Source organism: Papio anubis, chromosome 3 (genome assembly GCF_008728515.1).
Source record: "Papio anubis isolate 15944 chromosome 3, Panubis1.0, whole genome shotgun sequence".
NCBI lineage: Eukaryota > Metazoa > Chordata > Mammalia > Primates > Cercopithecidae > Papio > Papio anubis.
Genome location: NC_044978.1, coordinates 146897650 through 147036401, shown reverse-complemented (window position 1 = coordinate 147036401; position 138752 = coordinate 146897650). Strand labels below are relative to the sequence as shown.

Here is a 138752-nt window from a genome sequence, read left to right as displayed (position 1 = left end):
GCCAGTTATTTGTGTACCTGCCTCTCTTAAGACCTCTCTCATTCATCTATGCCCTCTGTTTCTTAGCATCGCACAGTATCTGCCTTATAGTAGGTGCACAGATACCTAATTTGAAATATTATTTTTTGAGATGGAGTTTTGCTCTTGTCCAGACTGGAGTACAGCAGCATGATCTTGGCTCACTGCAGCCTCCACCTCCCGGGTTCAAGCAATGCTCCTGCCTCAGCCTCCCAAGTAGCTGGGATTACAGGCACATGCCACCACGCCTGGTTAATTTTTGTATTTTTAATAGAGATGGAATTTCTCCATGTAGGCCAGGATGGTCTTGAACTCCTGACCTCAGGTGATCCACCCGTCTCGGCCTCCCAAAGTGCTGGGATTACAGGCATGAGCCACCGTGCCCGGCCCTAATTTGAAATATTCTAAGTAGAGTTACTTAAAGGTGAGTACAAATGAACTTACTTTACACATTATACTTAGACCTTACCTTTGCCAGCTCAGTTGTCTTACTGAACCCTCCTCCATGTCCCCTATCCCAAACCTCCTGTAGAACCTCAGACCCTTTCTAATAGCTAGGAGTCCCCAGGAGGGTGGAGGCCACGTGCTCACTTCCTTTTCAGCTGCTCTTCAAGCAATTTTGCTTTAGCAACCTTCTGATTACTTACTTATTCATTTATTTTTTGAGATGGAGTCTTGCTCTGCTGCCCAGGCTGGAGTGCAGTGGCGTGATCTCGGCTCACTGCAACCTCCGCATACCCGGTTCAAGCCATTCTCCCGCCTCAGCCTCCTGAGTATCTGGGATTACAGGCACCTGCCACCAGGCCCGGCTAATTTTTGTATTTTTAGTAGAGATAGGGGTTTACCCTGTTGGCCAGGCTGGTCTCAAACTCCTTACCTCAGGTGATCCGCCCATCTTGGCCTCCCAAACTGCTGGGATTACAGGCGTGAGCCACCACGCCTGGCCAATTTTTGTATTTTTTAAATAGAGACAGGGTTTCACCATGTTGGCCAGGCTGGTCTCAAACTCCTGACATCAACTGATCCTCCAACCTTGGCCTCCCAAACTGCTGGGATTACAGATGTGACCACTGCACCCGGAGCAAACTTCTGATTCTTTCCTTGAGATGCTACTTCATTATTCTGTCTAAAGCCACTGGTGCTTGTTCTTCTCTTTTCTTCTACTTCGTCTTCTTTTTTTTTTTTTTTTTTTTTTTCTGAGACGGAGTCTCACTCTGTTGCCCAGGCTGGAGTGTAAAGGTGCGATCTTGGCTCACTGCAGCCTCCGCCTCCTGGGTTAAAGTGATTCGCCCTCCTTAGCCTCCTGAGTAACTGGGATTACAGGCACCCGCCACCATGCCCAGCTAATTTTTGTTTTTGCTTTTGTTTCAAGACTGAGTTTCACTCTTGCCGCCCAGGCTGGAGTGCAATGGCGCGATCTCTGCTCACTGCAACCTCTGTCTCCCGAGTTCAAGTGATTCTCCTGCCTCAGCCTTCCAAGTAGCTGGGATTACAGATGCCCACCACCATGCCCAGCTAATTTTTGTATTTTTAGTAGAGATGGGGGTTTTACCATGTAGGCCAGGCTGGTCTTGACTCCTGACCTCAGGTGATCCACTTGTCTCAGCCTCCCAAAAGTGCTAGGACTACAGGCATGAGCCACTGTGCCTGGCCACTCTTCTTAATAATGTTAATACAATACCTCTAAAATTAGGGTATTTTCAGCTTCAAGTAAGAAATGTCCTATTCAAACGTGTCATTAAGAAGGACATTTATATCACCAAACAGGAAGTGGGCTTCAAGGTTCATTGATTCGGGGACTGAACAAAATAATTGAGGATCTAGGTTTTCTCCTTCTATTGTCTCTGCCATCTTTGGTGTTGGCTTCACCCCGGTCTGGTAGGATGGTGGCTGTGGCTGTCACAACCAAACACCTGTTATCCAGGCACCATATCCAGCCATGACATCCAGAAGGAGGAGAGAGGGCAACTTTCCTTGTAGCTGTTTAAGGAATGTGTCCCAGGAGCCTTACTAACGAACCACCCCTCAATTCTCAGTCGCCAGCATTGGTCACAAGGTTGTTTCTGAAGCAATCATTGGCAAGAAAAATCATCAGCAAAGGAAATATGTTAAACAAAAGTAAGATGGACCGTCCTTGGATCTGAAGGTGAGGTAAGCAGGTGGGGATGAACATCTGAACACTGGGGCTCTGTTAGGAATGAAGAAGGGAGAATGGATCCTTCTCGATGGGCAACCAACAAAGTCCCCCTAACATTTGTGGAGTGTTTACTGTGTACCACACCCTGTGCCGAGTGCTTTACACTCTTATCTAACGTAATCCTCACAAATGGCCTTCTGAAGCGTACTGTATTATCCTTGATTTATATATGAAGAAATTGACTTAAGAAAGTTGACATTCTGGGCCAAGGCCCCATTTCTACGAAGTGGTAAAAGCAAGATTCAAACTTGATCAAAAACTGGAAGCTACCATTGTCATAATAATTCAGACAGGAATCATTAGTAGATGCTAAAACCAGTGGATGAAAGTTTAAAGGAGTAACAATATTTTTGTTTGTTTTGTTTTGTTTTGTTTTTGAGATAGAGTCTAGGTCCATCGCCCAGGTTGGAGTGCAGTAGCACAATCTCGGCTCACTGCAGCCTCAGCTCCCCCAGGTTCAAGCAATTCTCCTGCCTCAGCCTCCTGAGTAGCTGAGATTACAGGCGCCAGCCACCACGCCTGGCAGTTTTTGTATTTTTAGTAGAGATGGGGTTTCACCATGTTGGCCAAGCTGGTCTTGAACTCCTGACCTCAGGTGATCCACCCACCTCAGCATCCCAAAGTGCTGGGATTACAGGCATGAGCCACTGCGCCTGGCCTGTTTCGTTTTTTAGACACAGTTTCACTCTGTCACCCAGGCTGGAGTACAGTGGTGAGATCTTGGCTCACTGCAACCTCCACCTCAAACGATCCTCCCATCTCAGCCTCCCAAATAGTTGGGACCACAGGCATGTGCCACCACGTCTGGCTAATTTTTGTATTTTTAGTAGAGATGGGGTTGTGCCAGATTGCTTAAGCAATCTGCCTGCCTTGGCTTCCCTAAGTGCTGGGATTACAGGTGTTAGCCACTGCACCTGCCCTATTTCCTTATTTTTTAAGGAAATAAAACTCCAGTAGCCAACCTCCCAGATGGCTCCCAGTGATTATCACCTCCTGGTATCCATGTCTCTTCAGACAGTGAATAGAGCTATCTGGTTAAAAAATAGGATCTTGTAGAAATGATGGGGTATGATTTCTGAGGCTAGATAATAAAAGACATTGGAGGTTTTGTCTTGTCCTCTATTGGTTTGTTCACTCTTGGAGATGCCAGCTTGCTGTGCTGTGTCATGAGGATCTCAAGCAGTGCTATGAGGAGATCCAGTTGGCAAAGAACTGAGGCCTCCTGTCAACAGCCAGCACTAACTTGCCAGTCATAGGAGCAAGCCATCTTGGAAGACAATCTTCCAGCCCCAGTCAAGCCTTTGGATGATTAAAGCCCTGGTTGACATTTTGATTACAACCAGACTTTGACCCAGAACCATTTGGCTAAACTGTTACTGAATTCCTGACCCACAGAAACTGAGATACCCCTGAAGTATTTAGGAGAAAAGGGCATCATGTCTCCAACTTACTCTTTTTTTTTTTTTTTTAAAGACAGAGTCTTGCTCTGTCACCCAGGCTGGAGTGCAGTGGCATGATCTCAGCTCACTGCAACCTCTGCCTCCCAGGTTTGAATGATTCTCCTGCCTCAGTTTCCCAAGTAGCTGGGACTATAGGTGTGCACCACCATGCCCGGCTAATTTTTTGTATTTTTAGTAGAGATGAGGTTTCACCATGTTGTCCAGGCTGGTCTCAAACTCCTGACCTTAGCCTCCCAAAGTGCTGGGATTACAGGCATGAGCCACCGCACCAGGCCTTGCAACTTAATCTCAAATTGTTCAGGAAAAAAAATTATATAAATATAAATTTTATGTGTGATGTATATAAGAAGGATAAAACAAAGCAAATATAACATTAATATTTACAGAATGTGAAGGGTATACAGAATTTTTTGTACTATTCTTTCAACTTTTCTGTAAATCTAAAATTATGTCAGAATTTAGGGTTTTCTTTTTTTTTTTTTTTGAGACGGAGTCTCGCTGTGTCTCCCAGGCTGGAGTGCAGTGGCGTGATCTCGGCTCACTGCAAGCTCCGCCTCCCGGGTTCACACCATTCTCCCGCCTCAGCCTCCCAAGTAGCTGAGACTACAGGCGCCCGCCACCACGCCCGGCTAGTTTTTTGTATTTTTAGTAGAGACGGGGTTTCACCATGTTAGCCAGGATAGTCTCGATCTCCTGACCTCATGATCCACCCGCCTCGGCCTCCCAAAGTGCTGGGATTACAGGCTTGAGCCACCGCGCCCGGCCTGTTTTCTTTTTTTAAAAACCAGCAATCTTTGATCTAGATCTGCCCTTCAAAGATATTTTGGTCTGTATAGTATAAAAATTTGTTTTTAGCCGGGCGCGGTGGCTCAAGCCTGTAATCCCAGCACTTTGGGAGGCCGAGACGGGCGGATCACGAGGTCAGGAGATCGAGACCATCCTGGCTAACACAGTGAAACCCCGTCTCTACTAAAAAATACAAAAAAAACTTAGCCGGGCGAGGTGGCAGGCGCCTGTAGTCCCAGCTACTCGGGAGGCTGAGGCAGGAGAATGGCGTGAACCCGGGAGGCGGAGCTTGCAGTGAGCTGAGATCCGGCCACTGCACTCCAGCCTGGGTGACAGAGCGAGACTCCGTCTCAAAAAAAAAAAAAAAAAAAAAAAAAATTTGTTTTTAAACATTGTGCCAACTCTTATAAATTGAGAGATTTTATATAAAAATCCAGATTTTTTTACAAAAATTAGTCAGGCATGGTGGTGGGTGCCTGTAATCTCAGCTACTCAGGAGGCTGAAGCAGGAGAATAGCTTGAACCTGCGAGGTGAAGGTTGCAATGAGCCAAGATTGCACCACTGCACTCCAGCCTGGGCGACAGACATTCCATCTCCAAAAAAAAGATCAAACCACCAAATCCAGATTTTTAGCTTTTTCTTGAGAAATAGGAAGATAAGGCACCAGTGACAAGTACTGCATAACAAAGTATTGGCTTAAGTCTGCATGACAAGTATTGGCCTGACGGCTGGTTAACTCTTTGCATTTGAGAAGAATGACTTTTACCTGGGCACCTTTATATATCCAGAGAAGCAGAATGACTAATATTAAGAGTTGGAGAGAAAAGTCACATAGTCTGTCCTGAATTCTGGTTCTGCCACTTATTAAGGTGTGACCCTGAGCAAGCTGCTAAATCTTTTGAGCCTTCTGCCTGCAGTCTGAAACACAGGATCAGAACTTACCTCAAAAGACTTAAATCAGTCCTAGAATCACATGGGGAAGTAAAAAATGAAGTGAAACAGAGACTTACGTGAGGAACAGATGAGAAAATGCACCTAAAGGACTTTGCACGGTGCCTGCCCAAAATGTTCAGTGTTAATTACTGTCCCTTTAGTGATTTCAGAGCCTACACGTGGTTCCGGTGCAGTGGGACCAGCTTGTTATGGTGCTAACAGGAGTGCTCATTGCCTGCCAGTCATTGTGCCAATAAAATCTTGGTGTAAACATTCATCTCACGTAATCTTTATAACAATTCGAGTTAGATGGATTATCTGTTTTACAGACGGGAAAAATAAGGCTTTCGGGTAGCTTAGCCAAGAAGTCTTAAGTGGAACTGTAGGAGAGAAAATTGTAGGAGAGAGATTTTGTTTATATATTCTTTTGTATCTATGTGAATGTCTTTTTATCATGTCCATATGTTATTTTCAGTTTTAAGTACAGTTAATAATCTTACCAATATTCATCTGCCCTACCAAAAATATATTAGCTAATAAAAAATCGAAACTTTTCCTGGGGGTAGGGATCAGGTATAAACATTTAAATATATATATTTTTAAAAACTGAAAGTTTGTATCATTAAAAAAAATTGTCTTTAACTGGTTGAGGAGAGAAAAAAGACTAACCATCTTCATTCAGCTTTTCACATGAAGGTCTCAAATTGCTATTAAGCTACATGCCTAATTACTGAGTTTTTCCTCCCATTTCAAACAGCAAGTTTATCTGGCTCTATGAGCCCTCTTTTGCCCATTTTCCTCCATTTACCAGTAACTTGTTTTTATTTTGAGACAGGGTCTCACTCTGTCATCCAGACTAGAGTGCAGTGGTACAATCTTGACTCACTGCAGCCTTGACCTACTGGGCTCAAGTAATCCTCACACCTCAGCCTCCCAATTAGCTTGGACTACCGGCACGCATCACCACTCCTGGCTAATTTTTTGTATTTTTTTTAGAGACAAGGTTTTGCCATGTTGCCCAGGCTGGTCGTGAACACCTGAGCTCAAGCGATCCACCCACCTTGACCTCCCAAAGTGCTGGGATTACATGCATGAGCCAACACGCCCGGCCAGTAACTATATCTTACAATAATTGTTTACTTATCAGTTCCAGGCATTGAAACATCTTGCAATTTAAAACATGTACCTATTTCTTTATTTTCTTTTTTCTTTTTTTTTTTGATACAGAGTTTTGTTTTTGTTGCCCAGGCTGGAGTACAATGGCGCCAGCTTGGCTCACTGCAACCTCCGCTCCCACGTTCAAGCGATTCTCCTGCCTCAGCCTCCTGAGTAGCTGGGATTACAGATGCGTGCCACTATGCCTGGCTAATTTTTTTTTTTATTTTTAGTAGAGACGAGTTTCACCATGTTGGCCAGGCTTGTCTCAAACTCCTAACCTCAGGTGTCCCCCACCTCAGCCTCCCAAAGTGTTGGGACTACAAGCATGAGCCACTGCACCTGGCACAAGTACCTATTTCTTTTTTCTTCTTTTTGTAGTTCTTTCAAAGGATTTATTTGCTACAGAATTGCTTCATTCCACCAATGAGATGAACTCAGGATTCCTTTGTTTAAAAGGATTTTGCTTATTGTTGTGTTTTTACAGATTCGGCAATATCCAAATAGCAATTCTTAGGCTGGGCGTGGCGGCTTGAACCCCGGGAGGCAGAGGTTGCAGTAAGCCAAGATCGTGCCACTGCATTCCAGCCGGGCCAATAAAACAAGACTCTGTCTCAAAAAAAAAAAACAAAAAAAAAACAAAAAAAAAAACAAAAAAACAAAAAAATAAGCAATTTTTTTTGCCAGCATTTGGCATGTCTAGACAAGAGTAGAAAAAGTTAGAATCTATAGCATTAGATGTCTAAAAATAGAAAAAAAAACATTTAAAAATTTAAAATTCCTCATTTGGACAAGTGCCTAATTCTATCTGCTTTAGCATACATCTTCATATATCTTTGGATTTACAATGCCTTTACTAGAATATAAAATTACTAAGTAAACTACAAGAATATTTTCAAGCAGAAATGTAAAGCAAATTCTAATTAATAAACTCATCCTCACTTCAAAGTCTTATGAGTAAAGGCTCACCTTATGTTCGAACTCTAGTATTTGTCTTTTTCAGAGGTATGCAGACTTTCCTAAAGGACCAGGTAGGAAATATTTTAGGCTTTGCCAGCCAAGAGGTAAAGTTGAGGATATTATGTAGGGATTTGTATAACCATTTAAAATGTTTGTGCTTTGTTTGTAGAAACGGGGTCTTACTGCCTAGGCAATAAGTTGCCCAGGCTGGTCTCAAACTGGCCTTAAGTGATCCTCCCTCTTTGGCCTCCCAAAGTGCTAGGATTACATGCATGAGCCACCATGCCTGGTCAAACCATTTAACATGTGACCATGTAAAAATATAACAACCATTCTTAGTTCACTCGTGGCTGGCCAGATTTGACCCATGGGCTACAGTTTGCCAATGTTTATTTGCTAAATTCCCTCCCTTTGTTGCATCATTTGAGAGAATATAATATCCTTTTCTCTAAAAAGTGAGGTGTCATTTTCTTTCCCCATCCAATGTCAGGTTGTCATGACTCAGTTACTTGTGCATTGACAAAAATTACACCCATACAGTTGTTGATGGAGAACGTTTTATTTATGGAATTTTTATCTGTACAGATGCTTCTGTCCTCATCTTTATATTTGTCTCCCTCTTCTCATTGAACTAAAAAATTCCTGAAGGATGAGACCTGGGCTGTTTAATGCAATCTGTACATTCTCAGCAGAGCACAAGTATCAAATGGACATCGGATACATTTTAATAATGATCTAACACAAGCAAAAATAATCACTGAAAATATAAAACTCAACAAGAGACATAAGAGAAAAAGCAGACGGAAAACAAAAAAAAATTCTTATTTTAGAATGATGCTATACGTAACTTGTAAAATATTTAAGTTTTTATACATTAGATTATATTGGTTTCCTTAAAGAAAAAAATTACAATTAAGAATGGAAATTAAAATGTAAAACCAAGATAAATATTTTTGGCTTTTGGACTTAAAAAAAAAAAAGATTAGTGAGGAAAACCAAGAAATAATGGGGAGAGAAAGAAACACTACTACTAATTTTCTCTTTATGATTAAAAAAAATAATCTTTTAACTATATTTGGGGTGACTAGAAATTAACAGTGATGATCCTTTTGAGTTAAAAAATCAGTGACACATTTTATTAAAACAAAAAGAACAAAGGAACTTTAACCAGACCATACATGTAAAGGCTATTTAGCATAGCAATTTCATGGATTCAAAATACATCTTTAATGACAAGCAAACCAATAACCAGGAAAAATGAAGACTGTCCTTCCCTTTATAATGTGATATTAAAGTGCGGCCTGTGGACAATTTATAAAGTGTTTGAAGTTTAATTTTTATTTTACAAAAATTGACACTATTAAAACCAACATGATTATCTTTCACTCATCCAATAACTGAGCTAACAGTATTATAAAAATATGTAAAAAAATTCTAGATTCATAATTACCAGATATGCTAATACCCATATAGCTAGTATAAATCTGATGATTAAAAAAATAGTTTTGTTTCCTTAAAAACACTTGGTTCATTTACCATTTAATATCAGATAGATATTTGCTATCCTGAAGTACCAAAAAAAAAAAAAAATCACAAATAAAAATGGCAATCTCTACACTTTAGGTTTCTTGTTAGGTGGATCTTGAAGACTAAACTTTGGAATTTCACCAGAAGGAGCATATGGAATTCTCTTTGAAGACACCTTTTTGCCAATTGTTTCAATCTGAAAAAAAAATTTTAAGAGAACTATTAATTATATAAGTGTAAGAATTTACAATGTACCGAAATGGGAGCAGGGGGAATCTAGATTTTTTTCTTAGAAAAGGATTCTCAAGTTGTCTGGGTTGCTATGAGAGATCTTTGGTTTCTTCCCTATTTTTTGTTTCTAGAATTAATCTACACTTCATTTTATTTTATTTTATTTTATTTTATTTTATTTTATTTTATTTTATTTTTTTTGAGACAGAGTCTCGCTGTGTCGCCCAGGCTGGAGTGCAGTGGCCGGATCTCAGCTCATTGCAAGCTCCGCCTCCCGGGTTTTTACGCCATTCTCCTGCCTCAGCCTCCTGAGTAGCTGGGACTACAGGCGCCCACCACCTCGCCTGGCTAGTTTTTTGTATTTTTTAGTAGAGACGGGGTTTCACCGTGTTAGCCAGGATGGTCTCGAACTCCTGACCTCGTGATCCGCCCATCTCGGCCTCCCAAAGTGCTGGGATTACAGGCTTGAGCCACCGCGCCCGGCCTACACTTCATTTTAATATTCATATCTAGACTTTCTCACTCCTGCCATTCCCACACCTGACTCCCTCAAAGTCGTCAATTATGTGCCACCACTGTCTTTAGAAACATGCATGAAATTAACTGACCAAATTCCGGTGAGTTCATATTTTATTTCAAACTCCATTCTCATTTCAATTTCCCTTGTACTAAAAATCCTGCAAAAGCTAACAGCATAATCTTTTTTTTTTGAGATGGAGTCTTGCTCTTTCGCCCAGGCTGGAGTGCAGTGGCACGATCTTGGCTCACTGCAACCTCCATCTCCTAGGTTTAAGCAATTCTCCTGTCTGCCTCCTGAGTAGCTGGGATTACAGACATGCACTACCACGCCTCGCTAATTTTTGTATTTTTAGTAGAGATGAGGTTTTACATGCTGGCCAGGCTGGTCTCGAACTCCTGACCTCAAGTGATCTGCCTGCCTTGGCTTCCCAAAGTGCTGGGATTACCGGCATGAGCCACTACGCCCTGTTTGTAACAGCATAATTCTTTTTCTTTTCTTTTTTTTTTTTAAATCGAGTCTCATACTGTCGCCCGGGCTGGAGTGCAGTGGCGCGACCTTGGCTCATGGCAGCCCCCGCCTCCCAGGTTCAAGCGATTCTCCTTGCCTCAGTCTCCCAAGTAGCTGGGATTACAAGCACCCGCCACCACACCAGGCTAATGTTTTTGTATTTTTAGTAGAGACGGGGTTTCACTATATTGGCCAAGCTGGTCTCAAACTCCTGACTTCGTGATCCACCCGCCTTGGCCTCCCAAAGTGCTGGGATTAAAGGCATAAGCCACTGTGCGCTGCCAACAGCATAATTCTTAAGAATTCAGACTTTGGAGTCTGGAATCCTGACTGGCACTTGCTGCATTACCTAAACTCTCCAGGTCTTTCTTCCCACTTGTAAATTGTGTTACCACCACTTAACTCAAAGGGTTGTGGTAAGTATTAAATTAGGTAAAGTGCTTAGCATACAACAAGCCAGCCTTCACTAAATGATAATCAATTTTTGTTTTGCCTATTACACTTTTCATTTATTCCATATATTCAAAATCATCTTCTTATTAAAAATACTACTTCAACGGTCATGAATTTATCTCCCCTCCACAGCAGAGATAAATATACTACTCAATTTTCCTGTCTTTTGAATTATAAATTAATATTTAATTCTGACTCATACCACAAAAAAAGGGCTTCTGCTTTATATTAACCCGTTGTCTTAGTGACTTACAAATTCTCCTTATTTAGTGATTCCATTCCTAATTGTTTTTTTAATCCTCACTAGGAAAGTTAACTTTTACAATAACTTAAAATCATTTAAAATATGTATTTCTCTACATATGTTTCCCCTTAGATGAGTAAAACAGGAATGACAGAAAATGTGTCTATGCCTTGCAAATAACCTTTTAAAAATAACATTCCTGAGTTTAGTCATGACCGGGGAAAACCGTCATGCTGTTACTCACTAGGGAGGGGTGGAATAGAAGAGTCCCCAAGGTCTTGGATGGAAGAGTTCACAGACAAGGATGCCATTTGATTCTTTCCACAAGCAAATCTTTCATGAAGGAGAAATGGGCACTGAGTTCTAAATAAGGACCTTCACCAAGTTGGTGAGAGGTTTAAGAGAACCAGATCAGATATTTTTGAATAGCAGATTAGGCCTTACTTGTACCTCTCCAAGATAGCTGGTGCTGAGATGTGTATAGCAAGCTATCAAACACTGCTGCTTTTCTGCTCTGCGTGGGCACTACGTTGACTGCAACCCCCTGGCATATTTTTTTATTCTCCCTAACTTACTCCACCTCCCCATCCTCCTATCCCCATATACACACTGCTCTAAGGAAATGGAAAGTAGCTTCTTATTAATACTTTTGGGACTCCTTGGAGAACTGAAATAGATGTAACATACAAATACACTGTTCTGGGTGGAGGCTTCTGTCAGCTTTCCAAATGTTCCATAATTGACAAGCTGTTTTTTGTTTTTTGAGGCAGGGTCTCGCTCTGTCACCCAGGCTGGCATGCAACGGCATGATCTCAGCTCATTACAACCTCTGCCTGCCGGGCTCAAGTAATCCTCCCACGTCAGCCTCCCATGTGGCTGGGATTACAGGCACAGGCCACCACGCCCGGCTAATTACTATTATTATTTTTTTCCGAGATGGAGTCTTGCGCTGTCACCCAGGTTGGAGTGCAGTGGTGTGATCTTGGTTCACTGCAACCTCCACCTCCCAGGTTTAAGCGATTCTCCTGCCTCAGCCTCTGGAGTAGCTGGGATTACAGGCATGTGCCACCACGCCCAGCTAATTTTTGTATTTTTAGTAGAGATGGGGTTTCTTTTTTTTTTTTTTTTGAGACGGAGTCTCGCTCTGCCGCCCAGGCTGGAGTGCAGTGGCCGGATCTCAGCTCACTGCAAGCTCCGCCTCCCGGGTTCACGCCATTCTCCTGCCTCAGCCTCCCGAGTAGCTGGGACTACAGGCGCCCGCCACTGCGCCCGGCTAGTTTTTTGTATTTATTAGTAGAGACGGGGTTTCACCGTGTTAGCCAGGATGGTCTCGATCTCCTGACCTTGTGATCCGCCCGTCTCGGCCTCCCAAAGTGCTGGGATTACAGGCTTGAGCCACCGCGCCCGGCCGAGATGGGGTTTCACAGTATTGGCCAGGCTGGTCTCGAATTCCTGACCTTGTGATATGCCCGCCTCAGCCTCCCAAAGCGCTGGGATTACAGGCTTGAGCCACCATGCCCGGCAATTTTTGTATTTTTTTTTAGAGACAGGGTTTCGCCATGTTGGCTAGGCTGGTCTCAAACTCCTGGCCTCAAGTGATCCACTTCCACAGCCTCCTAAAGTGCTAGGATTACAGGTGTGAACCACCATGCCTGGCCAGTTGATAAACTTTGAATCAGAAGCGGGCCAGTACCATTGAAACTCCCATATATTTCATTCAGACCCCTCACAGCACTGGGACAGTGCTGAGTACTCAGGAGGTATAGGATGAACACCTGCTGATTGACCAAGTCTTTCTTTCTCTACCTTTAGATCACAAATTTAGGGAGGAAGTAGAGTAGTCAGAAAAATCCCAAAGGGACTTCCTAAAGAACTGACATGTTGCCCCAGAGTTAGGTTACTGCTAAGGAAAATAAGAAAATTCTAAAACCCACACAATGGGTTTAAAAAGCAAATGAGCACTTTCCTAATTGTTGAAATAAACTTCTGATATTGATTTGGTTCCCCAAAAGAACTGCCCTAGAACTTCCCTAGGTATCATCTTAATCAGCCAAACATATTCTGACCTGCTGTGATGGTCTTTTGATGTCAACTTGACTAGATTATAGTCCCCAGTTGTTGAATCAAACACTAAAGACCAAACAAAAAGAAGAAAAAGGGTCCAGGATCATGATTACCTGGAAGCCAATGGTTTGTAGTTCATTGTGGAGCCCATCCAGGACACGCCGTCCATCGAAGATAAAGGCTGGCTTTAGCATTTTTTTATGAATGCGTTCATAATCCAATTCCTGTAAAGACAAACCATAGGAACAATTAAAACACATACATGAGCTGGGCGCAGTGGCTTATGCCTGTAATCCCAGCACTTTGGGAGGCCGAGGTGGGTGGATCACGAGGTCAGGATATCGAGACCATCCTGGCCAACATGGTGAAACCCCATCTCTACTAAAAATACAAAAAATTAGCCAGGCGTGGTGGCAGGAGCTTGTAGTCCCAGCTACTCGGGAAGCTGAGGCAGGAGAATGGCGAGAACCCAGGAGGCAGAGCTTATAGTGAACCGAGATGGCACCACTGCACTCCAGCCTGGGTGACAGAGCAAGACTCTGTCTCAAAAAAAAAAAAAAACACATACATGAACACATACTCAACCTTAGCTGATAGTGGAACACCTCTAGAATTTTCCTTAGTATCATTTCTGTTACCTTACCTTAAACATGTCCCACTCAGTGCAAATAACAACAGCATGGGCACCATCACATGCTTCATATGGATCCTTGGAAATGGTCACGAGGCGGGACACTGTAACAGCAACAACAAAAAAACAGAAATAAGGAGTTATTTGACATTACAGTAGTTCCCCCCTTATCTGCAGGGATACATTCCAAGACCCCCAGTAGATGTCTGAAACTGTGGAGAATACTGAACCCCTATATATACTTACACACATACTTGTTTTTTGAATCTGATTGCCAAAAGTTACTAAGTGACTAATGGGCGAGTAGCATGTGGAATGTGGATATGCTGGACAAAGGAATGATAAATGTCCCAGGCAGGATGAAACAGTACACAATTTAAAACTTATGAATTGTTTATTTCTGGAATTTTTTTCTAGTACTTTCAGACTGCAATTGACTGCAGATAACTGAACCCATGGAAAGAAAAACCACACATAAGGGGGATAGTACTATAGATACTCTAACACTAGGACTGCAGAAGAGTTGGGAATAATCTGATTTTAGCATCAGTGGGAGTGATGGTGGCAGGCCCCAAAATCTGCCTTGGAATCATCTCCTTGGAATTTTGGGGCTTTGTGGAATATGTTGGAAAAATCAATGGACCAATCCACAGCTGATCACTTCAAATCAATGTTGATGACATTATGCCTAAGACTTTAATTTCAGAGAAATGAGGTTTAAAAGAAGGCCTACCAATGATATCAATGATAAAACTGAACAACCTAAGGTTTCCAGAAGATAAAAAGTTTTAAGGTCTGTACTCAAAATGATTCATGAGACTCAAAGCCTTACCTTGGTCATCCTCTGAAACACCTGGATGAGAAAGATCCACAACTATTTGTTCCCTAGGTACTTTTGGATCATATATATGGAGGTGTGCGCCTTCATCCATCAAATATTTGCTAATATATATACTAGAAGATTCTCTATAGGAAAAAAAAAATCAGTATTGCTAAGCTTTACATGGCATTATATTCTAATACCAGGGAGTTTAAGATACAGGTAAAATTATATTTCCTTTTTTTTTTTTTTTTTTTTGGAGACAGAGTCTTACTCTGTCACCCAGGCTGGAGTGCAGTGGTGCAATCTTGGCTCACTGCAAGCTCCACCTCCCGGGTTCATGCCATTCTCCTGCCTCAGCCTCCCGAGTAGCTGGGACTACAGGTGTCCACCACCACGCCTGGCTAATTTTTTTGTATTTTTTTTTTTTTTTTTTTTTTTTTTTGAGTGGTCTACGGCTGTATCACCAGGCTGGGTGCAGTGGCGATCACCGGCTCGCACCACCAGCTCCGCCTCCCAGTTCGAGCCATTCTCCTGCCTCAGGCTCCGTAGCTGGAGACTGGCGCCCGCCACCCGCCCGGCCTAATTTTGTATTTTTAGAGCGAGGTTCACCATGGCCTGAGATGGTCTCGTCTCAACCTGCGTGATCCGCGCCGGCCTCTGCTGGGATTACAGGCTTGAGCCACCGCGCCCGGCCGTAATTTTTTTGTATTTTTAGTAGAGATGGTGTTTCACCATGTTAGCCAGGATGGTCTCAATCTCCTGACCTCGTGATCCACCCGCCTCCACCTCCCAAAGTGCTGAGATCACAGGCGTGAGCTACCACGCCCAGTCAGGTAAAATTATATTTCTTAAGCTGGTGGAGTGGTGAAGATATGGATGTTTATTTTTATTCTTTATATTATATATATACATGTATTTTATGCACACATCCACCAATCAAAAAATTAAGATGCACACATCCACCAATCAAAAAATTAACACAATCTCAAAGGGCTTGAAATATTTTTAAAAACTGATACCTCGTATCACCAGTGTCCTTTTTGAATGCAAATCCCAAAATAGCTATCTTCTTATCAGTTACTGTATTAAACAGACTGTCTATGATCCGGGAAGCAAACCTCCTCCTTTGGTAGTCATTCATGTCTATCACCTGAAATTACATGTACAATTGTGCAATGATTAGTTAAAAGAGGTACGGCCTATGACACACATTACTCAGAGTTTTATGGTGAGTGCTATTGTACAAATACAACACTTACATATAAACAGGAGGCAAAAATTAACCAAACTCTAGTGCCTGTGGATTTAAAACAAAACAACAACAACAAAAAAAGAATCACCCATCCCCTTCCTTAAAGCCATCCTAGGCCAGCAGTGGTAGCTCACATCTGTAATCCCAGCACTTCAGGAGGCCGAGGTGGGCGATTGCTCGAGCTCAGGAGTTCAAGACCAGCCTGGGCACCACGGTGACACCCTGTCTCTACAAAAAATACAAAAATTCACCAGGCATGGTGGCATGTGCCTGTAGTCCCAGCTACTTGGGAGGCTGAGGTGGGATGGCTTGAGCACAGGAGGCAGAAGTGGCAGTGAGCCAAGATCATGCCACTGCACTCCAGCCTGGGTGACAGAGCCAGACCCTGTCTTAAATTAAAAAAAGAAAAAAAAAAAAAGCCATCCTAAAAATTTGTAATTTCATTTGGCTTGATTTTCCACGTATAAGGCTAGGATGGATGCAAAAATTGGAGTGCACAACCAAGTTTTAATTCTAAGCGCATTTCAGGTTCAGCTATGAGACCAGCCTAAATAAGGCACATAGGAAACCATATTCTCCTTAGCCCGTGTCTCTAAACTCTGTGGAAACAAGCTATAAGCAATCAAACCCCAAAGTATTCCTTCATTTGCTTGTGCTCCACTATTTACAAAAATTCAGTTTCAGTGGAAAGTGAGCAGGGAACAAACAATTATGGTTCTAGCTACCTCTGGATGAACCATACCACCACAAATATTTGACAAGGTTTTTAATGAACTAAATGTTATACGAGAAGAGTCTCCGATCACTTAATCTGTTAAATTTAGGTTGGTAACCAGGTAGGCAAAGCAAAAGAAATTTTTTTTTAAGGCTTTAAGCTTCCAGGGACCATCTCAATCAAACCTTGAGAGCTTAAGCAATTAGCCCAAAGTGCTGGAAAATCAAGAGTTTATCTGCAATTTTCACATGATGAACAGTGAGATAAAGCCATCATGATGGATTGACTGGAATGACACTAAGTGTATCCGTTTTCCCTTAAAAATGTGCATTTCTGGCTAGGCAGGGTGGTGCGCCTGTAGTCCCAGCTACTCAGGAGGCTCAGGTGGATCACATGAGCCCAAGAGTTGGAATCTAGCCTGGGCAACACAGTGAGATCCTGTCTCTAAAAAGTAAAACATTTTAAAAAAAGAAATGTGCATTTCTTTAGATTCCCTCCCATATCTACTGCTGAAACCTGAAAAATTATAAACTCAGGGGGAAAATATTTGGGAAAGGCACATATACCAACTAGTAATTGGGACAAATTACTTAATATCTCCGTGTCAGTTCCCTCATCAAATAAAGGGGATAATGTTAGTGATGAGGATTAAATGATACTGTATGCGAAGTGCCCAAAAGAGTACCCAGTACAGGGTGAGCATTCAGTAAACATCAACTCTACTTCCCAGAGCTCGCTTAATGCTTCCAATTTGGGAAGGGTTTCTAATTTTAGCTCTGTGAGTCTGAAAGGTTCAAAACAAATAACAACAAATACAAAACCACTTGAAAGCATGACAATATAGGTTCTGTTTGGTTTTTTTTTTTTTTTTGAGACGAAGTCTCGCTCTGTCATCCAGGCTGGAGTGCAGTGGCGCAATCCTGGTTCACTAGAACCTCCGCCTCCTGGGTTCAAGCGATTCTCATGCCTCAGCCTCGCTAGGCCAGTCTCGAACTCCTGACTCTCAAGTGATCTGTCCACCTCAGCCTCCCAAAGTGCAGGGATTACAGGTGTGAGCCACCACGCCCGACCAATGTTATAATATAGGTTCTTACTTTACTTTGATTTTATGCCTTTCAAGACAGAGAAGAATTAGGCTAGGTTCACTAGCTAACACTTATATTCCCAGCACTTTGGGAGGCAAAGACGGGAGGGCTGCTGAGCCCAGGAGTTTGAGACCAGCCTGGGCAATATGGTGAGACCTTGTCTTTACAAAAAAATTTTTTTAAATAAAAAAATTCGCCAACGTGGTAGTGCATTCCTGAAGTCCCAGCTACTTGGGAGGCTGAAGTGGGAGGACTACTTGAGCACAGGAGGTCACTGCAGTGAACAGGGATGACACCACTGCATTCTAGCCTGGGTGACAGAGTGAGATCTTGTCTCAAAAAAAAAAAAAAGAGAAGAATTATAATTAAGGATAATTGTTTTTGTTTTACTCTGGGAGCAAATTTAGCTATAAAATTAGAATACTGGTTTATCACAAACTTCCATCAACATTGATTAGCAGGAAAGATAAATTAAAAACACAGATACCCAATAAATAAACATAAAATAAGCAAATTGAATATACTAATGTTTGACTTCCTGGAATAAATAAATTCCATCAAAAATATTTCATGGACAAAAAGTGACATGCTTAATGAGAAGCTAAACAGAAATTGCTATTATTATTGCTATTACTATTATTATGTTAGAGACAGGGTCTCACTCTGTTGTCTGTGCTACAGTGCAGTGGAGGGATCATAAGTCACGGGAGCCTCCAACTCCTAGGTTCAAGTGATCCTCCCACCTCAGCCTCCTGAGTAGCTAGGACTACAGGTGTGCAGCACCATGCCTGGCTAATTTTTAAATTTTTTGTAGAGATGGGGTCTCACTATGGTGCCCAGGTCAGTCCCAAATTCCTGGCCTCAAGTGATGCTCCTGCCTTGGCTTCCTAAAGTGTTGCGATTACAGGTGTGAACCACTACGCCTGGCTAAACAGAAATTATTACCTATAAAGATTAATACCTGCTGCCAATAACGAGCTACTTCTGGCAAATTCAGAGCCTCACAGAGATAAACCAAATTCAGAACATCCTTTTGGAAGCAGCTCCCACCAAACCCTACAGAAAGAAAAAAATAAACAGTATTTTCATGTAAGAACGAGAAAACTCAATCATGTGACAAATTTCTTTATACTAAATCAGAAACCTTATACTAAGATTTTTTAATAATAAAATTCAGATAGATAAATAATAGGCTTATAAATTATGTAAAATTTGCAGGCAACAACTCCACAAGTAACTTCCAAATAATTTTCTAACTAAAGTTTCATTATGACTACGTTTAACTTTTTATATTGTTCCCTTTTATCTCCTATTTTTTTCTCATTCATCTAGTATGACTGCCCCACATTCTTTACTCTAGCAGAGGGTCAGCAAACTTTTTCTCTTTTTGAGACAGAGTCTCCCTCTGTTGCCCAGACTGAAGTGTAGTGGTATGAACATGGCTCACTGCAGCCTTGACCTCCCAGGCTCAGGTGATCCTCCTACCTTAGCCTCCCAGGTAGCTAGGGCTACAGGTGTGCACCACCATACCTGACTAATTTTTTTTATTTTTTTGTAGAGCTAGGGCTTCACCATGCTGCCCAGGCTGGTCTCAAACTCCTGGGCTCAAGCAATTTGCCTGCCTTGGCCTCAGTCTCCCAAAGTGCTGGGATTGTAGGCATGAGCCACTGTGCCTGGCCTGGGTCAGCAAACTTTCATGGCAAAGGGCCAGACAGTAAATATTTCAGCCTTTGTGGACCATTCAGTTTCTGAGGAGACTATTAAACTGCCACTGTAGCTCAAAAGCAGCCATAGACAATATGTAGTCTAATGGTCATGGCTGTGTTCCAATAAAATTTATTTACAAAAACAAGCTGTGGACTGGATTTGACCCAAGGGCCATAGTTTGCCCACGCTTGCTCTAGTGCAATGCAGTATGCAGTAAGGAATAATATGGCTTTGGAGTTAGAAACATCTGGTCACTCAGTTGCATGACTTCGAGCAAGTTGCACAAATTTCCCTGGGTCTGAAGCATCTCTAAAAAAGAAAATAACAGCATCTTCCTAACAGGTTATAAGGATTCAGTGAGATATATAAAGCACTGGTACCAGCAAATAATATGCCTTCAGTCAATAGTAGCTCTCTTTATTAGAGAAAAATTTGAATTTACCAACACTGGCTTTTAGAAACTTGTTTCCAATTCTCTGGTCCATTCCAATTGCTGTTGCTACCTCTTCTACATCAGCTCCTGTTGCTTCACACAGAGCACTTATGGAATTAATGCTGCTTATTCTCTGGGCAAGAAAAGCATTTGCTGTCTTAAAAAAAACACACACACACACAGAGAAGAGTAAGATAGGCTAAAACAGCAATTTTACACATCTAGTTTATATTTCATTGCGTTGATGCAAATTACTGAGGGAGATACATGAGATACTGATGAGCTCAATTTGAGGAGACAATGGATGGGTTAGAAAGGGAAAATGTTTTAAATTAGAGAGGACAGATGATTAAGAAAAAGGGTAAAGAGAAGGAAAGAGTGATAAAAACCAAATTACTATTTTAAGATTTCATAATTTTTCAGAATATTTTATACCCTGATATATGATCTCCCTTGTGAAAATTATTTCATAATTTAAACGTGCAAGAATATGATCTTCAAAAGCATAACCTCTTACTACTATTAAAAAAGTATCTGTGTAGCTTATCAGGCTTAAAATAAATAAGTATTTGGCTTTAATTTAATGGACAGTTGAATGCTAAATACTAACCAGTTTGGAAAGCTCTGAAGACCAAGTATTAGTGGTGAGGATCTTTTCTTTGGGAACCCAGTGCTCATATACAGCACACAGGGCCTGCACAGCTCTCTGGCCCTCTGGAGTTTCATCCCCTCCAATCAGTACCCTGTCTGGGTTCTTTAGGTCCTTGATGGCCGTTCCCTCTGCCAGAAACTCCGGGTTGGACAGCACCTAGAATCCCAATGCAAAGGAAAGTTTTAAGCTAGAATTAATTTTGGGCAACTTTAACACATCAGTATTTACATAAGAACAACCAGATTCTAATGCTTCATTTTTTATACCTGTAGATTCAAGTTGGGTTTTGTGTTTGCATCAAATATGCGACGAATACTTTCTGCTGCCCGCACTGGAACCGTGCTTTTCTCAGTCACAATTTTATACCCATTTGAGTTTTGCACAATGCGTCTAGCACAAGCTTCAATATACTTCAGATCTGCTGCCCGGCCTTTCCCCATTCCATAGGTTTTTGTCGGAGTATTCACCTGATGAAAGTATATGGGATAAAGAACAGAGTGCCTATGAGATAGGGATTTCAAGATATATCCTGAAGTCCTGGTTAAAGTGTGGAGTTAACAATCATCAGTAGTCCTGATTTAATCCTCTGTTAGTTCCACAGAAATAATACATTTTATAAATATAATCATCAGAAGAAATAGCTTGAAGCATCTAGATAACTCACTCAATAAATTTTTTTGGGAAGCTACTATCTATATGACAGATAACTAGAGCAGGCAGATTCCAGGTAAGCCCTGAAGATATATAAATGAACGAGACAGTTATCCTAAAGGACTTCACAATCTGAAATGAAACGTAAGCCTTTTCTTATTTCTTATTCTCTTTATTGTATGTAATGTATCATTATAGTCCTTAAAAATAAGCTTTAAAGTCTTTTTTTTTTTTTGAGATGGAGTCTTGTTCTGTTGCCCAGGCTGGAGTGCAGTAGTGCAGTCCCGGCTCACTGCAACCTCTGCCTCCCAGGTTCAAGCGATTCTCCTGCCTCAGCCTCCCAAGTAGCTGGGACTAGAGGCATGCGCCACCACACCCCACTGCTTTTTTAAATATTTTTAGTAGAGACAGGGTTTCATCATGTTGTCCAGGCTGGTCCTAACTCCTGACTTCAGGTGACCTGTCCACCTCAGCATCCCAAAGTGTTGAGTTTACAGGCGTGAGCCACCGCGCCTGGTCTCCTTTCTTATTCCCCTATTTTTATAGTCCTATATCAACAGTCTTTTAAAATATTGCAATATTATTCACAAATGCTTTCTGAGTTCATTAAAGCTAGACATTATCTATCATCTTCAGGATACAGAATACTATGTGGACAAAGACTAGCTTTTTTTTTTTTTTTTTTTTTTTAAGACGGAGTCTTGCGCTGTCACCCAGGCTGGAGTGCAGTGGCACGATCTCGGCTCACTGCAACCTCTGCCTCCTGGGTTCAAGCGATTCCCCTGCCTCAGCCTCCTGAGTAGCTGGGATTATAGGCGTGCCACCACGCCTGCCTAATTTTTGTATTTTTAAACGGGGTTTCACCATGTTGGCCAGGGTGGTCTCAAACTCCTGACCTCAAGTGATCTGCCTGCCTCAGCCTCCCAAAGTACTAGGATTACAGGCATGAGCCACCGCACCCGGCCAATGGACGAAGACTTTCCTTTAGAGAAAAAAAAAAAAAAAAAAATCATGAGCCCAGAGTCTAGGCATTTAGTTTTGGATTACATGTAACCTTGGAGAAGTGTGGCTGCCTCTGCCTCAATGACCTCATTGGAAAATGAGGATAGCAGGCTCTCTAAAAACTAACACATGAATGTTATGATGCTCTGACAAAAATTAAAGTGCTCTGAAAAGTCTAAAACTTAAAGGGAATAGGAATTATTTTTGAACTAATAGTAAGTAGTACTAACTCTCTTCTCTTGATGAGATTATAACCCAATGGGAGACTAAATAAAGGAACAAAGTGAAAATAAATCAAAACTTGAAGATTGAGTTGAGGTATGAAAAGCAGGAGGAAAAAGTTGTTTATATGCATGGAACAACTTAGGGCAAGAGTTAGATGTAATGGTGTACAGAAAGGCAGACAGCTCATGATGTAGGGTGAAACTGGCTAGAGATGGGAGATGACCAGACAGCTTCCCCTGATAAAGGAGCTTTGAAAACAACAGTTGAAAACTGATCGCTACAAAATAATTCCTGTCTGGCATTCAAAAACAGATTATTTTTAAATGTCCTTTCTGCAGAAAACTCTTCTATTACCATTCCAGGCTCTGGTCACCTAAAAATTAGACTAAGTAACTCATTGATTTTTTTCCAGGTACCTAGCTACTCCAAAATATTTTCTTTTTCTTTTTTTTTTTTTTTTTTTATGCCTCTACTCTAAGTTTCTGCAAGTTTAAATAGTTTAAATAGGGGATGGGTAGGTAAATCATAGAAGCTGCATGCATCAATTTCTCTGAAATTATTAAGGAGGTCAAAAGGAAGAGACTGAATTTTTTTTTTTTGAGACAAGGTCTCCTGTCACCTAGGCTGGAGTGCAAGGTACAATAATGGCTCACTGCAGCCTCAACGTCCGGGGTTCAATCAATCCTCCGACCTCAGTCTCCCAAGTAGTCAGGACTACAGACACATAGCACCACGGCCAGCTAATTAGAGACAGGGTTTCACCATGTTGCCCACACTGGTCTCAAACTCCTACGCTCAAGCGATCTGCCTGCCTTGGTCTCCCAGAGTGCTGGCTGGGATTACAAGCATGAGCCCTTATGCCCAGCTCATAAAGATCTTAAGTCAAATAACACTGTCACTCAGCTTCCAACTGGTGATAGCTATATCATTACACACAGAATATTTGAACAGATGGTTACTAGGACAATAAGATGTAAGTTGCGGCCGGGCGCGGTGGCTCAAGCCTGTAATCCCAGCACTTTGGGAGGCCGAGATGGGTGGATCACGAGGTCAGGAGATCGAGACCATCCTGGCGAACACAGTGAAACCCCGTCTCTACTAAGAAATAAAAAAAATAGCCGGGCGAGATGGCGGGCGCCTGTAGTCCCAGCTACTCGGGAGGCTGAGGCCGGAGAATGGCGTGAACCCGGGAGGCGGAGCTTGCAGTGAGCTGAGATCCGGCCACTGCACTCCAGCCTGGGCTACAGAGCAAGACTCCGTCTCAAAAAAAAAAAAAAAAAAAAAAAAAAGATGTAAGTTGCTTTGGTTCAAATAGTGGATTACTAGAGTTTAATCTCAAGTGTTGGTTCTGTTTTTTTCATTATAAAGCCACATTATGAGGTAAAGATGTCTGTTGGTTAGCCTGATAATCTAACCAACATATGCCAAGTTACAAACAATTAATGTAAAATTCATTTAGAGAGGAGATGCCTGTAAGTTTGCAAACTGATTTTCTTCATCTCACCTCTGCCAACCACTGGAAACAAGAAATAATGATAATATAAAATATATTATCATTACATGTGCTTTCATGTTACCAGAATTTCCTAGTTCTTTTTTTTTTTTTTTTTTTTTGAGACAGAGTCTCGCTCTATTGCCAGGCTGGAGTGCAGTGGTGCGATCTCGGCTCACTGCAACCTCTGCCTCCCAGGTTCAAGCGATTCTCCTGCCTCAGCCTCTTGAGTAGCTGGACTGGCACACCACCATGCCCAGCTAAATTTTGTATTTTTAGTAGAGACAGGGTTTCACCATGTTGGCCAGGATGGTCTCGATCTCTTGACACCCGCCTCGGCCTCCCAAAATGCTGGGATTACAGGCGTGAGCCACTGCACCTGCCCATTTCCTAGTTCTAAATCTCAGAACTTTGTTTGAGTTTACTTGTTCAATGACTTGAAATGACATATTTGATCAGATGATTATGGGGTTTTGTGAACTGTTAGATAAAGTGACAACCAAAATTCAACTGGACAACTCTATACTCAGCAATGTTGAGGCTTAATATCAATGGATTTACTATTAAAGTATGATGAAACTTTTATATAGACAAGAACACATTAAAATTCACACAGCAAAGGAAAATACTTACAGAAATAAATACAAGATCAGCTTCTTTGATGGCATCATCAATATTGGTAGAAAAAAATAGATTTTTTCCTCGACAGGATTCTACCACTTCTTTTAGTCCTGGCTAGAAAGAAAAAAGACATATAGCTTGCCAGTGATATGAGATAACCTAATAGTATAGAATTACATTTGTTAAAGGGGATGGTAACATTGTAATTTAGAGGTCTAGGTTGTGCTCAAATTACCTTTGTGGAAAAGTTAAGGATCATATACCAAAGGCCATAAGTGCACATCTCATTTTTTAAATAGGGACAGGGTCTCACTCTGTCACCCAGGCTGGAGTGCAGTGGTGCAATCTCAGCTCACTGCAGCCTCTGCCTCCTAGGCTCAAATGATCCTTCCATCTCAGCCTCCCAAGTAGCTGGGACCACAGGAGCCACCAGGCCTGGCTAATTTTTGTATCTTTTTTTGGTAGAGATGGGGTTTCGGGGTTTCACTGGGTCGTCCAGGCTGGTCTCAAATTCCTGGGCTCAAATAATCCTCCCATCTCAGCTTCCCAAAGTGCTGGGATTATAAGAGTGAGCCACCATGCCCAGCCTATTTTATTTTACTTTACTATTTTATTTTATTTTATTTTATTATTTTATTTTATTTTATTTTATTTATTTTATTTTATTTTATTTTATTTATTTTATTATGAGACAGAGTCTCTTTCTGTCACCCAGGCTAGAGTGTAGTGGCATGATCTCGGCTCACTGCAACTTCCATCTCCCGGGTTCAAGCAATTCTCCTGCCTCAGCCTCCCAAGTAGCTGGGATTACAGGCATGCACTACCACACCAGGCTAATTTTGTACTTTTAGTAGAGATGGGGTTTTACCATGTTGGTCAGGATGGTCTTGAACTCCTGACCTCAGGTGATCCACCTGCCTTGGCCTCCCAAAGTTCTGGGATTACATGCATAAGCCACCACACCTTGCCTATTTTATTTTTTGATACAAGGTTTCACTCTGTCCCCCAGGCTGGAGTGCAGCTGCATAACAGCTCACGCAGCCTTGACCTCCCAGGCTCAGGCAATCCTTCCTGCTCCTCCTCCTAAAGTGCTGGGATTATAGGAGTTAAGTTACCATGCCCTGTCTCATAAGTATACTTTAGTAAATAAAGCAAAATGGAAATTGCCATTAAACTTGCTACAATCAGAAGAGCAGCTCATTTAATGCTTTGTCATTGTTTACCATGTGCCTTACTCATAAGAGTTAACTATTAACTGTGAGTATCAACACAATTTTCAGAAAATCCAAGGTCCTCTTTGATTTCAAGCAAATATATGATTTTGCATTGTCATTATGAATGCACATTTTTACTCCCAATAATTCAGGCCAATACAACTGGCTGTGAAAGTCAATTTACTCCATATATACTTAAATAAATATACATTTTTCTAAGTCCTATTGCAAGGAACCCTTTAATTTTTAAAAAATTCCCAGTTTAACAGGAGATATATTTATGTTAAGAATATGGAGGGGTATAAAACCACTTAACAAATATTCTTAATTCAAGCCTAAATATGATTGGACCTGTACCTTTAGACCTAACTACCAATTTACGTTAAATAAAGAATAAGTTGACAAACTCCAAGGAACCCAACCAGCAAAATCTAGACTGAAAAATTTCTTTTTTTTGAGACAGAGTCTTGCTCTGTCACCCTGGCTGGAGTGCAGTGGCACCATCTCGTCTCACTGTAATATTCACCTCCCAGGTTCAAGTGATTCTCATGCCATAACCTCCCAAGCAGCTGGGATTACCGGCGCACACCACCACACCTGGCTAAATTTTGTATTTTTAGTAGAGACGGGGTTTTTACATGTTGGCCAGGCTAGTCTCGAACTCCTGGCCTTAAGCGATCCACCCACCTCAACCTCCGAAAGTGCTGGGATTACAGGCATGAGCCACTGTGCCTGGCCTAGACTGTGATAATTTCTAGCCAATAAACAAACTGGTTTATTCAACCAATAGATATTGCTTGAAGCCCAACTATTGTGGGCTACCAGCCTGGGCAACATGGCGAAATCCCATTTCTATGAAAAAAATTTTAAAAAATAGCTGGGCATGGTGGCGCGTGCCTGTAGTCCCAACTATTCGGGAGGCTGAGGTAGGAGGATCACTTGAGTCCAGCAGACGGAGGCTGCAGTGAGCCAAGATCGAGCCACTGCACTCCAGCCTGGGCCACAGAGCAAGGCCCTGTCTCAAAGAAAACCAAAATTATCTTTTAGAGATACATGATAAAGTATTTATGGATGAAATTATAAGTAATCAGCATGGTGGTAGTTGGGAAGGGAGACTGGCCATGTAGATAACTGGTGAAACAAGATGATAGACACATAGAGATTCATTGTACTATTATCTTTAATTACATGCTTGAAATCTTCCATCATAAAAAGCAAAAAACAGACCTAAACCACTGAAGCTCACTCTTAGGGGAGAAACTTCAAACAATATCCATCCATAATATTATGGATGTTTAGAAAACTATGTCTATAGCAAAGTGAAAGCCCCTTCAGGGGCCATAGGTCTGGCATTGCATATAGAGGCAACTCCCTTTTCTTCAATGGTTCCAAGGTCTCTTAACATAAGTAACTGGAGGATGTGAAAAATGTACATTTGAATTTCCATTAGTTTGATTAAAATAATGGGACAAGCAAAATATATGAACCACTGCAACCATAAATATGATGTCACCAATCACAGTAACAGGTTTCCTTGGTTATTTTGGCTAGATTCTAGAAAATGAGGGAAAAGTTTTATAGAGTCGGGATTTGCAGAGAATAAAATTTAATTCAGTCCCGTGTATAATCTCCTAATATTTAAAGTTACTAAAATTAAAGCAATGCAGAATTCATATACATATAATAAAACTTCAATAAAGACTTACATAATTTTATTAAAATCAGTGGGATCTTTGTAGATCTCCAAAACTGATGCAGAAGCAGTTAATAATATAGGTTCTATCTGTTATTAGGTTCATTATGTAATTATCATAATTGGTATCTAGAATGTATATGGTACTTTTAATAGAAGAACTCAAATTCTTTCACAGGGTAAAATTATCCTCAGTAAAATGAAAAAAAAAGGCAAATTATCCATTTTTTTTTCTTTAAAGTAGTTATTAATTTTTTTTTTTTTTTGAGATGGAGTCTCTCTCTGTTGCCAGGCTGGAGTGCAGTGATGCGATCTCGGCTCACTGCAACCTCTGCCTCCCGCACTCAAGCAATTCTCCTGCCTCAGCCTCCCCAGTAGCTGGGATTACAGGCGCGCACCACTACACCCATCTAATTTTTTTTTGTATCTTTTTTTTTAAATACAGACGGGGTTTCACCATGTTGGCCAGGATGGTCTCGAACTTCTGACCTCAGGTGATCCACCTGCCTTGGCCTCCCAAAGTGCTGGGATTATAGGTGTGAGCCACCACACCTAGCCTACACTGTATTTTTTAATGAACAAAGTTTAAAAAGCAATATCTATTCAATAAATATTGTAACACAAAAGGATGTGTTTTAACTGTTAAATATTAACAGAATCTACTATTTTCTCAGTAATTCATGTAATGAGAGAAGAAAGAACATTAACAGTAAGTCAAAGCCCACTGTATGCCCTCTCCGAGTCACTATTGTTCCCAAATTACCATCATGCTGAATTCTATAATCATAGATTTGTTTGCCTATTTTTGAACCTTATGCAAATGGAATTATACAGTATGTACTCCTTTGTGTCTGGCAACACTACTTTTGTAAGATTTTAACCATATTCTTAAGTGCAGGAGTAGTTTCCTTGATTTTCAACACAGTAACAGTATTTTGTTGCAGTATTATACCATAATTCATGTAGCCATTCTTTTTGTTTGTTTGTTTGTTTTTTAAGATGGAGTCTCACTCTGTTACCAAGGCTGGAGTGCAGTGGTGCAATCTCAGCTCACTGCAACCCCCACCTCCCAGGTTCAAGTGATTCTCCTGCCTCAGCCTCCCGAGTAGCTGGGGCTACAGGCATGCGCTACTACACCTGGTTAATTTTTGTATCATTTTAATAGAGACAGGATTTCACCATGTTGTCCAGGCTGGTTTAGAACCCCTGACTTCAGGTGATCTGCCCACCTCAGCCTCCCAAAGTGCTGGGATTACACGCATGAGCCACCGCACCCAGCTTCATGTATCCATTCTATTGCTGATTAATATTTAGGTTGTTACTTCTGTCCTTTACTGCACATATGTATGCATCTCTGTTGGATATACACTTGGAATTGCTGGGTCACAGACTAATAGTTTTTTTTTGTTGTTTTTTCGAGAGAGAGTCTCACTTTGTTGCCCAGGCTAGAGTGCAGTGGTGCCAACAGGGCTCACTGCAGCCTCAACCTCCTGGGCTCAAGTGATTCTCTTGCCTCAACTCCTCAAGTAGCTGGGACCACAGGCACATGCCACAATGCCCAGTTAATTTTTAAATATTTTGTAGAGACAAAGTTTCACTATATTGACCAGGATGGCGTCGGCCTCCAAAAGTGCTGGGATTACAGGTGTGAGCCACCGCGGTTGGCCTTTAAAAAAAAAAAGAAAGAAAAGGAACAGGGGTCTTGCAATGTTGCCCAGGCTGGGCTTGAACTCCTGGGCTCAAGCAATCCTCTCGCCCAGCCTTCCAAACTGTTGGGATTACAGGCGTAAGCCACTGCGCCTGGCCTATATTTTCAGCTTTAGTAGATACTGTCAAACAGTTCTGCCAAGTGACTGTACCAATTTATATTCTTACCAAGCAGAGCATAAAATTCTAACTGCTAAACACTTGGTATTGTCAGTAATATTATTTTAACTATTCTGATGGGTATCATTATTCTTATTTATTTATTTACTTATTTGGAGACAGAGTTTCACTCTGTCACCTAGGCTGGAGTGCAGTGGTGCGATCTCAGCTCACTGCAACGTCTGCCTCCCAGGTTCAAGCAATTCTCTCACCTGAGCCTCCTGAGGTGCTGGGCTTACAGGCATGCACCACCACACTTGGCTAATTTTTGTATTTTTGGTAGAAACAAGGTTTTGCCATGTTGGCCAGGTTGGTCTCGAACTCATGACCTCAAGCGATCTGCTCACCTCGGCTTCCCAAAGTGCAGGGATTACAGGTGTGAGCCACTGTGCCCAGCCGTATTTTTTTTTTCTTTTTATTTGGAGATGGGGGTCTCACTATGTTGCCCAGGATGGACTTGAACCCCTAGGCTCAAGTGATCCTTCTGTCTCAGCCTCCTGAGCTGCCAGAACTAAAAAGCCATGCCACCACGCCTGGCTTATTTGTGAAGACTAGAATATACTGCTGGCAGAATTCATTACTGAATGTTTGGATATAAGTATGGCTTACAGGGTTTCAAATGACTTGCAACCCTGTTATCAATATCAGCATTACAGAACTCTCCATCAAGTTATCTTTCCAAAACATTTTTTTAAATTACCCTAAATCGAATATAGTAATATATATATATATATTCTTTTTTGAGACAAAGTTTTGCTCTGTAGCCCAGGTTGGAGTGCAGTAGTGTGATCTCAGCTCACCACAACCTCCACCTCCTGGGAATAAGCGATTCTCCTGCCTCAGCCTCCCAAGTAGCTGGGATTATAGATGCGCGCCACTGCATCCAGCTAATTTTTTATATTTTTAGTAGAGACGGGCTTTCATCATGTTGGCCAGGCTGGTCTTAAACTCCTGACTTCAGGTAATCCGCCCGCCTTGGTCTCCCAAAGTGGTAGGATTACACTTGTGAGCCACTGCGCCGCCAATATTTTAATCCTAAATCTGATTCAGATATAATAAGTAAATCTGTGTTTTTGAGTGACTACTACTCTATGGGTGCTTTTTCATAGATTCCCATATCTTCTATTCCTATAGATAGCAGGCAGACCTATCTTAGAGATAAAACTGGATTGAGACTTTCCTTCTAAAAGTCTAAGGCAACTAAAGTCTATGGTTGATAACAGTCATAAATAAATAAGCTTTGGCTGGGTGCGGTGGCTCACACCTGTAATCCCAGCACTTTGGGAGGCCGAGGAGGGGCGATCACCTGAGGTCAGGAGTTCGAGATCACACTGGCCAACATGGTGAAACCTCGTCTCTACTAAAAATACAAAAATTAGCTGGGAGTGGTGGTGGGCACCTATAATTCCAGCTACTAAGGAGGTTGAAGCAAGAGAATCGCTTGAACCCAGAAGGCAGGTGTTGCAGTGAGCCAGGATCGGGCCACTGCACTCCAGCCTAGGCAACAAGAGCGAAACTCCGTCTCAAAAAACAAACAAAAAATAACCAAGCTTTTCTTGGGGAAAAAAACAAACATATTAATATTAGCTAGAAAATGCTACCATCAAATTTTCAAATGCTTTCCTGTTGAGTTTCAAAAGCATAATATGATGAACTCTTTTTACAGTGAGATGTCAAAAATAAAAAAAAAGGAAACCAGATAGCTCAGTAAAATAGTTAGAAGCATATTTTTCTAAATTCTGTAAATTCACAAAAATTTTGAAATTCCAGTTAAAAAGATTTGTGGCACCAAACTCTAAATATGAAAGATGCCATTTATCCATCTAAGGTTTATGTGATGTTAGTATAATAATCCAAAAATATATTAAACTTATATTAATATTATAAAAGTTTTATTTATTTTATTTTTACAGGATACCACTTTTTAACTTTATTATAATATGGTAATGATACTAACAGACAAGATTGGAAAATAGGGAAAGCGGCCAGGTGCAATGGCTCACACCTGTAATCCCAGCACTTCGGGAGGCTGAGGCGGGTGGATCACCTGAGTTCAGGAGTTCAAGACCAGCCCAGCCAACATGGTGAAACCCCATCTCTACTAAAAATACAAAAATTAGCTGGGTGTGGTGGTGGGCTCCTGTAATCCCAGCTGCTCAGGAAGCTGAGGCAGGAGAATTGCTTGAACCTGTGAGGTGGGTGTTGCTGTGAGCTGAGATTGCGTCATTGCACTCCAGCCTGGGCGCCAGAGCAAGACTCTGTCTCAAAAAAAAAAAAAAAAAAAAAATGAAAACAGGGAAGAGAAAAAATTAGCCATAATCTCACTGCACTAATACAACCATTCTGATAGACTTCTTTCTGGTCATTTCTCCTACCCACATTACCGAAAGTAATGTGTTTTAATGTCCATATGTTTTGTATCCAGATTTTTTTTCATTTAATTTCTTATCAGTTACAGTTATAGATTTTATATTAATAGTGCATATAAATTATTTAATAAAGACAGTAAAAAAACAAAGAGCATAAAAACACAGAGTTGTTTAATAAGCTTACCTCATAAATAGGAAGTGTAGGAGAATTCCATGCATTGATTCTTGATTCATTGACATCAACAACCGTTACCCTGATTTCAGGACACATACGAGCAATGACACTACAGGTGGGTCCTCCAACATAGCCTGCACCGATGCAGCAGATCTTCTTAATTTCAAACATGATTGTACTAGAAGGAAAAAAGTAAGACTGTTCTAGTATTGAAAACAGAAAATTCAAAGAAATCATATTGTACTTTATAAAAACTGTCAAGGTGACAGATACCTGGAAAGATTTCCTAGATTCACTCTGAGGAATTATGAAAATAGTGATTTAAAAAATAACATTCCAATTGGATGACCTAGCCTGTTCTCAGCTGCACTAGCATGAAACATATGGAAATAATCACAGTAACTGATATTACTGAAAGGGAGCCACAAAGATTATAATGACCTAATATTTAGAAAGTAAAGAATCAAAGCAAAACATTCCTTAGAGCTATAATACACTAGGACAACCTTGATTGCTGACCGAAAGTTCCAGGATGAACATAACTGTACAATTTTTGCTTAAATAAATGCTAGTGTACAAAGATGTGTTTATAACAGGTTTAGATTACGATGATATGGAATAAGATTAGTTCCACAGCCCAGAATTGGCCTCTGAGATTATATGCCCTACACACTACTTTGGCTTTCAAAGTTTACTTTTAGGTACTAGGCAATAATCTTAAACTCCATTTCAACTTTAATCAGAAACCATAAGGTGGTTAAAGAAAATGTAATTTCTGTAATTACCAAAGCTGTTACACAGATTTTTTTTCTTTCCAGTGCCAGCAGAAAAGTGGATTACACAGATTTTGATAGATTTTCAAAAGCATTAGGTGAACTGATTCACACTAATCAACATGGCAAGGAACTGATTTATACATAACTATGCTCATTTATCTGTTATAAGGAGAACTGTCAAACTGATCAGATTCTTAGAAGCAAAGAATGGTTTTGCCTTGCCAAGACCTCAGACATCATCTAATCTAACCCATTCAGATTCCAAAGAAAAGGAAAATGGTAATCACAGAGTTTAAGAATTTTTTAGTGTACTCCTGTATGGATCAGAGAACGCACTCTGGAAGGCTGGCCTAATTTGAAGGCCTGGCAAGAAGAATATCCCTATTATGAAAAAAGACAAATCATATACTTAAGATTATCCAATTTCTTTTGGTTTGAATCTGTATTAAACAATATTCTAAATTTTCATTTAGTTCTCTGGATAGATTTCCCTACTAGAAGAAAACGAGCTGACTAATCCATGTAAGCATCCTGGACTGTTTGTAGCCTGTGTTAATAAACCACTAATCTGGCTTATACATTGATCTTTAGTGGTACAGATGTCAACTCATGGAGTCTGATCCCTCATGACTTTTTTTTTTTTTTTTTTTTTTAATGAGACAGAGTCTTACTCTGTCGCCAGGCTAGAGTACAATGATGTGATCTCAGCTCACTGCAACCTCCGTCTCCTGGGTTCAAGCGATTCTCCTGCCTCAGCCTACCGAGTAGCTGGTACTACAGGCACACGCTACCACGCCCAGCTAATTTTTGTATTTTTTGTAGAGATGGGGTTTCACCACGTTGGTCAGGATGGTCTCGATTTCTTGACCTCGTGATCCACCCGCCTCAGCCTCCAAAAGTACTGGGATTACAGAAATGAGCCACCCTGGTATTTATTTTTTTTGAGACAGAATCTCACTTTGTCACACAGGTTGGAGGGCAGTGGCATCATCTCGGCTTATTACAACCTCCACCTCCTGGGTTTAAGTGATTCTCGTGCCTCAGCCCGCCAAGTAGCTGGGACTACAGGTGCATGCCACCACACCAGGTTAATTTTTGTATTTTTAGTAGAGAAGCGCTTTGCCATGTAGCCCAGGCTGGTCTGGAACTCCTGAGCTCAAGCAATCTGCCTGCCTCAGCCTCACAAAGTGTTACGATGACAGGCATAAGCCACTGTGCCAGGCCCCTCATGATTTTTAAAAAACAATGAAAAGAAATAGAATTTTGGTAAAATAGTAAAAATGGACAGAATTTTGAATCGTATGATTCAATTAAATAAAGCAATATTCTTAGCCCTATGAAATAAATTTTTAAAAATTATTTATTCTGGCCGGGCATGGTGGCTCACGCCTGTAATCCCAGCACTTTGGGAGGCCGAGGAGGGTGGATCACCTGAGGTCGGGGGTTCAAGAGCAGGATGATCAACATGGCAAAACCCCGTCTCTACTAAAAATACAAAATTAGCGGGGCATGGTGGCACCTGTCTGTAATGCCAGCTACTTGGGAGGTTGAGGCAGGAGAATCGCTTGAACCCGGGAGGCGGAGGTTGCAGTAAGCTGAGATCATGCCATGTTGCACTCCAGCCTGGGCAACAAGCATGAAACCCCATCTCCAAAAAAAAAAAAAAAGAATTATTTATTCTGAGTAGATAATGTTCATATGGTTCAAAATTAAATCTTTTGTAACAAGGTATACATGAGAAGTTTCACTCCAACCCCTTCCTTATCTACTTTGCTATCCCCTACTTTGCTTCCACACAAGCAATCCGTTTTCTTGTACATCCTCCCAGCTACAAGTACATATACATATATTCTAATAATTTTGTCTTTCTAAATGCAATAGAATACCATACATACTATTAACACCTGGTTTTTTTCACTTAATTAAACCCAGTATATCTAGAATACCTAAAAAGTAGAATCTCAAAGTAATGTTGGACCAGAGGATCTTTTAGGGTTACCATTTAATCTCCTAGCCCAAAAGTTATTAGGGCAGCCTTTACCCTTAATCTCAACCAGGACAGGTTCTGCTAACACATTTATTAAATGAGAATCAGTGTCTACTTGTTCTAGTTCCTGGACTTAAGGAGTTCAAAGTTTAAGAAGGCACAGCCAGGCTAACAGTGATTGCTGCTGCTCCCTGCTGTATCCTTGACTCCTAGAATAGCAGCCTCTCAATGATTATTAATTGAATGAATGAGTAACTCTCCACACAGGCCTCTCTTTTTGAGATGAAGACTTCTGTGTAAACAGCTTTAGTTCAGATTGCCGATCATAGTATTTTTCTTTTTTTTTTTTTTTTTTGACACAAGGTCTCACTCTGCTGCCCAGGCTGGAGTGCAATGGCACAAGCTGGGCTCACTGCAGCCTCCGCCTCCCAGGTTCAATCGATTCTCCCACCTAGCCTCCCAAGTAACTGGGACTACAGGTGTCCGCCACTATGCCCAGCTAATTTTTGTATTTTTTGGTAGAGACGGGGTTTCACCATGTTGTCCAGGCTGGTCTCAAGCTCCTGACCTCAGCTGATCCACCTGCCTCCTCAGCCTCCCAAAGTACTGGGATTACAGGCATGAGCCATCGCACCTGGCCAAGTTCTTTTCCTGAGTTACCTAAAGAACTTCAGCATGTTTCCCCAGAGTTACTTCTTATCTGCCTTGATTGTGAGACCACATTTCAACTTGCTTTACATACATCAGTTGGGTTAGACTACTGATGGCCGGTGAACCTGTATCATAGAACTGGATATGTTTTACACAAGCTTTATTTGGGGTATTCTCACCTTGCTATTTCCCATGAAATACGGCTTATAGATGACAATGGGAAAATCAATGAAGAGGCTGATGTATGATCTGTGCAAGTCCAAATAAATGGTCACTTGGAAGTTTCAATAAAATCTTCAATAAGCTTTAACATGGAGTTTGACATAGTGTTAGTGACACATCTCGCATGACACAGATGTCTTCCAATTCCATTTTCTCTTTTTTTTTTTTTTTTTGAGATGGAGTCTCACTCTGTCACAAGGCTGGAGTGCAGTGGCACCATGTTGGCTCACTGCAACCTCCATCTCTTGGGTTCAAGCAATTCTCCTGCCTTAGTCTCCTAAGTAGCTGGGATTACAGGCACCCACCACCATGCCTGGCTAGTTTTTATATTTTTAGTAGAAATGGGGTTTCACCATATTGGCCAGGCTGGTCTCGAACTCCTGATCTCAGGTGATCCACCCACCTCAGCCTCCCAAAGTGCTGGGATTACAGGTGTAAGCCACTGCGCCCAGCCCCATTTTCTATTTCTACTTTTATGTACCCTCTGGCACTCTTATTCTGCTGTCAGAGACATGAGAGTGTCTCCTTATTAAATGGGTTATTTTGAAATGAGTTTTTACCTCTGTATTTTGGGAGAGTCACAACAAACCAAACCATTCCAAAACTACTCTTCATGTAAAATTTCATAAATTCAAATAAACATTCCAACCCAGAAGGGGTCACTAACAAATAACAAATGCCCTACTACAATCTAAACAGAAAATAATCCTTCTAGCCCCAGCTCTCCACAGCATACTTTGCATAGGTACCCAGGAGCTAACGATAGGCATTATAGTTGGATACATCAGCTTCAAACATTTTAATCATTTCCAGAAATTAAACAGTAAAAGATGCCTGAACAGAGAAAAATATTTAATCAGTAAGAAAGCCGGTATTAATTTTATGTCTAAGGGTTATCATGTAAAGCTGTGGAAGTAAACAAGAAGGAAGATGGATTATGCTTATCCAGTTAATAGATTTTGTTAGAAAAACGAGTACAGCAATGGGAGAAGAAATGAGATCTTTTCAACCAGGGTTGTCTACCCCTTACCTTAAACTGGATCCTGGCCACTAACAAGCACATCTCAGAGCAGACAGTCAGCTCTTTGATTTCCAGAATCCCCCTGAAGAAAGACTACTGTTCTCCATTTCTTAGGGGATTTGAAGAAAATCAAAGGTTCACTGTGTCTTTGAGGACTGTCGATAGACAACTACTGCTCTGTATGCCCATGAATAGATCCCTACCAGCGAACCCCTCTTTTCTCCATACTAGAATTCATAACCCTACTAAGTTATCTTCCTGTATATTTATAGGACGTATAATTTTTCAAGATCTCACACAAACATGGTCTCCCGAGACACCCAGGAAAGGCCTTCCCCGACATCAAACAGAGTAATTCTATGGTGTGGGGGTCCAACAATGGATTCCAGGACATCCCAGATACATATCACGATAGTCTCAGGATTTTGCTCTCAAGAGGGCTTTCTGGCTTCGTTTCTATTTGGTTTCTTAAGAGAGGCGGCATGAGAAAAGCAGGAGCCCCTCAGGTGAGCAGACTCTTAAACACAAACAAAAGACTACGATTCTGCGGCCAAAATGTGGTCCCCAACGAGAGAACCGCTTCCTATGGTGGGCGTTCGGCTTTGGAGGCGGCAGGGAAATCTCATCCAAGTCAGGAAAGTGGGTAAAAGCAGAAAGAGAAGGGGCTGGAAGACTCACGAGTCTTGAATAAGAAGCCCAGGCTACCCCCATCCCTAGGACAGCAGTTCCAACATGCGGTTCCCGCCCTAAAGCCCAAAGAGACGAAGGTCGTGAGTCGGGAAGCCCGGGACCCAGCGCAGCGAGCAACCGGGAGCAGCGCACACCCCAGCCCCGCTCCCTCCACATCCCGCCCAGACCTGGATCATCCCGCACGGGCGGCGGGGCCAGCCTGGGAGCGGCGCTTACCCACTTCCCAGCAGCAAGCGCAGGGACCGCTCTTATCCCGATCGTTCGGACAGCACCTTCCTACGGGCCGCGCTGCAGCAGCTTCTCCACCCGCGCCCAGCTCCGTCTGAGCTCCCTCTCGGCGAACGCCCCTCCCTCAGGCTGCCACGCGCTACACTCCTGAGTCCCGGGCCTCAGCCCGTATTTAAAGGCTTCTGCCTGAGAAGGCGGAGGCTTCATTCCCCCGCAGCCAGGCCCTCCTGGACTCTGCCCTCAGCCGCTTTCTAGCTCCCCCTCCCACTACACAAGGCCCAGGGCCGGGTCCCTATTTCCTACAGGGCCCAGGGGCGGGGAGACGGGGGCTGCTCCTGGCGGGGAGGGCCTGCCCCGCCCCTGACCGAGCTAGGCAAATCCGCTTGGGCCAGCTCAGCCGCTCCGCCCCTACCGCGAGCGGCGCTGGGCGGGACTGCGTGCGTGGCGTGTCCGCTGGACCAGGGGACTGGGGCAACCGGAGGTGTAGGCCCTTTGCTCGCCTACCCGGCGGTCGTGGGTAGCGGAGGGGTCAAGACTTGTTGTCTAGCAGCCGTCTCCCCGCCGCCCTGTCCTGGCCGAAGCAAAGGCCGCGTGCGGTCCGCGTCTGCCAGGCTTCAGGGCTGCGCGGGTACTGGGTGGGTGGTGGGCCGGGCGACCGGAAGATCCTGGCCGCCTTTCCGGTCGCCTCAGCACCCTGGAGCGCAGCCCTCGGGTTTCGGTCCCCTGGACTCTGCAGGTCGGTCCCGGCGGCGGATTATCCTCGCCCACAACCTCGAGGCCCCTGGGTCAACCACACCTTCCGGGCCGGCAACCCAAGGTTTAGTCAGATTCCTCCAGACCCATCGCTTCTGGGAAAGAGGCGCCTCCCGTCAGGAGGATGCTGAGTTCCTCATGACTGGACCAGTGAGTGTCCACTCCCTGGTCCCTGGCGGGAGAGGCGGGACCCCCACGCCCTCCCGTTGCTCTTTGCAGAGATGTTCCTCAGGCCCAGTCCGGGATTTGGAATATCTGTGCATGCTGTGGAGCAGAGAGTATGCAACATGTAAGTGCCGTGCGTGAGGAAGAGTACAATTAACCTATGGAGCCTGCTCATTTTTAATGTGGAGGGCATTTCTGTTCCTTTCTTTCGCCACTTCGAGGTCTTTTTAACTAAACCTCAAATCTAAGATATAAGAAAAAAAAGCCAGGCATAGTCATGGCCTTTTATGTCCCTCATTAAGGATTACATCAGGTGACGTAAGCCATTTTAACATACATCATGAAGAAAATGATTAGTAATTTATAAAGGCACATTAAAATACCATATAAATCACGGTTTTCTTGATAGGATCATGATGGCGACTTCAAGAAAGTCGTTGAATGTGGATGAAACAGTTTGCTGTGGATTGTAGCACATGTGGCAGGATATGTAGGCTTGCTTGTCGTTTTGAGACGGAGTCTCCCTCTCGAAGCCCAGGCTGGAGTGCAGTGGCGCGATCTCCGCTCACCGCAACCTCCTCCTCCCGGATTCAAGCGATTCTCCTGCCTCAGCCTCCCGAGTAGCTGGGACGACAGGCTCCCACAACCATGCCCGGCTAATTTTTGTATTTTTAATAGAGACGGGGTTTTGCCATGTTGACCAGGCTGGTCTCAAACTCCTGACCTCAGGTGATTCGCCCGCCTCGGCCTCCCAAAGTGCTGGGATTACAGGTGTGAGCCACGGTGCTTGGCCAGTAATATGTAGGCTTTCTACATTCTATGCAGTTCAGTTCATTCATCCAACAAATATTTAATGCCTGTTGTGTGTCAGACGTTATCCTAAAGGCTGAAGATACAAAAGGGATTAAGACTCAATTCCTTTGGCCGGGCACGGTGGTTTACGCCTGTAATCCCAGCACTTTGGGAGGCCACAGCAGGTGAATCACCTGAGGTCAGGAGTTCCAGACCAGCCTGGCCAACATGGTGAAACCACCCCCCCCCCCCCCCGCCTCTACTAAAAATACAAAAAGTTAGCCGGGCAAGGTGGTGGGCACCTGTAATCCCACCTACTCAGGAGGCTAAGGCATGAGAATTGCTTGAACTCGGGGGCCGGAGGTTGCAGTAAGCCGAGATTGCACCACTGCCTTCCAGCCTGGGGAACAGAACGAGACTCCGTCTCAAAAAAATAACCAAACAAGAAAGACTCATTGCCTTCTTGCAAAGCTGACAGGTTGGGTAGAAGAGATATATAAAGTAATTGCAGTACATAAGTGCTATAGTAGGGCATCTTTTTGAACTTGGGACATATGTAGATTTAAGTTACCTAATACAATTTGCTTTGTAATAAAAACCACTTATCTATGATTAGTCCCTTCATTTTGAATTCAACATTTTTCTATTTAGTATTCACCTCACATTTTTTTTTTTTTTTTTTTAGTATTTTGGTAGAATCAGACTCTTCAAAATGGTTAATAGGATTTCAGAAATTAAATCAATTATCAGTGCCAGCTAGAAGGGACCTTTGGATTTAGGACAGCGGTTCTCCAAATGTGAGCTGGGGACTGTAGACAATCTCCGTGGTTCTTTCTGGGATCCATGAGGTCAAAACGTTTTCATGTGTTGCTTGCTTTTTTAACTCTTTTTCTCTCACAAGTGTGCAATAAAGTTTTGTGGAGACTATAATGTGCTATCAAAGCAGATAGAATTAAGCTGTTTTTTAAGTCAGATATTAGAGATTACAAAAATGTAAAACAATGCCAATCTTATTTTTTGTTTTTAAAATATAGTAATTTTTCATTTAAATATGCTATTTATGTTAACACGTAATGGGCTTATTGTCAATTTTAAGGAATTAATCTTTTATATGTAATCAGTTTTCATATTTAATATGGTAAATACCAATAGTTACAATCCACATGAAAAAAATTTGTTTGACTCTTCAATTTTTTTTTTTTTTTTTTTACTCCAGCCTGGGTGACAGAGCGAGACTCCGTCACCCAGGCTGGAGTGCAGTGGCCGGATCTCTGCTCACTGCAAGCTCCGCCTGCCGGGTTTACGCCATTCTCCTGGCTCAGCCTCCCGAGTAGCTGGAACTACAGGTGCTCGCCACCTCGCCCGGCTAGTTTTTTGTACTTTTTAGTAGAGACGGGGTTTCACCGTGTTAGCCAGGATGGTCTTGATCTCCTGACCTCGTGATCCGCCTGTCTGGGCCTCCCAAAGTGCTAGGATTACAGGCTTGAGCCACCGCGCCCGGCCAACTCTTCAATTTTTAAACATGCCAAGGGGTCTTGATACCACAAACTTTGAGAACTGCCAAGGTAGGCTAGTTATTTTCAAATCATGTTTCATGGAGCCCTAAATCCTCTGGTAGTGTGTAAGAAATCTGTGAGGATAGAGAATTTAAAAAAAAAAAAAAAAAGTAGGAAGTTAAAGACAAGGCTCTGGGTCCCCACATCTCCCCATCTTCCTCTAATGGCAGTTCAACTTTTCTCTGTTTATCTGGGTTTTTTTTGTTCTGTTTTTGTTGTTGTTGTTTTTTTCCTTGAGACAGTCTCGCTCTGTCACCCAGGCTGGAATGCAATGGTGCAATCTCAGCTCACTGCAACCTCCATCTCCCAGGTTCAAAAGATTCTCCTGCCTAGGCCTCCCAGATAGCTGGGACTACAAGTGTGCACCACCACATCATGCTAATTTTTGTGTTTTTAGTAGAGACGGGGTTTTTGCCATGTTGGCCAGACTGGTCTCAAACTCCTGACTTCAGGTGATCCACCCGCCTCGTCCTCCCAAAGTGTTGGGATCACAGGCATGAGCCACCATGCCTGGTCTGTTTATCTGCTTTTTATATCAATTAGGTAGAGACTCGCAAACTTGAATTATTGACTACTGTGCACCTACAGGCTCAACACCAAGTGGAAGCTGACAACACTTGGGGCTTCCACCCTCTGAAGCAACAGCCCAAGCTATACCTCAGCCCCTTTTAGTTACAGCTGGAGCAGCTGGGACACAAGGCACCAAGTCCCTAGACTGCACATAGCAGAGGGACCCTGGGCCCAGCCCACAAAACCATTTTTTTCTTCCTAAACCTCCAGGCCTGTGATGGGAGGAGCTGCCACGAAGATCTCTGACATGCCCATTTTCCCCACTGTCTTGGTGATTAACATTCAGATCCTTTCACTTATGCAAATTTCTACAGCCAGCTTGAATTTCTCCTCAGAAAATGGGATTTTCTTTTATGTCATGTTGTCAGGCTGCAAATTTTCCAAACTTTCATGTTTTGTTTCCCTTAAAAACTGAATGCCTTTAACAGCACCCAAGTCACCTCTTGAATGCTTTGCTGCTTAGAAATTTCTTCCATCAGATACCCTAAACCATCTCTCTCAAGTTCAAAGTTTCACAAATCTCTAGGGCAGGGGCAAAATGCTACCAGTCTCTTTGCTAAAACATAACAAGAGTCACCTTTGCTCCAGTTCCCAGCAAGTTCCTCATCTCCATCTGAGACCACCTGACTGGATTTCATTGTCCATATAATTATCAACATTTTTGTCAAAGCCATTCAACAAGCCTCTAGGGAGTTCCAAACTTTCCTACATTTCCCTGTCTTCTTCTGAGCCCTGCAAACTGTTGCAACATCTGGCTATTAATCCAGTTCCAAAGTTGCTTCCATATTTTTGGATATCTTTTTAGCAGTGCCCCACTCTACTGGTACCAATTTACTGTGTTAGTTCTTTTTCATGCTGCTAATAAAGACATACCCAAGAGTAGGAAATTTACAAAAGAAAGAGGTTGATTGGACTTACAGTTCCACATGGCTGGGGAAGCCTCACAATCATGGAGGAAGATGAAAGGCATGTCTCACATGGCGGCAGACAAGAGAAGAGAGGACTTGTGCAGGGAAACTCCCATTTTTAAAACCATCTATTCACTATCACAAGAACAGCACAGGAAAGACCTGCCCCCATGATTCAGTTATCATCCCTCCCACAACATGTAGGAATTATGGAACCTACAAGATGAGATTTGGGTGGGGACACAGAGCCAAACCATATCAATCATAATAAGGTTTTGTTTGGGTAAAACGTAAGCCTTTCCCTCCCCTCCCCTCCCCTCCCCTCCCCTCTCCTCTCCTCCCCTCTCCTCCTTCTCTCTTTTTCTTTCTTTCTCTCTCTCTTTCTCTCTTTTCTTTCTCTTTCTTTCTTTCTCAGGGTCTCACTTTGTCACCCAGTTTGGAATGCATTGGCATGAACACGGCTCACTGCAACCTCAACCTCCCAGACCGAAGTGACCCTCCAGCTCAGCTTTCAGAGTAGCTGTGATATGGTCTGGCTGTGTCCCCACCCACATCTCATCTTGAAACCCAGTGGAAGGTAATTGAATCAAACTTTGTCTGATGGATAATGATTATCTATAATTCCTTTGCTTCAGCCAACATTGTGGAGCGATGAAGCTCAGTTCCTGCATCCTGACAAGCTTTGAGAAAATTTCCTAACCTTTTTGTACATCTCACAGGTGCCAGTGCACGTTTACAATCCGTGTTTGCATTTTCAAAAGCTAGTTAGGGTTAGCATTTCTGTAGCCATGGTATGAGGAATCTGACGCTTCACTGCCTCTTGTAATCTTGCAAGAAAATGTGCGTAGGGCTCCTGCGACCCTTGCGTGATATGTAAAAAAGATTGTACTGGGACCTTTTCCTCTGGAATTGTGGCCCAGGCGTGTTTAGCAGCCAAGGCACACTGCTTATAAGCAGCGTCTAGGAGTGCCATTTGATGTTCCAGGTCTGAATAGGGGCCACTACCTGACAGCATCCTCTGTAATGTCTCCGTGTCCAGCAGCACGATTCTGTCTAGCCTGGTCTGCACACAGTTCTTGCCAATTTGAATTCCATGTCAGGTATGCACTAGCAGACAAACAAGTGCAAGCCAAATGCTTTACATCAAAGGGTGGAAGGCGCATAGCGCCAAATACAGATTCTAGCAATCCTAAAGTAAATGGGCTTTGTACTCCATTGTTAACTACACTAGCTTTTAATTCCTTCAGCAACTTAAATTCTAGTGGGGTGTGTTCATGTATAAGCTGCTGTGGATTATTTGGATCGGGCCTTACGGAAACAGGAAAAGCACAAGTTCCTAAGGGTTCTCCAGCTATAGCAGCAGAGTGTAAAATTCTTTGTATTGGGGTCTCTATTTCTGCTACTGAAGGAGGCAGTTTAGATGTTTCTGCTACTAGAGGGGGCAACACAGGCCAATTTTCATCCTCCTGCTTCTGTTTATTATTTTTAATTGGTGCTGTTGGGGGAAAAGATTATTTCAAATTTTTAGACTCTGAACATGACTCCTGCTGTCTAGCAGAATAAGGAATGAATAATGGCAGAAGAATAGTATGAACTAAACTCCAAATATAAAAAAGAAGTAGCCAGATTCTTCCCCCATGTTACCCTGATTCAGAAACTTCCCATTCCCAGTACCTCTTTAGGGCACTGACCTTATATCAGCTGCCGGCAGACTCTTCCCAGTGTTTCTCGTTCTGGTTCTTCTTGTCAGTTTCACTTTCTCTGCTCTAGCAGACCTTCACTCACGTCCCTGTCCCGGGTGTGACTTGTCACTGTCGGTTGTTATGGGAGTGAACAAAGGGGGACGAATGCAGAAATGAAGACAAAGACAAAAAGAGTATTTTTGGAAGAAGGGGTCAGGGGGCTGCCTGCTTCTAGTGAGCAGGGCTCTGAGCTTCTACAGCCCTTTGTATTTATTAGGTAGAAAGAGCAGGAAGGGAGAGGTAATGGTTGGTCAACTGCTTGATTTATCACAGGTACACATAATTGCTTTCTTTGTACAATAGGCTTCAGATGTTCCTGTAGATAATCACAAGGAACACTACGCTTGGGGCGTGACTGCCCTCAGCACCCCTTCTGGTGGCAGATGCAGTTGTTAGTTTTCCAACATCCTGCTTTCATGAGAACAGTTTTCTGTTTGCTCATACAGAATCCAGTGGTATACTGAGTTGGTCACGACCCTCATTCTTTTGGCCTGTAACAGGCTCATGCCTGTAATGCCAGCACTTTTGGAGGCCGAGGCAAGAGGATCACTGGAGCTCAGGAGTTGGATGGAGACCAGCCTGGGCAACACGGTGAAACCCCATCTCTGCAAAAATTAGCCTGGTGTGGTGGGGTACGCCTGTAGTCTCAGTTGCTCATGGGGCTGAGGCAGAATAGCTTGAGCTCCAGAGGTCGAGGCTACAGTGAGCCATAATGGTGATGCTGCATTCCAGCCTGGGTGACAAAGTGAGACTCTATCTCAGAAAGAAAAAAAAAAAAAAAAAAAAAAAGGGCTGTTAGATGAAAATGAAGACAAACAACATTTTCAAGGATATAAATCTTAAACCATTTGTTGGGGGTATAGGCTTTGGTGTCAGATTTCCATCTGTCCTATATTTTGTAACCACAAATTGTCCTGGCTGGATTAATTGTAAGGAAGCCCCTTTAAACACATCTAGGCTTCCAAAGTTTGTTTACATACTAATTAGTTGTCATGAAAAGCTGCATTCAACCCAGGGTCTGAGATGCCTTTTGTATATAAAGTGCTTCCTCTACATACGTAACAGATTCATTTATTTAAAAACAATTTAAGAGGCTTTTTCTATAATGCTAAACCTGCTGTGTGGTATTTGTGTTTAATTCTGGTCAAAACTAGTAAACACTGCAGTTCAAAACCATTAATCATCAAGCATAGACCAACTATCTGAGGTTATGAGCACATATTTAAGAGGTTAGACTCTGGCATTCCAGATATTGCAAATAATACTTTTCTCATTTCTAAATTTCCTAGAAATAAGTGGAGATTTGTATAAGGAAATAATACTCTTTAAAAAATTTATTTTTGACTCAGGATCTGGCTCTGTTGCCCTGGCTAGAGTGCAGTGGTGTCATCACAGCTCACACAATAGCCTGGAACTACTGGGCTCAAGCCTCCCTCCCACCTCAGCCTCCCAAGTAGCTGGGACTACAGATGCAGGCCATCATGTCCCGCTAAGTTTTATTTTATTTTTGTAGAGACAGAGTCTGTGTTGCTCAGGCTGGTCCTGAACTCCTGGCATCAAGTAATCCTCCCACCTCCCAATAAAACATGTACTGATGGTCGGGCATGGTGGCTCATGCCTGTAATCCCAGCACTTTGGGAGGCCAGGGCGGGCGGATCACGAGGTCAAGAGAGCAAAGACCATCCTGGCCAACATGGTGAAACCCTATCTCTACTAAAACTACAAAAATTAGCCAGGCATGGTGGTATGCACCTGTAGTCTCAGCTACTCGGGAGGCTGAGGCAGGAGAATTGCTTGAACCCTGGAGGTGGAGGTTGCAGTGAGCCAAGATCGTGCCACTGCACTCCAGCCTGGCGACAGAGCAAGACTCTGTCTCAAAAAAAAAACCCCAAAAAACCCGACAAAAACAAAAACAAAAACCGTGTATTGATATGAAAGTTGTTTTATCCTGGCAGGGCACAGTGGCTCACGCCTGTAATCCCAGCACTTTGGGAGGCCGAGACAGGTGGATCACGAGGTCAGGAGTTCAAGACAAGCCTGGCCAAGATAGTGAAGCCCCGTCTCTACTAAAAATACAAAAATTAGCCGGGTGCAGTGGCAGGTGCCTATAATCCCAGCTACTGGGGAGGCTGAGGCAGGAGAATTGTTTGAATCCAGGAGAGCAGAGGTTGCAGTGAGGTGAGATTGTGCCACTGCACTCCAGCCTGGGTGACAGAGTGATACTATGTCTCAAAAAAAAAAAAAAAAAAAAAGTAAGTTGCTTTATCCTTAAAACGACATACATTGTTTTCACCCCTACATAATCCTTGCCTCCCAGACATCTCCCCACTAACTTCAGGAGACATCTTAATTTGGCATCTGATGGTTTGAAATAGTTTCTGTAATCAAATCCTGAATAAAATCCATTTTAAAGTTAAGAAACAAGTCTAAAAATTTGTTGAAATGTTTATTGAACGAACATAATACATTTGTCTGAGAAGAGATATGCACACTAAAGTCCCCTACAAGCAACTAATGGGAAAAGATCACACTGGTAACTCCAATTTTTAAAAATATGGTCATGAAAGATAATTGTAGTTGGTGTTTATGAATCATCTTTTGGGGGGAAAAGCCCCCAACAACTCTACAAATTGAGATCCAGAACTGAGAAAATCATCAGGTGAAATACCAGGACCAAAAAACTTATTTTATTTGAATTCCACTTTCTGAGAAGAAAACTAGTATTGCGGCAGAGTCATTTAATGAAAACTTACAGTTTCACTGAGGATTCAGATATCCGTTGACATGTACATAACAATCTTTAGATTGAATCATAAAAAGTTGACTGTCTACAAGAAATTATTTCACAAATTTATCTATTTTAAATAACACTTAAGTTATTACATACACACTGACATCAAAATCATGCCAGAGCAATGTTACTACTTTTACATGTTTATGAGTATTCATGATCTTTAATGTCTGGACACATTCTAGGTCACAGAACAGAAGCAAATTTTCACTTTTGTGTGTTTTTTGGTACAGTGACATGTCTAGCTCCTTTTCAGCAAGATATATCTGCTTAAATAATTAACACTATTGGATATTAGTCCCTCAAAGCAAATGTCTATTTTATCTGGTATTCTAGGAAGAGAGAGAGAGACAGAGAAAGAAAATAACCAAAGAAATGTGACTGCAATCTAATTTCCAAGAGAAGCTCTACTTCTGAATACTGGCCCCATACTACGTATTTTATAAATATTTTTCTCACAACTTTTCTTAAAACTTAAGTTCTCTCTTAGGAATGTCTTTAGTTAGGTCTTACAAAGAAACTGTTTAATATAGGATGTTAACACCTACTAAGCAAAAGATGCTTGCTTCTCTTCCCACAAAAGCCAAACAGAAAACAAAGAGTGTTACTAATATTTTCTATTTATTAATTAATAAAAAGTGCATAGTACAAGCCCTTTATCCCAATCCAAGTACTCAGAAAAAGATTAACAATAGACCCTGGATGGCACAGACATGATTTGTTTGGCATGATTTAAACATATAAAAACAGTAATTAACATTTAGCATATCACACGACCACTTTTGCTTTTAACAAAGCAATCTTCACACATTTAGAAATATAAGACTAAATTTACTATTGCAAGAACAAAAATTTAACCCATTAAACTGTAAACTCTTCATTTTTCCTTCTTCAAATTACTGTTTTGTGTCTTAAACTGAGCTGGTCAAATGTGAGCACATAATTCATGTAGAGTCAGACTTTCATTTAGAGTGACAGACTTCTAAGGTTCCTTTGAAAATTTAAGATACTGGTAATTCCATAAACACTCCCACACCACATACCACAAAAACACTAAAAGTAACCATAGAATAGCTGTATTCAATAATTATTTGGAAAATCCACATTGTAAAATATGACTTGCTGACCATGGGACAGTGCTTGGATAGATAACATGAAAAAAATGAAAAACTTTTTTTTTTTTTTGAGAGGGAGTTTCACTCTTGTTGCCCAGGCTGTAGTGCAATGACATGACCTTGGCTCACTGCAACCTCCGCCTCCCAGGTTAAGTGATTCTCCTGCCTCAGCTTCCCAAGTAGGTGGGATTACAGGCATGCACCACCACACCCAGCTACTTTTGTATTTTTAGTAGAGACGTTGACCAGGCTGGTCTCAAACTCCTGACCTCAGGTGATCTGGCTGCCTCAGTCTCCCAAAGTGATGGGACTACAGGCATGAACCACCATGCCCAGCCTGAAAAAAATCTTTTACTAGAAACAGTTCCAATGTTAACCTTTTCCACATGGAAAACAAAACAAACAAAAAACAACCTCCCACCACTATTGTGCATAAAACAAAATAAGCTTTTTTACTTTTTTCTTTTTGGCAGAGACAGGGTCTTGCTATGTTGCCCAGGCTAGTCTCAAACTCCTGGGCTCAAGCAGTTCTCTTGCCTCAGCCTCCCAAATTGCTGGGATTACAGGCATGAGCCACCATGACTGGTCTAAAACAAAATAAATTCTTAATGACGTTTGTGGAATATGTTTAAGAGTCAAAACTGTGAAAACGTAAGCTTTATCTTTCTTTTTTCACAGATTATTTAAAAAGGATTGTAGCCACAATTCAGGTGAATGTTTACAAGCCAAATAATGACTTAAGAGTGTGCTCAATAAAAAGGCCACAGGTAGAAGCTTTAAGAATTAAATAGAATAATATAAATTACTAGGTCAACAAGAATATTTCATGTATAGTACACTGTTTCAGGAATGCAGAGAAATTTTACAAGAAACCCAAGACTAAATACTTCATTAAGAACACTGGTTACCAAGTAAATAGATGGTTCATGTAGGAAAAAGCTAATACCCATAGACGTAATGTCAACTAAGTGCATGTGACAGAAATGAAGAACTAGGAATAAGAATCTAGATTTTCCAGTCAGGCACGGTGGCTCACGTCTGTAATCCTAGCACTTTGGGAGGCCATAGTGGGTGGATCACCTGAGGTCAGGAGTTTGAGACCAGCCTGGCCTACATGGCGAAACCCCATCTCTAACTGAAGATACAAAAATTAGCCGGGCTTGGTGGTGGGCACTTACAATCCCAGCTACTCGGGAGGCTGAGGAAGGAGAATCGCTCGAACCCGGGGGTGGATGTTGCAGTGAGCCAAGATCGCACCACTTCACTCCAGCTTGGGCGAAAGAGCAAAACTCCATCTCAAAACAACAACAAAAAAGAATCCAGATTCTTAGGTGTAATACTAGACATTCTGTGTCCAAGTTTCAGCCACTTCTTCCAATAAAGCCTTCTAAAGTCTTTTTTTTTCTTTTTTTTTTTTTTTGAGACAAGGTCTCACTCTGTCACTCAAGCTGGAGTGCAGTGGCGTGATCTTGGCTTCCTGCAACCTCTGTCTCCCAGGCTCAAGCAATTCTCCTGCCTCAGCCTCCTGAGTAGCTAAGACTACAGGCTGTGTCACCAAACCCGGCTAATTTTTGTATTTTTTGTAGACAAGGAGTTTCACCATGTTGGCCAGGCTGGTCTCAAACTCCTGACCTCAAGTGATCCACCCGCCTCAGCCTCCCAAAGTGCTGGGATTATAGGCATAAGTCACTGCGCCCAGCCCCCAGAGCCAATTTTCAATTATTTGTGAGCCATAGATTCAGTGACTACATTAGTATCTCTTGCCAGGGATTGGCCTTCTAGCAGCTCAGAGAACAGATTGTTAGGATATATATATGGGCAAGCCTTCTAAGTTCAAGAGGCAAGAGCAGAAAATGGAATGCTATAGGGATTTAGCTCCATCTTAAGCCATTCTGGCCCTTTCTGCTCTACTTCACCAGCTGTAGAGTTAGGAAGGCTTCCAGTAGGCCACAAAAACCTTTATTCTGTGGGGCTCATTTATCCAGGATTTAACTTACCTGTGTTATGTTACCCATCTATTAACACATGTAATTCAGAGTTGGTTATATTATTTCAAGAAATTGAGCACAAAGCCAAGATGTGTACAAGGAGGAATTCAAACAATCAATATTGGATTATATAACAAAAAGATACCCTTACAATGTTTATGATCTAGAATGTAATCATAATAAAGGGGAAAAAATCTCTTATGCGTATCACAATTGTATCAGAGACTATTAAACAGTACAGTGATACAGAGAATTTATTCAATTCATACAAGTAATTTACCAGATCTAAACAGTGAATAGACTGACCTAAGGGGAAAAAAATCCTTACATTGATAGCAAAATATCTTCTAGCCCCCATAAATAATCTGCAATCATTTGCTAGGAAAAAAACTTCATAACCACATGGGTCATGCAGATATTTTAATTAATTTATTTATTTTTAGACAGAGTCTCGCCCTGTTGCCCTGACTGGAGTGCAGTGGCACGATCTCAGCTTATTGCAACCTCCGTCTCCCGGGTTCAAGCAATTTCCTGCCTCAGCCTCCCTAGTAGCTGGGATTACAGGCACACACCACCATGCCTGGCTAATTTTTGCATTTTTAGTAGAAGCGAGGTTTTACCGTGTCGGTCAGGCTGGTCTCGAACTCCTGACCTCAGGTGATTCGCCCGCCTCGGCCTCCCAAAGTGCTGAGATTACAGGCGTGAGCCACCGCGCCCGGCCCATGCAGACATTTTTAAGTGCTATTGGTATTCACTTTATTTCAAACTGAGCAAAACAATACAACCTTTTACTTTTTTACACATTTCAAAATTTCTCTCATATTAACATTCCTTCCTACCCCAATCCATCCCATCACTAAACAGGAATAAGATAAGGAGTGAAAAAAAGATGTTTGTTTCTCATTTTCCTTCTTTTCCCTTGAAGTAAACCTGTTATTTATTAAAATTTTTTATAGGTCAGAGGATAACAAAGGACTCAATGGAGTAAATAAGTAAATAGGCATTCAAATATCAGTAACCTAACAGGCCCTAATACAGCTTTAAGATTTTATTTTTATTTTTATTTTTGAGAGAGAGTCTCGCTCTGTCGCTCAGGCTGCAGTGCAGTGGTGCGATCTCAGCTCACTGCAACCTTTACCTCCTGGGTTCAAGCAATTCTCCTGCCTTGGCCTCCTGAGTAGCTGGGATTACAGGCACATGCACCTTGCCTGGCTAATTTTTCTGTATTTTTAGTAGAGACAGGGTTTCACCATGTTGGCCAAGCTGGTCTCAAACTCCTGACCTCTAATGATCCGCCCACCTCAGCCTCCCAAAGTGCTGGGATTACAGGTGTGAGCCACCGCACCAGCCTAAGATTTTCATTTTAACAGGCAGTGTTAGAACAGAAAAGAAACTTCCCAAGAGGCACTCATTTTAAAAATAAATTATAGCTTAAATTATTATGTGGATTATACCAGCAAAGGCAGAAAGAATTAATGTTTTCCTCCTTTCATGAACCTTGTAAGGCTAGTGTTGAGTGGCTTACAAATGTTATATAATGGACTGTAAATCATCTGCCATATTGATCAATCATGTTTATTTAAGGTTTTCTTAACATTAGAGATTTTTAATGAGAGTATAAAATTAGTAAACAACCATTTCATTTTTTTCTCTCTTCCTATTCTAGCCACATAAGCCAGTTTAATCCATGACACAGATTTCAGCTGTAATTTGTAAAACAATCCAAGAGCTACCACAGTCCCCAAAACTACAGAAAACTGCCATCCACAAATTAACTACCAAGGTAAATGTAAATACAACGTGGTTCTAATTTTCTTTCATACAATCCCAGACAACCTCAAATAACTTTATAAATACCTCATGAAAAAAAGCAATTTAAAAAGCTATCAAATCTATTTAAAATATATAAATGCAGACCTCTCAAATTTCCTTCAATCAGGCCAGAAATTATCACAAACATTATAATCACAGTTACAAAGAGAATGAGTGGAATGTTTGTAAGTTTAGGACAACCAAACAAGCCCCATGTAACTTTTTAAAAATATAATCATTCACTCAAATATACTGTAAATAGGAATGGCAGTAACACAGGAAGCAAAAATAAACTTGCAAGTGAAATTTCTAGAAGCTCATGAAAACAATACCATCCCATATTGCAGATACAAAAGGAAAAACAGTTCTAATGGGGTTAAGAGTACTCTGGTCATCTTCGTTCGTTTGGTCGTGCAAGGTGTTAACTATTTTCACTTCCCATATCACAAAGTTAGTCCACAGGAGGAGCTGGTGGATCTTGTCCCTGGCATTAGAAAGAAATAAATTATTTAACTGACTTTTAAAAAATTTAAAATTTTTTAAAATTTATTTTATTACTTTTTAGAAAATTGACTTATTAAATCCCAGTGCAACCAATCTAACACATAGAGAAAGAACTGAGCAGCAATGCCCCCCATCATCCCATCCCAAATATATGCTTATTTGGACTTTTCATATGTTTTTACATGAGGGAACACTAGATTAAATAACACTGTGATTTTCCACCATTTGTCTCATTTTTCCCTGTAGAATGGAAGAGAGAGGGAATCTGTATAACAGTGATGTTATCACTCCTGCCAGCAACCACATTAGCTGACACACAGTCTGCATTGCATTAATATGGTAATTTTCAAAGTGTCACAGATATAATACTTGTAGGATTATGCATTGACATCTTGACTGGTTAACCAGGAGAATGTAATGGTAAAATTTCCAGGCTTGCTAAACAATTCCGGAATTTTTTTTTTTTTCTTTTTTGAGACAGAGTCTCACTCGGTCGCCAGCCCCAGGAGTGATCTTCAAACTAATGAAAGTATCTTCATCCCTCTTGCTAAGGTTGATTGGCTAAGCGAAGTACTGTATATTTAAAATGAAGCTAGGGACTTTTGTTTCTCAATACTGAATGTCTACGAGGAAGCATGTGGCTGCAGTTGCTTCTGGCAGTCATCCTATGACCCTAAGGGGAGCCCATGTTGGAATGAAGTTGATAGTAAGAGGAAAGAAACTGGGTCTTTGATGACACTGTTAAACTTTCTTAACCATGACCCTACCTCTGAATTTTTTTGATGTGTAAATCAATGAAGCCACTTGTTTTAAACCGCTTTGGATTGACTTGTGCTAACTTGCAATAGAAAGCAAGTGAACTATAAAGGAAAGATCAGAGTTTTTAAGATTCTCAAGATTTTATTTATTTACCCTGAAATGATGTATGAGGCCCGAGTTGGGGGTGATCAGTATTTCTGCTTGGAATTAGTCTCAACACATTTTCTTACTTATTCCTAAGATAGTAGAACTACTATTCCTAGAAACACTGGCCTACAATGAATTAAGGTCCAGGAGAGTATAATCTTGCATTTCTGTCATTTTAATAGTTTCTTTTTTTTTTCCTTGAGACAGTCTCACTCTATCGCCCAGGCTGGAGTACGGTGGTGCGATCTCGGCTCACTGCAGCCTCCACCTCCCGGGTTCAAGTGATTCGCCTGCCTCAGCTTCCCGAGTAGCTGGGATTACAAGCATGTGCCACCACGCCCAGTTAATTTTTTTGTATTTTTAGTAGAGACGGGGTTTCACCATGTTGGTCAAGCTGGTCTCCAGCTCCTGACCTCAAATGATCCACCCGCCTCGGCCTCCCAAAGTGCTGGGATTACAGGTGCGAGCCACCACACCCAGCCCATTTTAATGGTTTCTAAGTCAGATTATTGAGAATTCTATTTCTTTAGCTCCAAACATTGAGGAAGTTACTCTTTGATATGAAAGTAACAAAGCTATACAAAGAAAGTAAGAAAGACAGCTAAGGAATAAACACTTTATCAAGACAATAAGCAAGCTGTTTTATAAATACTCTCTTCTCCAAGAAAAAACAAAAATACATGTAAAGCTTTTTATATAGTGCTAATAATTCTTTCCTTCCTTCCTTCCTCCCTCCCTCCCTCCCTCCCTTCCTTCTTTCTTTCTTTTTTTGTTTTTGAGACAGAGTCTCGCTCTTGTTGCCCAGGCTGGAGTGCAATGGCGCGATCTCGCCTCACTGCAACCTCTGCCTTCTGGGTTCAAGCAATTCTCCTGCCGCAGCCTCCTGAGTAGCTGGGATTACAGGCATGAGTCACTGCCTCCGGCCTATAATGCCTTCTTTCTTAAAGTTAGCATGCTATGTATCTTTTTTGTGTATGTTTTTCTTTTCGATTTTTTTTCTTTCTATACTACATATGTTCTACTCCTTTAAAAACAAAGCAAAACACTGACCAATTAACACAGCATATTTGCTTTCTCTTATATAAAAAAATGAGTCTAACTGAACTTCTGATATCAACACCACAACATTGGAGAAAAGAAACAATTATTTCAGGAATTCCACATGGTAAAGGTTGGAAAAGAGAATTAGTGGGATAATTTGGTATTCAACAAGTGAATCTGGCCAGGCACGGTGGCTCATGCCTGTAATCCCAGCACTTTGGGAGGCAAATGCAGGCGGAGCACCTGAGTCAGGAGTTCGAGACCAGCCTGGCCAACATGGCGAAACCCCATCTTTACTAAAAATACAAAAATTAGCCAGTTGTGGTGACACACACCTGTAATGCCAGTACTTTGGGAGGCCGAGGCAGGCAGATCACCTGAGGTCAGGAATTTGAGATCAGCCTGGCCAACATGGTGAAACCCCATCTCTACTAAAAATTCAAAAATTAGCCAGATGTGGTGCGCACCTGTAATCCCAGCTACTCGGGAAGGGGAGGCAGGAGAATCGCTTGAACCTGGGAGGCAGAGGCTGCAGTGAGCCGAGATTGCACCACTGCACTCCAGCCTGGATGACAGAGTGAGACTCCATCTCAAAAACAAACAAACAAACAAACAAAAAAACGAGCAAATCTATCATGGACATTTTCCCTTTTTTTTTTTTTTTTTTTGATGCTCTATCATCTTATAGTTTTTTTAATTATAAATTTTAACATTTTATTTATTTAAATTGACAAATAAAAATTGTATATATTTGTCATATACAACATGTTTTGAAATATGCATACAATTGTAGAATGGCTAAATTGAGGTAATTGGCATATTCATGGAAATTTTTTTTCTTTTTTCTTTTTTTTTTTGGAGACGAAGTTTCACTCTTGTCACCCAGGCTGGAGTGCAATGGCACAATCTTGGCTCACTGCAACCTCCACCTCCTGGGTTCAAGCAACTGTCTTGCCTTAGCCTCCCAAGTAGCTGGGATTACAGGCGCCCACCACCATGCCCAGCTAATTTTCGTATTTTTAGTAGAAACAGGGTTTCACCATGTTGGCCAGGATAGTCTTGAACTCCTAAACTCAGGTGATCTGCCCATCTCGGCCTCCCAAAGTGCTGGGCTTACAGGTGTGAGCCACCGTGCCCAGCCTCATGGAAATATTTTTAAAGAGATAATATTCAAATTCAATGTTTAAAAAAACACACACATAAATACTGGTTCTGAAAAGGATTAAAAGGAATCCCTTAACAGAGGTTCTTTTTTTTTGAGACACAGTCTCACTCTGTAGCCCAAGCTGGAGTGTGGTGGTGTGATCTTGGCTCACTGCAACCTCTGCCTCCTGAGCTCAAACGATTCTCAAGCCTCAGCTTCCTGAGTAGCTGGGACTACAGGCGCACACCACCATGTCCGGCTAATTTTTTGTATTTTAGTAGAGACGGGGTTTCACCATGTTGCCCAGGGTACCATGTCCGGTTAATTTTTTGTATTTTAGTAGAGACAGGGTTTTACCATGTTGCCCAGGGTGGTCTTGAACACCTGAGCTCAGGCGATCTGCCCGCCTTGGCCTCCCAAAGTGCTGGGATTGCAGGTGTGAGCCACCGCGCCTGGCCAACAGAGTTTCTATTAAAGATAGTACTGAAAACTCCCTGTTGGGTCACTTCATCACAGTTTTAATTTAGAAGGTTCTAAAAATGGTTGTAATCATGACTATCAAGATTTATCAACATGAATGATTCTGACCTCTCCTTTTGCCAGCTCAGTTGATTTGTTGTGGTACAGAAATGGAAAATGGGTTTGAGAGAAATAGGATGGGAAAATGAGGAAAATAAAATCAGACAGGCTCAGTGTCTCTACTGAATAGCTAGGACAGAAGGGGGTCAAACATTTGAGCTGAAGCTACTAAGAGTTTAGGGGCTAGAAGCATGAGAGGCAAGGGATCAACTGTGAGGTGGACAGAATTGAGTAGTGGAGGATTGAGATTTAAGCAATATTGCTGTGGATTATGAAATGGATTATTTCATAATGCTTCTCATGCGAGTAAAGATTGGAATTCAAGCCTGGGCAACCTGGCAAAACCCCATCTCTACAAAAAAAAATACAAAAAACATGTGCTAGTGCATGCCTGTGGTCCCAGCTACTCAGAAGGTTGAGGTGGGAGGATCACCTGAGCCTGGGAGGTAGAGGCTACAGTGAGCTAAGATCGCACCAATGCACTCCAGCCTGGGCAGCTGAGCAAGACCCTGTCTGAACAACAACAACAACAAAATTGGAATTCATTTTCAAATTAATTTTCGGCTTCTGATCTGTGCTTCTTTCTGCATTTAACTCCACAAAGATTAAGCCATCAATTAAATCTTGGAATTGCAAGATTTAATAGAACTACATAGGTAGAATACTCTATGAGTTAAATGTAATTTAACTAATTTAGGTATTTTAGTCAAAACCAAGTCCTTCCCTGCCCCAGGTCACATACATTCCCTTACCCAAAAAGCATTTAAAATGTGCAATACTTACATTATGAGGACTGGTTGGCTTTCCAGGTAGGTTGGATCCTCTTAGATTCGGAGGTCTCAGTAAGAACAAGATCAATGCAATAACCATCCAGGCCACTAAGATCATAGTAACACTGATGCCATTATCACCAGAGGGTCCTGGTACTAAAGACAAACAAAAAATGTAGCATGCTCACAACATTGTTAAAAGTAAAAATAAATTCTAATGTTTAAATGTCAGTTTCAAACATTGTATTAATATAAAAATTGTATTGATAAATTAGAGAAGTACAAATTATACCTTCAATTTCCCTTTCCTCCAGTAAGAACATCTAAAAAGTAAATGATGTTAAATAGTCATAAACCAAAACCTAGTTTTTGTTGTTTTCGTTTTTTGAGACGGGGTCTTGCTCTGTCAAACAGGCTGGAGTGCGGTGGCTCAATCGTAGCCCACTACAGTCTTAAACTTCTATGCTCATGGGATCCTCTCACCTCAGCCTCCTGAGTAGCTGGGACTACAGGTGTGTGCCACCATGCCCCATATCCCAAATTTTTAATTTTTGTTTTTAGGAGAAACACTGTGTTGCCTGGGCTGGTCTCTAACAATTGTTTGTTTTTTTTTTAGATGGAGTCTCACTCTGTTGCCAAGGCCGGAGTACAGTGGGATGATCTTGGCTCACTGCAACCTCCACCTCCCAGGATCAAGCAATTCTGCCTCAGCCTCCTGAGTAGCTGGGATTACAGGCATGTGCCACCACGCCTAGCTAATTTTTGTATTTCTAGTAGAGACAGGGGTTCACCATGTTGGCCAGGCTGGTCTTGAACTCCTGACCTCAGGTGATCCACCCGCCTTGGCCTCCCAAAGTGCTCAGATTACAGGTGTGAGCCACTGTGTCCAGCCCCACACCCCTCATTTTTTTTTTTAAATTTTTAGTAGTGATGACGTCTCACTATGTTGCTTGGACTAGTCTCTAATAAATTTTTTAATAGTACAATAATTCTTAATATTTTGGGGTAACAGAATCATTTGAGAATTTGATAAAAATTAAGAACTCTATTTTAAGAATTCATGGGGTCCTTCAACAGAGGCTTTGCAAGGCAAGCTGGCCGTGCCATGTTTGTAGATTAGTGAGGCTAGGGGCCCTAACTTCCCTAAGATCAACTTTTCTAGCTGCCTCTGCCCTGTGTCTGGCACCTACATCCTTCATGATTGTTCTTTTTGATCCATTCTGGATTAAAAATAAATATGAAAAGCACTCATGTATACCAAATTCCACAATTTTGCATATAATTGTGGAAGGTTTAAGGACCCACAAAGCCACGAATCCATAGATTTGCTGAGATCTATGAATCTGAGTTAAGACCACAGAAAAAACACTCTCCTTTGGGGGGAAATCTGCATCTTAATTACAGAGGCATCATGAAAAAGAAAGGGAACATCCGGGCTGCATAATATATACATTAAAAGATCCCTTTAATTACAGTCTCAACCAAAGAGATGACTTTGGCCTTCTTTTTCACACAAAGAAGTTGAATTCAGGTCTAGATATTTTAAAATTTAATCAGTTTTTATCTTCTATCAATTTTTTGTCTTCTATTTATCAAGAGAAAAAAGCTAGACAGGGATGTATGTAAGTATACAGGTATCAGTTTTTCCTGGCTCCTTGACATAGCCATGTCTTATTTAATTTGAAATAACAAGTGCCTAGCACAGTGCCTGATATGAGGTTAACAAATTTCTAATAAATGAAACACAGATTTTTTATTGAAGTATATTAGAGAACTCAATTTTCAGAAATAAAAATGGCCGGATGCGGTGACTCACGCCTATTATCCCAGCATTTTGGGAAGCCAAGATGGGCAGATTGCCTGAGCTCAGGAATTCGAGACCAGCCTGGGCAATATGGTGAAACCCCATCTCTGAGGGGAAAGAAAAGGAAAATCCGTTAGATAAACAGTTAAGGCTGGGCCCCGAGAAGTGCTTGCCTGAAAAATCACAGCTGCTGCAGCTGCACAGTTAAGTCTGGACAGATAAGGAACCAGTAAAGCAAAGAAGCCTTTTTGTTCTTTGTATAATTAGTGAGCTCCCAGGAAAAAGTTTCCTCACCTTTTCAGGCATATACACAGTGGGCTCCGTGGGAACTTGTACAGGGAGGAGTGGGGCTTACCTAAAAAAACCCACAGTTATACAAACAAGAGAAGCTGTGCTTTGTGCTTAGAAACAATCCCACAGCTGGAAAAAGGGAGTTGCACAGACAGCTTTACTGATAAGAAAAATTACTCAATCAGTTACAAGGAGGAGAGCAGTTTCTTTTTTTTTCTTCTTTCTTTTTATTTTTTGAGACGGAGTCTCGCCCTGTCGCCCAAGTTGGAGTGCAGTGGCACGTCAGCTCACTGCAACCTCCACCTCCCGGGTTCAAGTGATTCTCCTGCTGCAGTCTCCCCAGTAGCTGGGATTACAGGTGCCGCCACCATGCCTGGCTAATTTTTTGTATCTTTAGTAGAGATGGGGTTTCACCATGTTGGCCAGGCTGGTCTCAAACTCCTGACCTCATGATCTGCCTGCCTCGGCCTCCCAAAGTGCTGGGATTACAGGCGTGAGCCACCGCGCCTGGCCACAGTTTCTTATAAAAACATTTTGCATTCAGTTGTAACCAAGCAATCCACTCGGACTCCCCTCTCTGCAGAGAGCTTTCTCTTGCTTATTACATTTTCGCTCAAACTTCACCCTTGTGACCATGCTCCTTAATCATTTTGGAGTTGAGACAAAAAACTCAGGGTGATACCTCACAAGAGAAACTGTTATATTAAGGTGCATTAGTGAGACTGCAAAATCTCTACGAAAATTAGCCAGGTGTGGTGGCGTGTGCCTATAGTCCGAGCTACCTGGAGGCTGAGGCACGAGAACTGCTTGAACCCAGGAGGCAGAGGTTGCAGTGAGCTCAGATTACACCACTGCACTCCAACCTGGGCGAGAGAGCAAGACCCTGTCTCAACCAAAACAAAACAAAACAAAACAAAAAGAAAACAACAACAACAACAAAATGAAAAGAAAAGAAAGAAAAAAAAATTACAGATTAGATTTCTAGAGGAAAATGTAGTATCCCTAGGTGATTACTAAAATAGCTTGTCAAGACTACAGCTGTTTGGTTTTGATCTCCTTGCCTCAGGAAAAAGTAAAAGAAATCCAGACAAGATGTTGAAACTAATCTGATACACTGCACTGGGGTCAGTGGGTCCAGGGCCCAATTCCACAAAAGGAAAGGAATTGGTGGCACTGCTGAGGCCAAAAGGCTAGTGATAAAAGGAGACAAAGTCAAGTTAAGAGTTGCACTGGCCCTGCTGCAAAGAAGTCTTATGGCAAACAAATTAGCACAAAATATACATAAAAAAGAGCTGAGCTGGCCCAAGGCAGGATGGACAGGAATGCTTGTAGCCTCTGTTCCAACCCCAGTCACTTCCCTAGAAACAGCTAAACAGGCCGGGCGTGGCAGCTCATATCTGTAATCCCAGCACTTTGGGAGGCCAACGCGGGCAGATCCCTTGAACTCAGGAGTTTGAGACCAGCCTGGGCAACATGACAAAAACCCATCTCTACAAAAAAATTTTTAAAAAATTAGCCAGGTGTGCTGGTGTGCGCCTGCGGTCCCAGCTACTCAGGAGGCTGAAGTGGGAGGATGGCTTGAGCCCAGGAGGTGGGCGTTGCAGTGAGCTGTAATTGCACCAGTGCACTCCAGCCTGGGCAACAGAGCCAGACCCTGTCTCAAAACTGAAACAAAAACCAACCACTTTCTTCCATTGTCTTCTGTGTCATTCCCACTGTCTGATCTAACAGTTGGATACTCCTCCATCAATAATTCTCTATTTCTTTTTCTTTATATCAACAGTTCTTTTTCTCTCTCTCTCTCTCTTTTTTTTTTCGAGATGGAATCTCGCTCTGTCACCAGGTTGGAGTGCAGTGGCGCGATCTCAGCTCATTGCAACCTCTGCCTCCGGGTTTTATTTGTAGTAGAGATGGGATTTCACCATGTTGTCCAGGCTGGTCTCAAACTCCTGACCTCAGGTGATCCACCTGCCTTGGCCTCCGAAAATGCTGGGATTACAGGCGTCAGCCACTGCAACTGGCCAACATCAAGAGTTCTTAAACAATGGTATACATCAGAGTCACCTGAAAACTTCTTAAAAATGCAGAAATCTGGGAAACACGAGGTCAAGAGATCACCCGGGAGGCAGAGGTTGCAGTGAGCCGAGATCGCGCCACCACACTCCAGCCTGGCGACAGAGCGAGACTCTGTCTCAAACAAAACAAAACGAAACAAAACGCAGAAATCCCACCTTCCATTTAACATATTCAGTACTTTAGTATTCCAAACAAAAATCATGAGCATCTCCCCCTGCCCTACCCCTTTCCACCCCAACTACCAAACTGGATTTCCATTCATCCAGTTGCCCAGGGCAGAAACCTAAGAAAACACCTTTTTTTTTCTCTCAACAACCCTGTATTTAATCCATTATGAAGTTTCTTGCAATTTTTCCTCCTAAATATCACTTGTGTCTGCCCACTTTTAGCTCCATGTCCCCTCCTGCTCAAGCTACCATCACCTCTTATCTGGTCTACTGCAGTGGCCTCTTAAGGGATCTCCCTATATCTACTCCTGCTTCCCCTGTGTTCTATATTGTCTCCAGAGTGATTTGTTTTTCTTTTTTTAAAAGCAAATACATGTTGAGTGTCCCTATGTGAAATGCTTGGGTATACAAGTGTTTCAGAATTGAGATTTTTTCAGATTTGGGGATATATGCAATACACTTATTGGTTCAGCAGCCCTAATCCTAAAATCCAAAATCTGAAATGTTCCAATGAGTATTTCCTTTGAGCATCATGTCAGCACTGAATAAGTTTCAGATTTTGGAGAATTTCAGATTTTCAGGTTAGGGATATTCAACCTATACTATTATTTTTATTTTAAATAATAGTTCAGGCCAGACCTGATGGGGCTCATGCCTGTAATCCCAGCACTTTAGGAGGCCAAGGCAGGAACATCCCTTGAGCTCAGGAGCTCACGACTAGCCTGGGCAAAATGGCTGGTGCTGAACTTCTGGCCTCATGCAATCCTCCTGCCTGGGTTTCCCAAAGAGCTGAGATTACAGGTGTCAGTCGGTAGTCATGCCCAGCCATGACTTTTTAATATTCTTTGCAAGTAAAAAATTCTGGAGCTTAAGAGAGTTAAACCTCAGATTCCAAGTTTACTACTTCATATTTCTAGACAAACGATGCCTGATCCTTTTTTAGAATCTCATGCCGGGCACCGTGGCTCACGCCTGTAGTCCCAGCACTTGGGAGGGTAAGGCGAGTGCATCACCTGAGGTCTGGAGTTCAACACCAGTGTGGCCAACATGGTAAAAAACAAACAAACAAAAAGTCTCTACTAAAAATACAAAAATTAGCCAGGCATGGTGGCGCACGCCTGTAATCCCAGCTACTCGGGGTGTTGTGGTGGAAGAATTGCTTGAACCCAGAAGACGGAGGTTGCAGTGAGCCGAGATCATGCCACTGCATTCCAGCCTGGGTAACATAGTGAGACTCCATCTCAACAACAACAACAAAATAGTAATGTCCACTTCTTTTTTAGAATCTCACAATAGTAATAAGACTCTTAGTTCCCTTAACTATCTCCTAGCTTGGTTCCTATTGCAGGTTTTCCTGCTTGCTTATCGCTGCCAGAAAAGTCTGCTTAAAACTGTTCTTGGCTGGGTACAGTGGCTCATGGCTGTGATCTCAGCACTCTAGGAGGCTGAGGCAGGAGGATCCTTGGAGCCCAGGCATTTGAGACCAGCCTGGGCAACATAGTGAGACCCCTGTCTCCACAAAAAAATTAAAAAATTAGCTGGGTGTGGTGGTGCAGGCCTGTAATCCCAGCTACTTGGGAGGCTGAGGTGGGAGGATCACTTACGCCCAGGTGGTCAAGGCTGCAGTGAATTGTAATCACACAACTGCACTCCAGCCTGGGTGGCAGAGATAGACCCTGTCTCAACCCCAAAACAAACAAACAAACAAACAAACAATCCCCTCTGTTCTTAACACATCTCTGCTGATCAACGTGATAACTGTTTCCACTGCCTACTGTTTCAACTCTGGGTTTTTGTTTTTGTTTTTATTGAGTCAGTGTCTCCCTCTGTCTCCCAGGCTGCAGTGCAGTGGCACAATCACAACCCACTGCAACCTTTGCCTCCCAGGCTCAAGCGATCCTTTCACATCAGCCTCCTGAGTAGCTGGGACTATAGGAGTATGCCACCATGCCCGATTAATTTTTTAAATATTTTTAAAACTTTTTTTTATTTTTTAGAGACAGGGTCTCACTATGTTACCCAGGCTGATCTCAAATTCCTGAGCTCAAGTGATCTGCCCACTTTGGCCTCCCAAAGTTCTGGGATTACAGGCATGAGCCACCTCACCTGGCCCTAATTTTTGTATTTTTAGTAGAGATGGCGTTTGCCATGTTGCCAAGGCTTGTCTTGAACTCCTGAGCTCAAGCAATCCACCCACCTGAGCCTTGCAAAGTGCCAGGATTATAAGCATGAGCTACTGTGCCCAGCAATTCTAAATTCTTTAGCTCAGCCTTTCCTCATATGATTTGGCCTTACTCATCTAATCTTACCTCTTACCACTTCTCAGAAAATGCATCCACTGCTCCTTAATCCATTATACCTCTTCTTTATTTATTTATTTATTTATTTATTTATTTATTTATTTATTTATTTATTTTTGAGGCCAGTCGGCTGTATCACCAGGCTGGAGTGCAGTGGTAGCGATCTCACGTCACTGCAAGCCCGCCTCCCAGGTTCAGACCATTCTCCTGCCTCCAGCCTCCAGAGTAGCTGGGACTACAGGCCGCCACCGCCCATTTCAGTTTTTTTTGTATTTTTAGTGATAGAGGCGGTTTCACCATGTTAGCCAGGATGGTCACCGATCTCTGATACCTCGTGATCCATAGCCTCGACCTCCCAAAGTGCTGGGATTACAGGCTTGAGCCACCGCGCCCGGCCTTATTTATTTATTTATTTATTTTGAGACAGAGTTTCACTCTTGCTGGCCAGGCTAGAGTGCAACGGCACGATCTCTGCTCACTGCAACCTCCGCCTCTCAGGTTCAAGTGATTCTCTTACCTCAGCCTCCTGAGTAGCTGGGATTACAGGTGCTCACCACCACACCCAGCTAGTTTTTTGTATTTTTAGTAGAGACAAGGTTTCTCCATGTTGACCAGGCTGGTCTCGAACTCCTGATCTCAGGTGATCCACCCACCTCAGCCTCCCAAAGTGATGGGATTACAGGCATAAGCCACCGCCCCTGGCCCCTCTTCTTTCTTTAGCCAATGATTCCCTGGCCTGGCTATGCATCAGAATAGCCTGTGACAGTATCAACACCACAGATTCTAAGGCACTGCCTAAAACCATCTGATTCAGGAGCAGCTTTGGGGTGGGAACAGGAACCAACGATATTTTTTAAAAGCTTTCCAAATGAATCTGATGCAACAGTTGAATGCGAACTTGTCTGGCAGCATTTGCCAACTATGCAAATTCAGTCTTCCTGGGTTACTCATTATTTCCCGTCTAGCATGTTGTTACAACTAACTCCATTTATCCACCTATATGCTATATCCCTCTTCCATAAAAATCTCCATTTCCTCCACCCACTTTTTCCTCTGCCTTCTCTGGACTAGTGTAGCATTTCTAGTTTGAAGGAAAGGTTTCCTGTCTCTCCTAATTAACTTTTTAAGAACTGAGACCATCTCATAGCTGTTTGAATATACCATCTCTTAGATATATAATCCCTGAGCCTCAGTTTCTTTTTCTTTTTCTTCTTTCCTTCTTCCTTCCTTCCTCTTCTTCCTTCTTCTTCTTCCTCTTCTTTTACTCTTCCTCTTCTTCTAATATTATTATTACCATTTTGAGACAGAGTCTTGTTCTATCACCAGGCTGGAGTGCAGTGGTACAATCTTGGCTCACTGCAACCTCCACCTCCCAGTTTCAAGTGATTCCCCTGCCTCAGCCTCCCGAGTAGCTGGGACTACAGGTGTGTACCACCATGCCAGGCTAATTTTTTGTATTTTAGTAGAAACGGGTTTTCACCATGTTGGCCAGGATGGTCTCGATCTCCTGACCTCGTGATTCGCCCGCCTGGGCCTCCCAAAGTGCTGGGATTATAGGTGTGAGCTACTGCGCCCAGCCGAGCCTCAGTTTCTTTACCAGTGAAGTGGAAGTATTTCCATCATCTCAGAGCAGCTACGACAATTGAAATGGTCAATACATGACAAGCGGTTAGCGAAGTGCCTGGTACACAGCAGGTAGTCAATAAACATTATCCATTAACTTTGGGAGGCAGAGGCAGGCGGATCACCTGAGGTCAGGAGTTTGAGACCAGCCTGGCTAACATGGTGAAACCTCGTCTCTACTGAAAATATAAAACTTAGCGGGGTGTGGTGGCACGGGTCTGTAATCCCAGTTACTCGAGAGGCTGAGGCAGGAGAATCTCTTGAACCTGGGAGGTGGAGGTTGCAGTGAGCCGAGACTGCGCCACTGCACTCCAGCCTGGGTGACAGAGTGAGATTCTGTCTCCATAAGAAAAAAAAAACAAAAAACACCATATCCATTACCAGTATTAGGATCAATTAGAATACAGAAAAGTGATAACGGGATGGAAGGAGCACAACACTTGGTAACTAACTGGACTGGTGGGAGGAGGAGGAAGAAAAATTAGTGAAGGATGCCTCTAAAATTTTCTGAAGGGTAACAGCATGTGGTAGAATTTCTCTACTTAAAAAGCTAAATGGAAACAGTTTTCCTGACCTCCAAGGTTTGATAACATCATTTTCTCCTATCCTCCAGTAATTCACGGCCCATCTCAGAATAGGATACTAGGTGAACCAATTAAAGTAGAACTTCTTGGTCACAGCCAGTCGTTTTCTGTTTACAGCAGTCCCATGAAATTGAGATTGACTTTGGGATGTACTATCACATGGGCATAGCATGCAAGATTATTAACAAAAAACTGGAAACAAACCTAAATGTCTGCCAAGAGTGCCTGATTAATAAATTATGGTACATCTATACAATGGATTATTATAAAGCTGTAAACAATTTTTGAGGAAAGTCTCTATGAGGTATGCTTTTTTGACACACACACACACAAAAAAAGAAAGCAGGTGAAGAATGGTGTCTAAAAAGGGGAGACAAGGCTGGGCACAGTGGCTCAAGCCTGTAATCCCAGCACTTTGAGAGGCCAAGGCAGGCGGATCACTTGAGGTCAGGAGTTCAAGACCAGCTTGGCCAACATAATGAAACCCCCTCTGTACTAAAAATACAAAAACTAGCCGGGTGTAGTGGCTCATGCCTGTAATCCCAGCTACTCGGGAGGCTGAGGCATGAGAATCACTTGAATTTGGGAGGCAGAGGTTGCAGTGAGCCAGGATGGCACAACGGCACTCTAGCCTGGGCGACAGAGACAAATAATTTATAGTTGCTTGTACATGTACAAAGACACTCTGGAAAGATACAGAGAAGACCAATAATGCCTGGAGAAAGGATCTGGGTAGTTGGGAGAATATGAGGCAAGACAACTCTTCACTGTATACTAATTAACTTCTTGATTTTTGAACCTTATGTAAAAAGTTAATAGAATTAAACAAAAAAAGTAACCTAAAGTATCTTGGGGTCGAAAACACTAGGTATCTGAACTGACTTAGACTCCTTAAAATATTTAGGGACAGGAAATAAGAGGGTCACTATAGGCTTTCTGTGATTATTCACAGTCCCTTATGACAAGACCTACTCTTAAAGTCTCAGAACACAGGAAAACGAGACTTGGACTGGCCTACTCACACTCCCTGACACTGCATGCAGCTGATAAATATGAACATCAGGAGCAGCTTTTTTTTCTTCTAAGACGGGGTCTCTAGGAACTCCCTATATACTATTTACTTTAAGAAGTTAAGTATTTTTCACTTTATGGCCTGGAAAGATATCAAATCATAAAAATGTAGAGGGATTTTATACACCAGAATATAGCATTTCCTATTTTGCTTATGCATTAAGTTTTTGGTTACAAGCAAACATGACTAGAGTTGATGGTCAGAGACCTCACAAATAAAATGCCAAATGGAATATTCACAATGCAGTCGTTAACTTAGCTGGGCACCAAGAAGATGAAAAGGTAGAGACAGGCTCTAAGAGCTGACCCATCCCGAGAGATTATTTGTATAAACTTATATAGGTTTCCACTGGGGAAAGCAAAAACAGAATAGCAGTGAACGTGGACAATACACCTGTATGCCCTAACCCTGTAATTTTTGGTCCTATATAGTAATTACATTGTCCTAAGCATAGCTACCAGTTTTCAAAAAGCTGAGTCAAGGGTGATCTCTATCATTCCCTAATGTAGATCTGTTATCCTACTACAGGCTGAGTATTCCTACGCTAAAAATCCAGAATGCTCCAAAATCCAAAACTTTTTGAGAGCTGACATCATGCTCAAAAGAAATGCTTATCAGAACATTTCACATTTTCAGCTTATGGTTAACAGGTAAATGCATCTAAAAAAATGTGAAACCTAATACCCTTCTGGCTCCAAGCATTTCAAATAAGGGATATTCAACCTATACTTTTATATTGTGTTCTGCAAGGGTGCCCCCTGGTGTTACTTCAGATTAGTGTTTTTTAGAGAAAGATAACCTGAATGGAAAGCATCCTCTCTTTCGTTTAAAGGATTCTATTAAAAAAGAAATACATGACATTTTAAGCAGGGGGCTAAGGGAAGCCTCACTAAGAAGGCACTCTAGAGTAAAGAAGTAAAGAAAGTGAGGGTGTCATTTGTGAGATTATGAAAGAAGCACATTTCAGGCAGAAGGAACAGCGAGAACTCCTGATTCAGGAGCCTGTGGGATGTTCATGGAGGCCAACGTGGCTGAAGTGGAGTGACCTGGGATTGGTGGTATAGTGAGGTGGGATGTAAGAAAAAGATTAGGCTGGGTGTGGTGGCTCACGCCTGTAATCCCAGCACTTTGGGAAGCTGAGGTGGGAGAATCACTTGAGGCCAGGAGTTGAAGACCAGCCTGGGCAACATAATGAGATCCTATCTCTACAAAATAAAAAACAAACAAACAAAAATCAGCCAAGTGTGGTGCCACACACCTGTGGTCCCAGCTACTCAGAAGGCTGAGGTGGGAGGACTGCTTGAGCCCAAGGGGTTGAGGTTGCAGTAAGCCATGATTGCACCACTTCACTCCAGCCTGGGCAACAGAGTGAGACTCTGTCTCCAGAAAAGAAAATAAAAAGATTAAATCAAAAGAGTAACAGGATTCAGATCATGTTGGCCTTATAGGTCATAAGAAGAACCTTGGCTTCTATTACATATTAAATAGAAAACCACTGAAGGGGCTTTTTTTTTTGAGACGGTCTCACTCTGTCACCCAGGTTGGAGTGCAGTGGCTCAATTACAGCTCACTGCAGCCTCAACCTCCTAGGCTCAAGTGATCCTCCCAACTCAGCATCCAGAGTAGCTGGGCATAGGCACAGGCTACCATGTCTAGCTAAGTTTTATATCATTTCAATATTTGCTCACGCTGGTCTTGAACTCCTGAGCCCAAGTAATCTGCCTGCTTTGGCCTCCTGAAATAGGATTACAAGTGTGAGCCACTGAGCCCAGCCACCTCTGAAGAGTTTTGAGCAAAATGCAGATGATATCTGACTCTCATTTTGACAGAACCACTCTATCTGTTGTGTCCTGAAGAAGGAGAAACAGAAAGACAGTGATATGGTTTGGCTGTGTCCCCACCCAAATTTCATCTTGAATTGTAACTCCCACAATTCCCATATGTCGTGGGAGGAACCTGGTGGGAGGTGACTGAATTATGGGAGCAGGTCTTTCCTGCGCTGTTCTCATGATAGTAAGTCTCACGAGATCTCATGGTTTTAAAAAGGGGAGTTTCCCTGCACAAGCTCTCTTCTCTTGTCTGCCACCATGTGAGACGTGCCTTTCACCTTCTGCCATGACTGTGAGGCCTCCCCAGACATGTGGAATTGTAAGCCCAATAAACCCTTTTCTTTTGTAAATTGCCCTGTCTTGGGTATGTCTTTATTAGCAGTGTGAAAACGGACTAATACAGACTAATTAGACAGACTAATACAACAGAACCTGTTGCAATAATCTGTTAACATATGAGATGATGATGGCCTAGAACAGGGAGGAGGCAGTGCGACAGTGAGAAGTGGTAGAATTTTGGATGTATCTTCAAGGTTGTGCTTGCTGAAAGGTGACTGAACAGTGTAAGAAAAAGGGAAGCCAAGGATGAGTCTCAGAAGGATAGAACTGCCATTAACTGTTATAGGAAGGATCTCGAGAGGAGCAGAAATTCTTAAGATGTTGAGTTTGAGGCACCTTGTGAGACATCCCAGTGGAAATGCCCAAAAGACAGTCATCAGCATACACGTAATGAGTCAAGAGACCAGATGAGATCACCAAGCGAGTGAGTGTCTAGAAAGGGAAATGATCCAGGGGCTGAGTCCTGGAGCATTCCAAAAATAAAAGCTAAGAGGTCAGGGGGACAGACAGAGGCACCAAGAAAGAAGACAGCAGGTAGAAAGACACAATGCAGCCAGGCACGGTGGCTCACGCCTATAATCCCAGCACTTTGGGAGGACGAGGTGGGTGGATCACCTGAGGTCAGGAGTTCAAGACCAGTCTTGGCAACATAGGGAAACCCTGTCTCTACTAAAAAATACAAAAATTAGGCCAGGCACAGTGGTTCACACCTGTAATCCCAGCATTTTAGGAGGCCGAGGAAGGTGGATCACGAGGTCAAGAGATCAAGACCATTCTGGCCAACATGGTGAAACCCTGTCTCTACTAAAAGTACAAAAATTAGCTGGTGTGGTGGCACGCGCCTGTAGTCCCAGGTACTCAGGAGGCTGAGGCAGGAGAATCGCTTGAACCCGGGAGGTGGAGGTTGCAGTGAGCTGAGATTGCACCACTACGCTCCAGCCTGGCGACAGTGTGAGACTGTCTCAAAAAAAAAAAAAAAAAAATAGCTGGGGATGCTGGCACACGCCTGTAATGCCAGCTACTCAGGACGCTGGGGCAGGAGAACTGCTTGAATCCAGGAGGTGGAGGTTGCAGTGCGCTATCATGCCACTGGGCTCCAGCTTGGGCGACAAAAGCAAGACTCCATCTCAAAAGAAAGAAAGAAAGAAAAAATTAGCCGGGCATGGTGACATGCTCCTGTAGTCCCAGCTACTCAGGAGGCTGAAGTGGGAGGTTTACTTGAACCTGTAAGGTCAAGGCTGCAGTGAGCCGTGTTTGCTCCACTACACTCAAGCCTGGGTGACAAAGTGAGACCCTGTCTCAGAACAAAACAAGAAACAAACAAAAACACCCCAAACCATATTCAGTGCCAAATGCTAACGCCCAAATAGATTGTATAAATAAGAACATACAGGCCGGGCAAGGTAGTGCACCTCTGTAATCCCGGCACTTTAGGAGGCGGAGGTGGGTGGATCACTTGAGGTCAGGAGTTCGAGACCAGCCTGGCCAACATGGCGAAACCCCGTCTCTATTAAAAATACAAAAAATTAGCCAGGTGTGTTAGTGCATTCCTGTAATCCTGGCTACTTGGGAGGCTGAGGCAGGAGAATAGCTTGAGCCTAGGAGGCGGAAGTTGCAGTGAGCTGAGATCGCGCCACTACACTCCAGCCTGGGCAACAGAGCAAGACTCCATCTCAACAACAACAACAACAAAATATATATATATATACACATTTATATATGTCTTCACCATTTACTCTTTGGTCTGTGTTTTAACAACGTTGAATCTACCCAGCAGCTGCTTCTAGGACTAAACGAATAAATGACATTTCTGATATCACAATGATTAAACACTGTTCTAAAACAATGGAATAACATCTGTGAAAAGGGGAAGAGTAAAAAAATAAGACAATAGAATGTATATAAAATAGAACTACAGAAATGAAAGGCAGAAGTGAACCAAAGTAACCAATGTAAAAAACAAGTCAGGAGAAGAGAATAAAACATATATTTCTTCAAGGCTTATTTCAATTTTTATGAAGCCTCCAATTCCCACAAGCTTAAAACACATATTTAATTTTAAAAAATAACTTTTTCCAATTGAATAGTAACACATGTATCTAAATATAAAGATAGCTACAAAATATATGTTTTATTATTTTAAGAAAAAAGTATAAGCTCACTGGAGAAAATTTAGAATATAAGAAAAATAATTCTATCCCTCACAGTAAACTACTGTTTAACCATTTAAAAGCCTAGCTCTCAGAAAGGATTTTTACCAACTGCTAAAAGAATTGGAGGGAAAGAAAAACTTGCCGATATGCCTAAATGAACGTTCAAAGTTTCACCTTTCTTTTTAGAGTTAGGAAGTCACATTTTACCTACAGGAATGAATATATTTGGTTATAGGTGGGGCTGGTTCAAGAGTCACAAAAGCCGTACAGGTAATAAACACCTGTTTTCCCATGGGGAGGTTCAATAAAATTATTTTCAACTAGGAAAACAGGTTTTAGCTTTACCTGTTGAGGCAAATATTTGAGCTGTACACTGCAGGTTAATGAATGCTACTGGAGAAGTAACATAAAGAAGTCTGGAGGGAGGGAACCACCACCCATTGTCCTAACAATGCATGTTTCTATTGCTTTCTTGTCTTGAAGGCATATATATCGCCCAAATGGACTAAGTTCTGACCAAAGTTCTACTTTAGGCTAGGCACTGCACTAGCTCCCACTTCTCTAAGTTGTTATATCTGTGGAATTTGATGGGACACCCAGTTCACAAAGTAATAAAAATCATAATGTATACAAGTCTCTTTAAGATTACCTTACTGTTTCTTGTTTTAGTTTCATATACATAATAAACTGGCAGCTCTGCTTCGGAGATGTTACATATCAGCAACTAACCTACTAATAAATGCAATTTGGCAATATGTAAATAGCCTTAAAATGTGTGAAGAAAACCAGAACGTATCACTCCAAAATATGCCTCTTTCACATAGAAATTATTTTTGAGAGGCCAGGCATGGTGGCTTATGCCTGTAATCCCAGCTACTTGGGAGGCTGAGGCACTAGAATTGCTTGAACCTGGGTGGCGGAGGTTGCAGTGAGCAAATAGAAGAAAAGCTCTCTCTATTCCACTCTTTTCTGCCTAAAGGTAGGATACAAACTCTCCTTTATACACAACTCTACAGACTTAATAGCCCAGAGACAGCACCAGAGGAGTCTGCAAACAAACCTTACTCCATTAGTTTCCTCCCATATATTTACTTTCCCAGTGTCTTTTTTTTTTTTTTTTTTTTTTTTGAGATGGAGTCTCGCTCTGTCGCCCAGGCTGGACTGCAGTGGCCGGATCTCAGCTCACTGCAAGCTCCGCCTCCCGGGTTCACGCCATTCTCCTGCCTCAGCCTCCCGAGTCGCTGGGACTACAGGCGCCCGCCACCTCGCCTGACTAGTTTTTTGTATTTTTTAGTAGAGACGGGGTTTCACCGTGTTAGCCAGGATGGTCTCAATCTCCTGACCTCGTGATCTGCCCATCTCGGCCTCCCAAAGTGCTGGGATTACAGGCTTGAGCCACCGCGCCCGGCCACTTTCCCAGTTTCTTATCCTTCGAAGCCTAAAATCTCTTTCCTATGTTCTGCCCTTTTTCCACAAATGTATTGTTCTTTGTTGAAGATGCTACATAAGCCAGAGTTCTGAGCCACTGCTTTGAGTTACTTTGCACTGAAGTTTCTCCCACGCCACATACATTAAACTTGCTTTTCCCTTGTTCATCTATCTTTTTTTTTTTTTTTTTTTTTTTGAGAGGGTCTTGCTCTGTCACCCAGGCTGGAGTGCAGTGGTGTGATCTCAGTTTATTGCAACCTGTGCCTCCTGGGTTCAAGTGATTCTGGTGCCTCAGCCTCCAGAGTAGCTGGGACTACAGGCACGTGCCACCACGCCCAGCTAATTTTTGTATTTTTAGTAGACACAGGGTTTCCATGTTGGCCAGGCTGGTCTCAAACTCCTGGCCTCAACTGATCTGCCTGCCTCTGCCTCCCAAAATTCTAGGATTATAAGCCACCGCGCCCGGCAATCTATCCTTTGTTATAGGGTGTCTCAGCAAAGAACTCTGAGGTTGAAGAAAAAAATATTTGTCCTCCCCAACATATGCACACAAAGAATGTTCAAGTGTTGTTTATAATAGCAAAAAATGTATCAGTAACCTAAGATTCTAGTAAAAGGAAATCATTTAAACACTGGTGCTTCCCCACAATGAATTATTATTTAATCAATAATTTTTTTCTTTTTGAGATGGGATCTCACTTTGTCATCCAGGCTGGAGTGCAGTAGCATGATCATAGCTCACTGCAGCCTCAAACTCCTGAGCTCAAGTGATCCTTCTGCCTCAGTCTCCCAAGTAGCTGGGACTACAGGAGCACGCCACAATGCCTGGCTCAATAAATAGTAAGACAAATATATGTTGATATTTTATAAGTAGTGAAAAATAACACATACAATGTGATCCCATTTCTGTAAGTTTATATGAAATCTAATTATGCCAGGCTTCACCATCCTGTGAATGTCTTACTTTCCTTCTTGCAGTCTTCTGATACAAGACTGGATTGGTTTAAATACTATTTTACTAGTTCCCCTTAAAGCATCTCTCAAAATATTTCTGAGTATCCTGAAAAAAGATGTGTCACATAATGGCCACCAAGTCTGTCACCTACATATACCATGCAGTATTCATCTTTCCACTGATTCTCACTTTACCATCACTACTGCCCATAAAGCCATGTGGAGAAACTTCTCCACTGCCAAATTCCCTGATACGCATGTGAATGTCAGAGCCAAAGGAATGAACTCCACAGCCACCCAAAGTTTCCACACATGGAAAAGAATGGCCTCCTCCGCTAAGAAGTTCTCAGTGGCCGGGCATGCTGGCTTACGCCTGTAATCCCAGCACTTTGGGAAGCCGAGGCAGAAGGATCACTTGATCCCAGGAGTTCGAGACTCGTGTGGGCAACATGGGAAGGCCTTGACTCTACAGAAAATTCTGAAAAATTAGCCATGCGTGGTGGTGCATCCCTGTAGTCCCACCTACTAGGGAGGCTGAGGTGGGAGGATCACTTGAGCCTGGGAGGTCAAGGCTGCAGTGAGCCATAATCGCACCACCGCTCTCAGTGTGGGCGACAAAGTAAGACACTGTCTCTTAAAAAAAACAAAAAAGAATTCTCAAGCCTGCCAACAGATGCAAATAGATGTTAGGAAGAGAGTGAATGGTTTGCGCAAGCAGCTTTGATGCCCCAGTTACACCTGCCCACAGTGCCCTGTTATAGACATATTTACCAAGAAAAAAGACTAGGATATACCCGAATTTGTCAACAGTGGTTATCATTAAGTATTCTGGAAGTTCTTTCTTTTCCTTTCTTTTTTTTTTTTTTTTTTTGAGACAGGGTCTCACTCCGTCACCCAGGTTGGTGTGCAGTGGTGCCATCACAGCTCACTGCAGCCTCAACCTCCCCCGGCTCAGGTGATCCTCCCACCTCAGCCTCAGGAGTAGCTGGGGCTGCAGTTGTGCACCACCACACCCCACTAATTTTTGTATTTTTTGTAGAGACAGGGTTTCCCCATGTTGCCCAGGATGATCTCGAACTCCTGGACTCAAGCGATCCGCCTCAGCTTCCCAAAGTGCCAGGATTACAGGTGTGAGCCACCGCCCCCAGCCATTTTTTTCCTCATACTTATTTTATAATGTTCTGCAATAAACAGGGTTTTTGAGTCATGAAAAAAAATTTTAAGTTAAAGAATGAAATAGACAAGTAGCAAATACATTACGGAGAACCATTTTCTTATTAAAGAGCAAACTATGAGAATAATTTCTTTCTTTAGTGTCAAGAATTTCTTTCTTTTTTTTTTTTTTTTGGTAACCACCAGAATAGGCAATGTAAGAATACATTCTGACAAATATTGACAGGCATCTGGCCTCTAATTCCGCCCCCAATGCCATCCTTCCTCCTGTCTCAGCGGTACTTACATTCCTGAAGACACTCTGTGTCTGTGCAGTAAGACTGGGACTGCCGTAACTACAATGAATAAGAAAGGGAAGTTAGCTATTAGACTTCAACAAAAGTGGACAATAATTATTAGAAAGATCATGTTTTGGCCGGGTGCAGTGGCTCACGCCTGTAATCCCACACTTTGGAGGCTGAGGCGGGTGGATTGTTTGAGCTCAGGCATTCAAGACCAGCCTGGGTAACACAGCAAAACCCCACGTCTACAAAAAATACAAAAATTAGCCAGGTGTGGTGGTGTGTGCCTGTAGTCCCAGCTATTCAGGAGGCTGAGGCAAGAGGATCACCTGAGTCTGGGAGGTGAAGGTTGCAGCGAGCCAAGATGGCACCATTGCACTCCAGCCTGGGTGACACAGTAAGACCTTGCCTGAAAACAAACAAAAAAAATTCATGTTTTGTTTTGTTTTGTTTTTTGAGACAGGGTCTCACTCTGTTGCCTAGGCTGGAGTGCAGTGGTGCCATCCTGGGCTCAAGTGATCCTCCTGCCTCATCCTCCTGAGCAGCTGGCACTACAGGTGTGTACCACCACGCCTGGGTAATTTTTTAAAAATCATTTTGTAGAAATTTTTTAAAAATCATTTTGTAGGGTCTTACTATGTTGACCAGTCTAGTGACGAACCATGTTTTGGTTATTATTATTATTGTTAGAGTTTCACTCTTGTTGCCCAGGACGGAGGGCAATTGTGCGATCTCAGCTCACTGCAACCTCTGCCTCCCAGGTTCAAGCGATTCTCCTGCCTCAGCCTCCTAAGTACCTGGGATTACAGGCGCCCACCCCCACACCCAGATAATTTTTTTGTATATTTAGTAGACATGGGCTTTCACCATGTTGTCCAGGCTGGTCTTGAACTCCTGACCAAAGGTGATCCACTTGCCTCAGCCTCCCAAAGTGCTGGAATTACAGGCGTGAGCCACCACACCTGCTCACCATGTTTTGGTTTTTAATGAATGCTGTCCAAGAGTGTATCTTCAAAATCATACACAAACACAGAATACTCTGAGGGACTGTCTACTTTTTTTCCTACCCAAAATAATTTTCAAATATACTGTGATCTGTTGCAACTGACCCATTTAAATTAAATAATTTTTTTTTTTTTTTTTTTTTTTGAGACAGAGTCTCGCTCTGTTGCCCAGGCTGGAGTGCAGTGGCCGGATCTCAGCTCACTGCAAGCTCCGCCTCCCAGGTTTACGCCATTCTCCTGCCTCAGCCTCCCGAGTAGCTGGGACTATAGGCGCCCGCCACCTCGCCCGGCTAGTTTTTTGTATTTTTTAGTAGAGACAGGGTTTCACCGGGTTAGCCAGGATGGTCTCGATCTCCTGACCTTGTGATCCACCCGTCTCGGCCTCCCAAAGTGCTAGGATTACAGGCTTGAGCCACCGCGCCCGGCCTAAATTAAATAATTTTTTAAAAACCACCCATGACACAAATTCTTGCTACCAATATATAATTAGGCATCCCAAAGGGAAAGTGCTGAACCGTAGAGAACTAGAAGAGTAAACCTTTGTTAAAGAGATTTTTCTTCTCATTGAAAATTAGAAGCAGATAAAGGAAAAAAAAAAAAAAACCAGATTCTATTTGTAGAAAATGCATCTTTGAAAGGAAGCACAAAGAATCAGTGGTTGGATAGATAAGAAACCAATAAAAGGAGTTATGAGTGAAGGTACAATGGGGGAGTAGAGAAGAGTGACAGAAATAGAAGCTAAATTTTTCAATGTCTATCTTTTTATATAGTTTTAAAATCATGTGATTATCAATTTTAGAAAGAAAGTTAAAAAAGAAAAGGCCCATCTATCTATATTATAAACCATCCTTTTATGAGCATACAACCTATGCTGAGAACTTTTAGGATGTTTAAAAATGAAAATCTCATAAATCTTAATATAGAGATGAATAAATAGTAAAGAGAATGAGGGGCATATAACTTTCCAAGTTAGTCTCATTACTAACTACACCCTCTCCATTAGAGTAGTAAGCCACACTTGCAATTGTTTGGGACGGCAACTATGGTGCAGTAGTGCTTAGCTGGTTCAGCATGGCTCTGCAGAATGACAGGCCTAGATTTAAAGTCTGGTTCTACAACTTTTTTTTTTTTTCCTTTTAGAGATGAGTCTCACTCTGTCGCCCAGGCTGGAGTGCAGTGGCACGACCTCAGCTCACTGCAACCTCCACCTCCAGGGTTCAAGCAATTCTCCTGCTTCAGCCTCCCTACAGGTGCATGCCGCCATGCCCAGCTAATTTCTTTGGTATTTTAGTAAAGACAGGGTTTCACTGTGTTGCCCAGGCTAGTGTCGAACTCCTGAGTTCAGGCAATCTGCCTGCCTCGGCCTCCCAAAGTGCTAGGATTACAGGTGAGAGCCATAGCACCTGGCCCTGCAAGTTTCTAAGTTTCAAGACCTTCGGGCAAGTAATTTAACACCTCTAAGCTTCAGTTTCCTCGTCTGGTAAAATGGGGATATAATATCACCTATATCTAAGAGTACTAGTGAGAATTAAAATGGGTAACAGATATGAAATGCAGTAATCACTCAAGAAATGTTAGCTTTTATTACTGTGCCATACAAATTATGACCTCAACTAAACAATTATTGGAATTAACAACTAAACAAATCATTTTGTAAATTATTCTATGTTTGGAGCCAGGCACGGTGGCTCGTGCCTGTAATCCTAGCACTTTGGGAAGCTGAGGTAGGAGGATCGCTTGAGCCTAGGAGTTTGAGACCAGACTGGGCAACATGGCGAAACTCTCATCTCTACAAAATAGAAAAATTAGCCAGACCTGGTGGCGGTAGACCTTGTTTCAAAATAAAAACAAAAACAAAAACACTAGTCTTGTTTGAATAAGAATGAGAAAGCAGGTTTTTTTTTTTTTTAAAGAGTCTCACTTTGTTACTCAGGCTAGAGATGAGTGGTGTAATCACAGCTCAAAACAATCCTCCTGCCTCAGCCTCCCAAGTAGTTGGGACTACAGGTGCCACATTTTTGTACTTTTCGTAGAGATGGGATTTCATCATATTACCTAGGCTGGTCTTGAACTCCTAAGCTCAAGTGATCTGCCAGCCTCCACCTGCCAAAGTGCTGGGATTACAGGCATGTGCCACCAAGCCCAGTGAAGAAAATATTTTTTAAAAAATTAATTTTAATGAAATAGAAACAGGGTCTATGTTGTCCAGGCTGGTCTCAAATTCCTAAGCTCAAGCAATCCACCCACCTCGGCCTCCCAAAGTGCTGGGATTACAAACAGAAGTTAATGTGGATTTACTCACTGCCTTAATACAATTATCATTACTATGTATTCTTTTCTAGTCTTAAGATATGCAGACTTCCACATAATCGCAACTGTTGCAACAATTTTTTAAAATTATTTATTTATTTTTAGATACAGGGTCTTGCTATGTTGCCCAGGCTAGTCTCAAATTCCTGGACTCAAGTGATCCTCCTGCCTCAGCCTCCTGAGTAACAGAACACAGGTGTGCACCACTGTGTTGGGCAATTGTAATAAATATTTCTGGGAACTTGCTATATGCTAAATACTATACTAACAACTTTAATTTATTATCTTATTTGGTCCTCACCATGTTGGTCAGGCTGGTCTCGAACTCCTTACCTTGTGACCCGCCCACATTGGCCTCCCAAAGTGCTGGGATTACAGGTGTGATCCACTGCACCCAGCCTGTCACTCAGTAGTCTTTTTTTGTTTTTTTTTTGAGACTGAGTCTCGCTCTGTCACCCAGGCTGGAATGCAGTGGCACATCTTGGCTCACTGCAAGCTCCGCCTCCCGGGTTCACGCCATTCTCCTGCCTCAGCCTCCTGAGTAGCTGGGACTACAGGCGCCCGCCACCACGCCCGGCTAATTTTTTCTATTTCTAGTAAAGACGGGGTTTCACCGTGTTAGCCAGGATGGTCTCGATCTCCTGACCTCGTGATCCACCCACCTCGGCCTTCCAAAGTGCTGGGATTACAGGCGTCAGCCACTGTACCCGGCCGTCACTCAGTAGTCTTTAAGATGAACATGACCAGTGTTTTTCTTCAGCACTCATCTCTCCTCCTTCTACCAGGAAGAGGAGGAGCCTTCCCTTTGATGCTAAAAGAGTAATGTATCTATACTCTTTCCTGCTATATAAGTATCTGTAGAACCAATTACTCACACACAATTGGTAATTAGAGAAATTATGCCAGTTTAATATGGAAAGTATGTTGGTTCTTAAGTATTTTTCCTAGGTAAAGGGAGCTGGAAAAGCAGGAGTCAAATTATGCCTTTCAGTAGAAAAGGATACAGTCTTTAGCTCACTGCTGGGTAGACAGGAGCCTTTTTAGCCTTTTTTTTTTTTTTTTTTTTCTGAGACAGAGTCTGGCTCTGTGTCCCAGGCTGGGGTACGGTGGTGTAATCTTGGCTCACCACAACCTCCGCCTCCTGGATTCAAGTGATTCTCCTGCCTCAGCTTCCCAAGTAGCTGAGATTACAGATGTGCACCATCATGCCCGGCTAATTTTTGTATTTTTAGGAGAGATAGGGTTTCACCATGTTGGCCAGGCTGGTCTTGAACTCATGATCTCAAGTGATCCTCCTTCCTCGGCCTCCCAAAGTGCTGGGATTTAGGTGTGAGCCACTGTGCTTGGCCTCCTTTCAGTTTTAAACGAAAAATGAGTGCCTGTGTACACATACTCACAAACACAATCAAGAATGAAAGAAATTATCAGGATCCTGGCTAAGAAAAGCAACTTCATCTTAGACCAAGCTACGGTGAGTCTTTGAGACATCTTGCCAAGAGCTGGTGTTGGATCCTTCTCTTCTGTGCTTGACGGCTACATTCCTCATATTCACAAACAGGCTATGCTCTAGGCTCTGAATAATGAAATGCCAAAGTATCACAGCCACATTCCTAGTCCAGGACTTAAGGTGTTTGGCAAAGCAAAGTGTGCTGGGATATATATTCAATATGTTGAATTCAAACACCTATGACAGGTAAATCGTAGTCTTTTAAAGCATTCAGAAACCATGTATCCAGTATCCAGTAAAACAGGAGAATTTTAGTTTTGGGGGGTTTTGTTTGTTTTTTAAGAGACAAGGTCTTGCTCTGGTGCCCAGGCTGGAGTGCAGCAGCACAATCACAGCTCACTGCAGCCTATACTTCCCCGGCTCAAGCAATCCTCCTGCCCCAGGCTCCCAAGTAGCTGGTACCACAGGTGTGTGCTACCACACCCAACTTGAGAATCTCATGGTTTTGATGCAACTCTTAAGCAGAGAGGCCTAATTTACAATGTATCTCAATTTTCTCTTGACTTACTTGGAGAAAACAGTGGTACTAGTGATGCTGATTTTGTCTACTCCAAAGGGAAACACTACCTTTAGTATTCTCTTGTGAACTTTCTTTTTGTTATGTGGACAGGCTGAGAATTTTCCAAATCTTTAAGTTGTGGTTCCTTTTTGCTTAATAATTCCATCTTCGATTGGCTTCCCTCTTTTCAATTTTTGCTATAAACAATCAGGAGGAACCAAGCTATTCCTGCAACATTTTGCTTAGAAATCTCCTCAGCTAAATATCCAATTTCGTCACTCACAAGTTCTACCTCTCACCTAGAAAACACTAGAACACAAACATAATTCAGCTGAGTTCTTTGCTGCTTTGTAACAAAGATTGCCTTTTCTCCATTGTCCAGTAACGTTCTTCATTTCTAAGACCATATCAGAATGGCCTTTATTTTCTACTAAAATTCTGTACATGATTATTTATGTATTATGTAAGATGGAAGCTTCCTCTACCATTCTCCTCTCTTCTTGCTGAGCCCTCTCCAAAATCACCTTTAATGCCCTTATTTCTACCAACAGTCCCTCACAGCAAATATCAGCTTGTTCTAGCATACACTTAAAAACCCTTCCGGCCTATATCCATTACACAGTTGCAAAGTCACTTCCCCATTTTTAGGTATTTGTTATAGTAGCATCCCACTTTTTAGTAACACTTTTTGTCTTAGTTCAGGCTGCAACAACAAATACTATGGGCCAGGTAGCTTACACACAAACATTTATTTCTGACAATTATGAAGGCTGGGAAATCCCAGATTGAAGTTCTAGCTGATTTGGTTCCTGGTACGGGTCCTCTTACAGGCTTGCAGATAGAGGTCTTCTTGCTCCATCCTCACATGGTAGAGAAGAGGATCATCTCTTTTCTGTCTCTTCTAATATGGGCACTAATCCTATCACAAGGCCTCTACCCTCATGAACTCATTACCTTCCAAAGGTCCCACCTCCAAATGCCAGCACGTTGGGAATTAGGGATTCAACATATGAATTTTGGGGGGTAGGTACACAAACATTTAGTCCATAGCATGTATATATACTATGATGCCTTCTATGTAAAACAAAAATATAAACTATATACATACACATATGCATATTAAATTTCTAGAAGGAGTTGGGGGCGGTGGTTCACGCCTGTAATCCCAGCACTTTAGGAGGCCGAGGTGGGTGGATCATGAGGTCAGGAGATGGAGACCATCCTGGCTAACACAGTAAAACCCTGTCTCTACTAAAAATATAAAAAAATTAGCTGGGCGTGGTGGCAGGCACCTGTGGTCCCAGCTACTTGGGAAGCTGAGGCAGGAGAATGGCATGAACCTGGGAGGTGGAGCTTGCAGTGAGCCGAGATCTCGCCACTGCACTCCAGCCTAGGAGACAGAGCAAGACTCCATCTCAAAAAAAAAAAAAAAAAGCTCTAGAAAGATGTATGTGTCTATCCATATTTTCCAAAAACAGACACAGAATTATTTTAAAGTCAAACATGCTCTTCTAGAATCTTGCCACTCCCCATTGAGAGGTGAAATCTGGCCAGACTCTGTGGCTCATGCCTGTAATCCCAACACTTTGGGAGGTCAAGGCAGGAGGAATGCTTGAGCCCAGGCTATGGTTAAGCCATTGCACTCCATCCTGGGTGACAGAGCAAGACCCTGTCAAAGAAAGAAGAAAGGAGGAAGAAGGAAGAAGAAAGGAAGGGGGGAGGAAGGAAGGAGAGAAATCTATTTGCCCTCCTCTTGAACCTGGACAGGCTCGTGACTGCTACACCAAGAATACAGGAAAGGTGTTGTGACTTCTTAGACTAAGTTCTCTCCCTCCCCCATCTCCTCTCAGGAGGGATGCTCTCCCTTGGAACCAAGCCACCATGCTGTGAGGAGGCCAAGCAGCCACATGAAAAGGCCCTATGTAGACATTCTGAGAATACCGGCTAAGGTTCCAGCCACTTACCAGCATCAACTATCAGACAGTGAGTAACCAAGCTTCCAGATACTTCCTGCCCTCAACTTCTATGTCTTCTAGCTAAGAACACAAACAATGATCAGCAGACAAGCTGTGTGAATTCCAGACACAGTCTGTCAGCTTAGTGAACGAAGTTAGTTCATGAACTTAGTTCTATGGAATTAAGTTTTGGGGAAATTTGTTATACAATAATAATAATGGGAATAATACACAAGAAACTGTTGGCTGAGGGTGGTGACTCATGCCTGTAATCCCAGCACTTTGGGAGGTCAAGAAGGGAAGATTGCCTGAGGCCAGGAGTTTGAGACCAGCCTGGGCAACATAGAGAGACCCCATCTCTATTCTAAATAAATAAATAAAACATAACTTTACATCCTAAATACACAGTTCAAAATTGGTAAGACCAATTGTATTGCTAACCATAGAAGGCTATGTGCCTTCTATGTCTTCTAGTGCCTGGATATTGATTTTAAAAAATGATTAAGATTTGAAACAAAGTAGTCCACTGAAATTTCCTTATTGATTAAAATAAAACTCGAAAGTTATCACACGATTAAAAAAGCTATCATAGCAACATGAAAAATGCAAAATACTATTAAATTGAGGAAACTATACATATTCCATAGTATCTAAAAACATATTTCTTAAAAAGATCTGGGAAAATACAAACCAATTCATCTGGGAACATAGGAAATAAAAGCTAAGTATGGAGAAGGGAGTTCAGCCTTACTTTTAATGTACTGATATTTTTTGAAAGTACATGTTCATATATTATTTATATAATTAAATATTTTAAAAATAGAAACAAAAACAAAGAAAGAAAAATATTTTACAAAAGTTTTAACATAACTAGCAAAAATACATTTGCTGCATAGAGAAGTCTCTCAAAGAAACCTTCCAGACACAGATACTTTTCTTCCAGGAAAGGTCCAACGGGCCTTAAAGTGACTTACGTAAGTATAGTAGACATCACAATTTACAGGACATTCAGGCCTATAAAAAGGCATCTGACCAAGGGTCTCCCAAATCACATGTTTTTACAGTACTTTATTACAGAAACAAATTTATTTTATTTTTTCTTGAGACGGAGTCTCGCTCTGTCACCCAGGCTGGAGTACAATGGCACAATCTCTGCAGAGTGTAACCTCCGCTTCCCGGGCTCAAGCAATTCTCCTGCTTCAGCCTCTCAAGTAACTGGGATTACAGGTGCCCACCACCACATCCGGCTAATTTTTGTATTTTTAGCAGAGATGGGTTTTCACCATGTTGACCAGGCTGGTTTCAAACTCCTGACCTCAAATGATTCGCCCACCTCAGCCTCCCACAGTGCTGGGATTATAGGCGTGAGCCACTGCGCCTGGCCCAGAAACAAATTTCAATAAAGATGTAGAAGTTTTAGTTATGCTGTTTAGATTAAGAGTTGAAATACAGAGCTCAACAATTAAAACATAAAAATAAAGAGGATTACTTGCATTCCAAAATCTTAGATTCCAACAGAACAGGAAAAACACATGAGTATAATCCAAGTTCACATTTCTAAATCCATCTGCTCTCTCTTTCTAGAATTCCTATCATTAATAGAAGAAACTATATACCAAGACAGCCAGTGAAGCAGAGCAACAGGAGAAGAGGGTGAAGCCAGAAGCAAATTATTTCAATGGAAGAAAAACCTCCGCTCCAGGTTGTTTTCATTGGTATAAGGATATGAGTTACTTTTTTAAAAAGAATAGTACGCAGCCGGGCACGGAGGCTCATGCCTGTAATCCTAGCACTTTGAGAGGCCGAGGTGGGTGGATCACAAGGTCAGGAGTTCAAGACCAATCTGGCCAACATAGTGAAACCCTGTCTCTACTAAAAATACAAAAAATTAGCCGGGTGTGGTGGCGTGCACCTGTAATCCCAGCTACTCGGGATGCTGAGACAGGAGAATCACGTGAATGCAGGAGGCAGAGGTTGCAACGAGCCGAGATAGCGCCATTGCACTACAACCCAGGTAACAGAGTGAGACTCCGTTTCAAAAAAAAAAAAAAGAACACTAAAGTAGTTACAAGGAAATACCTGATTTTTCTTTTTCTTGTTTTATAAAGAATACCAGACAACTTAAAAGAATAATTTATGCCAGGCATGGTGGCTCACACCTGTAATGCCAGCACTTTGTGGGGCCAAGGCGGGCAGATCACCTGAGGTTGGGAATTTGAGACCAGCCTGACCAACATGGTGAAACCCCGCCTCTACTAAAAATACAAAATTAGATGGGTGTGGTGGCACATGCCTGTAATCCCAGCTACTCAGGAGGCTGAGGCAGGAGAGGTGCTTGAACCTGGGAGGCGGAAGTTACGGCGAGCCGAGATCACGCCGTTGCACTCCAGCCTGGGCAACAAGAGCAAAACTCTGACTCAAAAAACAAAAAAGAATGATTTATGATTAGACAGGGGTTTTGTGTAGGCAACTTTCTATACTTATACTAGTATTCTACTACTACATCACTAAAAATCCATAGTTAGCACCTGGGCGTGGTGGCTCAGGCCTGTAATCTCAGCACTTTGGGAGGCTGAGGCAGGCGGATCACCTGAGGTCAGGAGTTCAAGACCAGCATGACCAACAAGGCCAAACCCCGTCTCTACTAAAAATACAAAAATTAGCCGGGCATGGTGGCAGGCGCCTGTAATCCCAGCTACTTGGGAGGCTGAGGCAGGAGAATTGCTTGAACCCAGGAGGCGTAGGTTACTGTGAGCCCAGATAGCGCCATTGCACTCCAGCCTGGGAGACAGGGCGAGACTCTGCCTCCAAAAAAAAAAAAAAAAAATCCATAGTTATCACGGGGCATTTTCCCTATTAAATAACACAGAATTATATGTAACATGATGAAGATACCCAGATTGTCACTGAAAGAGATTCACCGTCATTGAAAGAAAGAATTCATCTATTCTTATCTACCTTTTTGAGTCCTTTTAGCCAGTATTATAAAGCACTAAATGTCTAATTAAAGTACAGTTATCCCTCGGCATCTACAGGGGCTTGGTTCCAGGAATCCCCCTCAGATTCCAAATCCAGACACTTGAATCCTTTATATAAAATTGTATAGTATTTACATAAAATCTATGAACATCCTCCCACAGACAAATTGTCTCTAGGTTACTTACAATACTTAATACAATGTACAGGCTACGTAAACAGTGGTTATGCTATTGTTTTATTATTTGTATTATTATTTTAAAAATATTTTTGATTTACAGTTGACTAAATCCACGAATCCAGAGAGCACAGGTACGAAGGGCCAACTGTATTAGATTAGGAAAGAAAAAAGTCTATGATGTGAGATAATACCTCAATTTTTTAAGCGTTTCTGAACATTCCTGAGACAAACAGAAGCATACATACACCTGGCAAAATACAACTGCATTAAGAATAGTCTAACACTCGCTGTAACTCAATGATGTAATTAAATCATAGGAAGGACCCATGCCAAGTGAGTAAAACCTTGTCACCAGCACCCCAAAACGGGCATTCTTTGTACTGCAATCATATCAGTCTTGAACTTAAACACTATTAGTTTATAACATGTACTTTTTTTTTTAGACAGTCTCCCTGTCTCCCAGGATGGAGTGCAGTGGTGTGACAGCAGATCACTGCAACCTCCACCTCCCAGACTCAAGTGATTCTCATGTCTCAGTCTCCCAAGTAGCTGGGATTACAGGTACCTGCCACCATGCCCAGCTAAATTTTGTATTTTTAGTAGAGACTACTAACAACAGGGTTTCACCATGTTGGCCAGGCTGGTCTCAAACTCCTGGCCTCAAGTGATCTGCCTGCCTCAGCCTCCCAAAGTGCTGGGATTACAGGCGTAAGCCACCCCACCCAGCCCTATAATGTGTACTTTAAAATACCCCTATAATAACATAGAGAAGCTTAGTGAGGTGGCTCACAACTGTAATCTTAGCACTTAAGAAGGGTGGAACAGGAGGAAGCTTGAGGCTAGGTGTGTGAGACCAGCCTAGACAACACAGTGAGACCCCATCTCTACAAAAAAAAAAAAATACAAAAATTAGCCAGGCACAATGGTGTGTACCTGTAGAACCAGCTACTCCAGAGGCTGAGGTGGGAGGATCGCTTAAGCCCAGGAGTTCAAGGCTGCAGTGATTTACTATCACACCACTCCACTCCAGCCTGGGTGACACAATGAGACCCTGTCTCTTAAAATAAAAATAAAGGAAAAATACAGATAGATCAGAAAGATAGTCATTTGTCTCCTTTTTTTTTTTTTTTTTTTTGAGACAGGGTGTCTCACTTTGTGGCCCAGGCTGGTTTCTAAATTCTTCCTTCAAACAATCCTCCCACCTCTGCCTCCCAAAGTGCTGAGATTATGAGCGTGAACCCAGCCAGATTTATATTCTTTGTACTAAAACTTACATATAAGCAGTGATGAGTGAGTAGTAAGAGAAGTGTCAACCACTGTTAGTGCCCATAAAGCTTCATGAGAGGATACTTTTTTTTATTTTTATAGATTTTTTAAAACATTCTGATAAGAACAAATCCTACCAATGTATAAATCAAGGTAAGGAGAAGTTTTATATGAATTATTGAGCAGCTACATTGTAGTGTACATATAACTATGGTGCATTTAAAGATTTTTTTCTTCAGTGAAAAAGTTTTCTGTAACTACGATTTTGTTTTTTTTGTTTTTGTTTTTGTTTTTTTTTGAGACAGTGTCTCACTCTGTTGCCCAGGCTAGAGTGCAGTGGCACAGTCTTGGCTCACTGCAACCTCTGCCTCCTGGGCTCAAGCCATTTCCCACCTCAGCCTCCTGAGTATCTGGGACTACAGGCACACGTCATCACATCTGGCTAATTTTTTTATTTTCTGTAGAGAAGGGGTTTTGCCATGTTGCCCAGGCTGGTTTCAAACTCCTAGACTCAAGCGATCTGCCTGCCTCTGCCTCCTTTGGGAAGAGTGCTGAGTTCACAGGCATGAGTCACTATGCCAGGCCTGTAATTACTAATTTTTGTATATATCTGTATGAGATGCTTAGGAAGTTTTATTTTCAGGTTAATTATTTGAGTGGGTAATGCATTCATATGGTTTTAAAATATAAAAATACAGTGAAGAGTATGCCTCCTGTTCCTTCCTCCTACTCCTCTACCCCACCCTTGATTGCATATATAGTGCTTTTTTTTATTTGTTTTCTTTGCGTTTAGCTCTTATTGCCCAGACTGGAGTGCAATGGCGTGATCTCAGCTCACCGCAACCTCCGCCTCCTGGGACCAAGCGATTCTCCTGCCTCAGCCTCCTGAGTAGCTGGGATTTATAGGGATGTGCCACCATGCCTGGCTATTTTCTCCACGTTGGTCAGGCTGGTCTCGAACTCCCGACCTCAGCTGATCTGCTTGCCTCAGCCTCCCAAAGTGCCGGAATTACAGGCGTGAGCCACCGGGCCCAGATGCATATATAGTGCTTTTTAAGGTGCTTAAAGGAGATCAACCGAGAAGAACACGATGCTGAAGAAACAGCCTGAAGCTAAATGGTCAGGATTGAACATGTCTCTGCCACTCTCTGGTCAGTTCCAACACCTGGGAAAAGTAACTTACTTCAGTTTCCTCATCTGTAAAAAGAAATCCTAGTTCTTACATCAGAGGTTTTCAATGGACTAGGCCCCCTTCAAACCCTCCCCACTGTAACCCCTGTCTGAGGTATAGCCCTTTGAACCTTTTTTATGTATTTACAAACACATTGTACTGACTTCAACAATACACACGCCTGCAAAGGCTTTTTATGGCACTCGCTAGCATTTCTCTGATACTTCTAAAATATCAGTTTATCAAATTCTCTTTGTATTTCTAATAATAGCTTTGCATTCTCACTGTCACCCAGGCTGGAGTACAGTGGTGCAATCACACCTCATCGCAGCCTTGCTTCCCAGGCTCAAGCAATCCTCCGACCTCAGCCTCTGAAGTCGCTGTGACTATAGGTGTGTGCCAACATGCCCAGCTAATTTTTGTAATTTTTGTAGAAACGGGATTTTGCCATACTGCCCAGGCTGGTCTTGAACTCCTAGGCTCAAACAATCTGCTTTTCCTTGGCCTCCCAAAGTGCTGGGATTACAGGCATGAGCCACGGTGGCTGGCCCAGGTTTCCTTTTTTTTTTAGCCTACTTCTCCTCTCATTGGTTCCCCTATGCATCCAAATGACTCCCTTAGGGTATTCTGGACATCTGAGAAGCAGGTTTTTGGTGGTTGTGATTGGCTTGCATCCTACATGGCTTAAAAATGTCCCACCAGACATTCACAAAAATGAAAACCCTGAGCCTATAACCTAACCTCATCTAACAGAAAAATATCAAGTAATTTTTAGATGGTATTGACTTTTCAAGGAATTTAACTGGACTTTAGCATTTAAATCAGGAAAAATTGTACTTAGTTTTATTTAAAGCTCTACCAAGACCTGTCCTCCATTTCAGAAAGTCATTGTCACTGGTGGTTTTTGTTTTTTGTTTTGAAACGGAGTCTTGATCTGTTGCCCAGGCTGGAGTGTGCAGTGGCATCATCTAAGCTCACTGCAGCCTCCGCCTCTGGGGTTCAAGCAATTCTCCTGCCTCGGCCTCCCGAGTAGCTGGGGTTATAGGTGCCCACCACCACACCCAGCTAATTTTTGTATTTTTAGTAGAGACAGGGTTTCACTATGTTGGCCAGACTGTCACTGGAGGTATTTAAACCCAACAAAACAAACATGTACGAGTCTGCATTTATAACCATAATGTTCATGATTTTTCCTGTTTGTAAGTATTTATTTCAGCTTGTCTTCTAACTACATCATGGTCCTTTTATTTTCTTCAATTACTTTGCCTGTTTTTCTGCTTACATTAGTGAAGAACTAGCTCAATGAACAGTTAGGCTATACAAACAGCTTCCCTAATCAAGGAAGTAAGCAGGCAGGCTAAAGAGCCTCTTAACTCTCAAAGTGAGGAAGACTTCATTACAAGACTTTATAGTACATTTCATTCCAAAACCAAGCGTTTTTTCTCTTCCTTCCTACTTTATTTACAACCACTGCAGAGAGTCTGGGGTTTCCTTGGTTTCCCTCTTGGTCCTTAACATACAACTAGGAATCCTCCCCCAGAAAAGTTTTCTACTTGTCTTAGACAACAACTCTTGTGGTTTTAGCCTGGTAGCAAAGGCCTAAGCCAGTTACTTTATATTGCATAGAAGGGAAAAGAGGTACAACAGATCCAGCTACTCAGTAGACCTATTCCTCCTTTTTGCACTCACTGAAAGGTTTTGCTTTCTGTTTTGTTTGGTAGTTTTAATTGTTTTAGTTATTCATGTACACAATTTAGAGTCAAACAGTTCTGTAAGGTTTGTTCTGAAAAACAGTAATTTTTCATCCTCCTACCCACTTCTCCCTCCAGAAGCAACCATTTTCAACTTTTAGCTGATTGTTTTACTGCTTACCTCCATGTCTTTTATATATAAATATGCATTATTGCAACTTCTTGATTTTTCCATGTTAAACAATATCCACAGACGTACCAGTATAGAGTGTGAAGATCTACTTCTCCCTGACCTCGTGTATACTTTCCATCCCCTAATAATGGTTGTATCATAAAGTTGTTTAGTTCAATACTCAATTATCGCATTATTATAACTATATAAATGTTCTTCACAGTTGAGCCACACAGTAAACTATACTGTAATTACTTTTTCTTTTCTGTACTACTTCATGTGTTTCTTTAAAGTTAGTACATTTTTTTGCATGTTTCTATGACTTTTCAAAACTTGTTCACAGTTCCCTAGATCACGAGATGTCTAGACTCACCAGGTATTGTACCAATTCATCTTTCTAAAGAAGTCTCTCCCAGAGCCATGTGACCCCGCTCCCCCGACTCCCCCGCAACTAAGCCAGCTCCCTGTAGTCCTGATGCACAGCTGCCACCCTGGGATGTCCCTTCACCATCATCCTGAAAGGTACTTTGTTTCTCATCTGTGCTAGATCTGCTTTCTATACTCAAACTCCTAGTCTTCTTTCTTGGCTTATGCCTTCATTTCAGTGAAAAATAGTTCATCCTCTAGGAACTTTCTACAAAAGCATACTCCCCCAACTTGATTGAGAGATTGGCTGGATACAGAATGCTGGATTGGTAATGATTTCCCTTCAGGATTTTGAAGCCACTGTGCCAATGCCTTTTAGTTTCCAGTTTTGCTGTTAAGAAATCTAAAGTCATTTAGATTCTTGACCCTTAGTATGTGACCTGTTTTCCAGGAACAGCAAGGGGGCCAGAATTGTTAGAACAAAGTGGGCAAAGGAGAAGAGTAGGGTGGAAGGGGACAGATCACACAGGGCCATGTAAATTTTGTTTTTTTACTCTGAGTCTCATGGAAGATACTGCAGGAATCTGAGCAAAGGAGAAACGTTACTGACTTCACTAAAATGGATCACTTCAACTGCTGTAGTGAGACTAAACTTGAAGGGGCTTGGGGGTAGCAAGAGGGCAGAAACAAGGTGATCCATAAAGTGGCTAAATGCAGCAATCCAGGCAAGAGATGACGGTAGATTAGACCAAGGTGTTGCATTGGAGGTGTGAAAAATGGCTGGATTCTGGATGTATTTTTAAGGTTGACCCAAAGGATGATTCTGCATCAGATGTGGGTTGAAAGAAGAGGGTAGGTCGGGCATGGTGGCTCACACCTGTAATCCCAGCACTTTGGGAGGCTGAGGCAGGTGGATCACGACATCAAGAGATTAAGACCATCCTGGTAGTTTTGGTGAATACTACCAATATGGTGAAACCCCGTCTTTACTAAAATTACAAAAATTACCTGGGCGTGGTGGCACACGCCACCACACCCAGGTGAGGCAGGAGAATCACTTGAACTCAGGAGGCGGAGATTGCAGTGAGCCAAGATCGTGCCACTGCACTCCAGCCTAAACAACAGAGTGAGACTCCATCTCAAAAACAACAACAAAAAAAAAAAAAGAGAGAGAGAGGGTAAAAGATAATTGAACCGAAATTGTTACCTGAACATTCAGAATACTGAAATAAATAGGGAAGACAGAGGAATGTAAGCTTAGGGGCAAGATAAATTTGGTTATACACATGTCAAATTTAAAATGCCTATTAGTTTCCAAATGGAAAAGATGTGTCAACATCTGGATACACAAAATTCTGGAATTCAGAAGCATAAGCATCTTAGCCCAGCTGGCATTGGGGCATGACTTTGGTTCTAGTTTTGACCACTTACCCTGCCTTTTATCCTATTTCCCATGCCAGGCTCTCCAATGTGAGCTACAAAATATTCTTTAATAACTCCTTTCTCAAACTCTGGTCTCAAGTGATCCACCCACCTCAGCCTCCCAAAGTGCTGGGATTACAGGCATGAGCCATCGTGTCCAGCCTAATCATCCAGAATGTCTATTACTCATAATGAAGAACCTTAACTGGTAACACTATTAAATCAGGAAAAGGGCCAGGTGTGGTGGCTCAAACCTGTAATCCCAGCACTTTGGGAGGCCTAGGTCGCTGGATCACCTGAGGTCAGGAATTCGAGACCAGCCTGGCTAACATGGTGAATCCCCATCTCTAGTAAAAACACAAAAACTAGGCCGGGCACAGTGGTTCACGCTTGTAATCCCAGCACTTTGGGAGGCCAAGGCGGGTGGATCATCTGACGTTAGGAGTTTGAGATCAGCCTGGCCAACATGGCGAAACCCCGTCTCTACTAAAAATACAAAAATTAGCCGAGTGTGGCGGCGGGCGCCTATAATCCCAGCTACTCGGGAGGCTGAGGCAGGAGAATGGCGTGAACCCGGGAAGCGGAGCTTGCAGTGAGCCGAGATCGCACCACTGCACTCCAGCCTGGGGAACAGAGTGAGACTCCGTCTCAAAAAAAAAAAAAATTTAACATAAGAGATTTATGTATCATACTCTTTACTTGAGCATTATTTATAGTAGTATATAGTATAATTTATTATTTATGAAAAGGAACTAATAATAAAATCCTAACTGCTCCTAAGTTGTATATATTCCTTGGCAAAGCTCATCCATTTCCACAGAATAGGCAAAACTAAACCACAGCCCAGCATACAACTAAGGAGCTAATCTGTAAATAATCATTAAAATCCTCAAGTATCTCCAGGTGTCTACTTGCTATAAGAACTTCAAATTCTTAAAAAGTGATGATACTCTGGCCTTCAAAAAAACCCAATTACATTACATGAGGTCAACAAAAAAACCCCAAAATTCCAAACTAGTATTTGAAATAAGATGTTACTCTATTACAAAGATAAATTAAATGTCCATTTTCAGAAAATGAGAATAAATCTGTTCTGTCGTCATACTGTATCAGTAACTACATCTGTGAGTTTCCTAAGCACACAGGGATTTAAATTCTCGTAGTTATAACAAACGGCAAAAAAGTATAACCGCACATAAATTGCTTTTAAAATACAGACTGCCATCCTGGCTAACACGGTGAAACCCCGTCTCTACTAAAAAAATACAGAAAACTAGCCGGGTGAGGTGGCGGGCGCCTGTAGTCCCAGCTACTCGGGAAGCTGAGGCAGGAGAATGGCGTGAACCCAGGAGGCGGAGCTTGCAGTGAGCTGAGATCCCGGCCACTGCACTCCAGCCTGGGCGACAGAGCGAGACTCTGTCTCAAAAACAACAAAAAAAATTCAGACTGGGAGTTAACTTAGAGTTCTATAGAGCTGTCAGACAACAGGTACTAAGAAAAAAGGCCCTCTGAAGTATAAAAGTAGAAGATAATGGATGAGGTGGGGTACAGTGGCTCATGCCTATAATCCCAACACTTTGGGAGGCTAAGGTGGGAGGATCACTTAAGGCCAGGAGTTCGAGACCAGCCTGGGCAACCTGGGGAGATCCCATCTCTACCAAAATGTAAAAAATTAGTTGGGCATGGTGGTGCATGCCTGTAATCCTAGCTACCTGGGAGGCTAAAGTGGGAGGATTGCTTGAGCCCAGGAGTTCAAGGTTGCAGTGAGCTATGACCACACCACTGCACTCTAGCTTGGGGGAAAGAATAAGACCCTAACTCAAAAAAAAAAAAAAAAGGCTAGTGCGGGACTCAGGCCTGTAATCCCAGTACTTATTGAGCTCAGGAGTTCAAGACCAGCCTGGGCAACATGGTGGAACCCCACCGCCTCTACAAAAAAAAAAAAAAAAAAAAAGTTAGCTAGGTGTGGTGGCTGGTGCCTGTGGTCCCAGCTACTCAGGAGACTGAGGTAGGAGGACTGCTTGAGCCCGGGAGACAGAGGTTGCAGTGAGCAGAGATCGTGCCACTGCCCTACAGCCTGTGTGACAGCAAAATCATGTCTCAAAAAAAATGATGATAACGGATGTATGAGAGGTTGAAAAGCCTATCAGAAAAGAATATTGGCTGGGCACAGTGGCTCATGCCTGTAATCCCAGCACTTTGGGAGGCCAAGGCAGGCAGATCACCTGAGGTCAGGAGTTCGAGACCAGCCTGGCCAACATGGTAAAACCCCATCTCTACTAAAAATATAAAAAACAGCTCGGCGTGGTGGCAGGCACCTGTAATGCCAGCTGCTCGGGAGGCTGAGGCATGAGAATCATTTGAATCCAGGAGGCAGAGGTTGCAGTGAGCCAAGATTGGGTCATTGCACTCCAGCCTGGGCAACAGAGCGAGACTCCATGTCAAAAAACAAACAAACAAAAACTATCGGCTTGTTGCTTCATAAACAAATATTCTCTCCTTAGACTCATCTATTTTTACATAAAGTTATCAGAGCCATCACATTACCATTATATTTCTATACCCTCAAGAGTCTGATTTAATGTATAAGTTCTTATTTTATTCCTTTCCTTCTGAGGCATTCTTAAGGATTCCAAGTCCTAGTGCATGCTGACTCTAAAAAAGTACCTCACTGACAAGAAACACATTTCTGATCACTACATGTAGCAACACTGAGCCAGCAGAAAACCTGCTTATTAGTTATTGACAACTCAAATATTTGAGCAAATGTTTGTACCTACCTTTATTAACTGACGTATATACAAGAGTATTCTAAAACAATAAAATGTCGTTACAGGTTGAGTATCCCTAATCTGAAACCTTCAAAATGCTTCAAAATCTGAAATTTTTTGAGCACCAACATGATGCTCAAAGGAAATGCTCTTTGGAGCATTTTGGATTTTCAGATTAGGGATGTCAAACCAGTAAGTATAATGCAAATATTCCAAAATGCTTTAATCCAAAACACCTCTGGTCCCAAGCACTTCAGATAAGCGATACTCAACCAGTATAATGTATAATATAAGAATATACTTCACCGTAAATAATGGTCAAATTTTTCCTTTTGCACATAAAAAGTATAAAGTATAATATAAACGGCCCTGTATTTAAGCTTATAGACTCCACTACAATCGACTCAATGAAACTATTCAAATCCTGTTGTTCTGAAATCTACCTCTGTCAAATAACTGATTTGTTTTCACAAATGCTTTACATAGTCTGGGCTCAGTGGCTCACGCCTGTAATCCCAGCACTTTTGGGGCTCGAGGCTGGCAGATCACCTGAGGTCAGGAGTTCGAGACCTGACCAAAAAAGCGAAACCCCGTCTCTACTAAAAATACAAAAATTAGCTGGGCATGGTGGTGCGCACCTGCAATCCCACCTACTTGTGAAGCTGAGGCAGGAGAATCACTTGAATCCACGAGGTGGAGGTTACAGTGAGCCGAGATCGCACCACTGCATTCCAGCCTGGGTGACAGAGCGAGACTCTGTCTCGAAAAAAAAAAAAAAAAAGAAATGCTTTACACAGAGATTTGTATTGTGATGCCGTATGCTGGTGTAGGATTTGAACTATATCATAACAGGAACTGTCAATAGCAGCTTAGCAGGCAAACAAGCTCCACACAGCTAAAAACAATTTTATTTGTATTGATATAAAGTAGAAAAGGCAACATACGTATGTGTTATCTACCCATGATGGCAAATTTCACCAACATAAATCTGCCATAAAGACAGGAGTCTGGGCTGGGGAGGTGGATCACACCTGCATTCCCAGTACTTTGGGGGGCCAAGGCAGGCAGAACACTTGAGGTCAGGAGTTTGAGACCAGCCTGGGCAACATGGTGAAACCCAGTCTCTACTAAAAATGCAAATATTAGCCAGGCGTGGTGGCACACTCCTGTAGTCCCAGCTACTTGGGAGGCTGAGGCAGGAGAATCGCTTGAACTCAGGAGGTGGAGGCTGCAGTGAGCTGACATGGCACCACTACACTCCAGCCTGGGCAATAGAGCGAGACTCCATCTCAAAAAATAATAGTAATAATAAAGACTGTAGTCTGTTTTCATCTCTAATGAAATAATTGCTAGCAAACTTTTTTTTTTTTTTTTTTTTTTTTTTTTGAGACGCAGTCTCATTCTGTCGCCCAGGCTAGAGTGCAGTGGCATGATCTCAGCTCACTACAACCTCCGCCTCCTGGGTTCAAGCAATTCTTGTGCCTCAGCCTTCTGAGTAGCTGTGATTAAAAGTGTGTGCCACCATGCCTGGCAAACTTTTATATTTTTAGTAGAGATGGGGTTTTGCTTTGTTAGCCAAGCTGGTCTCAAACTCCTGAGCTCAAGTGATCCGCCCACCTCGGCTTTCCAAAGTGCTGGGATTATAGGTGTGAGCCACTGTACCCGGCCACATTTTAATCATTACAACTTAAACAAATGTGGAATTTCAATTATGAAATACTTTTTAGTGACCATCAGATGAAAACTCTCCAATAACCAGTATTTTCATGCAAAGAGGATACAAGGGATACAGATCAGTTCGGAATAGGATTGTCCTACTCATCTCACCAGATTGATCAGTCTTCTCATTGCATGTTCATGAGAGCAAACACATTCACAGGGATCGAATCCACCTTCTGCCATGATTACCCAGCTTGATTTTACTTGACTGTTTAAATCTGGTAAGAAGGAAAAAATACTGTAAGTCTACTATTCAGAATTACTCTTTCTCTTGAGCTGTGAAAAATTCTGACATTGTATACATTCACAATCGTTTTATTAAACTATGTATAGTTTGTATTTCTTAATGACCTGTATCAATTTATTAATCCTATATGAATTATGAATTTATACAGGTGATTGGCTACCCCTTCTGCCATCAGCCCATAAATACAAATGTCTTTAATGCTCTAAACTGGCCCCGCCTTTGATGCTGATGATGCTAGAACCTACTCTGCTTAATTACTCAATTATTTGACTTTATTAGCTCCAGTATGCAAATAATTTAAACCGGCCTTTACCCCCACCAAGAAAGACATGTGAAAAGGTATCTAAAATGATACCAAGGTTTATGGGGGGAAATTAATGACATAGCTAAGAAATAGCTAGGTAGATTTCGAAAAATAAAGAGAAACAAATGAGAGGTCAAGATGGAGTATTGGCAACCAGATTTACTGTTCTGCCTAAAACAATTTTTTAAAAACTAGACAAAATACATGAAACAATTATTTTTATACATACATACATATATATATATATATATATATATATATATATATATATTTTTTTTTTTAGACAGAGTCTCACTCTGTCACCCAGGCTGGAGTACAGTGGTGTGATGTCGGCTCACTGCAACCTCCGCCTCCTGGGTTCAAGTGATTCTCCTGCCTCAGCTTCCTGAGTAGCTGGGATTACAGGCGCACACCACGCCCGGCTAATTTCCGTATTTTTAGTAGAGATGGGGTTTTGCCATGTTGGCCAGGGTGGTCTCAAACTCCTGACCTCAGGTGAGCTGCCCGCCTCGGCCTCCCAAAGTGCTAGGATTACAAGTGTGAGCCACAATGCCTGGCCAGAAACAATTGTTTTTAAGACATTAAGGCCAGGCATGATAGCTCACTCCTGTAATTCCAGCACTTTGGGAGGCCGAGGAGGGGGGATCACCTGAGCCCAGGAGTTTGAGATCAACCAGAGAAACCTAGTGAGACCTCATCTCTAAAAATAATTTAAAAATTAGTCAGGCACTGTGGCAGTGGCACACACCTGGGGTCCCAGCTACTCAGAAGGCTGAGGTGGGAGGATTGTTTGAGCCCAGGCAGTCAAGGCTGCAATAAGCCATGATCATGCCACTGCATTCCAGCCTGGGCAACATGGTGAGTTCACATTTAAAAAAAAAAAAAAAAGGGCCAGGCACAGTGGCTCACACCTGTAATCCCAGCACTTTGGGATGCCGAGGCGGGTGGATCACAAGGTCAGGAGATAGAGGCCATCCTGGCCAACATGGTGAAACCCCGTCTCTACTAAAAACACAAAAATTAGCCGGGCATGGTGGCGTGTGCCTGTAGTCACAGCTACTCAGGAGGCTGAGACAGGAGAATCGCTTGAACCCGTGAGGCAGAGGTTGCAGTGAGCCAAGATTGCGCCACTGCACTCCAGCCTGGCGACAGGGCAAGACTCCATCAAAAAAAAAAAAAGACATCAAACATGAGGCTACAAAGAATAGTAATACCTCAGAGACAGAAAAACAAATGAGGTGAGCCCTATCACTGGCCCAGTTTACTGCCTCAAGGAGACTCTAGGCCCAATTACGGGGTGGGAAAACCCAGACCAGAGCCCAGTGGTATCCCTAAGTTGGGGAGAAGAAACTAGAAGAATGCCTATATTAAGGAGAGACATTAAAGATAGTAAAATTATCCAATTGGACTTGTGGAGATTAAAACAATAGTGTCTGAGATGAAAAATATACCAGATGGGTTTAACAGCATATTAGACATTACAGAAGAAAAGATTACTGAACTTGAAGACATAACAACAGTAGCTATCAAAAATGAAATAACAGAAAAAAGGGTGGATAAACCAGTAGTCCCAGCTACTTGGGTGGGTGGGACAGGAGAACCATTTGAGCCCAGGAGTTCAAGGCCAGCCTGAGCAACAAAGTGAGAACCCATCTCTGAAAAAATAAACAAAAACATACATAGGCCATTAGTGAGCTGTGGGACAACTTCAAATGGTCTAATATATGTGAATTGTGGCCACATCTATCAAAACTTATCAAATTGTATATTTAAATGTACATAGTTTATTGTTTATCAATTATATCTCAATAACAAGTAAAATTAATGCTTATATACAGCATTAGTCACGGAAAACCATTCTGGTTAAAAGGTGGAATAGGCAGATCAATAAAACAATTCATAAATTAACTTAAAGGAACTTAGTTCATTCACTCAAAAATATTTAGTGCTTGTGCTAGGCCTATTAGAAATTTAAAAGTAGGCTGAGCATGGTGGCTCATACCTGTAATCCTAGCACTTGCGAGGCTGTGGCAAGAGGATCACTTGAGCTCAGGAGTTTGAGAATAGCCTGAGCAACATAGTGAGACCTCATCTCTATAAAAAGAAAAAAGAAAAAAGAAATTTAAAGTAAGCAAAAACTGATAGTTCTTACCCTAATAGTGTTCACATTCTAGTAGTAAAGATACTAATCTAAACGTTTTTAAAATTATAAATATAAACTGATAAATGCTATAAAAGATAAATGAAAGAGTGAAAAAGACAACTCCCAGAATGGATATTTGCAAATCATCTGTCCGATAAAGGTTTAATATTCACAATATATAAAGAATTCCTATAACTCAATAACAAAAGATAAGCATTTTAAAAATGGCAAATAACTTGAACAGACATTTATTCAAAGAAAATATACAAATGGCCAATAATTATATTAGAAATGCTTAAAGTCAGTAATCATTAGGGAGATGCAAATCAAAACCACAGTTAAATACCACTTCATACCTACTAGTATGGCCATAATCAAAATGGAAAATAAGTAATGTGGAAAAATTAGAACCCTCACATAACCCTCATGTAAAATGGTGGTGTGGCTGCTGTGGAAAATAGTTTGACAGTTCCTCAAAAGTTAAACACAGATTATCATAAGGCTCAACAATTCTACTCATAGGTATATACCTAAAAGATTTGAAAACATGGACTCAAGATTGGGCATGGTGGCTCACGCCTGTAATCCCAGCACTTTTGAAAGCCGAGGTGGGAGGATCACTCGAGCCCAGGCAACACGGTGAGAAAGACCCTGTCTCTATTTATAAACAATAACAAAAAAAGAAAACATGAACTCCAACAGATACGTATTTACCAAATAGTCACAGCGGCATTGTTTGCAATAGGCAAGAGACAGAAACAACCCAAGTGTCCGTCGACTGAAAAATGGATAAACAAAATGTGGTGTACACATACAATGGGGATATTCAGCTGTAAAAAGGAATGAAGTTCTGATATATGTTACAACATGAAGGAACTCTGAAAACATTCATCAACCTGAAATTAGCCAGACAAAAAATAATATGGTATGATTCAATTTATATGAAATATCTAGCTAGAATAGGCAAATTCATGGAGACAGGAAGTAGAATGGTGACTTCCAGGGACTTAAGGAAGAAAGAAATGGGGAGTTACTGCTTAACGAGTAGAGTTTGTATCTGTGGTAATAAAAAAGTTTTCAAAATGATGGTGATGATTGTACAACACTGTGAATGTAATTAATGTCATCAAATTGTACACTTTAAAAGTGGTTAAAACTGCAAATTTTGTTATATTTTACCCCAATAAAAATAATCACTCTGGCTGCCTAGAGCTGGAAGTTTGCAGGGAAAATAGGGAGTGACTGCTAACATGTATAGGCTCTTTTAGGGGCTGAAAAAAATGTTTTATGGTGATAATCACACAACTCTGTGAATATACTAAAAGCCACTGTACTGTACATTTTATTTTATTTATTTATTTTTTTGAGATGGAGTCTTGCTCTGTCACCCGGGCTGGAGTACAGTGTCATGATCTCGGCTCACTGAAACCTCCACCTCCCGAGTTCAAGCAATTCTCCTGCCTCAGTCTCCCGAGTAGCTGGGACTACAGGTGCGTGCTACCATGCCTGGCTAATTTTTTCTATTTTTTTTTTAGTACAGACACTGTTTCACCATGTTAGCCAGGATGGTCTCGAACTCCTGACCTAGTGATCTGACTGCCTCAGCCTCCCAAAGTGCTGGGATTACAGGCATGAGCCACCATGCCCGGCCTGTATTGTACATTGTACATGGGTGCACTGTATGGTATGTGAATCATATCTCAAAAAAGCTGTTATGTAAATGGTGCCTAGAGAGCACATACACATTCTAAACTCATCTGGCGTGTCAGGGAAGATTTTACTGAAGAATTAACTAGGAGTTGAGAATGGAGGAATGAGTTAAATACATTAGGGTGAGGTAGAGGTAGAAGGTGTGAGACTTGGGGGTGGAGGGCATTCTAGACACAAAGGGAAAAGTAATACAAAGGTCCTTAATGAGTAAGAGTATGACACATTGGAGGAACTGAAAGAAAGCCACAATGTGCTAGAATCCAGAAAGCAGAGTGGTTTAACATGAGACAGGACAGGTCAGAGGGAGTCATGCCACAAAGGGTCTTTCAGGCCATGTTCATGATTAGGTCATTACCCCAAGAGTAATGTGAAGAACAACGTGAAGCAATGTGCTTTCATCCTGGTATGTTCTAAAAAGACCACCTTGGCTGCACGATGGAAAACTGAGAAAAGGGAAGCCACACTATGTAGAGGGAACCTAGTTAAAATGCTTTTTCAACAGATCAGTGACAATGGTGGGGCTCCTTGGAGAACGATATTTTAACAACAGCATATTGAATCACTGGAAGGAAGACAAGTTATTTCCTAAATCGTGTTAGCTCCCTCCCTATTCTCATTCTTTATACCAAAATAAATTCTAGACACATGAGTGATTTAACTTTTTATTTTGAGACAAGGTCTCCCTCTGTTGCCCAGGCTGGAGTGCAGTGGCGCTAACACCCCTCACCGCAGCCTCAACCTCCCAGGCTCAAGTGATCCTTCCCTCTCAGCCTCCCAAGTAGCTAGGACCACAGGTACACACCCCACCTTGCAAGTTTTAAATTTTCTACAAAGATGGGGTCTCCCTATGTTGCCCAGGCTGGTCTTGAACTCTTGAGCTCAAGTGATCCTCCCTCCTTAGCCTTCCAAAGTGCTGAAATTACAGGTGTGAGCCACCGCACCTGACCCAGTTTAACTTTTAAAAATGAAATCACACATAAAATTAGTCAACTACAGCAACAGATTAGAATACAGTGTTCACAAACTGACCCATGATTTTATTGAAATTTAGAATATGCAAAAGTGCCATTTAAAAACATGGATTATTTAATAAATGGCAGGGTAATTGTCTTTTTTTTTTTTTAAGGTAAACTGTGACACACACATAAAGCACTGGAGGCCTGAGCAATATAGCAAGACCCCATCTACAAAAAAAATTTTTTTTAATTGGCTGGGTGTGGTAGCATGTACCTGTAGTTCTAACTACTCTGGAGGCTGAAGTGGAAAGATTACTTGAGCCCAGGAGTTTGAGACCATTGTGAGCTATGATCACCTCACTGCACTCCAGCCTGAGTGACAGAACTAGACCTGGTCTCTTAAAAAAAAAAAAAAAAACAAAACTGAAAGAACATACATCAGACTTAATATAGGGGAACAGAGTTTCACTGTCAATTTTTACATTTCTTATGAGCATGTATTTATGTATTAAGACTTCTAAAATACAAATTTTAATTTTAAAAAGCCACACATATATAATTACAAGAAGATGACTGGGATACATATAGAATATAAGTCCAAGAAACCATGAAGGAAAGGACCAATAATTTTAACAACCAAAACCAATAAAAGTTTCTATAAAACCAAAAATATACCATAAAATGAAAAGACAACAAACTTGAAAAACCATGTGCAATATCAGGGCTAGTTTCCTTAATTTACAGAGAATTCTGAAAAAATCAGTATGAAAATGGCAACCTAGTAGAAAAGTGAGCGAAGATTACATTCACAGGAAAACACAGAGCCAATAAGCAAATACAAAATGGAAGTGTAAATCAATACAATCTTACACGTATCAGGAGAGTGATAAAATTAATTCATCCAGCCAGGCACAGTGGCTCACGCCTGTAATCCCAGCACTCTGGGAGGCCAAGGCAGGCCTGACCTGAGGTCAGGAGTTCGAGACAAGCCTGGCCGACATGGCCAAACCCCATCTCTACTAAAAATACAAAAATTAGCTGGGCACGGTGGTGGGTGCCTGTAATCCCAGCTACTCGGGAGACTGAGGCAGGAGAATCGCTTGAACTCAGGGGGTGGAGGTTGCAGTGACCCAAGATAGTGCCAATTCACTCCAGCCTGAGCAACAGAGCAAGACTCCATCTCAAAAAAAAAAAAAAAAAAAAAAATTAGCCAGGCGTGGTGGTGTGCGCCTGTAATCCTAGCTACTCAGGAGGCCGACAGGAGAATCGATGAACCCAGGAGGTGGAGGTTATAGTAAGCCGAGATTGCACCACTGCACTCCAGCCTGGGCAACAGAGCAAGACTCCATCTCAAAATAATAATAATAATTCAGCCTAGTTAATTTGAATATCCATATTCAAACAAGCATGCAAAATTTCTGTACAGCATGTTTACTGGAATACCGTAACAGCAAAGAAAAAAGTAATGCAAAGTATTTATCAGTGTTGTTTCGATTAAATGATGCAATGAGTACATAAGATCCTATACAGCTGTTAGAAAAATTAAGGTAGATTTCTACGTGGTGATTTGGTGAAACAACCAAAATATATTGAGATGAAATCAAGCCATAAACAGGGCAAACCTTTCCATCTAATATCCTTCTAGATCTGCCTGCCTGAGCTAAAGGTAGAAGGGGAGGTGAGGATTGGAAGGGGAGATGGAGATGTGGCCTAAGCTGGAGAGGCTCACTTTCTGGAAGGTAAGCAAACCATGTGTAAACTCTACTTCACAGTTTTGTCTGAGGCCACTCTGTCCACACCTTTTTTTAAAAAAAAAAAAAAAAAGGTGATTAGCTTTCACGTTTGATTGTATATATCCAACACAGAAAACTCTGACAGTAAATACAACCTACCCTTATATATAAAGTTCACCGGTATGCCGGGCACGGTGGCTCACGCCTGTAATCCCAGCACTTTGGGAGGCCGAGGCGGGTGGATCACGAGGTCAGGAGATCAAGACCATCCTGGCTAACATGGTGAAACCCCGTCTCTACTAAAAATACAAAAAATATCGTGCCACTGCATTCCAGCCTGGGCGACGGTGAGACTCTGTCTCAAAAAAAAAAGTTCACCGGTAAATTCCTGTGTCTCAACTGTCTTTTCTGTTTTTTTTTTGTTTTTTCTTTCTTGAGACGGAGTTTCGCTCTTGTTACCCCAGTTGGAGTGCAATGGCGCAATCTTGGCTCACTGCAACCTCCACCTCCCAGGTTCAAGCAATTCTCCTGCCTCAGCCTCCCAAGTAGCTGGGATTACAGGCATGCGCCACCACACCCGGCTAATTTTTTATTATTAGTAGATACTAATAATACTGTGTTGGTTAAAATGAAGATATTTTACTAAGATTTTCTTATTTTTTAAAAATTTGAGACAGGGTCTCACTGTGTCACCAAGGCTGGAGTGCAGTGGCACAATCACAGCTCACTGCAGCCTCGACTTGCCAGGCTCCAGCTATCCTTCCACTTCAGCCTCCCTAGTAGCTGGGACTGCAGGCACCTGCCAACATGCCTAATTTTTGTATTTTTGGTAGAGACAGGGTTTTGCCATGTTTCCCAGGTTGGTCCTGAACTCCTGAGGTTAAGAAATCCACCTGCCTTGGCCTCCCATAGTGCTGGGATTATTGGCATGAGTCAACAAGCTGGCCTTTTACTAAGGTTTTTATAAAACAAATTCATATACAGAAATGACCACCTCTGTAGCCTCTGAACACAGAACTTTAAGAAAGCACAAGCACACTGGCTTTCATAAAGAAAGGGAGACTTGTTTTTATCACTGTATTACCCACCACAATTGTAAAACATGGCTATTTTTAAATCTCTTTTTAATTCATTAAATTAACAAAATCAGACTCCACCACCACCCCTAAAAAAAAAACAGAGCTTCTGGAGGGCAGAAATCTTAGTCATCGTCTCTGAACACCACCTATACTGCTTAGCCACAGCACTCACAGAATAAATATTTACTGAATTCTTGACAATGTTTATTTTCTCTACATCTATATGTGCCAGGAACAAGTAAATCAACTAGAATTTTAAATTATACTTCAGTCTTAATTAGCCTCCAGTAAAATGAGAAAGTATATTTATAAATAGGACATTCCTCAATAGTGCTACACTTCTGTGGAACTTTCTTCCTGTAAACTTGAGCTGTTTTAAGTACTACTTGGTTTTCAGTTAACAGTTTCCATTTTAAAATCACTGGGGTTTTTTTTTTTTGAAAATAGGATGAACACAGTTCTCTTTTGATGAAGACCCAAAAACAAGTGTCAACACAAACCGGCAGCTAGGCACCAGAAGAAAAAAACTTAACCAGTCCCACCGCACATTTAAATCCCGTGGTCTCCAGAGACATTAAGCTGCTCTATCCTAGGCAAGACAGAACAGTGTTACTGAATCAGAACTTTAGTAAATCTGCCTCAATAAGGTCTTTGATAGAAAGTAATTTAAAACAATGTTTCATCTTGTATGTTTCACAGACTTGTTCATCTCCCCAATATATATCCCTAATGTTAGAGAACAATGCCAATACCAAAGTCACGGGGGGCTTGATCCTTGAGGACAAGCAGCTTCAAGACTTGTTTCTCAAAAACGTGCAACAGGTTTCAAAGGTCTAAGTCATGAAAACATAAATAGTTTACTAAGAAAATTCAAAATAGCCAGGCACGGTGGCTCACACTTGTAATCGCAGCATTTTGGGAGGTCAAGGAGGGTGGATCACCTGAGGTTAGGAGTTCAAGACCAGTGTGGCCAACATGGTGTGAAACCCAGTCTCTACTAAAAATACAAAAATGTGCTGGGCATGGCGGTGCAAACGCCTGTAATCCCAGCTGCTTGGGAGGCTGAAGCAGAATTGCTTGAACCTGGGAGGGTTATAGTGAGCCAAGATGGCACCATTGCACTCTAGCCTGGGCAACAGGAGCAAAATTCAGTTACAAAATAAATAAACAAATAAATAAAAGAAAAGTCAATAGAATCGAGGAGCAGTAAGGGAAGCAAACATAGGCATAGATGAAATAAAAGAGACAATAAGTTGATCATTATTGAAGTTGTGTTATAGGTTCTGGGGAGTTCCTAGGCTACCTTTTTTTTTTTTTTTTTTGAGATGGAGTTTTGCTCTTGTTGCCCAAGCTGGAGTGCAGTGGCGCGATCTTGGCTCACTGCAACCTCTACCTCCCGGGTTCAAGCGATTCTGCTGCCTCAGCCTCCAGAGTAGTTGGGATTACTGGTGTGCGCCACATGCCTGCCTAATTTTTTGTATTTTTAGTAGAGATGGAGTTTTGTCATGTTGGATAGGCTGGTCTTGGACTCCCAACCTCAGGTGATCTGCCTGCCTCAGCCTCCCAAAGTGCTGGGATTACAGGCATGAGCCACTGCACCTGGCCCCTATGCTACTTTTTAAAAATATTTTTATATTTCCATAATAGTCACTGAATTTGTATGTCAGCATTTTCCCATTTTTGTGATAGCAATCTGACTTCAGGTATATATTAAGCAACATGGTTTATAAGTGACTTTTTATGTAGCATTAAGGGCAAAATAAACATGTCTGAAGCTCTCAAACAATTCTTAGCACAGAAAAGCAGGGAAATAACATGACTGTTGAGAAGGCAAAAAGCAATTCCCCTTATTCTGCAGGTGCAGGTCACTTTCTCTCCTCTACAACTAACACAACCTTTCCTGGTAGAATTTGGCAGGAATAACTCAGCTGAGTCATACTGTTGCTACATGTGGTGAGGGAATTTTCCAGTGCTGTTAACCAATTTATCATTGCTGTTAGAACCTTAAACACTCCAGCTCATGTAAGCTCATGAAAGAGATAGAGAGAGTTAAAATAGCCGATAGAGTCTCTAAAATGTTTTTTTATTTTTTTAAATTTATTTATAGAGACAAGATTGCCCAGGCTGATCTTGAACTCCTGGGCTCAAGTGATCCTCCCACCTTGGCCTCCCGAAGCATTGGGATTACAGGCGTGAGGCAAGTAAGACATTAATATTAGGGGAAGCTGGGTGAGGAGTATACAGTAACTTTGTATTACCTTTGCAACTTTTCTGTAAGTCTAAATTTATCGCAAAATAAAAATATTTACTTAAAAAATGTCAAGTCCAACAGACCTTTAAAAAATAAATAAATGGATGGAGGGATTTTTAGGGCAATGAAACAATTCTGTATACTACTACAGTGGTAGATACATGTCATACATTTGTCAAACTCCATAAGATGTACAATACCAAGAGTGAACCCTAATGTAAACTATGACTTTAGGTAATAACGACTTTTCAATGTTTGGTTCGTTGACTATAACAAAAGGTTAACACTCTGGTGTCTGATAGTAGGGAAGCTATGCATGTGTGGGGGCAGGGGATATATAAGAACTCTATACTTTCTTTTTTTTTTTTGATACGGAGTCTCGCACTGTCGCCCAGGCTGCAGTGCAGTGGCGGGATCTCAGCTCACTGCAAGCTCCGCCTCCCGGGTTCACACCATTCTCCTGCCTCAGCCTCCCGTGTAGCTGGGACTACAGGCACCCGCCACCACGCCCGGCTAATTTTTTTGTATTTTTAGTACAGACGGGGTTTCACCGTGTTAGCCAGGATGGTCTCGATCTCCTGACCTCGTGATCCACCCGTCTCGGCCTCCCAAAGTGCTGGGATTACAGGCATGAGCCACCGCGCCCGGTGAGAACTCTATACTTTCTGCTCAATTTTCCTGTGAACCTAAAACTGCTCTAAAAAAAATGACATTAAAAAAATAAACTAAAAACCTGGATGTGGATCAATGAAACAAGACTGGCCAGGAGTTAAAGACCATTGAAACTGGATTATGGGTAACTGAAAATTGTTGAGCCCACTTTTGTGTATATTTTTTAAACCTATAATAAAAAGTGTTTTTACAAAGCTTGTACCCTTAAGAATTACATTTCTATCACTCTGTCCTAAGGGACTGTTTGAATTGTGCATTACTGAATATTCAAAAAATTATAAAGAACCCAAATGTTAGTAATTAAAGTTATGGTACATTCGAGCAATGAAACATACTATGTAGTAACACGGTATAGCTAGCAAAACTGGCCTCTTGCTAACAGCATCTCTATAGTAGATTTGGCTTATTCTGCTAGGCCATTCCATTGAAAATAAAGAAGGGACATCCCTGAAAAGGGTTAAACATTCCCAATTTTGTTGTTGTTGTTTTGAGGCTGAGACTCCCTCTGTCACCCAGGCTGGAGTGCAGTGTCGCCATCTTGGCTCACTGCAACCTCCAACTCCTGAGTTCAAGTGATTCTCCTGCCTCAGCCTCCCGAGTAGCTGGGAACACAGGCATGTGCCACCACACCTGGCTAATTTTTATATTTTTAGTAAAGACAGAGTTTCACCATGTTGGCCAGGCTGGTCTCAAACTCCCGGCCTCTAGTGATCTGCTCCCTCAGACTCCCAAAGTAGTCGGATTACAGGAGTGAGCCACCGCGCCTGGCCACATTTTATAACTTGGGAGTTTCTGACTCTTGCTGCTTAGACTCCATTGTCATAACAGACAAAAACTGAATGCGTGACGTGGAAAGTTCTCTTTCCTTAAGTTAATCCTCCCTGGCACCCACATCAAAACATAACAGAAATGTGTAACCTGACTGTGAGCTTATCTTCTCTATACATCTTCCAATCCATTCCTTACATTTAAAAAAGAAAAAAGAAAAGCAGTATTCTAAGGACCCAGAATTACTGCAACTGGATTTTTTCCTTATTTTTCTCAAGGCTGTAGTATAAAAATATGCACCCTTATTAAACCTCTCTACTCTTTTTGCCAATCCCTGCTTTCCTCTCTCCTTCAAAAAGGTTAGTTCCCCACTCCTTTTCCAAGAGCAACAATACTAAGAGATTCATTTCCCTCCTAAGAAATGAGTCAGAATTCCAGTATGCTCAGTGTGAAATTCCCGTGATTAAGGTTTTTAAAAATATGTAGAATTACTACCTACCAAGAATTTAAACTTGGGGAAAAATTATTACACATTAAACTCATTACACTGGTTATTGTTAAGATGATCAGGTATTGATTTTTTTTCTTATTTTCCTGTTTCTATACATATTACTTTTTAAACCAAATTATATATTTGCATATGTGTAAATATTTACATATATGTGCAAATTTGCATACATGTGTAAACAACAGATACCACCCAAAATAAAAATAAAATGCTGCTGTGGAAACTCCAATAACATTAGGAACTTAAGGCTAAGTTTTTATCAATGGAGAGATGTTTGCAAATAGTCCCAAACTTTTAGTATTTGAAAGAAGACCTAAGTGGCCTGGAGACAGAAGTAGTAAGGAGACTTTTTGCTGCATATGATTGTGTTTTCTGAAATTACACCATTTGAATATTTAACTATTCAAAGAGTATTAACTTTGTAAAAGAATAATCTTGAAGTTTCTTGTTCTTCTCTCCACTATAACCATGAGCTCTAGGGATAAATAATTATATATCAATGTACTCGAACTGAATATGTTAAATTGTCTTTCTATCATCACTGAAGTTGTTGGTTAGAGATAATATCTCATAAAAGGGATTGTAACTCTGTAGGTAAATGTTACAAAATTAACCATATCCCATCATCAGTGAAGATATTAAAAAGTATATAAACAGGCCCTATCATGGATACTTCTAAAGTCAGCCTTTGACCTAAATCTGAGGCAATCATTGTTTGCAAAAATCAGTTTTCAAAGTTTACTTTTCCCTTCCCTACTTACTCTCTCTCTGGTGGAAGCTTTAACAGCTGAAGAGAATCTAAACAGTGAAACAGTGTATCTGAAACAGTGTATCTACCATAAACTACTAATATTGGTATAGTACTTTGTTAAATTAAGTTTAAAATAAAAGCAAATGGAAATTCATTTTTAAATTCGTTTTAAAAACACATGTAAGACAGAAAAAAATCAGGAAAATGACAATGCCTAGTTTTGTTTTTTATCTTTTCCCAAGGTGCACCTGCAATCAAATACATCATCTGGATGCTTACCATAGTTGAGATGACAAAGGAAAAAATGGTAGAGAAAGGAGAGAAGTAAGAGAGAATATTACTCCTGCCAAAGCAAGTACACTTCTTCAGAAATAACAAGTGGAGCCAACATAGAAACCTAAAACTATCAGTGACATCAAATCATGACCACTCAAGTCTTGGCAAATACAGAAAAGGCCCCCAAAACATCAAGAGAGGAATTATCACCAGGAGCTGCTAAGGAGAACTTACACCATCAAGAAAAAGGAAAAATTCACTGAAGCCCAACTCATTTGAACACCTTGATACTGAACACTGCAACACGCATGGGAAAAACAATGATGAGCAAGATGTGATCACCTCCAGATAACCTCAGTCTAATAAAAATGGGGCTCCAGGAACTGCACTTAAAAGCCCCAGAGTATTGGGAGGCTAAGGCAGGTGGGTCACAGGGTCAGGAGTTCGAGACCAGCCTGGCCAAGACGGTGAAACCCCATCTCTACTAAAAATACAAAAATTAGTCAGGCATGGTGGCAGGCGCCTGTAATCCCAGCTACTCAGGAGACTGAGGTAGAGAACTGCTTGCACCCGGGAGGTGGAGGCTTCAGTGAGCCGAGATCGTGCCACTGCACTCCAGCCTGGGTGACAGAACGAGAGCGAGACTCCGTCTCAAAAAAAAAAAAAAAAAGCCCCAAGTAATAAAACTCACTCCTTCTCATTCTCTTTTACCCACTGTCACTGATTACACTTCCCAAGCAGCAAGCATCATTGTATAATAGCTTTTATATATTTTAGGTCTGGTAATTTACAGAAAGGACTGCACTTTTTTCAACCTGCTTGTTGGACCCTGAAGGGCTGTCAAGCCCCCCTGTTGAGAAGAAAGTGAATGTGAATAGACTCAGTGGGAAGCAGCATTATGGAGTAGAGATTTGGGCATAAAATAGCAGCAGGGATGCATATACACCAATACCCACCTCTCCTGGCTGTTAGATCCTTTATAGTCCACAAGCCTGTCTTTGGAAAATATATGATATATTATCTCTAACCAACAAATTAAGTGATGATAGAGGGTAAGACTGGGTTTAGACAATTTAGCATATTCAGTTCAAAAGAAAATTGAAATATAATTAAATATATATTTTGAGAAAATTGAGATATAATTATATATTTTGAGCAAAGAGATAAACTTTCTCAAAATATATATAAATATATATTATAATTAAATATATTTATATTTAATTATAATATATATTCAATACATTTATTTATATTTAATATATATTTATACATATTTAATATAATGTATTTGTTTAATATATTTAATACATAAATATATATTTTAAAGAGAGAGACTGGGACTCATGCTCTGTTGCCCAGGCTGGAGTGCAAAGGCAATCACAGCTCACTGTAGCCTCAAACTCATGGGGGCTCAAGTGATCCTCCCACGTCAGCCTCCTGAGGAGCTGGGACTACAGGCGCAGGCCACCACACCCAGCTACTTAAAAAAATATTTTTGCTGGGCATGGTAGCTCATGCCTTTAATTCCAGCACTTTGGGAGACTGAGGTGGGAGGATTGCTTGAGCCCAGGAGTTCAAGACTGGCCTGAGAAACAGCAAGACCCCATCTCTATTAAGAAAAATATATATTTAAAAATAAAAATAAATTTTTTTGTAGAGACGGAGGTCTTGCTATGTTGCCCAGGATGGTCGACATAGCAAGGCCAGGCTGATCCTCTGGCCTCAGCCTCCCAAAGTGTTGGGATTATAGGCGTGAGCCATTGTGCCCAACCTGGAATATACTGAATATAAAAGTGCTTGTGAGCTGCTATGTACTATAGGAATGTAATGAAAATGGTATTTCACTATTACTGTTTCCACAACAATCCACTTTTATGTGGGAAGTGGTGAATGAGTCCTGATGACCCTGTGTTAAATTTTTAAGGCCAAATGTCTTCCTTGTCCTGGCAGGAATAAACAAGTTTTTAAAAAACAGTGTGCAAACACACACATACAAACACACTTACAACCAGCAAATCAGATTTATAGAATTGTCTGAACAAATTCCCCTCAAAATATATTTATTTATATTTATATATCAAAATTGGAATCACAAATAAATGGGGAAGGGATTCCAATTTCAATAAATTCAGTGCTAGGAAAACCTACAGTGTTATAGCTCTTTCAGAATTTGTCTAGTAGACTTTCCAGTTTTTGCTGGAAAGCTCCCCAGAAAAAAATTCCAAAAAGAAAAAGAAAACCTACTAGCAGTTAAGGAAGAAAAAAAATCAGCAATTCTACCAGATAAGTAAGGTTAACATTTATTTGATATTCAGGGAAGGACTTCCTACAGATACATACAAACTTTGCATCCATTAAAGTACAGAGAAAATGCAAAAAAGATAAATACAATGAAAAATATCAAATTTAGGACACAAGACTGTGCATTTAAAAAAAAATCCCAAGTAAAATTTAAAAAGCAAAAGAATTAGGGGAAAAAAACTCCAAACATTCCACTAATATGGCTGGCAAAGACATTTTAAAAATAAAGAGCAAATGCAAACCAATTCTTTAGTAAGATGCAGCCATTTATACACTGCATTGGAAATTACAAACTATGATAACTTTTCTGGCAATACAAATCCAGATGTTAAAAAACATGCATGCCCTCTGAATAAGTCCAGTTCTAAGCCTATCAAGGAAAATAATCTGAAGTACAAAGATTTATATACAAAGATGGTTATCATGGCTTTAAAGTAGTGAAAAATGGGGATAATCTAAATATCCAGCTAAAAAGAAATATTTAAATTGTGATACACACTGTAAAGTATTATACAGCCAAATGTTTCTTTTTTTTTTCCTTTTTTTTTTTTTGAGAAAGGCTCTCGCTCTGTCACACAGGCTGGCATGCAGTAGAGCAATCATGGCTCACTGCATCCTTGACCTCCCAGGTTCAAGTGATCTGATCCCAAGTGGCTGGGACTATGGGGGCATATGTTATCATGCTTGGCTTTTTTTTTTTTTTTTAAGTAGAGACGGGGTCTTATTATGCTTCTCAGGCTAGTCTTGAACTCCCAGGCTCAAGTGATCTTCCTGCCTCAGCCTCAAGCGATCTTCCTGCCTCAGCCTCCCAAAGTGCTGGGATTACAGGAATGAGCCACCACATTCAGCCTCATTTTCTTTCTTGATAATATGAAGGAATGATCACAATATAATGTTAAAAGCATATTAAAAAGGGCATAAAAATAAACATAGCAAATGCACGTTTTAATTTATTTTTATTAATTTATTTTTTGAGACAGAGTCTCCCTTTTTTGCCCAGGCTTAAGTGCAGTGGCACATCTCGGCTCACCGCAACCTCCGCCTCCTGGGTTCGAGTGATTCTCCTGCCTTAGCCTCCTGAGTAGCTGGGATTACAGGTGTGTGCCACCACACCCAGCTAATTTTTTTTTCATTTTTAGTAGAGACAGGGTTTCACCATTTTGGCCAGGCTGGTCTTGAACTCCTGACCTCAAGTGATCCGCCCGCCCCGGCCTCCCAAAGTGCTGGGATTACAGGCATGAGTCATTGCTCCTGGCCTGCAAATGCACATGTTTTTAAAGGCATAGGAACACACATACAAATGAAAAGGCTGAAAGAAAACATAACACTTTAACATCTGTTATCTCTGGGTGGCAGGATTTTACTTTTCACTTTGTACAATTTTCAAATATCATATAATGGTTACATATTGACTTTTATAATCAGGAAAAAAAATTTTGGATGCAGCAGCTAAATCCAGGGAATGTCACTCAGTTTCTTCAACAAATAAATGGCAATAAATAAATAAATCTTAAGAGATGGCAGGGGAATGGTTACAGATTAAAACAAAATTAAGAGATACCAATCCTGATTCAAACCAACCTAGTAAAAGGACATTTATGAACTATCAGGAACTTTGAACACTGTTGAAATGACATTGTTACATAAGTACAATGTCAATGATCACATCCAAAAAGAGTCCTTATCTCTTAGGGATCTCAGTAAGTATTTTCAGTTAAAGTGATACAATGCCTGGGGTCTAGTTTAAAATAAACCTGCCAAGAGGGGAGAGGTATGGATGAAACAAAACCACCATGAGTTTAACTGTTGAAGGCAAGTGATGGGTCCACAGAGATTCATTACACCATTCTACCTTTTAGTGCTAAAAATTTCAAATTATTAATACATAAAAGTTTTTTTAACGATACATTTTTATAGAAAAACAATGATCTCCCCCCCTTCTCCCCCACTCCATGCAAGCAGTGCTTTTCCTGAGAAGGGGGGAACAACACTGGCTAATTCAAGGCCAGAATATGAAAACTCTCTTTATTGTGATTTTAAAGAACGTGATTTATGATAAAGTTACTTTTCACATAGCCAGCCAAATCTTCACAGTGATGAAGAACAATATCACAAGTCTTTCCATGTTAAAAATAGGCCGGGTGCAGTGGCTCACACCTGTAATCCCAGCACTTTGGGAGGCCGAGAAGGGCGGATCACCTGAGGCCAAGAGTTCAAGACCAGGCGGGCGAACACGGTGAAACTCCATCTCTACTAAAAACACACACAAAAAATTAGCTGGGCGTGGTGGCACACGCCTGCAGTCTCTGCTACTTGGGAGGCTGAGGCAGGAGGATCACTTGAACCCAGGAGGCAGAGGTTGCAGTGAGCGGAGATTGCGCCACTGTACTCCAGCCTGGGTGACAGAGCAAGACTCCATCTGAAAAAATGAAAAAATAAAAATAAAAACCCTCAGCAAGAAGAAAATGTAATAAATGCAATGCAATCTGATGTGCTAAAAGAGAAAAAAAAAAGAAGAAGAAAATGTACAGTAACAATTTAGAAGGTATGCAATTATTCATAACCATTGCCTGCTCAGTAAAAAAGAAAAAAAAGGTTTAAAAAAATAGAATGTATGCAATTAGTTTTTATATAACAGAAAATAGAGATACTGGTCAATGAAATGGCAGGCCAGAGGAAGCATTCTATGCATTTTTATCTTAAAAAGCATCAATAAGTAGTTGGGATGACTTTTATCAGATTACTCAGTCTCAGTATAATGAAGTGTTCAAACATACTCATACACAATACTTTTTACAAAATATTCAAAGCTGATTATTCTTTTAACACAAATGGCTCTCAAATATTGCCACACCTAGTTTATGTTCTAATGTAGCTTTACTACTTTCACATCTTAATAAGAGCCCTTCTGATAAAAATCAAAGCAGGAAAATTTTGTTTTTAAAAAGAGGAACATAGCCCCAGCTAAGGTAGTAATTTCACCAAGATCACACATCTAGTATATGACAGATCTTATACAGGAAGTCACATTGTAAATTCCTGACCAGGACTCATTCACCATCTGCCAGATATGACCAATCATGCTAGTTATGTTTGTTTTACCCTTACAAAGACAACTTTAGGGCAGTACAGAAATTAGATAACTACCAATTAACTTCATATTAGTTCATCCGGGCGCAGTGGCTCATGCCTGTCATTCCAGCACTTTGGGAAGCCAAGGGAGGCGGATCACCTGAAGTAAGGAGTTCAAGACGAGTCTGGCCAATATGGTGAAATCCCGTCTCTACTAAAAACACAAAAATTAGCTGGGCATGGTGGTGCACCCCTGTAATCCCAGCTACTTGGGAGGCTGAAGTAGAAGAATCGCTTGAACCCAGGAGGCGGAGGTTGTAGTGAGCTGAGATCACACCATTGCAATTGTACTCCAGCCTGGGCAACAGAACAAGACTCCATCTCAAAAAAAAAAAAAAAACTTCCTTTTAGTTCTTAGCAATAAAATACTTTTCTCTTAAACTACATTTGCATCTCTGATGGTAAGTAGGCAAGAAAAGGATGCGGACTCGGCTGGGCATGGTGGCTCACGCCTATAATCCTAGCACTTTGGAAGGCCGAGGCAGGCAAAAAAAAGACTGGTGTAGTGGCGCGTGCCTGTAATGCCACCTACTCGGGAGGCTGAGACAGGAGAATGGCTTGAACCTGAGAGGCGGAGGTTGCAGTGAGCTGAGATCACGCCATTGCACTCCAGCCTGGGCAACAGGGCGAGACTCTGTCTCAAAAAAAAAAAGGATGCAGACTCAAGTTCAAATTGGTCAATTACTGTTTGCTAAAAATTATTCTAAAGCTATACTTGGGAGAAGTTAAAGACATACAAAATTTAAATGATTAAATAAACCCCATTATATGCCCTTAATATCACAATTCTCTGTGATCGAAACTCACTCAGGATTAAAATTCCCTGAAACTCATCATTACAAATTTTTGTTTTTCTTTTTTGAGACGGAGTCTTGCTCTGTTGCCCAGGCTGGAGTGCAGTGGCACAATCTCAACTCACTGCAACGTCTACCTCCCGGGTTTGAGTGATTCTCTGCCTCAGTCTCTCGAGTAGTTGGCACTACAGGTGCGCGCCACCACACCCGCCTAATTTTTGTATTTTTAGTAGAGATGGAGTTTCACCATGTTGGCCAGGCTGGTCCCGAACTCCTGACCTCAGGTGATCAGCCTCCCAAAGTGCTGGGATGGCAGGCATGAGCCACTGTACCCAGCCCATCCCTGAAATTCTTATAAAATATTTTTACAAGAAAGCAAAAGCTTAAAGACACCCTTTTCAGAGGGCATACTATTCAAAAGGAAGAAACTAGAGCAGGTGAGAAGGGACAACAGAAGTTTATTTTCCACAGAGTACAACAGGAATATATAGAATAAACTAGGTCAGCATGGCCAGAGGCCTATGCAAGATATCACTGTATAGATCAGGTATAGATTAGTACAGGGGTCCCCAATCCCCAGGCCATGGACTGGTACTTGTCTGTGGCCTGTTAGGAACCTGGCAGCACAGTAGGAGGTGAGGTGCGGGCCAATGAGCATTACCACCTGAGCATTACCACCTGAGCTCTGCCTCCTATCAGATCGGCGATGGCGTTAGATTTTCACTGGAGCGACTGCATGCGAAGGATCTAGGCTGCACACTCCTTATGAGAATCTAATGTCTGATGATCTGAGGTAGAACAGATTCATCCCAAAACCATCCTCCCCCCTCCCCCCACCCCCGCCCTGGCCCACTGTCTGTGAAAAAACTGTCTTCTATGAAAATGGTCCCTGGTGCTAAAAAGGTTGGGGACCACTGGATGACAGTATACCAAGTCTTCATTTATTTATATTCAACAAACCACAACTTCAAAAGTGGCACTATGACAACTTTGGAGATACAGCAGTTCTCACCCACTCAATTAAAGAGGAAAGGACTGAGGCTCTGAAAGCTTCAGTAATTTGCCCAAAGTCACACAGCACAGGAGGTGGGATTCAAACGCCCTGTCTTCTCTCACTTCTCCTTTCTTGAAAAGGATGTATCTAACAAGTTCTCAGGGGACTAAGTAACCAGCAAGAGAGTTCAGAGGAGGATACAGAAGAAACAAAGGTAGCTTTTACCATCAAGAGCTTGCAATCAAGTTAACTGTTAATTTAAATAATAATTGCCTACCAATATATAATTAACAACTAAATAAAAGTTACAAATTACCTTTGTGATCACTACTCCAGAGAATGCTCAAAACTCAAGAAAAGGAGAACACTCTTCCCCTTAACCCTCTATTCCATCGCTACTATGCTTAACTCTTCAAGGTCAGAGAGAATTTCCTCATCTCCTTAATGTTTCCATTTCTCTGCAACACATGATTCTGTTAAAGATTCACTCCCCAGGGTGCCACCATTTTTCTAGAAATTCTCATTAAATGTGACCCTATTTTCTCAGGTGCCTTAGTCTACTGGGCTGCTTAAACAAAATAACACAGACTGGGTAGGTTACAAACAACAGAAATTTACTTCTCACGGTTCTAGAGGCTAAGAAGTCCAAGATCAAGGCACTGGTAGATTCAGAGTCTGCTGAGGACCCACTCTCTGGTTGGTGGATGGTGCCTTCTCACTGTGTCTTACTATGGTGGAAGAGGGCGAGCAGCTCTCTGAGCCCTCTTTTATAAGGGCACTACTCCTCATCATGAGGGCTCCACCCTCATGACTTAATCACTACCCAAAGGCCCACCTCCTCCTAATACTATCACACTGGGGGTCAGGATTTCAAATATGAATTGTGGGGAACACAAGCATTCAGACCAAAGGACTGTCTTAAACATTACCCTCTCTTTCCTTGGTGACCCTTTTTTCTTTACCTAGATCTGACTCCTATTCTAGAATCACTTTAGACTACACTTGCCAGAACATCATGGGATAGCAGAAAGAACATCCTTAGACAAAGAACTTACGGCAGTACTGAGAAATATTAATAGATAAATCACTTAGCCTCGTTGTGACTTCAGTTTATCCATAAAACAGGAGTGATCATTGAAACTATTCATTTTAAACACTTGTGCAAAGATCAAGTGAGAATTTGTAACAGTACTTAATAAACTGAAAAAGTTTTAAAACTTGGGGTCAGCTGAAGACCAAAGTATCTTTAACCCTTAGCCAAAGTTCTCTGTATAGTGCTCTGGAGTGTGTATGTTTCGCTGGGGCCAAAGCTATCACTCATCTGCATAAAAGGGAAAGAGAAGAAAGAGGTCTTCTATTCTTAATCTTGGTCTCTCACCTACTAATTTCCTGTCCTTTCCTGGCTGCAGTTTACTTTTATACAATCCTAAGAATTCTCTCTGCCTGGTCAAGGTTTAGGGGTCAAACTGATCATAAATAGTCAAACAAAGGAAAGCTTTTCAATTAAATCATCTTTGTTTGTATTCAATATTATAACCATAAGTTTCATAATTTGAAAACGTTTTCTAAAATTTCCAGCCAAGAGGGCACATGTCATCAGGACCTCCTGTGTCACGGAGAGAAAATTTTTAAATCCTAAAAAAAAAGCCAGGCGTTGGGGCTCACACCTGTAATCCCAGCAGTTTGGGGGGCCGAGGCGGGTGGATCACAAGGTCAGGAGTTCACGAGACCAGCATGCCAATGTGGTAAAATGCTGTCTCAACTAAAAATATAAAAATTAGCCGGGTGTGGTGGCGCGCGCCTGTACTCCCAGCTACTCAGGAGGCTGAGGCAGGAGAACTGCTTGAACCCGGGAGGCAAAGGATGAAGTGAGCCAACACCACGCCATTGCACTCCAGCCTGGGCAACAGAGTGAGACTCCATCACAAAAAAAAAAAAAAAAAATTATACCCAAGAATATTTACTAGTCATATTCTAAATTTTAACATTGTAAACTCAGGAAAATATGGCCGAGTGCCGTGGCTCATGCCTATAATCCCAGCACTTTAAAGGAGGCTGAGATGGGCACATCACAAGGTCAGGAAATCAAGACCAGCCTGGCCAACATGGTGAAACCCCGTCTCTCCTAAAAATACAAAAAAAAAAAATTAGCGGGGCATAGTGGCGCACGCCGGTAGTACCAGCAATTCGGGAGGCTGAGGCAGGAGAATCGCTTGAACCCGGGAGGCGGAGGTTGAAGAGAGCCGAGATCGCACTACTGCACTCCAGCCTGGGTGACAGGGTGAGACTCCATCTCAAAAAACAAACAAACAAACAAACAAACAAATACTCAGGAAAATGTTTTTCTTTCTTTCTTAGAGCAGGAGTCTCCCTCTGTCGCCCAGGCTGGAGTGCAGCAGCACATTCTCAGCTCACTGCAACCTCCACCTCCTGGGTCCAAGTGATTCTCCCAAGTATCTGGGATTACAGGTGCCTATCATCACACCCAGCTAGTTTTTGTATGTTTAGTAGAGACAGAGTTTTGCCATGTTGGGCAGGTGGGTCTTGAATTCCTTACCTCAGATGATCCACCTGCCTCGACCTTTCAAAGTGCTGGGATTACAGGCGTGAGCCACTGTGCCCAGCTAGGAAAATTTTTTCATAAATCAGAAACAGAAAAATTTAACAGAAAATATAAAAATTCCAGGCCAGGCCCTGTAATCCAAGCACTTTAGGAGGCCAAGCTGGGTGGATCACCTGAAGTCAGAAGTTCGAGACCAGCCTGGGCAACATGGCGGAAACCTATCTCTACTAAAAATACAAAAATTAGCTGGGCGTGGTGGTGCACATCTGTAATCCCAGTTACTTGGGAGGCTGAGGCAGAAGAATTGCTTGAACCCAGTAAGCAGAGGTCGCAGCAAGCCAAGATCGCGCCACTGCACTCCAGCCTGGGTGACAGAGCAAGACTCTGTCTCTTTAAAAAAAAAAAAAATCCATATTACGTTGATCCCACATAATAGTGGATACAAGTTACTTATAAATGATTTTTTTGTTTTTTGTTTTTTTTTTTGAGACAGGGTCTCTATTGCCCAGGCTGTAGTGCAGTGGCATAATCATGGCTCATTGCATCCTTGACCTCCTAAGCTCAAGCCATCTTCCCACCTCAGTCCCCCAAGTAGCTAGGACTACAGGCGTGTGCCACCACAATGGCCCCACTTATAAATGTTAAGAAAGCAGTAGGTTTTTGTTTTGAGATAGGGTCTCTGTTGCCTAGGCTGGAGTGCAGTGGTGTGATCACAGCTCCCTGCAGCCTCAACCTCCCCAGCTCAAGCAATCCTCCCACCTCAGGCTCCGGAGTAGCTGAGACCACAGGTGCGTGCCATCACACTCACACAATTTTTTTACTTTTTTGTAGAGACGGGGTCTCGATGTGTTGCCCAGATAGGTCTTGAACTCCTGAGCTCAAGTGATCTCCCCACCTCAGCCTCCCATATTGCTGGGATTATAGGCACGAGCCACCATGCCTGGCCAGAAAGCAGTTTTTAACAGCTGGATTACAAAATACTACTGTGTTCTAAACTTGAGAGGTATATTACAAGCAATGGTACTAGTTTGTTAATGATGCATGTTATCTAAATAAATTACAACAGAATCAAGACTTTTCCTTAATATTTCATTCACATGTTTGTCTTTATGATTTCTCTGAGCAGAAAGAAGCAGAGTGCTGAGGGCAGTGGCTCACACTTGTAAAACCAATACTCTGAGGGGCTGAAGCAGAATGGCTTGAGCCTAGGAGTTCGAGACTAGCCTGCCAAGGTGGTGAGACCGTCTTTATGAAAAACTTTAAAAATTAACCAGGCATGCTGGCATGTGCCTTCTTATGTAGTAGTCCCAGCTACTCAGAAGGCTGCGAAGGATCACTTGAGCCTAGGAGTTCAAGGCTACCGTGAGCTATGATCACACCACTGCACTCCAGCCTGTGTGACAGAGACCCCATTTCTAACTAAAATAAAAATGAAAGAAGCAGAGTATGGCTACTGCTCTCCAAACTATGTAACTCACAGCCTCTTTCTTCCATATCATAGCTGAGATGACATGTGCACAAAGATGTGCATAAACATCATTAGTCATATTGGGAAAAATGCTTAGAACTACCGTGATAAAGCAATTATTGGGCCAGGCATGGTGGCTCACGCCTGTAATCCCAACACTTTGGGAGGCCAAGGCAGGCGAATCACCTGAGGCCAGGAGTTCAAGACCAGCTTGGCTAACATGGTGAAACACTCTCTCTACTAAAAATACAAAAATTAGCTGGGCATAGTGGCGAGTGCCTGCAGTCCCAGCTACTTGGGAGGCTGAGGCAGGAGAATCACTTAAACCCAGGAGGTGGAGGTTGCAGTGAGCCAAGACTATGCTCTGTGCCATTGCACTCCAGCATGGGCAACAAGAGCAAAACCCTGTCAAAAAAAAAAGACATAGAGAGACAGAAAGAAAGAGAGAAAGAGAAAGAGAGAGAGAGAGAGAAAGAGAGAGAAAAGCAATTGTTAACAAATAAAATGAATAAACAGATTTTAAAAGTCTGTTCAAAATTTCAAGCAAGTCAGTTTCTTCTACATTACCTTTCCTAAGAGTAACAAAGCAGCAAAATATGTATTGTATAAAAAGCAAACTTGTTTTTGCCAGGGCATGGTAGCTGTAATCCCAGGACTTTGGGAGGCTGAGGTGGGCAGATCACTTGAGGTCAGGAGTTGACACCAGCCTGGCCAACAGAGTGAAGCCCCGTCTCTACTAAAAACACAAAAATTAGCTGGGCATGATGGCAGGTGCCTATAATCCAACTACTCGGGAAGCTGAGGCACAAGAATTGCTTGAACCTGGGAAGTGGAGGTTGCAGTGAGCTGAGATCGTGCTGCTGCACGCCAGCCTGGGTGACAGAGTGAGACTCCATCTCAAAGAAAAAAAAAAAAAGAGTAAACTTGTTTATAAAAACTATATTGTAGTCGGGCGTAGTGGCTCACACCTGTAATCCCAGCACTTTGGGAGGCCAAGGCGGGCGGATCACAAGGTCAGGAGATCGAGACCATCCTGGCTAACACGGTGAAACCCCATCTCTACTAAAAATACAAAAAAATTAGCTGGGCATGGTTGCGGGTGCCCGTAGTCTCAGCTACTCAGGAAGCTGAGGCAAGCGAATGGCATGAACCTGGGAGGCGGAGCTTGCAGTGAGCCGAGATCCTGCCACTGCACTCCAGCCTGGGCCACGGAGGGAGACTCCATCTCAAAACAAACAAGCAAGCAAACAAAGAAAAAAACTATGTTGCAAGATAAAACATGATAGCAGCCAGAACATTGACCTCTAAGTCTGGTGCATATACCAGGAAGATGCTTACTGCATCCGTAATTCGATTTGAAACACCTTTATTCACTATTGAATTTTGAAAGCTCTGCACTTGTAATACTTGTCAATGAGTGCAGTCAAGCATAAACCAGCTTCATTCTGCCATTCTGTATTTTTACAAAGCTGAGACACATCTGTGCTGTGGCCTAAATTTAAAAAAAAAAAAAAGGAAATGAAAATTCAATATGAAAATAAGCAATAAAAAGGTAACTTTCTCCAAAACAAAAGAACAGAAGTCTTAAATGTTATCAAAAACATATATAAGTCCTACTATACACCTAAAAATTGGTTTAGAAAAATATACTTTCCCAAAGAGTTAATTTTTTAAAAATAAAATATACATTTATAATTTAAAATTTAAATACCAAAAGTTAAAAAAAAAATGGAAAAAAGGAGGTACTTTCCTCTCCTCAGAGACAGCTTCTATTAAAAACCTTCATGTCGGTTGGGCGCAGTGGCTCATGCTTATAATCCCAGCACTTTGGGGGGCCGAGGTGGGCAGATCACATGGTCAAGAGATCAAGACCATCCTGGTCAACATGGTGAAACCCTGTCTCTACTAAAAATACAAAAATTAACTGGGCATGGTGGCACGTGCCTGTAATCCCAGCTACTTGGGAGGCTGAGGCAGGAGAATCACTTGAACGCGGGAGGCGGAGGTCACAATGAGCTGAGATCGGGCCACTGTACTCCAGCCTGGCGAAAGAGTGAGACTCCATCTCAAAAAAAAAAAAAAAACCTTCATGTCTGACCGGCACGATGGTTCATGCCTGTAACCCAGCACTTTGGGAGGCCGAGCCAAGTGGACTGCATGAGCTCAGGAGTTTGAGAACACCCTGGGCAACATGGCAAAACCCCACCTCTACAAAAAATACAAAAATTAGCCAAGTGTGGTCCCAGCTACTAGTGAGGCTGAGGTGGGAGGGTAGCTTGAACCTGGGAGGTAGAGGTTGCAATGAGCCGAGATCGCCCCACTGCACTTCAACCTGAGTGATAGAGTGAGACTCCCATCTCACAAAAAAAAAAAAAGAAAAGAAAAAAAGACAAATCTTTATGTCTCAGGAAGATTTTAGAATTCAAAAAATACCAAAAACAAACAAATAAATAAAAATGTTTAAAAACTTCATGTAACATTTTGTAAGCATATGCAAGTATATATATATGCTGTATATACTTGTTGAATTATGATTAAAATCATTTAAGAAGTCTCAGCCGGGAGCAGTGGCTCACACCTGTAATCCCAGCACTTTGGGAGGCCAAGGCGGGTGGATCACCTAAGGTCAGGAGTTCAAGACCAGCCTGGCCAACATGGTGAAACTCTGTCTCTGCTAAATATACAAAAATTAGCCAGGCATGGTGGCGCATGGCTATAATCCCAGCTACTCAGGAGGCTGAGGCAGGAGAATTGCTTGAACCCGGAAGGCAGAGGTTGCAGTGAGCTGAGATCACTCCACTGCACTCCAGCCTGGGCAACAAAGTAAGACTGTGTCTCAAAAAAAAAAAAAAAAATTATGAAGTCTTTAATATACCTTCTATTTGTAATTAGACTGGCTGCTGTAATTATTCAGTTTTTAGGTTAATTATTTAAAGCCATGGTTCACCATAATATTATTTATAATTGTGAAAAACTGGAAACTACATTCATGCCCAATATTAAAGGAAAACTTCAAGTAAATCTGTTTAAAATATCTGGCCGGGCGCGGTGGCTCAAGCCTGTAATCCCAGCACTTTGGGAGGCCGAGGCGGGCGGATCACGAGGTCAGGAGATCGAGACCATCCTGGCTAACATGGTGAAACCCCGTCTCTACTAAAAATACAAAAAACTAGCCGGGCGTGGTGGCGGGCGCCTGTAGTCCCAGCTACTCGGAGGCTGAGGCAGGAGAATGGCCTGAACCTGGTAGGCGGAGCTTGCAGTGAGCCGAGATCGCGCCACTGCACTCCAGCCTGGGTGACACAGCGCGAGACTCCGTCTCAAAAAAAAAAAAAAGAAAAAAGAAAAAATATCTTTGGATGCAGTGGTTCACGCCTGTAATCCCAGCACTTTGGGAAGTCAAGGCAGAAGGATCATTTGAGCCTAGGAATTCCATACCAACCTGAGCCTGTCTCCACAAAAAACAAACAAACAAAAATTAGTGTGGTAGTATGCGCCTGTGGTCCTACCTACTCAGGAAGCTGAGGCGGGAGAATCGCATAAGCCCATAAGGTTGAGGCTACAGTGAGCCATGGTCGCGCCACTCAATTCAATAGTAAAACACAAATCAAAGGAGAAAATGTAGGGAGAACTCTGATGATTTGATCAACACAAAGTAATAGGTTTTGTGTGTGGGGAATGAGCAGGTAATACACAAGTAAGAAGAAAATGCTCCAAAATTACTTGAAGCCTGGTGGGCTCTCAGCACTCAATACAACAATGCAAGACCTAGGAGTCTTTGCAGAATGTTTTTTGTTTCTTTATTTTTTTGAGACGGAGTCTTGCTCTGTTACAAGGCTGGAGTGCAGTGGTGCAATGGCTCACTGCAACCTCCGCCTTGTGAGTTCAAGTGATTCTCCTGCCTCAGCCTCCCGAGTAGCTGGGATTATAGGCATGCATGACCACGCCCAGCTAATTTTTGTATTTTTAGTAGAGAAGGGGTTTCACCATGTTGGCCAGGATGATCTCAATCTCTTGACCTCGTGATCCACCCGCCTCGGCCTCCCAAAGTGCTGGGATTACAGGCATGAGCCACCGCGCCATGCCACAGAATGTGTTTTAAGGTCATCTCCTGTTTGTGCAACTTCAGGCAAAAAGACCAACAAAACAATGGACGTCATTAAGGACAGGATTGGAAAAGGAACAGAAAACACTACCGTGTCCTGAACAAAAACACGGCCTCTCTTAATGTACTGAACACAATTCTAAACTCTGTAGTTCTGAAGCAGTAGGGTACAGTGATTAAAAAGACTTGGGTTTCAAATTCAAGTTTCCGCCACTTACTGTGTCTCATTGTCTTCATTTGTATGATACCTACATATCTGAGTTGCTTTGCAGTTATATGAAAACATGTAATAGTAATTTTTAGCATAACGTTTGACATATAAAGCAGTGTTCCAAAAAAATGGTAGCTATCTAAATACTACTATAATCAATCTTCCAAAGAAAAGCCACTAAAACATTGAGAGATTCTCAAAGTTTGATATGCATTAAAATCACCTGATTTATTGAAATACAGATTTTAAAGACCCATTTCTCCCAGAAATTAATTCCACAGGTCTAAAGTAGAATATAAGTGTACTCTGACCCAAACACCAAAGAGAATAAGGCACTGTCCTATAAAAAGAGGCTGAAAATTAGGGTTTTTTCATGGGGAAAAAAACAAAAAACAAAAAACAAAAAAAAGGCCTACGATAGACAGTATGTTCAAGAGGAATACAGACATTCACTAAGTTCATTTATTCAACCAACATTCACTGAGTACCTACTGTGCAGTGAAAAGGACAGACAAGGTCTCATATTCACAGAGCTTAATTTCCAGGGTAGGAGACAGAACATTTTTTTAAAATTCCATATATTGATAAATGCTGTGAAGAAAATAAAATACAAGGGAGAGATTGGTCAGTCTCCTTGAAGAGGCAACATCCGACCTAACACCTGAATAACACAATGGTATCAACCACAGCAAGATCTGGGAGAAGAGTACTGAAGCCCCAGGGTGCAGCAAATGCAGACGCCCTGCAGCAAGAACCAGCTTGGCAACTTCCAGGGACAAAAATGCAAGTGGGATTGATACACAGGAAGAAACTCACGTGGCCAGGCTCCAGGGTACTGAACTAAGTAGAAGGAAACAAGGTAAGGTAAGAGAGGAAGGCAGTGCCGAAACTTGTAGCGCCTGGCAAGCTTTGGTAGAGTTTAGATTTTATTTTGAATATGGATGGAAAACTTTCAACAAGGGGGTGTCAAGGTAATTTACATTTTAAAGGATCTCTTAGGCTAGTAAGGGAAATGCACAATAAAAAGCCAAAGTGGAAGCAGGGAGACCAGGAGTTCCTGCAATAGATCAGGTAAGAGACGAAGATAACCTGGCAAAGCTGATGGCAGTAGGGATGGGAAGAAGTGGCCAAATCTAGAATACATATTGAACACTATAAGCCAAATCAAAGAAAAAGAAACTAGGTTGTATAATGAGTAGTAAACATCTAGGACTGCTCATCCAAGCACTGCAAAATGAAAATAGAGATTTCAAGATTTCAGGTAAGTTTATGAGGCTCAAACTCAAAATAAGTTATTAGCAGATTTAGGATAGTTCATGGCATGTACTTATCCTTTGAAGTTGAGATGAAGAGGACATTTCCTTCCATAGCAGGCTCTTTTTGGTGCCAACTGGTAGCTCAATGTATATTAAGTGTGATGTGGGCCAGGCGAAGTGGCTCACGCCTGTAATCCCAACACTGTGGGAGGCCGAGGTGGGCAGATCATTTGAGGTCAGGAGTTTGACACCAGCCTGGCCAACATGGTAAAACCCCGTCTCTACTAAAAATACAAAAATTTGTCGGGCGTGATGGTGTGCACCTGTAGTCCCAGCTACTCAGGAGGCTGAGGTTGGAGAATTGCTTGAACCCAGGAGGCAGAGGTTGCAGTGAGCTGAGATCCACCACTGCACTCCAGCCTGTACAATAGAGCAAGACTCCATCTCCCCCCCAAAAAACAAAAAGTGTGATGTGTAAAGTTAAAATCTTCCAGGACCTTACTGCCTGGATCCTGAACATCTGATCAACATTTGGAACAGGGTGTAACTACGGAATAGAACTAAATCTTTACCCAAATCAAACCACTGAGTTAGCAAAAACTATTTAAACTTTCATATTATCCTCAGGCTGTGCTTTCTTTCCCAAGAGCCAAACAAGTGAGGCCTTACTTTGCCACACAATGCATATTAATTTCTTAAATCGTACATTATCATAGAGATTTGTCAGGAATCCTTTTAAAACCATGCTTTTAATAATTATGGTTTGCCAAACATAGAAGTCCTCCATTATCCACAAGGGATACATTCAGAGAAACCCCAGTGGGCTGGACCTGGTGGCTCAGCATGCCTGTAATCCTGGCATTTTGGGAGGCTGAGGCCGGAAGATCACTTGAGATCAGGAGTTTGAGACTAGCCTGGACAACACAGTGAGATCTCGTCTCTATTAAATTTTAAAATGAAAAAATTATAAAACAACCCCCCCGTGGATGCCTAAAGCCCATATAGTGAACCCTATATATGGACTGTTTTTTTCCTATACACATCTATGATAAAATGTATAAATTAGGCACAGTAAAAGATTGACAATAGTTAATAATAAAATAGAACAGTTATAACAATATACTATAATAAACGTTATGTGAATATGGTCTCTGAAAATGAGATTGTATTTTCGAACTGTGGTTGACCACAGAAACTGAAACTCGGGAAACCCCTGAAAGTGAAACCACGGATAAGCGGGCACTACTGTACAGTGAATACTCCCTACAATTTAAGGTCCGAAGTCCATGTCTGAAAACTTTAAATTATTACTCAAAAAAGAAATATTAGAATGTGAAAAAGCAGGTTACGTACTGAAAAGCATATGTGGTATGATACCACATTTGTATAAACTATATAAATGCAAAAAAGTAGTTTAGAAGGGTATAAACTAACATTTTGGTGATCTTTGGGTGGCAGAATTATTGATTTTTTTTCCCATCTGCTTTTATCAACATTTTCTCTATTACACAAAGTATTTCATATAACCAAAAATATTAGTTATAGGCTAGCATAAAAGGTAAAAAGCTGAAAAAGAACTTCAAGAAATTTTTCCTTCTTCTAAATCAGAAGGATTCCAACTGCAGTAGTAAGAAAAAAAGATCTCAATGGCAAACACTGAAGAAAAGATTGGTTAAGAGGTTCATGTCATACCACAAGGACATACCCTTCAAGGAAATAATCTAAACTCGTAACTCTTACTGGTTTGATAAGGAGCAATTAACTGTCACGTACTGTTGTTCTTTCTTGCTGTTAACCACACAAACACCTCAATTAATGAGTTCTCGGGGGCGGGGGTGAAGCGGTGTTCTTTTTAAAAACCATGTTGGAAAAAAGAGGAAAAAAAAGTTAGGACAAAAAGGTTTGGTTTTCTGGTCGCAGTGCTGTGGAGGGCCGCGGAGAGCGGCAAGTTCGGAGCAGGCTACACTAAAGGAATCTGCGCGGCCAGCCACCCTAAGTGGAAGGGAATGCAAAGCCTCCTGCAACCTCCACAGCGCCGGGCGGCGAGAATGCCTCCTAAGCGTCGCAAGACTCCAACACCTAGAAGGTCTTACGCTTTCCAAGTTATGTGTACAGCTGCTAACTGTTTCTGACAATAACACACAAGAACTGGAAGGACTCTTCTGCAAATGTAGCTATTACGTGTGTGAAGCTCAACCAACTCTCTCGAAGCAAAAGTAAGACATTCTATTAAGGCCACAGCCTCGGTTTTGCCAACTGGGGTAACTGAAAACATCCTACCGACTCTCTACAGCTAACAAACCGTCTCTGCTAAAATCCTGGCACATATAAACAGCCACTTTGGTGAAGTCTGCCTTTAAACAGCAACACGGGACTTCGGGTACAGCTGGTAACCAGTTTATCACACACTATTAGTTCCAATAAAAGGTGCTGCTACCTCTTCACTGTCAGCCTTGGTTCCACCTACTGAACAAACAGAAAAAGGGGATCCTTTAAATTCGCGACACAATAGGAGCTAAAAAGCTCTCGCTTTCAGGGTGGCAGCTTTCTTGTCTCACTTATCACAACAAAGGATGCATCCTAGTGACTTCACCGTACCCAGAAAGGGCTGAGGGAGACGGTAAACAAGATAGTGTGGATTTCGGGATTTGTGAGTTTTTCCTTCCAGCTACGACTCTCTTTTTACTCCATTATACGTCTCCACCCGTGTCGACAATCTGATCCTAAAAATAAAACCATCCGTGGCTACCTTGCCCTTTCCTGCCAAACACCGACTCTGACATCCTGCAGAGAAAGCCCAATTGCAGACTCTGCGGGGGGCGCGGGCTCGGCAGCAGCGGAGCTTCTCCCAGTGCAGAATCGCCAGCCCGGCCGGGGAATCGCTAAGCCCGAGAAACAGCCCTGTTCTGCCGCAGCCGCCGCAGTCCCCGAGAGCCTGGGGAGCCCCCAGGAAAAACTGGGGCGAGGGGAGGGTGAGCCAGCAAACGCTGGTGGGAGAGGGGGAGACACTCACCCGCCCAGACAACAACCGATGGGGCGGGGAGGATGGGGGCCGGGACCGAGGCTCGGCAGAAAGACCGCCTGGAGCTTCCAGAAGGCTGCGGCTGCTCCGGACGCTGCTGCCGCTGCCGCTCCTGGCTGCCGGCTTCCTCCCCCTCCTCTGTTTTGATTCGAGTGACCACGTCACTCTTAGCCACAAGACCCGGATCTGATGGCTCCCGCGGGCGGCAGTGCAACAGATTGCAGCGCCTGGAGACTCCAGCGGCCCCGCCTGCCGAGCATGCGCACGCCCATGCGTCCCGGGAAGCCGGGGGGGCGGGGGGAGCCTGCGGCTTCAGACGCCTACGACGCGCTGTGCGTGGGGGCGCGGAGCGCGGGGGATGTAGTTCCGGTTGGGAGGGGTGTGGCTGAGGACTGTGAAGCAATCGGGGCGAGGCCGGTTGTGTGTTGAACTCTTCCGCGTAGCCTGTTTCGTCGGCGGCTGACTGTTTTCTAATGTGTCTCCCTTTGCCCGAGCTAAAGGTTTTCCTCGACGGAGTCTTTAGAATACCGTGGTAGATGTAGACGTGGTTACAGATTGATGTTTGTTGAGGCAGTCTACCCCTGTAGAGTGTTTTTGGTTACTCAGGCCCGGATGGAAATTGGAGATGGGGATTACAAAAATACATCAAATGTGGCAGTTATTGGTTCCCTTTACCCTAACATGTTTGCACCGGAAACGACCAAAATTAAGTTCAACAGGAATATTAGTAAAGGGAATATGTAGTCGGGCTTGGTGGCTCATGCCTGTAATCCCAGCACTTCGGGAGGCCGAGGTGGGCGGATCACTTGAGGTCAGGAGTCCGAGACCAGCCTGGCTAACATGGTGAAAACCCATCTCTACTAAAAACACAAAAATTAACCAGGCGTGGTGGTGCCCGCTTGTTGTCCCAGCTACTCGGGGTGCTGAGGTGGAAGAATCACTTAAACCCGGGAGGCGGAGGTTGCAGTGAGCCGAGATCGCGCCACTGCACTCCAGCCTGGGTGATAGTGAGACTGTCTCAAACTACATAATTAAAGATATGTGACCAAAGATGACTTGCTAGTCAGGAGATAGTGGGGAAGTAGGAGGGAATGCTGTGGCTAGGCAGCCAGCCGGCCCAAGTCTTCGTTGGTTTGGTTGTAGAGCTGGAATAAGGGTGCTGTTTTTACCCAATTTTCTTTTTAGAGCAAGTTGGTGCTTCCTACTCTCCCATTCTAGCCTCTGAATCTCCCCGCTAAATTTTGGGGACCCTGGAAATCAACCAATTTGGCAAAATGCAGAACTATATTGTTTCCTTAGGTCCTTCAGTTGGCAAACTTTAATTAAAATGGGACAAGTGACGAAGTAAAAGTGAGTCCCAAACAAAGATTTCACAAAAGTGCCTCTTTGCTAGTCTTGACGGAGAGGTGAAAGCTGCAAGCTTTCTTAACTCAGATTTGATGACTTTTTCACCTACCCAGACTTCCACCTCAGCTGTTTGGTTAATTACCCCTCAACAAGCTGAATCACCTTCCCCAAATTAGTATAATTTACAAGAGATTTTTAATTAAAGTGGATCTTGAACACAGGTAAAGGTTTCTAGAAAATTAGAGGTTTCTGGTAAAACTTGAAGTGTTTCCCAGTTAACTAACTACAAAGTAGGTATAAAGAATAAAGATTTGGGTCCTTAATCTGCAATCTTGAACTCTGCTTACTCAAATTCAGAGTTTGAGATGGAATCTGGTGCCCTAATGAGCTGACACTGTACCAAAGGGTCTTTAATTTGTGGAACTCCAAACAAAATCTGTTATGCCGGAGTGCACTCATGTCCACGTATGTGTTTGAGAACACAGCTGTGTTTAAGAGAACAGTATGATACAAAGTAGAATTGTACTGGTTGTTGCAACATTCTCAGTACTTGCTTTTTTTTTTTTTTTTTTTTTTTTTTTTGAGATGGCATCTTGCTCTGTTGCCCAGGCTGGAATGCAGTGGTGTGATCATAGCTCACAACAGTCTCGAACTCCTGGACTCAGAGTGATCCTCCCATCTTAGCCTCCTGAGTAGCTAAGACTACAGACACATGCCACCACACTGAGCTATTTTTTTTTTAATTTGTTATAGAGATAGGGTCTTGCTATATTGTTTAGGCTGGTCTTGAACTCCTGGTCTCAAGTGATCCTCCTGTTTCAGCCTCCCAAAGTGTTGGGATTACAGGCATGGGTCACTGTGCACACCCAGTACTAGCTTTATAAAGTAAGTTACAGGAAAACCAAGATGTTAGGATTAGCCTGGTGGGGTGCTGTATGCCTGTAGTCCCAACTACTCAGGAGGCAGAGACATGAGAACTGCTTGAACCCTAGAGTTAGAGGCTTTGATTAGCCACTGCACTCCACCCTGGGCAACATAGCATACCTTGTCTCAGGAAAAAAATTTAAAAAAAAGATTTTGGGATCCTTGGTAGTCAGCCTCTAAGATGACCCCTAATGATTGTCACTTCTGGTGGTCTGCATCAGCCCTTTGAATCAGGACTGCTGTGTTTTACCAATAGAATACAGCTGAATGTGTGTGACTTCTGAGGCTGGGTCACAAAGGCACTGATTGCAGTTTTCCCTCTCATTCTCTTTGATTGCTTGCTCTGGGGGAAGGCAGTATCCACACCACTCTGCTCGAATAGCTCTATTAACAGGCCTATGTGGAGAGGAGAAAAAGCCTCCACTAACAGCCAGCACCAACTTGCCAGCCATGTGAGTGAACTAACTTGATTGATCCTTCAGCCCTAATCAAGCATTCAGATGACTGCATCCCTGCCCAACATTTGATTGCAAGTTCATGAGAGATAGAAGAGGCTGGCTCTTACCCACAGACACTGATATGGGATATCATGTGCTTTTTTTGTTCTGATCTTTAAGTGCAGTTTTTCCTTTTTTTTTTTTTTTTTTTTTTCTGAGTCTCTGTTGCCCAGGCTGGAGTGCAGCAGTGCAATCTCGGCTCACTGCAACCTCCACCTCCTGGGTTCAAGTGATTTCCTGCCTCAGCCTCCCTAGTAGCTGGGATTACAGGTGCACGCCACCACGCCTGGCTAATTTTTGTATTTTTAGTAGAGACAGGGTTTCACCATGTTGGCCAGGCTGGTGTCAAACTCTTGATCTCAGGCGATCTGCCCACCTTGGCCTCCCAGAGTTATGGGATTACAGGCATGAGCCACTGTGCCCGGCCCATAAGTGCAGTTTTTCAAAACTAAACGATGGAAGAACTAAAAAGTGTGTAATTCTATATGTAAAGAACAACATAGAATTCATACCATACAACCAAGAGCATAGTAAACATTGGATAAATATTTGTTGAATGGACACAGAATTAAAAAAGAAACACCAATTGGAAAATTTGGAATAAATACTGATAGATAAAGGAGAAATACCATAATATATAAAGGATTCATACAAATCAATGGGGAAAATTAATGCCTGCCACACATGTATAGGTTTATAGTATGAACGGATTTATATACTTTATAGTATGAACAGATGGTTCACACACACAAAGGAAATACAAATGTTTGAAAATCTTCTAGTAATCAAAGGTAATTACAGTCTAGTAATCAAAAATTGCAAATCAAAAAGGAAACATTTATTTACTTATTTTAGAGATGGGGTCTTGCTCTGTCACCCAGGCTGAAGTGCAGTGGCTATTCACAGATGTGACCATAGCACATTGCAGCCTTGAACTCCTGGGCTTAAGCAATCCTCCTACCTCAGCCTCCTGAGTAGCTGGGACTACAGGAATGCGCCACCCAGCTTTTTTTCTCTTTTAATAGACAGAATTCTCACTATGTTCACAGGCCAGGCTGTTCTCCAACTCCTGGCCTCAAGGGAAATGCAAACTACTGCACCCAGCCTGGGTAATGTGGCAAAACCTTGTCTCTACAAAAATAAATAAATAAATAAATAGATAAATAAATAAATAATAATTAACCAGACCTGGTGGCGAAACTTTGTCTCTTAAAAAAAAAAAAATTAACCAGACGTGGTGGTGGTGCCTGTAGTCCCAGCTACTCAGGAGGCTGAGATGGGAGGGAATGGCTTAAGCCCAGGCAGTAAAGGTTGCAGTGAGTCAAGATCACGCCACTGTATTCCAGCCTGGGCGATAGAGCCAGAACTTATCTTGAAAAAAATTTTCTTTTTTTCATATTTGAAAATAGAGATAGGGTCTCACTATGTTGCCTAGACTGGTCTCGAACTCCTGGGCTCAAGTGATCCTCCCGCCTTGGCCTCTCAAAGTACTGGGATTATAGGCATGAACCATCACACCCAGCCTATTTTCTTTTTGATGATATTATAAATGGAATTGCTTGCTTTTTGTTTTTGAGACAGAGTCTTGCTCTGTCACCCAGGCTGGAGTGCTATGACATAATCTCAGCTCACTGCAACCTCTACCTCCCAGGTTCAATCAATTCTCATGCCCCAGCCTCCTGAGTACCTGCGACTACAGGTGCGTGCCACCACCCTGGCTAATTTTTGTATTTTTAGTGGAGACAGGGTTTCACTATGGGCTTGAACTCCTGGGTCTTGAATACCAGGGTCTTGAACTCCTGACCTCAAGTGATCTGCCCACGTCGACCTCCCAAAGTGCTGGGATTACAGGCATTGAGCCACATCACCTGGTCGCTTTCTTAATTTCCTTTTTAGAGTGTTCATTGTTAGTATGTAGAAATGCAGGTGATTTTTGAGTGTTGCTTTTGTAGCCTGCAACTTGGCTGAATTTATTAGTTCTAAATTTTTTTTTGGTGGATCTTTAGAGTGTTTTACATATAAGATCATGTGATCTGCAGAGATAACTTTACTTCTTCCCTTCCAATTTGAATGCTTTTTTCTTCTTCTTTTTCTCTTTATTTCCTTCTTTTTCTTTCTCTCTCTCTGTCCCTCTCCCTCCCTTCCTGCCTCTCCCTCACTCCCTCCCTGCCTCCCTTCTTTCTTTCTTTTTCTTTTCTTCTTTCCCTCTTTCCTGCCTAATTTATCTGGCTAGGAACTCCATGGATATGTCAAACAGAAATAGTAATTACTCCGTGTTGATTAGTAGTACGATCACACCAATGAATGGCCACTGCACTCCAACCTGGGCAACATAGCAACACCCTATCTCTTAAGAAAAAAAAAAATCATTAAATAATTTGAAATTACAAATACCCTATAGCATATGGAGAAATGTTATGGACATACTGTTAAGGGGGAAAATGATACAACTTGCACACTATGATTACATCTGGGTAAAAAATATTTTGCAGGCTGGGCGCGGTGGCTCACGCCTGTAATCCCAGCACCTTGGGAGGCCAAAGTAGGTGGATCACCTGAGGTCAGGAGTTTGAGACCAGCCTTACCAACATGGAGAAACCCTGTCTCTACTAAAAATACAAAATTAGCCAGGCATGGTGGCACATTCCTGTAATCCCAGCTACTCAGTAGGCTGAGGCAGGAGAATCACTTGAACCGGGAGGCAGAGGTTGTGGTGAGTCAAGATTGTGCCACTGCACTCCAGCCTGGGCAACAGACTGAGACGCTGTCTCAAAAAAAATACATATACACACACACACACACACATATATTATATATACACATATATATCATCTATAATATCTATTGTGTATATATAATATATAGTATGTATAACACATAGTATACATATAATATATATAGTATATATTATATATAGTATATGTATATTGCAGATGGATAAATGCTAAAGAAGGCAAGTGAAAAATAGGCAATGAGATACATCTTCATTTTATCATGTTTGGATTTTTTTTGTTTTGGTTTGGTGTTTTTTTTTTTTTTTTTTTTTTTTTTGAGACAGAGTCTCACTCTATCACCAGGCTGGAGTGCAGTGGCACCATCTCAGCTCACTGCAGCCTCCACCTTCCAGGTTCAAGCGATTCTCCTGCCTCAGCCTCATGAGTAGCTGGGACTACAGGTGTGCGCCACCATGCCCAGCTAATTTTTTGTATTTTTAGTAGAGACAGGGTTTCACCATGTTGTCCAGGATGTTCTGATCTCCTGACCTTGTAATCCACCCACCTCAGTCTCCCAAAATGCTGGGATTACAGGTGTGAGCCACTGTGCCCGGCCGGATTTTTTTTTAACTTTTAGTTTGGGAGTCCACGTGAAGGTTTGTTACATAGGTAAACACATGTTACAGGGGTTTATTGTACATATTATTTAATCGCCCAGGTTTTTTGTTTGTTGGTTTGGTTTGGTTTTTTTTTCATATGGAGTCTCACTCTGTCACCCAGGCTGGAGTGCAGTGGAGCAATCTCAGCTCAGTGCAACCTATGCCTCCCAGGTTCAAGAGATTCTCCTACTTCAGCCCCTCAGCCACCCGAGTGGCTGGGATTACAGGTGCGCGCCACCATGCCCGGCTAATTTTTTTTTTATTTTTAGTAGAGACAGGGTTTCCCCAGGCTGGTCTCGAACTCCTGACCTCAGGCGATCCACCTGCCTCAGCCTCCCAAAGTGCTGGGATTACAAGCGTGAGCCACAGCACCCGGCTCATCACCAAGCTATTAAGTCCAGTACCCAATAGTTATCTTTTCTGCTCCTCTCCCTCCTCCCACCCGCCCCTTGGAATTTTAAAAATATTTCAGTTGCTGAACTGTAGTTGGGACTTAGCATTAAGAATTACTGTGTTTTGGCCGGGCGTGGTGGCTCAAGCCTGTAATCCCAGCACTTTGGGAGGCCGAGACGGGCAGATCACGAGGTCAGGAGGTCGAGACCATCTAGCTAACACAGTAGGAAACCCTGTCTCTACTACAAAATACAAAAAGCTTGGCAGGCGGTGGTGAGCCTGTAGTCCCAGCTGCTTTCGGGAGGCTGGGGAGCAGGAAGAATGGCGTGAACCAGTGAACTGCAGTGAGCTGAGATAGTGCCCTGCACTCAGCCTGGAAGTAACACAAGCGAGACTGTCTCAAAAAAAAAAAAAAGGCAGGCCAGCAGTGGCTCAAGCCTGTAATCCCAGCACTTTGGGAGGCCGAGGCGGATCACAAAGATCAGGAGATCCGAGACCATCTGGCTAACACACAGTGAACCCGTCTCTACTAAAAACAACACAAAAAAGTAGCGAGGCGAGGGTGGTGAGTAGCCTGTAGTCCCAGCTACTGGGAGGCTGAGGCAGGAGAATGGCGTAAACCCAAGGGTGGAGCTTTGCAGTGAGCTGAGGTCAGCCACTGCACTCAGCCTGGGGGACAGAGCAAGACTCCATCTCAAAAAAAAAAAAAAAGAATTACTGTGTTTTAATGGCCAATATTCTAAGGTATTGGCTATCATTCTTAAAATTAATCCCCTCTGTTCCAAAGAGTATATGAGACTGATGTTTTATCTCAGACCTAAAGGATTTTTCTTGTTGTTGTTTAGAGATGGGGTCCTGTTATGTGGTTCGGGCTGGACTCAAACTCCTGACCTCAGGTTATCCACCCACCTTGGCCTCCCAAAGTGCTGGGATTACAGGCATGAGCCACTGCACCTGGCCACAAAACTTTATATATTCATTGTTTGCTGTATAGTAATAGACGTTATTGTTTACCAACTTTTTAGAAAGTAATAAAATTAAGCTAAACCAGTAATAAGAATAATTCTTCAAGCTTTTTTATAATAGAAATTGAAGGGCCAGGCGCGGTGGCTCACACCTGTAATCCCTGCACTTTGGGAGGCCGAGGTGGGTGGATCACTTGAGGTCAGGAGTTCGAGACCAGCCTGGCCAACATGGTGAAACCTCGTCTCTTCTAAAAATACAAAACTTAGAAGGGCATGGTGGCATGTCCCTGTAGTCCCAGCTATTCAGGAAGCTGAGGCAGAAGAATTGCTTGAATCTGGGATGCGGAGGTTTCAGTGAGCCGAGACAGCACCACTACACTCCAGCTGGCGCAACAGAGCGAAACTCCATCTCAAAAAAACGAAAGTGAAGGAGACAGGACCTAATGAGGGAAAACAGGGAAGACACCAGTGGTTTTATTTATTTATTTATTTTTGAGACGGAGTCTCACTCTGTCGCCCAGGCTGGAGTGCGGTGGCACGATCTCAGCTCACTGCAAGCTCCACCTCCCGGGTTTACGCCATTCTCCTGCCTCAGCCTCCTGTGTAGCTGGGACTACAGGCGCCCGCCACCTCACCCGGCTAGTTTTTTTGTATTTTTTAGTAGAGACAGGGTTTCACCGTGTTAGCCAGGATGGTCTTGATCTCCTGACCTCGTGATCCGCCCGTCTCGGCCTCCCAAAGTGCTAGGATTACAGGCTTGAGCCACCGCGCCCGGCCAAAATATTTGAAAAAGAAAGACACTTAGGATGAGAAAAATAAAAGACAAACTATTTGTCCCCTGACTTTGGGGATCATGTTTAATATGTAAGTGTGCAGAAGTAGGTATGATAGCTTCAGTATAGTTCCCGTCTGCTCTTCAGCATTTCTTTCTTTTCACACTCACACATGCAATTTGGGATTATTGAGTTCTGGCATTCACTAAGATACATCACTTTCCCCATTTCCCACCTGACACTCCACAAAGATATTCCTGTCTCTTTCTCTAAAGTTTAAAAGACATCACTTCTGCTGTTGGAATATTCTCTTACTCTCTCTTCTAATGCGATATTTAGGATTGTGAATCTTGAAGGTGCCCCAAGCATTGTAGAAGGACTTTAAGTGCTCCTCTCCTGTTCTAGCTGTTATAGTATGCCTTCATCTGATTAAATCTATAAACCTTTTAGCTTCAGCCGCAATTCAAAATATCATACTAGGAAAGATTTTAAAGTTAAAAAGAGAAGGAAATAAGCCAGGGAGGAGCTGAGAAGTGCAGGAATTCCACTGGGCCCCTTCAATGGACTCTTCTATGGACTGCCTATCTGTCTTACTCTTAGTAGTGGAAACCAGCAGCTCTATGATTTGGAAACCAGCTATAAATTCTAAGATGCACACTGTTCTTTTTTCTTTTTCTTTTTCTTTTTTTCTTTTTTTTTTTTTTGAAGCTTACCCACAGCTGACACACTTTTAAAAAATCATGTAACCAAGATAAAGGTAGGTATGCAGATGGTACAAAGTCCTGTAGTAGATTCCAAATGCAATTGTTAAAAAGAATCTAAGGCCAGGCGCGGTGGCTCACACCTGTAATCCCAGCACTTTGGGAGGCCCAGGTGGGCGGATCATGAGCTCAAGAGTTCGAGACCAGCCTGGCCAACATAGTGAAGCCCTGTCTCTACTAAAAATAAAAAAATTAGCCAGGCATGGTGGCACACACCTGTAGTCCCAACTACTCGGGAGGCTGAGGCGGAAGAATCACTTGAACCCAGGAGGCGGAGGTTGTGGTAAGCCGAGATCACACCACTGCACTGCAGCCTGGGTGACAAAGTGAGACTCCATCTCAAAAAAAAAAAAAAAAAAAAGAAAAGAAAAGAATCTAAATGCCAAATTAATGGAATATTGAAATAGATGAAGAGATGTTCCTTTTCTCAATGGGTTATAATCTAGGATTAACTCTGAATAGAGGTACTTTGGTTCTCAAAAGAAGCTATGCATCTTAAAGAGGTTAATTGGAAAGTAATGCCCTAGAAGGTTTCAATGTACCCTCTGGATAGGATCATGGGTCAGCAACAGACCAGGCATTCAGTTAAGTGACACAGTATGAAAATGCTCTGCAAACAGTAATGAACTAGAAAGAGCACAACCAATTCTGAGACATTTGTAAAATTTGTCTGATACACATATTTGCAAGTCTCTACCACAAAACATGTACTTATGCTTCTAATTAAATGAAATAGTGTGGATAAATTCAGCTTATATAATTTTCTATGTCAGAGATTATTTAACTTTATTTATATATTTTTTATTTGTTTATTTATTTATTTATTTTGGACAGAGTCTCGCTGTCGCCCAGACTGGAGTGCAATGGGGAGATCTTGGCTCATTACAACCTCCACCTCCCGGGTTCAAGTGGTTCTCGTGCCTCAGCCTCCCGAGTAGCTGGGAGTACAGGTGCGCACCACCACATCCAGCTAATTTTTGTATTTTCAGTGGAAACGGGGTTTCACCATGTTGGTCAGGCT

The 138752-nt window shown here is 42.1% G+C and overlaps 2 protein-coding genes and 1 non-coding gene across 8 annotated transcripts; 1 reads left to right on the top strand and 2 right to left on the bottom strand.

Annotated features, from left to right (window-relative positions):
• Positions 1 to 8053: 8053 nt before the first annotated feature.
• Positions 8054 to 44257, bottom strand: UGDH (UDP-glucose 6-dehydrogenase). 4 transcript variants are annotated; one of them, XM_021938378.2, is made up of 13 exons: positions 37226 to 37536; positions 35256 to 35380; positions 31672 to 31840; positions 24358 to 24459; positions 20621 to 20821; positions 20313 to 20510; positions 19712 to 19859; positions 18524 to 18618; positions 15530 to 15660; positions 14520 to 14653; positions 13700 to 13791; positions 13170 to 13280; positions 8054 to 9233 (listed from the first exon to the last, which is right to left on the bottom strand). In XM_021938378.2, the coding sequence occupies exons 3-13, from the start codon at positions 31831 to 31833 to the stop codon at positions 9123 to 9125; spliced, it is 1485 nt and encodes a 494-aa protein (XP_021794070.1). In that variant the 5' UTR covers positions 31834 to 31840; positions 35256 to 35380; positions 37226 to 37536; the 3' UTR covers positions 8054 to 9122. The 4 variants fall into 4 exon arrangements, with proteins under 4 accessions (XP_021794070.1, XP_009204953.1, XP_009204950.1 ...); XM_009206689.4 differs by lacking the exons at positions 35256 to 35380; positions 37226 to 37536 and adding an exon at positions 43673 to 44257; XM_009206686.1 differs by lacking the exon at positions 35256 to 35380 and having other exon boundaries at positions 37226 to 37556.
• Positions 44258 to 51171: 6914 nt separating this feature from the next.
• SMIM14 (small integral membrane protein 14) lies at positions 51172 to 129031 on the bottom strand. Of its 3 annotated transcripts, none has more exons than XM_003898596.2 (5): positions 128690 to 129031; positions 95566 to 95675; positions 74453 to 74501; positions 56387 to 56529; positions 51172 to 51913 (listed from the first exon to the last, which is right to left on the bottom strand). In XM_003898596.2, exons 2-5 carry the CDS (start codon positions 95638 to 95640, stop codon positions 51881 to 51883), a joined length of 300 nt encoding a protein of 99 aa, XP_003898645.1. In that variant the 5' UTR covers positions 95641 to 95675; positions 128690 to 129031; the 3' UTR covers positions 51172 to 51880. The 3 variants fall into 3 exon arrangements, with proteins under 3 accessions (XP_003898645.1, XP_017814134.1, XP_021794071.1); XM_017958645.3 differs by lacking the exon at positions 128690 to 129031 and adding an exon at positions 116695 to 117624; XM_021938379.2 differs by lacking the exon at positions 128690 to 129031 and adding an exon at positions 116702 to 117624.
• LOC116274310 lies at positions 111003 to 111064 on the top strand. Its single transcript, XR_004182938.1, has one exon. It is a non-coding gene; the product is annotated as a U7 small nuclear RNA (small nuclear RNA).
• Positions 129032 to 138752: the final 9721 nt, after the last annotated feature.

What these genes read in the sequence shown, in the direction of transcription:
- UGDH (XM_009206689.4), bottom strand. Translation starts at nt 31,833, where the DNA reads ATGTTTGAAATTAAGAAGATCTGCTGCATCGGTGCAGGCTATGTTGGA. An exon ending in AAGGACACTGGTGATACGAG is followed by an intron (nt 14,654 to 15,529) that starts GTATCAGTTTTT and finishes TTTTTCCTATAG; the next exon opens with AGAATCTTCTAGTATATATA. An exon ending in TGTTTCAGAGGATGACCAAG is followed by an intron (nt 13,792 to 14,519) that starts GTAAGGCTTTGA and finishes TTGCTGTTACAG; the next exon opens with TGTCCCGCCTCGTGACCATT.
- SMIM14 (XM_003898596.2), bottom strand. Translation starts at nt 95,640, where the DNA reads ATGGCAGAAGGTGGATTCGATCCCTGTGAATGTGTTTGCTCTCATGAA. An exon ending in TGAGAAGACTGATCAATCTG is followed by an intron (nt 74,502 to 95,565) that starts GTGAGATGAGTA and finishes TATTCATTGTAG; the next exon opens with TTACGGCAGTCCCAGTCTTA. An exon ending in CACAGAGTGTCTTCAGGAAT is followed by an intron (nt 56,530 to 74,452) that starts GTAAGTACCGCT and finishes GTTTGTCTTTAG; the next exon opens with TACCAGGACCCTCTGGTGAT.